At 40.5% G+C, this 141,470-nt stretch overlaps 20 protein-coding genes across 20 annotated transcripts; 7 read left to right on the forward strand and 13 right to left on the reverse strand.

Moving 5' to 3' along the window:
- Positions 1–12,397: 12,397 nt before the first annotated feature.
- K441DRAFT_572220 (purine and uridine phosphorylase) lies at positions 12,398–13,519 on the forward strand (the record flags this gene model as incomplete). Its single annotated transcript, XM_067644007.1, has 1 exon — positions 12,398–13,519. One exon carries the CDS (start codon positions 12,398–12,400, stop codon positions 13,517–13,519), a length of 1,122 nt encoding a protein of 373 aa, XP_067501458.1.
- Positions 13,520–14,289: 770 nt separating this feature from the next.
- K441DRAFT_663591 (WD40 repeat-like protein) lies at positions 14,290–18,491 on the forward strand. The gene is made up of 9 exons (XM_067649220.1): positions 14,290–14,471; positions 14,538–16,165; positions 16,224–16,526; positions 16,567–16,779; positions 16,820–16,884; positions 17,291–17,359; positions 17,393–17,483; positions 17,593–17,652; positions 17,778–18,491. Exons 1-9 carry the CDS (start codon positions 14,375–14,377, stop codon positions 18,192–18,194), a joined length of 2,943 nt encoding a protein of 980 aa, XP_067501459.1. The 5' UTR covers positions 14,290–14,374; the 3' UTR covers positions 18,195–18,491.
- A 14,598-nt stretch (positions 18,492–33,089) lies between these two features.
- Positions 33,090–35,119, forward strand: K441DRAFT_688560 (MFS general substrate transporter; the record flags this gene model as incomplete). Its single annotated transcript, XM_067652206.1, has 7 exons — positions 33,090–33,110; positions 33,594–33,694; positions 33,749–33,997; positions 34,037–34,406; positions 34,523–34,649; positions 34,689–34,849; positions 34,883–35,119. 7 exons carry the CDS (start codon positions 33,090–33,092, stop codon positions 35,117–35,119), a joined length of 1,266 nt encoding a protein of 421 aa, XP_067501460.1.
- Positions 35,120–51,907: 16,788 nt separating this feature from the next.
- On the reverse strand, positions 51,908–52,425 carry K441DRAFT_663592 (uncharacterized protein). The gene is made up of 2 exons (XM_067649221.1): positions 52,045–52,425; positions 51,908–52,011 (listed from the first exon to the last, which is right to left on the reverse strand). Exons 1-2 carry the CDS (start codon positions 52,341–52,343, stop codon positions 51,969–51,971), a joined length of 342 nt encoding a protein of 113 aa, XP_067501461.1. The 5' UTR covers positions 52,344–52,425; the 3' UTR covers positions 51,908–51,968.
- Positions 52,426–54,896: 2,471 nt separating this feature from the next.
- On the reverse strand, positions 54,897–56,072 carry K441DRAFT_688562 (PLP-dependent transferase; the record flags this gene model as incomplete). Its single annotated transcript, XM_067652207.1, has 9 exons — positions 54,897–54,980; positions 55,014–55,040; positions 55,089–55,108; positions 55,148–55,299; positions 55,339–55,403; positions 55,458–55,518; positions 55,558–55,793; positions 55,932–56,009; positions 56,058–56,072. The coding sequence occupies 9 exons, from the start codon at positions 56,070–56,072 to the stop codon at positions 54,897–54,899; spliced, it is 738 nt and encodes a 245-aa protein (XP_067501462.1).
- A 2,677-nt stretch (positions 56,073–58,749) lies between these two features.
- K441DRAFT_640538 (OSCP-domain-containing protein) lies at positions 58,750–60,014 on the reverse strand (the record flags this gene model as incomplete). The annotated part of the gene is made up of 4 exons (XM_067646619.1): positions 58,750–59,200; positions 59,254–59,346; positions 59,416–59,733; positions 59,850–60,014. The coding sequence occupies 4 exons, from the start codon at positions 60,012–60,014 to the stop codon at positions 59,087–59,089; spliced, it is 690 nt and encodes a 229-aa protein (XP_067501463.1). The 3' UTR covers positions 58,750–59,086.
- A 193-nt stretch (positions 60,015–60,207) lies between these two features.
- K441DRAFT_663593 (uncharacterized protein) lies at positions 60,208–61,897 on the reverse strand. The gene is made up of 2 exons (XM_067649222.1): positions 61,080–61,897; positions 60,208–61,029 (listed from the first exon to the last, which is right to left on the reverse strand). Exons 1-2 carry the CDS (start codon positions 61,596–61,598, stop codon positions 60,463–60,465), a joined length of 1,086 nt encoding a protein of 361 aa, XP_067501464.1. The 5' UTR covers positions 61,599–61,897; the 3' UTR covers positions 60,208–60,462.
- Positions 61,898–61,979: 82 nt separating this feature from the next.
- On the reverse strand, positions 61,980–64,044 carry K441DRAFT_663594 (batten's disease protein Cln3). The gene is made up of 3 exons (XM_067649223.1): positions 63,854–64,044; positions 62,996–63,764; positions 61,980–62,900 (listed from the first exon to the last, which is right to left on the reverse strand). The coding sequence occupies exons 1-3, from the start codon at positions 63,969–63,971 to the stop codon at positions 62,393–62,395; spliced, it is 1,395 nt and encodes a 464-aa protein (XP_067501465.1). The 5' UTR covers positions 63,972–64,044; the 3' UTR covers positions 61,980–62,392.
- Positions 64,045–64,597: 553 nt separating this feature from the next.
- On the forward strand, positions 64,598–68,959 carry K441DRAFT_663595 (Rxt3-domain-containing protein). The gene is made up of 4 exons (XM_067649224.1): positions 64,598–65,092; positions 65,665–65,826; positions 65,885–67,631; positions 67,682–68,959. Exons 1-4 carry the CDS (start codon positions 64,780–64,782, stop codon positions 68,655–68,657), a joined length of 3,198 nt encoding a protein of 1,065 aa, XP_067501466.1. The 5' UTR covers positions 64,598–64,779; the 3' UTR covers positions 68,658–68,959.
- A 1,293-nt stretch (positions 68,960–70,252) lies between these two features.
- On the forward strand, positions 70,253–71,738 carry K441DRAFT_679202 (fructose-2,6-bisphosphatase-like protein; the record flags this gene model as incomplete). Its single annotated transcript, XM_067651236.1, has 3 exons — positions 70,253–70,421; positions 70,488–71,074; positions 71,133–71,738. 3 exons carry the CDS (start codon positions 70,253–70,255, stop codon positions 71,736–71,738), a joined length of 1,362 nt encoding a protein of 453 aa, XP_067501467.1.
- Positions 71,739–73,225: 1,487 nt separating this feature from the next.
- On the forward strand, positions 73,226–73,777 carry K441DRAFT_190940 (uncharacterized protein). Its single transcript, XM_067640434.1, has one exon. It carries the CDS (start codon positions 73,315–73,317, stop codon positions 73,621–73,623), a length of 309 nt encoding a protein of 102 aa, XP_067501468.1. The 5' UTR covers positions 73,226–73,314; the 3' UTR covers positions 73,624–73,777.
- A 393-nt stretch (positions 73,778–74,170) lies between these two features.
- K441DRAFT_640549 (uncharacterized protein) lies at positions 74,171–76,082 on the reverse strand. The gene is made up of 3 exons (XM_067646620.1): positions 75,619–76,082; positions 75,294–75,517; positions 74,171–75,200 (listed from the first exon to the last, which is right to left on the reverse strand). The coding sequence occupies exons 1-3, from the start codon at positions 76,042–76,044 to the stop codon at positions 74,297–74,299; spliced, it is 1,554 nt and encodes a 517-aa protein (XP_067501469.1). The 5' UTR covers positions 76,045–76,082; the 3' UTR covers positions 74,171–74,296.
- A 21,890-nt stretch (positions 76,083–97,972) lies between these two features.
- Positions 97,973–98,149, reverse strand: K441DRAFT_571970 (uncharacterized protein; the record flags this gene model as incomplete). Its single annotated transcript, XM_067644000.1, has 1 exon — positions 97,973–98,149. One exon carries the CDS (start codon positions 98,147–98,149, stop codon positions 97,973–97,975), a length of 177 nt encoding a protein of 58 aa, XP_067501470.1.
- A 432-nt stretch (positions 98,150–98,581) lies between these two features.
- On the reverse strand, positions 98,582–98,731 carry K441DRAFT_572041 (uncharacterized protein; the record flags this gene model as incomplete). The annotated part of the gene is made up of 1 exon (XM_067644003.1): positions 98,582–98,731. A coding segment is annotated over one exon (150 nt), but the record flags the coding sequence as incomplete, so codon positions are not given.
- A 4,913-nt stretch (positions 98,732–103,644) lies between these two features.
- On the forward strand, positions 103,645–104,235 carry K441DRAFT_571743 (uncharacterized protein; the record flags this gene model as incomplete). The annotated part of the gene is made up of 2 exons (XM_067643995.1): positions 103,645–103,875; positions 104,005–104,235. 2 exons carry the CDS (start codon positions 103,645–103,647, stop codon positions 104,233–104,235), a joined length of 462 nt encoding a protein of 153 aa, XP_067501472.1.
- A 434-nt stretch (positions 104,236–104,669) lies between these two features.
- On the reverse strand, positions 104,670–104,912 carry K441DRAFT_572014 (uncharacterized protein; the record flags this gene model as incomplete). Its single annotated transcript, XM_067644002.1, has 1 exon — positions 104,670–104,912. The coding sequence occupies one exon, from the start codon at positions 104,910–104,912 to the stop codon at positions 104,670–104,672; it is 243 nt and encodes an 80-aa protein (XP_067501473.1).
- A 12-nt stretch (positions 104,913–104,924) lies between these two features.
- K441DRAFT_679206 (uncharacterized protein) lies at positions 104,925–106,527 on the reverse strand (the record flags this gene model as incomplete). Its single annotated transcript, XM_067651237.1, has 6 exons — positions 104,925–104,988; positions 105,050–105,716; positions 105,781–106,108; positions 106,164–106,360; positions 106,413–106,437; positions 106,486–106,527. The coding sequence occupies 6 exons, from the start codon at positions 106,525–106,527 to the stop codon at positions 104,925–104,927; spliced, it is 1,323 nt and encodes a 440-aa protein (XP_067501474.1).
- A 2,124-nt stretch (positions 106,528–108,651) lies between these two features.
- On the reverse strand, positions 108,652–109,401 carry K441DRAFT_688569 (cytochrome c; the record flags this gene model as incomplete). The annotated part of the gene is made up of 4 exons (XM_067652208.1): positions 108,652–108,771; positions 108,851–109,009; positions 109,094–109,125; positions 109,383–109,401. 4 exons carry the CDS (start codon positions 109,399–109,401, stop codon positions 108,652–108,654), a joined length of 330 nt encoding a protein of 109 aa, XP_067501475.1.
- A 2,924-nt stretch (positions 109,402–112,325) lies between these two features.
- Positions 112,326–114,333, reverse strand: K441DRAFT_706904 (uncharacterized protein). Its single transcript, XM_067653689.1, has 2 exons — positions 114,044–114,333; positions 112,326–113,980 (listed from the first exon to the last, which is right to left on the reverse strand). The coding sequence occupies exons 1-2, from the start codon at positions 114,088–114,090 to the stop codon at positions 112,591–112,593; spliced, it is 1,437 nt and encodes a 478-aa protein (XP_067501476.1). The 5' UTR covers positions 114,091–114,333; the 3' UTR covers positions 112,326–112,590.
- An 8,490-nt stretch (positions 114,334–122,823) lies between these two features.
- K441DRAFT_663609 (uncharacterized protein) lies at positions 122,824–123,900 on the reverse strand. Its single transcript, XM_067649225.1, has 2 exons — positions 123,177–123,900; positions 122,824–123,123 (listed from the first exon to the last, which is right to left on the reverse strand). Exons 1-2 carry the CDS (start codon positions 123,744–123,746, stop codon positions 122,962–122,964), a joined length of 732 nt encoding a protein of 243 aa, XP_067501477.1. The 5' UTR covers positions 123,747–123,900; the 3' UTR covers positions 122,824–122,961.
- Between the last annotated feature and the right edge of the window lie 17,570 nt (positions 123,901–141,470).

Raw genomic sequence — 141,470 nt, forward strand, 5'->3', positions numbered from 1 at the left:
TATCTACGAACCGTAGCTACGTGATATCCCCCTTATATAACCAACACTGATTAGTGGTTAACTTTACTATTATACTATAGAATAGCAAGGTATTCCACCAAGAAGAGACGAGCCACTATACTAGTGCTACTCGTACTAGAGGAAGCTGTCTTTTAAGGTTAGAACTGGTCCTAAACTTTAAATAGAACTCTTCTATAAATCTAAGGATCTAAAGGCTAGAACTGGTCCTAAGCCTTTCTAAGATTATAGATTCTTGCGTCTATTACGCAGAACAATACGCTTTATAAGTCTTTGCGATTTAAGGCTAGATGTTACAGTGCTGCAATGAAGTAGACTAAATAACTACGTTGTGGTATGAAGAGGGGAAGAAGGTAGAAAGGGGGTATTGTATATAAATAGTAGGGCCGGCCGCTAAGTCGCTAGTGGTGGGCTAGCTAACAGTAGGGAACAGTACAAGACAGTATGAAACAGTATGCGTTAGGTCAGTGCCGTAATAGTACTTCTCTCCCCTAGACGGTTTGGTCCCTAAACTAAATAGATAACTTAAAAATAGGTAGTGTATAGGGTTGCCTATTTTCTACCGCAAAGATATTAGTTCCGCTTACCGCCCTTAACCGAGCTAATGGTGATTTTCTATGCCAGGCATAGAAAATCCTAATTAGTTAGTTCAGTAAGTAAGGTCGGTAGAACTCTATACCGCTACCTAAATTAGTCCGTATGGCGTTTCTTGGCGAGAATTTAGCTAATTAGATAACTTTAACTGCCGGTTAAAGTTCTATGACATCTTAACCACTATAAATTTTAATACGGTGGTCGGCCGCGACCTTGGCGTGACTTTTTCTTATCTTATACCTAGTCTAGGGGTTCTGGCTTCTTAGGGTGTTGCTTATAAAAGTGCTGTATAGCTTATTCGTAACCCTTTAGGTTTTCTTCTAGCTACTAGGTTATATCCTTATAATATTTCCATTTAATCTTATAAGTTAGGCCCTAGGGGTCTTCGTTATATATATTAAGGATTTTCTTAAACTTCTATTTATCTTCTATGTTGCCGTTATTATCTCTCTCTGCTACTCGTCCTTGTATATTACGGCGCTCTGTAATATTAATATTTGCTTAGCTAGGGATCTCTTTAGCAGCTTAGAGGCGGACCTTAGATATATAAAAGGATTTATTTACTTAAATGTGGTCTAGGAGGTCTATTATAACTGCCCTTTAGTATACTGCGAGTATAGGGTACAGGCCGTCCCATTTATTGTCCCATTTCTTCTTAGGTCTATTTGTCTTTATATTTTCTAAGCTAACTATAACTATATTACCTTTATAGAATAACGCGCTCTCGTCCCTACGGGTATTAGTATTATCTTTATAGCGTTGCTGTAAAATCTAGGCTAGGGCCTTAAGCTGTATTAATATCCGCTTAAAAGCGGTTGGCTATAGAGTCTGCGCGAAAGAACTCCTTTTTTACTTATGCTGATAGTATTAGTGGGCGGGGGCCAGCAGGCTCGATTCTAAGGCGAGGGTTAAAGCTATAGTTTATAAAAAACGGGGAGATGCTTATACTCTTATTGACTTAGTTATTTATAGTAAACTTAGTAAGTAGTAGGTAGTTAACCTAGTCGTCTTATATAAAGCTAATAAAAGCATAAAGGTATTTATTTACGGCGGCGTTAATAATTTTAGTTTAGCCGTTTATTTTTAGGTACTAGGCTAAGCTTAGTTATAAGGTTATCTTAAGGCGTTTACTTAGTCGTTACTAAAAGTTACTAATAAATTGTGTGCCGTAATTAGAGATAATCGTACTTAGTATACCGTGGAGCTTATATATATTATTAATAAAGCCATTAACTAACTCCTTTGTTAAGAGTCCTATTACTAGAATAAGGTGTCGTATTTTAGTTAGGCGGTCTATAATAATAAGGATATATTTATATGCCTTACCGTGGCGTTAGTATACTGGTAGCGTTATAATATAGTTAATTGAGATATTGGTCTATAGGCGGGCGGGTAATTCTAGTAGCTTTAGGAAACCAGGCGGGGCAGAATAGGGGGTCTTAGTGCGAAAGTATAGGGCATAGTTTTTAATAAAGGTAGTTGTGAACTGGGAGATTCCTGGCTACTAGTATGTTTAGTTTAAGAGGTTAAGAGTCTTAACCCGGCTAGGGTAACTAGTGGGGCCGCTACTATAAGAGCGATAGGTAACTTCTAGGTAGAGATCTAGGGCGTTAGGGATAAAGAGACATTAGTGGAAGTAGATTTGTCCGTTAATAATACTATATTTTAACTTATCGCAATAGAGTAATTTCCTAATTTTCTTTAGCTAATGGCGAGCTTTCCGATTATATAGGGCTGCCATTATATCTTTTACAAGTTCGTTTTTCTAGTATCTTAGCTAGATTAACTTATCTAATGACTTTTTAGCTATTTTAGGGTCTAGAGCGGCTACGAACTCCGTATTATTAGAGTTATGGGACTTATATAGTAATTCTTTTAAGATTATAGGGTTAACTTTCTAGGGCGGTATAACGACTTGGGCTTAGTAGCGGAGGCGTTTATTATTAGTGTCCTTAGGCCTTATTCCTAGTAGCCGGCTTAGGGCGTTAGGGAGTGTAGCTTTGCTACTAGGTCTATATATAATTATAAAGTTAAACTATAAAAGGAACTTTACCTACTAGACTTGGCGCTAGTTTAGCTACTTAGTAGTTATAAACGTCTATAGGTTCTTATGGTCGGTGATAATTTTAAACGGCTCCTTAGTCCCTTATAGCTTAGGACGCTATTCCTCTAAAGCCTTAATAATAGCTAGGAGTTCTTTATTATAGATCTTATAGTTATATTTTAGCGTAAAGTGCTTTATAGAGAAGAATGCGACCAGTTTTAATTTTCCGTTATTATTATATTGGGAAAGGACTCCGCCAGAAGCCCAATTTAATGCATCTATCTCTACTACTATTTTCTTCGTATAGTTATAATATGCTAGTACTAGTGCTAAAGTAAAGGCTCCCTTAAGGGCCTTAAACGATTTGGCTTATTTTAGTCCCTATAGCTATCCGATATCCTTCTTTAGAAGTTTTATTATAGGTGTAGTAATAGCAGAGTAGCCTTAGATAAATTGTTGGTAGAAGTTCGCGAAGCTAAGAAATTATTATAGTTCTTTAATTAATGTTAGGTTCTTCTATTCCTATAAGGCCTATATCTTCTTAGGGTCTATAGTTATGCTATTAGTTAAGATAATTAAGCCGAGGTATTTTGTTTTAGTAGAGTAGAACTTAGACTTATTAATATTAATCTAAAGTCTAGTATTGCCAAGTCTTTAGATGACTTTATTTATATACTTAGTGTGCTTAGCGCATGTTTTAGAAAAGATAAGGATATTATTAAGGTAGGCAGTGTAGTAGTTATTAAGGGCGTTATATAAAATATGGTTAATATAGTTTTAAAATATAGCGGGTGCGTTATAGAGGCCGAATAGTATAACTAGTATCTTATAGAGTCCAAACTAGGTAATAAATGCTATAAGCTACTTATGGCCCTCCGTAATCCAGATCTGGTTAAACGTAGTAATTATATTAAGTTTAGTAAAGTATTTGGCGCTATAAAGTGCGTTAAGTATCTCGCGAATTAGTGGTAGTGGGTATTAATTCTTAATAGTGACTGTATTTAGGCCTTAGTAGTTATAGTAGATTTATATACCGCCGCCGGGCTTAGCAGCGAGGAGGAGTGGTGCGGTAGCTAGTGAGGTCAATTCGCGGATAAAACCCTTATTTAGTATTTTATTAATCCACTTCTTTATATACCTAAGTTTAGTAGGTAAGAGTGGTCTATTTTTATAGTATAGGGCCTAGTTTCTAGGGGTGATCTTAATTTTATAGTCCCATGGTTGGTAAGGGGGCAGCTTATCTATATTCTTAGGGAGGAAGTGCTTAATATATTTACTAAACTCCTTTAGTAGGCGTTGTAGAATATCTTCGCGGGTCAATCCTGGTTTGCCTTTTAGGAATTTTTTAATATTAGTGTCAACTATCTTCCGACGTAAAAGCTCGGGTTTAGTTTTTAGATTTATTTTAAGGAAGTTATAGAAATAGGGGGGGGAGCGCTTTACGGGCTTCCTTTATTATATAGTTGCCTTTTACTAGTTAGTAGAAAGACCTTTCTAATAGGTTTAGTACTTCTATTAGGCCTATAAGTAGCTCTTTAAGTAGCTATTAGTGCTTATCTTATTTAACTAGTTCTACTAGCTCCGCTATATAGATCCTTATTACCTTTATATCTTTTTATTTATAGAATTGGGTAAAATTAATAGTATAGGTGCATTTAATATTGTCTAGGTTAGGGCATATCTGGCTCTTTAGTGCTATAGCTAGGCTAGTACAGCTTAGTTGGCCTAGGGGGGCGGAAATGAGGCGGCGGCCCTATATGGTACGCGCGGGAGATAGGTATGAGGTTGGGCGTTACGGTGGCGCGGTTTCTATTATCTAGGTTTTAGTAGTTCTATAGCTAGTCCTTGCTATAATATAAGCTGTAGTATACGTATATAGTATATGGCTTAGTTCTAGGTGTTGGGCTGGGCGGCTAGGGTTTAAATAGTGCCTAGGTTAGGGTTAGTTTTTTAGTAGTAGCGGCGCAAAGCGGACCTTCTTCCTTGGTCTTAGTAGGGCTGGCTGGCCCGTTATTTTGGTCTTAAGTACTAAGTTAGTCTAGTCTTCTACTGTCTCGTTTCTTTACAGCTATATAGGCTCCCCTTTATTAGAAATGTCTTTTACTATTAGGGCTTTATATATAGTTCTAGGCACTAGGCTTAGTAGTGCTAAGTGTCTACGTAGGGCGTCCCTACTAACGTCGGCTATCCTCTATGGAAGGTAGTGCCTAAAGTAGTAGTCTAAGTTAAAGCGGATCTTAAGTTTCCTAAAGCTAGGATAGGGCTTATGCTTTTAAAGCTAGGGCATACCTAGGATAATTGGGGTAGTGGGTAAGAGTTTAGTAATAAAAAAGAGTATAGCTTTAGTATAGAGGCCGATTAATATTTAGGTAGTGAAGTAGTCTGTAATAAGCGAAGTTGGGATGCTATCTGTAAGGCGTAGTAGCCTAGGTGCTAGCAGCTTCTTAGTTATAATATTATACTTTCTTATAATAGACTCTGCGTTAGTAAATGCTATTATAGTACTACCGGAGTCTACTAGGCTTACTATATTAATATAAACTTGGGGGTATAGGTTATGTAATAAGGAGAGTTAGGTTTAAATAAGGATTAATTTCTTATTACTATTTACTAATCTAAGATTAAGTAGTAGTTTATTAATAGAAAGGATTAATTAATCTAGTAATAGGGACCTAATCTTCTTATCTTCCTCCTTATATAGTTTAGACTCTTAGGCGCGACTTAGTCTAAGGGTTTGCCTTTTAATAACTAGGGTATAGGGCTGTCTTAGTGGGGCGGTCTAGTGTCTATCTGGCTAGTAGTATCTATTTCTGTTTTAGTTAGGGTATAGAAAGATAATACCTCACTAATAATATGGCCGTGTTTATATTTGCTAGCGTAAAGTTGCTAATACTAGGCGTTGTTAACGGGTTAGGCTCCTATATAGGGTATAGTTTAAAGTAACTAAGCTATAGGGTTAAAGGGGGGGGGTTGTCCGCCGCGGCTATAATAGGCTCCGCGGTTGCCGCGTTTATAATAGACTCTATAGTCGCCGTATCCGCGGTTATTTATTTACGTTATTTAACGGGGTAATATTAGAACTAGGTTTGCTATCTTGGCGGGGTTATAGGCATCCTTTTAGTGGCTAGATAGGCTATAGGTAAGGTATAATCTATTATTAACGCGGCGCTTGCGCTCTGTGTTTAAGATTCTATTAAGGTTTATAGGTTCTTTAGTCACTACTAGGGTTAGGGTTAATATAGGGGCAGGGGCTTAGGTAGGTAGGTAGTGGTTAGCGTTCTTCTTAAGGTTGGCTTGGTATGCATAGTTCGCAAGGTTTTTAGCAAATATATCTATCTGCTTACTTTAACCTGTATAGTCGCTGTTATTAATTTTATAGGCTAGTCTAAGTACTAGCTCTTCCATCTTTAGAGAGATAAACTTTTAGAGTAGGTCTACCTTTTATTCGTCTGTCTTCTTAGCGCGGACTATTAGCTTATTAAGCTCTCCCTTCTAGAACTAGTAATTACGCTCGCCTTAGGGGAAATGGTTAAGCTTATTCTTTATAACTTGGGTTATATTAAGGACCTTATAGTAGGTAGTAAGGTCTTTAAGTATATCTTCCTTAGTAGGCCATTTTCACGTAGATATGTTGTTTAGGTTCTTATATATAAGCTCTAGGCCCTATTTAATAAACTTATAGGCTTTGTCCTCTAGTATATCTAAGATATAAAGGATTTAGGACTAAACTATGTTAAAGTAGTCCTAGTCCCGGTTAAAGACTCCCTTAATCTTAATATGCTAGGTCTTAAAATTAGCTTATTATTTTAGTGGGGTGCCTTTTCCGCTAAATATTAGCGGGTCTTTAGATCTCCGTTTTTTCTGCTAGGTTACTACTATTATTATAGGGGTTAATTATTTTAGAACGGTAATAGTCTTTGCCTAGGAGTTAATAGTTCCTATTTAGGAAGTAATAAGGGTACTAAGGTTTTTATTAGCTTTTTTATTGGTAGTGTTTATATTATATATATACTATAGTCCTACTTTAATATTATTAAGGAACTTATTGGTATAGTTAATAAGGGTAAAGTAAGCTTTGCTAGGCTTAAAGGTCTTAGGGTATAGTAGGGAGCGGCGGATTATCTACGCGATATTGGGGTATATCTTTATAAATAGGTCTATAAAAACGTCGCGGGGGTTCTAGGTTTCGGCTATTTTAGCGTCGTTAGTATCGCCTATCTAGGTACTAGGTAAAAACTAAGGATTATTTTAGGACTGTGCTGGGGACGTATTAGTTTTAGCAGAGGCGCGCGTAGGTCACGATTGCTCTAGGGCGGAGGTTAATTGGCTAGGGTATAGGGAATTAGTAATCGCGATAGGGCGCAAATTAAAGATACTATAAACTGTCACAGTGCTGTAATAAAGTAGACTAAATAACTACGTTATAGTATAAAGAGGGAAAGAAGGTGGAAAGGGGGTATTATATATAAATAGTAGGGCCGGCCGCTAAGTCGCTAGTGGTGGGCTAGCCAACAGTAGGGAATAGTACGAGACAGTATGAAACAGTATGCGTTAGGTCAGTGCCGTGACACTAGAACTAGTTCTAAGCCCTATAATCGCAAATATATGTTATAAACGCGTACTAAACTACAAATGCGTATTAAACCACGAACGCGTACCAAACGACAATCCCTACACCAATAATACTTCCCTTTCTCCGAAAATATGGCTACTCCAAATAACTGGAAAGACTCCTTACCACTAGGGGTAGCTGCGTACGCGAAACTTATTAATAAAGATTGGGACGAATTTACTATTAATATAATAACTTATACCGCAAAACAAGTTAACGGCTTTCTCCTATACCGTATTCTATTTTACTAAAGTAGATACTACGCCGATTTACAGCTATAGGAATATTTTAGGGAGGATTTTATAGGATAGACTGCCGACACCTGGGCACTTGACAATATTTATATTATTTAGGATTTTCAAGACTTCCTATAAGAGAATGGAGTGTTTGTACCTATAAATGGGGGTACTATTAGAGACAATATTTAGCAAGTCCTTAACGTAAAAGAAGAGCACGAATGGACTCTATAAGAGATTAAGCACTAAAAGAAGTTTAACTCTTAAGGGAATCCTAATAACGGACAGCCATAAGCAACACTATAGACAACCTTAGGCTATTAAACACCTTAAGTTCCTCAGGCTGCCGTATCTCAACCCGTGCCTTAAGCTCCGTAATAAGCTCCGCATTAAGCTCCGTAATAAGCTCTAAAGTAACCTCTACAGCAACCTCTACAAGAACCTCCGCAGCAACCACAGTAGCCGCAGCAACCTCTATAAGAACCTCCGCAAGAACTACCGCAAGAACCTTAGTAGCAACCATAGCAACCTCTGCAAGAATCTCCGCATTAACCTCCGCATTAACCTCCGCATTAACCTCCGCAAGAACCTCCGCAGCAATCTCCGCAGGAATCCCTACAGTAACCACCACAGATAACCTTAGGCTATTAAATACCTTAAGTCCCTTAAGCTGCCGTATCTTAACCCGTGCCTTAAGCTCCGTCCCACCAGCAATCTCCGCAGTAATCTCCACAGTAATCTCCGTAGTAATCTCTGTAATAAGCCTCTACTTCTCCACAAACATTTAACAAGCTTTAGAAGATCCAGCATAGAGGGGAATTTTAAGACTTCTGTAGTTCCCAAGGTAGCTACAGAGGTGGCTACCAGCGTAATCCAGATAGGAAGTTCTCGTAGAGGGTACCGTGAAGAGAGAGTAATGTAGGGGGGGGGGGGAGCGGTTAGAACGGCACAGTCACGTAGGCAATCCATAAAAGAAAGAACTGCTAGTATCTACGGCAGCTACGAACCCGATAACTGTTGTAACTAATATACCTACAAACCAACCCTATGATAAGATTCCGTGCCGATCTGCCTACGGAACTGACGCTCGCACTGTACTGCTACCTAAAATAATAACTATTGCGCTAATACGCCTGCGATCTACTAACCAAATAATCGTGCCTATACGCCTATGATTAACCGACCGACTAATAGACAAGCTCTATGCTTAACTACTATTACTACCGCTACTGGTACCGTACTACTACCTAAACAGACTATTGCTGCTTCTACCTCTAGCTAAACCGACACCTTACTGCCTTGCTGCCTTACTACCTCGCTGCCTTACTACCTTCCTATAGCGCCATAAGCATAAAGAAAGAACTGCTAGTGTCGGAATATATAGATAGAGGTTATGTGGTTACAAATGTCTCTAATTAGTCACCCTTATAGTAACTTATTAGCCCCCTACTTAGGCACTGCGATCCTTATAATCCTTTGCTTTCTAAATTAATTAATAAGAAGAACAATTATTATACTATNTACGAACCGTAGCTACGTAATATCCCCCTTNTNTAACCAACACTAGGATTTATAGATAATATAAATCTAATTATATAGGAAAATATAGTAGTAGAAAACTATATTAGGCTAAACTAGGCGTATAATAGGTATATTGTATAGGTAAAANAATACGGCGCTAAATTCGCATTAGATAAATATTAGCTTATCTACTTTATAAGGAAAAGGAGGGTAAGTAGTAACCTAGCCTTAATAGTAAATATCTAGAGCTATAAAGTAAAACTAAAAGCTACCCTTAAGGCCCTAGGGATTTAGGTAGACTCTAGATTAAACTAGAATAAGTATATTATATAGACTACTTATATAGGAGCAGCAGTATTTTTAGCAATATTATAAATTACTATCTTAATATAAGAACCCTCTTTTAAATATATACGCCTACTATATATAGTAATAGTAAGGCTAATAATACTATACGGCTCCTAGATCTAGGGCTTAAGACTAGGTAGTAAGGTATTAATAAAAAGCTCTTTAGCGCCGCTAGCTAAGCTATAAAACTAGTACTTATATAGAACTATAGGGGCCTATAGAAGAATACTACACGCTATACTAGAATGAAGGGTGGTAGTTCCACTACTAAACTTATATATTAACTTAACTATTATATAGAAAGTAGTTATAGTATAAGGCTACCTAGTAGAAGAAAATATATAATAAATACTAAAATGTATATAAGGAACGAGATATATATATAAAGCAATAGCCCCTTAAAGAGGCGATATACCTAAATATACTAGTTAGGAAGCCCGCTACCTATAAATAATAAAGAGAGAAAAGGAAATATAAGAATTATTAGCTTATAAGGTAAAGACCTAGCGCTATACTAATAGAGCGCTATAATAGTAATAAAGGGTAGGAGGTTACTAATATAGATAGAGATTTATTATATTAATTATAAGATAGGCAGATCTTAAATAGAAGCAATAATAGAAGGAGGTAGTAAAAATATAAAACGCAGCTATATATAATACCCTATAGTTAATACTAACTTTATCCCTATATAAAGGACTAATAAAGGTAAAATCTATAGCCGCCTTTCTACTATAGATAAAGGTCCTAGGTCTAAATATATAGCTAGCATCTATATTTTAAACATTGTACCTTAATATATATACGGGTGGCCTATTTAGTTAGTATACTATATACTACTATTTTATAGCTACCGCTTAATAAAAGACTAGCTACTTACTAGCGTAGGCTTAAATAATATTACTTAGATATTCTCTATAAGTAGGGGCTTATAGGTAGTAGTAAAATAGCTTATAGGCTAAGGAATTCTCTAGTAGTTTTAAATAGTNTATAAGATCTAATAGGAGGACACTAAATAATACGCCCTATTCTAGCCCCTTAAGGACTAAATACCCCCGCCTAGCTATAAATGGCTTACTAGCAAACTACTAGACCCTCCTATTACCCCCCTTAGATCTTTTAATATACCTAGAAAGTATAGTATATAAGGTAGACTAAAAGATATAAAGATATACTAGCTAGGCGAAGATAGAATAAGTAAAACTAGCTAAAAGGAAATACTTAAGGGTTTCCCCTTATAGGGCTTTTTCCTATATAGATCTAAAAAGGGACTAAATTGGGTAATAAATAGAATTAATAATTATTATTATATAGGTAGTTATATAGCTAATTATAGAACCTTCCTAGTATATTAGTGCTGTGTATTGGTAGAGCTTTAAAGCTCCATATAATGTTTTGAGCAGAGCTTCGAGCAGACCCTTGACCAGAGCTTCGAGCAGACCCTCGACCAGAGCTTCNACCAGAGCTTCGACCNNNGAGCAGAGCTTCAACAAGAGCTTCGACCAGGGCTTCAAGCAGACCCTCGACCAGAGCTTCGAGCAGACCCTCGACCAGAGCTTCGACCAGACCCTCGACCAGAGCTTCGACCAAAGCTTCAAGCAGAGCCTCGACCAGAGCTTCGAGCAGGCCCTCGACCAGACCCTCGACCAGAGCTTCGACCGGAGCTTCGACCAGACCCTCGACCAGACCCTCGAGCAGACCTTCGACCAGACCTTCAAGCAGACCCTCGACTAGAGCTTTGTATAGGCATTCGTGCAGGCGTTCGTGCAGGCGTTCGTGCAGGCTTTTGTGCAGGCGTTTGTGCAGGCAGCGGAGGAGCAATAAAGCAGGTAATAAGGCCCAGAGTTAGTCTAGATATAATACATTAGCTATTTAGGTGTTTATCTACTATAAATATTAATATAGGAGGTTAAATGTTAAGAATTAGTGGCTCTAGCTGAATGTTTACTGTTTTGGCGGTAATATTTGAGGCGAAACGTAGCGGTAACCACCAGGCCGTTCGCAATAATTTTGGCAGCGTTAGAATCGCCCTATAAAGCTCTAGAACGTAACGTTTACTGATTGTTTATAAAGATGTTGGTTTGTTGTTAATTGGTAGCTAAAAAAATAGTATGGCGCGTGAGTTTGTATGAGAATTACATACAAATTGGCGCGAGGGACTAACAAATTTCCGAACCGTGTACCAGACGACAACAACATAAGATGATTAATCTGTTATGTAAGCAGCTTATGATTGGCTGATCGTCTGGGACCGAGATAACAAACACCAAGCCATACGGGATAAACTGCTCCAAATCCACCAGTGTGTTTATTATTTGGACTACGTAACCACTTACAGTCGTTTGCACAATCGGCTCCCGGCTCCTTATATACCGCTGAACTTTGTCTCTGCTTTACCTAATTGACCTTAGCTTTGAGCAGTGAAGCCCTGAAGCGTTAAGTTGACAGAAACCCTCTAAATACCTTATTCATCCAACTTTACAGTAACGTTGCCTACGCCCTTGTAGCCTCCAGTCGACACCACTTCCCTGATTTGCTGATGCGCTGGCCAGCTGACCATGTTATCGATTGTTCTGTGCTGCCAAGCCAGGTACTTGACATGTTGGCAAGCTCTGTTCAGGTTGTCTTTCAAGTTATCTTTGGATTTCGACACGTTTGTTGCTTCTTCGTCCACGCACGCGCAATAAGATCAGCATAGCCATCTCAGCTTGCTCACTCTACGCTTTCATCTTCAACAGGCGCTATTGCTGACATCCCGCTTAGTTGTGTCCGAAACAAGATTCGCATCTCAAACTCTCCCCTTGCGAGTGAATATTCGGGAGGAATTTGACACCTTTGTCGCTCTCAGTCATTCCACAAGCCTGCTTCCCCACTGGCCAACGGACGGGCTTTCCTCGATTTCTAAGGAGTGAAGGACAGCTGAAGAGCAGCGTTTTGCCCTTCCACTGTTCTCGATTGCTGCAGCGACACTCCTCGTAATTTCGAAGCCAGTAAACTGCAGGAACTCTACTAGGAGCTGCTGCGATGTCTAGTCTTCAGACACGGTCGCACGGGGACTATACGGTGGGATGGATTTGCGCCTTGCCGACAGAGATGGCGGCAGCTCAGGGTATGTTGGATGAACATCATGCGGTTCTACCACCTCGCACACAAGATAACAACAACTACGCCTTTGGTCGCATTGGAGATCACAATGTTGTTGTCGCATGTCTACCATTAGGAGTGATGGGTACGATATCAGCGGCTATAGTGGCTAATCAGATGCTCTCCACTTTCACTAGACTGAGATTCGGGCTAATGGTGGGGATTGGAGGTGGAGTACCTAGCGAGGAACATGACATTAGGCTTGGGGATGTTGTGGTCAGTAAACCGACTGGGAGTTATGGAGGTGTGATCCAGTATGATTTTGGGAAGACTGTGCAAGAAGGGAAATTCACACGGATGGGCTCATTGAACAGACCCCCAGATGTTTTACTCACCGCATTGGCCAACTTAGAGGCGAAACACATGATGGAAGGTCACGAGCTGGCAAAGTATCTCCGGGAGATGATGGAGAAGTATCCCATGAATGCTCAGTTTACACACCCAGGCATACAGTATGATTCGTTATATAAGGCGGAATACGATCACCCAAGTGGTCAAGTGACATGTGAGAAATGCGAAGGGACCCAATTGGTAGATCGAGAGCCACGTCCTTCAGTGGATCCGTTCATCCATTACGGTCTAATCGCGTCGGGAGATCAGGTGATGAGGCATGGAGCTACTAGGAATAGGCTAAGGGGGGAGCTTAAAGTACTCTGCTTTGAAATGGAAGCAGCGGGATTGATGGACTGTTTCCCGTGTCTCGTCATCCGAGGGGTATGCGACTATGCGGATTCGCACAAGAATAAACGCTGGCAACGGTATGCTGCAGCTACAGCGGCTGCTTATGCGAAGAATCTTCTTAATATTATCCCGGGAAATCAAGTTACGGGCACACGTACTGCGATAGAAGCGACGGAGGAGAATAAGTCAAACTCGAGAGACAAGCACGACGACCAGAACTTACATCAGCATAATCATTTTTCGGGCAATTTCAACACATCCGGCGGGAAAGCTTTCTACGGCGGCACGTACAACTCTGGAGGAGGGCCGATGAGTTTCTAACGTTGATGCTCTTGGGAATCTGTGAATGCGGCAAGTTAATAGCCGGTAGTTATAGGCTGATTGGAGAAGCCCGTTGCCCTTTCGAAATAGGGCTAGTATTGACCTAGGATCAACCAAATAGTATAAAAAGGATTGTTTTCTATTAATTACAAATTCGAAATGCTCAGTTGGTTGACTCGACTTGCTTGTTCCACCAATGACACGTTTGGAGATAGAAGAGTTGTAGATGTTGCTTGGTAGTAGTGGCGCCACAAGAAATGAGTGCTCGCTTCTGCCCATCTAAAAATTACAAAAATATGTAAATTAATGCTTTCTATCCCTTGACCCGTCAGGGCGAGCAGAGGGGAAGGCCCGTGCGCGAACACCAGAATCAGAACAACGCGTAGAATTCAACCATCAAATACATCACCACCATGTCTTCTAATCATGCTAGAATTGATGCAGATCTTGTTCGGAAGACTCAATATAAGATTCCCCCAAATAAGTCGGCGAAAACCCCCCCCCGAAGCCTTGGCCACTCCCCGAATTTTGTATTCCTGAGCACGGCTACCGAATCCTACTGATCTGATTGGTGGGCTCTTATCGATAACCTGCGTGCCCAAGTTAACGGGTCAAGGGATATATGCCTATGCCGTGCCAGATTACGAGTAGAAACTGGAACCTGATCCCGACGACCAACAACTTAATAGAACGTGGCATCCCAGACCCCTGGCAGCGTGGTTCACGTGAGTTCTAACGTGATTGGGGCCGAGATTATTAACCGCCCGCTAGTGAAAAGGAAAAGCCGGCGCCGCAATGTGATAGATCTCGTCTCACTTCGCCCGTTGGAATTAAGGCATGCTAGACCCCTAAAATATGAGCCAGCAGAGGAACGACTATCACTCTATTCAAGGGGGGACAGTCCTAGCTGGCGTGGTCCTCAACACGGACGGAGGACCTGTAATCATCGGCGGTACGCAACCCCCGAGCTATTTAAGGGACGGGCCTCACTTTCCTCCAAAACTGACTAATAGCGAAGACTCTAGCCACTCTAGAGACGATCAATGTCTGCGCGATCTAGGGAGGAACACCGATCCTCGAGACGACAAGGCCAGAATTGAGTCGAGTAAAGATGATCTCCTTAGGGATTCCTGGGCCTGGATCCTCAATGACGAGGATTTCCTTAGCTGGAGGGACTGCGATGAAACCCAACTACTATGGATCAAAGGCGACCCTGGCAAGGGCAAGACGATGATGATGATAGCCCTTGTTGATGAGCTGTCAAGCTGGCTACAAGACTCGCCAGGATCAGGCATCTTGTCGTACTTCTTCTGCCAAAGCACCGACGCTAGACTAAACAACGCAGTATCCATCCTCAGAGGCCTGATATATATAATGGCTCACCAAGAGAGGAGTCTGATTGGGCATGTCCGGAAAAAGTACGACAACCGAGGAATTCAGTTATTTGAAGACCCGAATGCACTATACGCTCTATGGGGAATACTCAAGGATATGTTGGGCGACTCAAAGCTTCCAAGAGTTCACCTACTAGTGGATGCGCTCGATGAATGCGACTCTGGATTACGGCAGCTTCTAGATTTGATCACTGGCAAGGATTGCAAATCCACATCCAAAGTAAAGTGGCTAGTTGCCAGTCGCAATCAACCTGAGATTGAGCAGCGATTAAGACCTGATACTCTCCGGCTGAGGACCGACCTAGAACTAAATTCTATTCATATTTCACGTGCTGTTAATGCATTCATCGATTCCAAGGTTCAACACCTCACTAAACACAAAGGTTATGATACTACGCTTCAACAGGAAGTCGAGAGTGTCCTTCGCGAAAAAGCGGGAGAAACATTTCTCTGGGTTGCATTGGTCTGTAAAGAGCTTCAAGAAGAAGTGTGGCTTGGAGAGACACAAGCTGTGCTTAAAGAACTCCCACCTGGGTTGCCACCACTTTACGAGCGAATGCTGAAGCAGATCCAAAGCAAGAAGGAGCAAGTCGCTCACCTTTGTACTCAAATTCTACGCTCGGTCACTGTTACGTACCGACCCTTACACCTTCAGGAATTAATTACCGTCGCTCACCTACCGGAACAGCAATGCAAAGACATTCGGTCAATGACCGACCTAGTAAAACTCTGCGGTTCATTTCTCACCATCCGAGACGGAATAATTTACTTTGTCCACCAGTCCGTAAAGGACTACTTCAACATCGGCCAAGGGTCGAGAATATTTCCCTCTGGCATATACGAAGAGCACTTCGAGATAATGCGCAGATCCTTACAGGTTATGTCGACGGACTTAAGAGAGGACATCTGTGACCTACGGAAACCGGGAGTGCTGGCAAGTGCGGTAGGGGATAAAGTCAGAAATAGTCCCCTTGTGCGTATTGAATACGCCTGCTGTTACTGGGTTAACCATCTGGACGATTATCTCGTAAGTCCTAATAGTATTCAACGTTACGAAAGCAGTCTTTGTGATAATGGGAGGGTCCACATATTTCTACCGGAGCACCTCCTTTGTTGGCTTAAGGCCATGAGCCTGATGAGGATCCACGTGTTCCTCCAAAAACACCTCCTCCATTGGCTTGAGGCCATGAGCCTCTTAAAGATAATGTCTAAGGCGGGCCAGACTGTGAGAATTTTGCAGTCGATAGTTAAGGCAAGTTCCCTTAAAGGGGTATTTCAGGGAGTACTACCACTAATCTATCGCGCTCAAGCCTAGTAATGTTGAACTATTCGCACTTGTAGACGATGCTACAAAATTCATTCTTAAGTACGGGGCACTGATCGAAGCGACGCCTCTGCAAGTATATAGCTCGGCTCTTATCTTTAGCCCACGGACAAGCCGGGTTAGAAAGCAGTTCTGGGGTCTAGTCCCACATTGGATCAAAACGCCTCCAGGAGTTCCAGAGAGCTGGGGCGCATCGCTGCAGACGCTCGAGGGCCACTCGGGTTGGGTCACGGCCGTAGCATTCTCGCCGGACGGCAAGCTGGTCGCGTCCGCATCCGGCGACGAGACGGTCCGGCTCTGGGACTCGGCCACGGGGCGCATCGCTGCAGACGCTCGAGGGCCACTCGGATTTGGTCACGGCCGTAGCATTCTCGCCGGACGGCAAGCTGGTCGCGTCCGCATCCAACGACGAGACGGTCCGGCTCTGGGACTCGGCCACGGGCGCATCGCTGCAGACGCTCGAGGGCCACTCGGATTCGGTCACGGCCGTAGCATTTCTCGCGGACGGCAAGCTGGTCGCGTCCGCATCCGGCGACGAGACGGTCCGGCTCTGGGACTCGGCCACGGGGCGCATCGCTGCAGACGCTCGAGGGCCACTCGGGTTGGGTCACGGCCGTAGCATTCTCGCCGGACGGCAAGCTGGTCGCGTCCGCATCCAACGACAAGACGGTCCGGCTCTGGGGACTCGGCCACGGGGCGCATTGCTGCAGACGCTCGAGGGCCACTCGGATATCGGTCACGGCCGTAGCATTCTCGCCGGACGGCAGGCGGGTCGCGTCCGCATCCCACGACGAGACAGTCCGGCTCTGGGACTCGGCCACGGGCGCACCGCTGCCAGACGCTCGAGGGCCACTCGGGTTCGGTCAGGGCTGTAGCATTCTCGCCGGACGGGCAAGCTGGTCGCGTCCGCATCCGACGACAAGACAGTCCGGCTCTGGGACTCGGGCCACGGGCGCATCGCTGCAGGACGCTCGAGGGCCACTCGGGTTGGGTTGCGCGGCTGTAGCATTCTCGCCGGACGGCCAAGCTGGTCGCGTCTGCATCCGGCGACAGGACAGTCCGGCTCTGGGACTCGGCCACGGGCGCACCGCTGAAGACGCTCGAGGGCCACTCGGGATTGGGGTCATGGCTGTAGCATTTTCGCCGGACGGCAAGCTGGTCCGCGTCCGCATCCCGCGACAAGACAGTCCGGCTCTGGGACTCGGCCACGGGCACATCGCTTGCAGACGCTCGAGGGGCCACTCGGGTTGGGTCACGGCTGTAGCCATTCTCGCCGGACGGCAAGCTAGTCGCGTCCGCATCCGACGACGAGACAGTCCGGCTCTGGGACTCTGCCACGGGCGCACCCGCTGCAGACGCTCGAGGGCCACTTGAGTTCGGTCAAGGCTGTAGCATTCTCCCCGGACGGCAAGCTGGTCGCGTCCGCATCCGGCGACGAGACAGTCTGGCCTCTGGGACTCGGCCACGGGCGCACCGCTGCAGACGCTCGAGGGCCACTCGGGTTGGGTCATGGCTGTAGCATTCTCGCCGGACGGCCAAGCTGGTCGCGTCCGCATCCGGCGACGAGACAGTCCGGCTCTGGGACTCTGCCACGGGCGCACCGCTGCAGACGCTCGAGGGCCACTCGGGTTGGGTCATGGCTGTAGCATTCTCGCCGGACGGCAAGCTGGTCGCGTCCGCATCCGACGACGAGACAGTCCGGCTCTGGGACTCGGCCACTGGCGTATCACTGCAGACGCTCGAAGTTGAAGCAGTGATTAGCATGCTATCTTTCTCTAAAGAGGGTTCATACCTAGAGACAGATAGAGGATTAATAAGTATCCAAGCTTTCTACTATGGCGGTTTCCAGCTGCAACCTCCATGCGATATATTTGTAAGAGATCGCTGGATAGTCCGAGACATGGAAAACCTCCTTTTTCTCCCTCCTGATTATCGGCCGATATGTTCGACTATTTAAAGGAATATTTTTGTACTAGGACACGCATCTGGTCGTGTCACGTTTATCGAATTTAGCTCTTAGTAGATAATCTAGGCTTAGTTCCTTTGCCTACCTTAACGCTTCTTCAACCTCCTCCCCGCCCACCTCCGTTCCAGCAGGCCTTCTTTTATAATTTAGGAACCCCTCTACTTTGAAATCCTCTGCTCTAAAATCTTCTGCTTTAAAATCCAATTTGCTTTTAGAATACCTTCTAGTACGCTCTAGTAAACCATTTATTTATTGACCCGAGGTATAAGTGGTCTATCCCTTAACCCGCTGGTTTTAGCACTACGTTATCGATAAGGATCCAGCCAATAAGAAGCTCTCGTTCGAGCCCTTGTGATAAGAACTACAATAACCTAAGGATATTCAAATTGCCGATTTTGTATATATCTAGCTATCTAGGCCTAGTCCTTGGAGTTGAGCTTTAAGAGATACTCGTTCCAACACTACGCACGCGTGCCCTAATTTGTCCTCGGTGGCCTTAAACGGCGCTTTCAGCCTCTACTGTCTTCTCTTAACTTTATTATAGTATTAACAGATAGATCTGCCAGTGGCTTTTAAGCGCCACGGTGTAGTATAGCTGTTGTGCGCCTTGCTTCTAAATAGGCCGAGCAATAGACCTGTTTTTGCCACAGCTTCTTATACTTATACTCCCTAACCGGGCGCCATACTATTTCTATTATCCCCTTTTTTTTTAGTAAAGCTGGTAGCTAGCGATTATAAATTAAGTTATAGAAGAGGGCATCTCTAAGGTCTTAACGGAATTATAAATAGGACTGTTGTTATAGGGCTCGGGCGCCTAAGGTAGGTTTATAGGAGGAGAGCTAATAGCTATTGCCTATAATCGTATCTAATAAGAAACTGAATAATGGCTTCTACGTCTTCCTATAAATTCTCTTTATATTATAGTAAGACCTAAGCTAATCCGCAACGTTAACGCCGTATATCTATAGGTTGTACTTATCTATAAAGTCTAGTATGTCTAATTTCTTCCTAGCGTCGCTACCAAACATCTTAACAGTCTGCTTATAGCCTATAGCGGTTATAGAGGGTTGTTTTTAAAGCTTTGTAATGTAATTCTAACCTAATAATATATAACGTTAGCGTGGTAAAGATATAGTGTTAATAGGTTAATATATTATCGTAAATTATAGATAGGAATAGAACAATATTCGCGTCCTTTTAGGCAAACTCTATTACTTTATAACTCTTAGATAACTCCCTATAGAGCGTACCCCAAGGAATCTAGGTAGAATGGACCAGTTTAAGGTTAGAGAGCAATATTAAGAATCTCTCTATAGGCACCTTCTTTTTACCCGCTGTCGTTAACTTAATATTAACCTCCTTATCGCCTATTTCTTCCCGCTTTATACGTATAGTTCTAACTATGCTTACTGCCCTAATACCTAAGCTATAAAGCCGCTTGAAGAGCTTAACGCTGCTAAAGAGATTATTAAGCTAGATAATGTGCTTGCTAGCTGGATAGAGTCGCTTATTGGTAATAGGATAGCGCTACATAAGAAGGTTTAGGATGACGGCTTAAGTCTTTATAAAGCCTTTATTAAGGAAGGCCGTATTAAGGTTAACAGGGCCCTTCTTATTGCCTTTAGCGTGCTATAGCTAGTTGGGAATATAGCCCTAATTCGCTAGGACCTAGATCTTAAAGCCCTTAGGTATAAACTTCGTTGGTATATTTATAATCTCTAGCGCCCGTCCTATAAAGCGCTAAATAGTCTTATTAATAGCTAGGTGTGGGCCTAGGTTCTAATATATGCGACAAAGTGCTTATAAGTACTTAGAGAGCTTATCTACGCGGTTAAATATTGTATAGAAGCCATTCTCTGGTATAGGACTACAATAAATATAGCGCTTAAGCTGCTTAAACCGGTTCTTTAATATATACTCAGTTACTTTATAAGCAGTGCCCTTTTTAATAGGCCCCTAGTAGTCCTCTATAGCTAGCTCTATTATAATTCCTATATAAATTACGACTCTAAAGTAGGCGTAGAGCTCCTACCTATACGTAGGCTTTTATAGCCTTGCCCTGCCCTTTAGGGCTTCCTCTTCTGACACAGAATGCGCTTTTATATACACGTTTGTCTAGCTAACTATCTTATCTAGTATCTTATCCGTAAAAAACAGGCGGAATAAGGCTAGAGGATCGCCATAATTAGTGCCTTAAGGGACAGCGCCTTCTCCTAGGTCCTAGTAGTTGTCTATTCAAAAGGGAGTAAACGGTGGTATAGCCCATGGCTCTAGCGGTGGCTGTTTTGATTTTTTGATGCGAGGATCTTTCCACTCCACGTAGTCGATGTTATTGGATGTACGCGGCATTGTATAGCATTAAAATGGGCAAAAATCGCAGCTTATTTGGTCTATTTACATGCTCTGTTAATGCCTCGCGTATAGCTCAGCACGGTGTTCGTGCACGGTGCAGCTTGGCATTGCACCTCAGCGGGTTAAGGGATAACGTAGTTGACCAGGAAGCGAGCCACCCCACGTAGCGAGCCACACAAGAATATTCCTACCATTTTTTATTTCATAGCAAATTACACCAAAATCGAAAAGCCTCAGCATATTGCACGATGCCAAATCAATCTTTGCCCTCTCGTAAAGCCGAAACTACTATATAAAATATTATACAAGATCTTTCTTCTAGTGTTAAGCCGTTAATTCGCAAGGCCTCTAGCGCCTATAGAGCATCTAGATCTACCGTTAGACATCGTCTTATTAGCTATCTCCCGCGATATAAAGCTTACCTAGGTTTATTATATCTACTATAAAAATAGTAAATTACTAAATAGCTCTATAAATATTAATCCTAGGACCCTCCGTTAAAGGCTTATATACTTTTAGAAATAGCTTATTCCTATTTAGGCGAAGCCCGTACCTTAGGCAAGTATTAGGGGCAAAGATTTGTTTAACGCCACGGTCTTAGTACTATACTAAGTTATTAGCTCGACTGTTAGAGAGCTTAAAATGGCGATCTAGCAGTTATATATAATTAGTTTAGGTTCTTCCGTGCTATACATAAGCGATATTAAGTTAAGTATTTAAATTTTATCTATAACTTTAACGAAAAGGGGTTATTACTAGGCCTTATATTAGTAGCCTAAGTAATTATATTAGGTAAGATATATAGGGAAAGGTTAAAAAATTAAATAGTTATATAGCTAGGTACTTGTAAGTCAGTATTTATAATTAAAACGATTTACGCTAATAGCTCTCTACCGCCTACCTTCTTAATTTAGAAGACGTAATACTACTAGGAAGGATAATATTAAATTAGTAAGTAAAATAAGAGCCTTCGCGGATATACGTACACTATATTCCCTAGTAAGTAGATAGATAACTCTTTAGGCCTATATTATATTAAACATTATAATAAATATACGAGACATCTTATAGAAGATTCTAATGGTAAAATATAGTAATATTGCCTACTTTTAATAGATAATTATTAGAGCTACCCTACCTAGCAATTTATTAAGTATACGCTCGCGCATAAAATTATCTTAGCAGCTTTACGACCTTATCCGACTTATAAGCTTTAACTACTAGATATAGGTTATTTTAGGCCACTTTCTTACTACTACGGGAAGTAAGTAGATATCTTCTATTAATATAGCCACTTAGGCGTTAATAAGGAATTTTTTAAAGCTCTACCCAAAGGCATATATATAGGTATTTACCCCTAATANNACCTATAGCGCCTAGAAAGCTATAGGCCTTCTATCTTATAATTCTACTACTATCTTAGAGACTCTTACCCGTATAAAGGTAAGTCTAATCTTAATTATACTTATTAGGGTTTAAAACGGCTCTATTTAATATAGCGACGTTAAGCTCTAATAGAGTCGTTAGTGTCTTTAGAGTGCGTAAAGTAGTAGGTATATTTAATTCCTTTATATCTTAGCTTTTAGAAGGCTCTATTATATATTTAGGTATAATCCATAGCCTATAAATAAGTAGATTAAAGGGTCGTTGATTTAGAAAGGGACGTCGCAGGAATATAGTAGTCGTCCATACTATTAGTCGGCGCGTGGGTCTATATCACTACTATAACGTAGTTAAATTAATTTAAGTAATATTAAGATCGAAAGAGTAATATAAAAGCTTTAATTTAGCCTATTTGAAATATATATAAGCTCGTTGTTAATTTTATTATAAATTGATCAAATATCACCTATATGTGGCTCGCTACGTAGGGTGGCTCGCTTCCTAGTTAACTACGTTATTTTCGGGTCCTAGATTTCAAACTTTGCTAAGCTAGCTTTTAGTTGGTTTAAAAAATGTTACGCGTGGTAAGTTATAGCAGAATCTACGTAACGAACTTTAAAACACCGAAAGCTCTATAAGGGCTCTGCATTATCTTATAAATCAGACCCCTAGGAAGAAATTGCGCCACGGCGTGGCGCTAAGGGCTAGTACTGCGCTTGTAGAGTCCTGTAAACTCCTAAGCCAATAAGATTACCTTACCCTAGTCCTGTGGACTTCTGCGAACTCCTAGACTAATTAAATTACACTAAAAAGAATTTCTCCCTAAGGGTCTAAGAGCTTATGGGCGCCCTTTATATAAGAACTTAATGTTTCTTATTAGGCAACAACTCTTCTATTATAACGCTATATCTTATACCCTAAATTAACTCCAAAACATTTGCAATCGGAATTAATTAAAAGCTATTTATTTATTCTATCTAATTAAGAAATAATAGACGTCGCCGGCCTAATATATGTGCCCCTATCTGATAATTCGCAAAGTCCTTTATTTAGCGCCCCTTTTAGCCCTCTTCTGCCTCCTAATAGATACCCTAATAAACACCTAGATAAATATTCTGATAGCGATATAGACTACCTTAATAATAAGCTTAATAGCGACGCTATTAAGGCTCTTTAGCCTTCCTCTAACAAACCTTTTTCTACTCGCGGTTGATATAATATAAGCTCTAAGAAACGGCAGTTTACGTAATTTAAGCTATAATAGGTGGCTAATACACTCCGCCGCGTTTAATGGAGTTTTTAAACCTTTATACTTGCTTAGGCTGGGGTAAAAAAGGGTAAAGTGGTTATAATTTAACACCTCTAATATGCCTAACCATAATAGCAATAGCGTGTACTAATGCGTGCTATAGACGATCTACGCATAAGGGTTATCTACCAGCGTCCTTCTTTAGTAGATTCTTTTACTGTAGAGCTTAATAATCTTATCCGTTAGCCCTACTTTAGTTAATTTAATTATACTATAGACCTAGAGACACTAGATTTTAAGCTAGCCTTTAGAATTATCTAAGAGGTTACTTTAATATGGTATGCTATTCTTTTAAAACTTATAAGTAATTAGCGCGCCTACTAAGCTAGTTATAACGTTATATCTTAGTCTAATGCGTTATCTAGGCGATTATTTGCTATTACTAGTATAGTATGTTATTTTCGGGCTAAAAAGCAATCTAGCTTCCTCTCTTTAATACTAGATATCTATTTAATAGGCTCTAGTATAAAGCGGCGAGTAATTAAAACTCTATTAGGGCTTAGAATATATTATAGTTATTATTAGGCTAATCGGTTAATAGTTAAAGTTGCTAAGGAGGCAGAGGTATAGTACCCAACTCCTATAAACTTCTGTAAACTCCTAGGCCAATTAGCTAACTTCCTTAAAGACAGCTCCAGCGTTAAGCGTTTAATAAGTAGGTAGTAATTATCTACGATAATATTAATTTTAAGGATAAGAAACGTGATAAGGTTATGGGCCATACGGCTACAATGCGGGTAATAATAACGGCGGCTATTGTTTTTTGCCCTAAGCTACCACCTTTAGGTTTACATTAAGGTATGCACGATCTAATAATACTACTTAGGCTTAAAGATATACTAAATATACCTAGTATATCTGGTAAAGATAACGGGATTAGGGTGAATATTACACGAAGCCTTATATTAGATGCACTTAAGAGAATTTATATAGATGGCGTTAATACTATATTTAGAGATAGTAATCGCTATCCTAAAATATTAAGTATGCATTACCTTCCTATAAATAAGACTACGTTCTAGCAATTTGGCGCTATATTTAAGGATAAGGGTACTATTAAAGGTATATATAGCGTCTATAAAAGTATATTTCTAAACTAGCTTAGTCTATATACACTAGAAGATCCTACTAAAGCTAAAGCTGTCCGTAACGACTTCTATAATTAACTCTAGCTTATCTATAGAGACTAACTTACGGCAATCTGTATTAGGGCTATTAAAAACAAGTAAACCTAGGCTTACCGACTATATAACCAACGGGATTGGCTTTTTAGTATACCTACGTAGTTCCATATCTAGATAAACTTACTAAATACTATTATCCGTACGTATTGGGCACCTATTATTTCTAAAAAGAAGGCTTATTATTGCTTATAAGCTAATACTACTATATAGGGTTATAGTTAGTGTAGTTGGGAAAACACTAAATATCACCTAATGGAACTAATTATTGCGTAGGGCTTTACGGCATATGTAGTTGCATTATTCTATATAGTAATGCGATATAAGGGCTACCTTATTGCCTCTAGCAAAGACTTCTTTAAGCAAATAGACTACGTTACTAACGCTATTAGTTCTCTTATACTAGATCAATTTTTAGAACTTATTAAAGACGTCCGTCTAGCCGCCTTTATATTAGATATGTGGAATAGCAACAGCTCTAATAAGTAATCGTATAACGATATTAAATTCTAAATAATGTGTTGTATACTTTAGGAGGTTAAGCTATTTCTAACTATTTGGTATACTGTTAAACATACTAATATAGGTATGCTAAGGCACTTTATTAACCCTTTTATTGTCTACTTTTTTAGCGCGTCCTAGCTTAACTATAGCCGCGAGATGTTATTCTATTAATGGAATCTCTCCTTAGTAAACACTCCTAAATTATAGTATGCAATACTATCCTCTAGGCTTATTAACTAGCCTAGTAGGGTTACTATACATAAAGTAATTGACCTTAGGCTTGAGTATCTTAACGGTAGCTATAAGATTGAAATAAAGTGTTATAAGAACTTAACCTATAATATAGATATTATATTTAACCGAGTATATCTATCTAATACTTGGGTTAGAGCGTTACGTAAGAGAGTAGAGGCTATATTTAGTAAGTATATACCCGGGACTTATACTACTACTACTATACTACCAGATATGTTTTTACTTACTTATACCCTCTTTACTTTAAATCTAGCTAAACCGCGGAGTGCTAAATAATTGGCTGGTAGGAAGTTTTTTAATTCTCATAATATCTTATAAGAAGGCATTAAGGTGCTAGCGGATAAAGTTAATTAGTTTAACTAGTAGCACGTCTAATAATTAGGTATACTTAGGGGGTCGTACCCTTCTAATACCCTAGATAATTTTGATGGATTTGCTAATATAGAAGATTATACTAACTAGGTTGGGGAGGAGTTGGATAGGGTTATTAATCCAATAATTAACCTTATAATAATTAATATAATTGATCTTATAGGAATTAGAGTAGCTGACTAATCCCTAGACTTCTATAAACTCCTATAAACTCCTATAAACTCCTAGACCAATTAAATACCTATATTTATTAATGCTCTAAACTAGCATACCCGCAATAACTCCCTTAGGTTAAATTTACCTAGTCCTTAAACTCCTGCGAACTCCTATAAACTCCTGGGCTAATTAGATGCCTATATTTCTATTTAACTAGGCTAACTAATTTATACAAACTTATACACAAACCTATGCACGATTTTTTATACAACCTTTTACACGACCTTTTACACGACCTTTTATATAAATTTTTATATAAACTTTTATATATAAGGCAATGACAAAACCTAGTAACTATATTTAACCACTATCTACCTATACTACCCACTGGACAACTCTAGGGCTTCTATAACGCCTTATAGTTAGGCCCATACTAAATAGTGCCGTTATCTAAAATTACCCCTCAGATTAACACAGCCGAATTAAAGCTTGCCTATAAAGGATGCCTTATAGTTTAGCTTATACCGGATAGTATTGTTATCTAGGTTTTACTCCTTAGATCAACGCAGCCGGATTAAAGCTTACCTACAAAGAACATACTATAAAAGCCGCTACTTTAGCTTATTAGAGTGCTAGAAAGCAACGCTAACCCCTTTTTTTTCCCCTTATACTATAATGCTACTGCCGCCAGGACCTAGTAGTGGACTACTAGACGGCTTATACGCCGCTAAAGACCTTAGCCTAGGAGGTAGGGGCAAGGGATCCTTAGGGTCCTTATGCTTCCGCTTTAAGAGGCTGCACCCGCTAAAATAGGCCGCCATTTAGCAGCGAGCGCAGGTATTCCTAGGCCTACTCACCTACTATATACCCTTTTTAGAGTATACCTAATACTCCTTACCTAAGGCTTAGCAGGTAGTATATCGCTTACTATCTACTAACTCTACCCCTAACTCCGTCTCCATTATCCGGCTAATATAGCCCTAGTTTCTCCGCTTATTCGGCCCTATAGCCGCTAACCCTACTGCCGACTACAACCACTATTTACCTTAGGTAGTAGGGGCGTACGCGGTAGTTGCCTTACTATAGGGGGCCTAAGCCTATAGCAGGCGGATGGGGTTAGCGTACTAGGTAAGGGCAAACCTAGTAGTAATAAGGGCCAGTGGCAGAAGGGCCGGTAATAGGGGGAGGGCTAGGGCGGGAGTAAGGGCTAGGGTAGGAGTAGGAGTAGGAGCTAGAGCTAGGGCTAGTAATAGTGATAGTGGTAGTAGTCTATAAACATATTTAAGCTAAGTATATACTATACAGTTATTAATACTTACGGCTCCTCTTCTAACTCCCTACCGCTAAACCATTTATTCTTATCGTCGTCATTATCGTTATTATTATTAGCGGCGGCGGCGGCAGGTAGCGGCGGCGGTGCTACTGTTACTATTACTGTTACTACTACTACTGCTATTACTACTGCTGTTAGGAGGGGAGGGTAGTGGTAAGGGTAAGGGCGCCTATTAAAACTAGTTAGTTATATTTTATAGTTAATAGTTAAAGTTCTAATACTAACTATATTTTAACCCAGATTCTACTAGACCAAAGCTAGCAATAATAAAGGAGGGCCGTAGCCCGTAGTATTCTCTCCTTATTAAGGAGGACGTTGGGGGGGTATATACATACCTAAAGAGTAAAAGGAGACATTTTAAAAGCTTTAATAGGAGATGGTTAATAGGTGTAAGTATAAAGAATAATTTTAAAGTGGTTAAAGATATTATTAAACAAAATTAGAATTTTAATTTATATTTACTTTAAACTACTATAAACTCCTAGGCTAATTAAATAACGTACTATCTCCTATAAACTCCTATAAACTCCTAAGCTAATAAAAACAATATACTATCTCCTATAAACTCCTATAAACTCCTAAACTAATTAAATATATTTTATATATTAATACAAAAGTTCTCTAAACTCTTTAGAGTTGCTTACCTTATACGCCCTCTCTTTAAAATAGGTGTAAAGGTTAGTATTTTATTAGCATTTAAATTTCTTTCTGCTAACAGTAACCAACATATTAATGGGGTTGTTAACTTTATATTTTCACGCCTCTACCTTTATCTTTTTTAACTAGAAGTAGCGCTTTTCTATATATCTAATATATTAATAACTAGCTACTAAATATTTAACTAGCTACTATTAGGGCTATACCTAGCGGCGTTTACTCCTAAAGTATAAGCTTATTTAAGCTGTCTTATAGCACGCTAAATACCTTCCAGTACACTATTAGGTAGGATAAGTACGGTTAGTAATAGTAATACTAGCGTACTAATAACTCCGTTAACCCATTTTTCTAGTTATAAGGTTAACGGCGGTGTATTAACTCTCGCTATATCTAATAACATACGCTTATTTGCTCTGGCCGTCTTAATTACGCGTAACTGTATAGCCCTTAACACCTCTTATCTTATAACCTATATAGTAAGAGTATTATCCCTTTTACAAATAGTTGCGGTGTAATTAAATACACTAGTATAAGATTCCTAACTATGCTGGCCCTATAGCTTCTATAGCTGCTATTATTGCTTTCTTACATATCTTATATCCTTTATCTTAGTATATAAATTATTAACCTCCCTAATAAAGTACTGAAGTTACTCTACTAATAGTTGCCTAGATTTCTTTTTATAAGGCTATATCTAAAGTAGAGGAGCTTTAGCATAGAGATAATTAAAGGTTAGTGTGTCCTAAAAGTCCGGTCCTAGTTTATATATATACGCAAGCTGCTAGCGGCATATTGTATCTATATACGTAGATAGCGGCATAGGGATACGCCTATATATACTGCTATATAATGCTTCTACCTACGTAGTTGCCTATTTATTAATAAGAGTTAAGGTAAGGTAAGCTCGCGTACCATTTCTTAGCTAAGTAATTAGTTATAGGATATCTGGAGCCTAAGTAAGAGTTAGAAGCAGTGCCGGATTATAACAACTATAATATTGATTTGGTGGTACGCGGGTAACCTAAACTTATAGTAGTAACTAATTCTTGCTAAGGTAAGTTAGAAAGGCCTTTTAATGGCATATACCGTTAATTATTTCTATCTATATAGCTAATAGCCTAGCGTAATAAGATATCTCTGCCTTGCTCTAAAATCTAGTTATTATAGCATTATTAACAGGAGTAGGAGCCTGGCTTAAAGCTAATATTTAAGAGGAAATATTTTCTATGTTACTTACGTCGCTAGGCGTATAGCCGTTAGCTAGTTAACTACGTGCTATTACTTAATTAGCTAGTAGTTAATTCTAATATAGCCTACAAGTAGTTTTCTAAGGTGCGTTTGGTTATAACTATAGCTGTTCAATTTCTGGTTTATTAACACCTTCCGTATTAAAGGCCTAATACGGCAAAAATATGTAACCTTTACTAGTCCAACTATAGCCCTATCCACTATAACTAAGACGCTGCCAATAATCTACAAGACTTTTTGTAATTAGAAACTTCTAAAGCGCTACTTATTTAATATCCAGGACATTAATACCCATGCTAAGAGAGGTTATTGCTACTATAATCCTTATAGACGATAAGGATTTCTTAAACTTTTTATATTAAGTAGTACGATTATACTTTTAAATATATGCAGTATATACTTAGACTATATTAGTAACGCAACGAGCTTTACTATCAGCATTAGTAGTATACTGTTTATTAGGTGTAAAGGTTAAAGTCTTTATAAGGAGTGCTCTTTAGAAGTATACCGCTGCTTCCTAGATAGATTAATAACCGTCTATAAAGATAATCGTCTTTAGTATTTACTTTGGGACTGCGGTATCTAAATCTATATACGCATCTAATAGGAAGTATAATACGTCCTATAAATCCACCTTACCTTTACCAAGCGGCAGTACGTAGATTAAGACATTAGGGCGATTTATAGAAGTCCTAATAACCTTAGTCTAGTATATGCGGTTACCTATAGAGTAAAAACCGGCGTTGCTAAGAACTAGTTATTCTGCCTCCTTATTAAGTGTAGTAAAACAACTAAACTAAACTATATCCTAACGAAGTATTGTCTATAGCTCGCCTAATATTATAAACGTTAGTTAGAACGATTCCTATTACTTTACTAGATAACACTTATTAATTATAATAAGTTTAATCCTAGCCTGTAGTTCTGGGCTCTTTAACGCATCTTAGAAAGACTTTAATAAGGCCTACTTAGGACTAAGAAGTACGTATATATATATACTATCCTTTACTTTTCTAATTTGGGCCTTATCTAGGCTCTTACTCTTAGTAGTAATAAGATACAGATTAGAACTATTAAGCTTCTAGATATTATCTAACTATTCGTCACTAAGCTTGCTTAATAGGACTATTTAGATAGTAATCTTGCCTATTAAGATTAAAAAAGTATAAAAAATAAGACTCTTTCTAAAACCCGTGCGTGTAATAAGAAGTATATTACTAAAACTAAATATTAGACGTCTTAAGGTGCGTATCTATTTAAAATAAGGGGTTTAAGGGCGGCCTCCTAGGTTTATATGCTAGAGTATTTACTTAAGACATGCTTTTAGAACGGCCATCTATAATAGAACATTTTCCTTATACTAAGCTTCCTTAATAATAGATGGTAATTCTTCTAGGTCTATTAAGCTGATTGCTATAATATAACCTAGTTATAGTATTAGACGTAGATAAATTTCTACCCTACTTGCCCTCGTCTTCCGCTAACCCTTATACCATTTCTTCCTATAATCGCGATTTTGTTTAGGCATTTAATTAGCCTAGGAGTTTATAGGAGTTTACAGGAGTTTGCGGGAGTTTATAGGAGTTAAAAAAAATATAAATTAGCTATGCTCTAATTGGTAACAGGTAGTATATATAGAGGAGTAACGCTAAATACGCCCTAGGGTCCTATATATAAGCAATTTAATTGGCCTAGGAGTTTATAAAAGTTCGTAGAAGTTTAAAGGAGGTTATAGGACTTGGCTAATAACAAAAGTAGATATAATATGGTTGTGGTGTAGATGGTAATAGGAGGAACGGTTTATAAGTGTTATAAATATTTAAATCCAAAATATAGTTAAGGTTTTGCACGATGTATCTTATACCTTTAACTATATTATAATTAGCTTTTATATATATAGAATTAAAGACTATTACCTTAAGATTGAAATATATCGAATAAAGCATTAATAACTATTAGTAGGGCCTTTTATAGAGCCAGTTAAAGTTAAAATACGCAATCTAAAACATTTAAATCTCACTAAAGCAACGCCTATAAGCTCTTAGACGCTTTGTAGAGGATTTTGTTGGGTAATAGGGGTGCGCAGGGGGCTGAAATTAGTACGCTGTTCTAATTGGTCCAGGAGTTAGCAGGAGTTAGCAGGAGTTAGGGCGCTATTCTAATTAGCTCAGGAGTTTGCAGGCGTTTTAGAGGGTCTATGCGTTATCCCGTGTCACGGAATAAATCTTCTGCGGAGCGTCTGATTTATGAGATAAGCTCTGCACCAAGCTCTACAAAAAGCTCTACTAAAGGTTTTGCAACACCTCTACCCACCCAGTGTACTAGCCACATAGTGAAATAGAACACGAAGTGCGCAGGGGGGTCTAAGGGATCTCCCCTTAAAGCTCTACTCGAAGCTCTGCTCAATGCCCTATACGAAGCTCTAAATCTCCACTAACACGCAGCACTAATATACTAGGAAGTCTTATAATCGTCTCTACAAACATCTCTACAAACACCTCTACGACGGCTCTATAATTGCCCATACAATCGTCCGTACAAACGGCTCTACAAACGGCTCTACGAACGTCTGCACAATCACCCGTACGAACGCCTATACAATTAATCGATCGATCGAACACCCATACAATCGATCAATCAAATGTCCCATGCAATTGCCTATACAATCGTCTCTACAAACGTCTCTGCAGTTAATCGCCCGTGCGAACGCCTGCATGTGGCTCTGCACAAGGCTCTGCACGAAGCTCTACCGAAGCTCTACACGAAGCTCTACATGAAGCTCTGCCAAAGTTCTGCACGAAGCTCTACCGAAGCTCTGCACAGAGCTCTGTAAAAGCTCTACCAAACACTCTACCAAAGCCTCTGCAAAAGCCCTGCCCACGCGGTAAATAGAGCACGCAGTCACCAGGGGGGGTCCAAGGGGGTCTCCCCCTTAAGCTCAAAGCTCTACTAACATGCAGCACTAATATACTAGGAAGGCTCTATAATCGTCTACACAAACGGCTCTATAACGGCTCTACAAACGTCTACACAATCGCCCGTACAAACGCCCATATAATTAGTCGATTATCGATCAATTGCCTATATAAATGCCTATACGAACGGCTCTATAAATGGCTCTATGCACGGCTTTACGCACAGCTCTACAAACGTCCATACAATTAATCAATTAATCAATTGCCCATACAAACGCCCGTATAAACGATTAATTAAACGCCTATATAATTGCCTATACAATTGCCTATACAATTGCCTATACAATCGTCTCTATAAATATCTCTACAATTAATCGCCAGAACAAACGGCTGCACGTCTGCACGTCTGCATATCTATACGTGGCTCTGCGCAAGGCTCTACACAAAGCTCCGTACGAGCCTCTACTAAAGCTCTACACAAGGCTCTATTAAAGCTCTGCACAAGTCTCTACACAAGGCTCTGCCTAAAGCTTACCCCTACTGCGAAGCACAACAGAGGCATAGGATTTACGAAACAAATCCATACCTACTAGTATATGTTAATTAAGCTCTATACAATAAGGCTCTAAATTAAAGCTTTGGGTTAATTAATCGGCTTATTAATCATAAACTCGGGTCAAAATTTTCGTTGGGGGATACCAACGATCCGCATGTTACCCTTATCGCCTCTTAAACTTTTATAATAAGTGCTCTTGTGGAAATATAATAATAGACATCTATTACTCGAGTGACCTGCTTAGAACTCTGTTCCTAGCCCTACAATAGTAAGATTGGGCGAACAACGCGCTCAACATAAGGTAGCAGAACTTCGTAGTGACAGTCCTTACCAGCCGCTAAGGGTGCTTCGGTGGTGCATAATAGAGCGCATAATAGTTCTAAGGTTTAATGAATACATGCCGTCAGTTTCTGAGAGAGCTGTAAATGTGTAAAGCGGCCGATTTTTGACGAGTGAGGGGCGGCTACGGCCCCGCGCAGCCGGTAATGCACACCCCCTTATAGGCATTAAGATTATGTACTGTAAACTTGGATAAATTAAGCAATTAGAGGGTTTCTGTTATCTTAGTGCTGCAGGGCTACCTTGCTTAAGCTAAGATTAATTAAGCAAAGCGTATGCCAAGCGCTGTAGGTTGTCTGCAGGGACAAAGTTCACCCTCATGCAAAATGCGGAAGCTGATTGTGCAAGTGAGTGTATCTTTCCATGCTCTCGCTGTATGGACCGCTGCCTAGCTCGGCATAGACACTTGATGGAACCTCCCAAACATAGCGAGCTAGAACTTCTTTCAACAAGCGGTTCATCACTATCTGCTGCGTGCCCAAGTTTCTTTTCCTATGAGCAATGCCTCAAAGGATTTTAGCACAACTTACATTTGCAGGAATCCTAGTTTCGCAAATTAGGGTGGAGCCTTTTGAATGGTCCAGTATACCTGCTCCTTTTCATTTGTTTGTATCGTCCGTCACTGCCCGTTCCGGTCTGTGACCGGAGGTTCGTCAAGATGAAAGACTTAGCAGCGCAGGACCCCTCAATGAACTTGTATTAGATATTAAACAGGAGTAGACTTTCGACGAGAAGAACAGGCCAGGAGAACAGATGCTCAGGGGACGTATAATTATGGCAACAGCACCCCTCAAGTACCAGAACCCGAAGATATCCTCGTGCCCCTAAAGGATGGGGTCAAACTACATCCGCAACCTACGAGCGATCCGCTTGATCCTTTAAACTGGAGTACCGGAAGGAAAAATGGGGTTCTGTCGACAGCAATGGCTCTGTAAGCTCCATAGCAAACCTTGCTTGACCCATCACGCGACATAAACTTACCTAGGCCAGCTATTTATGTTCACCTATATTACCACCACCACCTTCCTTACTTCCCAGAGATTCAAGAACAATACGGTATCAGTGCCGGTGAAGTCAATTGGACCGTCGCCATTCCCGCTCTTGGCCTCACAGTAGGCCCTTTGATATGGTCGTCTCCGTCCGACATATACGGGCGCCGTATAATATTCATAACTGGGACGGTCATCGCCTTCGCCACTATAGTAGGCGCAATCAAAGTGCCTAACTACGGCGGGTACGTAGCGGCACGCTTTTTCTAAGGTTTGGGCGTGAGCCCAGGACCCACAGTAGGCCTAGCTATCATTAGCGACACATTTTATGAACATCGGCGTGGACTGAAGGTGGGCTTGTGGGTATTAGCAATTGATATGGGTCTTCTGGTTGGACTGCTGATCGGAGGATTCCTGGACTTGGTGAATCATTTCTGGATTAGTTGGCTAACGGCTATTCTCTTTGCTGCTATTCTCATCGTAGAAGTATTCTTCCTTCGGGAGACACTTTGCTCACGTAACAGAATGCTCCGGCTATTTCCCTATGCGGACGGCATCATTGCTAGCGCAGCAGATATTGAGAAGACGGCTCGTCGACCAAGCGTCACAACGGAGGTGGCCTTGAAGCGTGTGGAAATGTTCGCATTCATAAACGTAAAGCCCGCCCCAGGCATGCGACATCCAAACCCTGGGACTCTATCCTTCGCTTTATCCAAACTTTTAAATTTCTTACTGTCTTTTTCGCGGTATGGACCTTCTGCTTCGGATAGTATTGGTGGATCCTCTCGATCATCACCTTCATACCCTCCGCCTACACTCAATATTCGCCGCAAATACAAGGCCTGCTATTCATCGGCCTTACCCTAGGGACGTTGTTTTCCGAGTTGTTTTTCTCGAGTCGACTGGCTCATCCTCAAGTTCGCTAAGAAAAACAAGGGAGCAAGGTTATGAGATTATGGCTCACATATCCAGCGGCAACTCTCAGCGCCATTGGCTTGATACTTTGGGGGGTAAGTATTGATAGGGCATACCACTGGATTGTAGGCCAAGTTGCTTTTTCCTCTTTTCTGCCGGAATACAGACGGGAAACAGCAATCGTAAGCTAAATTGTAGACTGCTATCCCTTGCAGTCAATCTCAATGGTCACTTTTTACGCTATCACGTTAAATTTAAGTGCTTTCACTAATCCATTCTTCATTACCCCTAGGGTAAGCTCAAAAGGCTACACATGGGCGTTTGCCGTCAAGGGGATCATTACGTTCAGGTTTTGCGTACCGGCGCTAGTGTGTATTCATCAGTTTAGTCCCAAGTCGAGAGCATGGGCCGGGCTACCCGGATGGGCGAATCCGGAGTATGATTCCATCTAGGGCTGTTGAAAAGAAGAAATTGGATTAGCACAGAGGTGGGGAAATTTTTTATAGATCCTTCGCGGCTGAATCGAGCCTTGACAAAGCGGTCTATTCAGAAGCATTTTCTCTAAAACTTACTTATCTGCTGTTTTTAAGCCTACCGCTACGCGTGGGTCGGATTGACTGTGCCCTTTCAAGAAACTTAAACCTACTAGGAAGCCTTTTAGTAGATCTCCAATGATAAACCGGATTTTGCTAAAGTTACTGAATTCACTGCGATGGATTTGAATGCTTAGCTGTCGCTATACAATCTAACCCAATTAGACCTAGCCCAGGGTTCCAAACGATCGACTCCGCCTGAACCCTTTGAAAACACAGCCACCAAGCTACCACTCCGGCACAGCAGAAGGATTCCACTTAAATACGATCCTGCTAGTGCTACGGTCGCAGGATGCGCCTAAAAATGGCAAGGCTGACTAAATAAGGCTGACCTCGAGATCAGAGCGCCAGACAAATGGCTATGCGCATAAGTATGACGTTTAAACGTGGCGCACCCCAGACAACGGACCGTGAGGGCATTTATATTTAAGAAGAGGACACTTTCTTATTACTAACTAGATCGATTAACTAAATCTCTTAAAATTTTGCGTGACGGGAGTATAAATAATAATAATATTCTCTTTGATTTGAAAATTATACACCTATAATTATAGCAGCAGCACCGCCATATCCTGCGAAAGCTGGCCTCTCTAGGCCACCCTTATATTCTACCATAGGTCCATCGTCCATATAAGCTAACCCTTAGTCCGGCTACCCTAAGCAAGCCGGCCCTATAGTATTTACTAACTAGGGTCCTAAAACCGTCGCAACCTAATTCTATCTATACGCCGAAAGTGGCTTTACAGGCCGCAAAAGCGCAATATTTAAGTTCCCCGATAAACGCACCGACGCCTACTTCGTTGACTACCGCACCGGCTTCGCGGACCTGGTCGTGCGGCGCGGCGGCGCCTCAGGCCCGACCGTTGGTACAATCGTCTTCTACCGGTGGTCCAACTATATCGAGCTAGTCTTTGAGGGCAACCAGCGCGTCGAGATGACGCGCGACGGCTTGTTCACGCGGTAGCATGCCGTCGTGCTACCCTAGGGCCCCGAACTCGCTAGTAGAGCGGAGTAAGTCGCCGTTGGGGTGCACCGACCCATTAAGCAGTTTTTCTGGAAGGGCACGCACGACTACGGCGTATTATTGATGGCGGGCGGGAGTCTAAAGCTTAAGGATACGGCTAGGAACGTGTATGCTGCGTACACGCGGCTAGCGTCTATGTCGAAGGAGGGCCGGCTAAGTGTTCTGATAGATGGGCTGGATTAGCGGTTTGTGGATTAGATTATGGTGAGCTTTATAGCGGTGGCGAAGAAGGAGAGGAGGCAGAGGGGGAATAATGCGGCTACTGCTGGGGCTTCAGCTGGTGCTGCTATTGGAGGCGGTTGCTAAGCTAGGCGCTCGTAGTAGTTTTATAATTGTACGACTAGAGGGAGTTTTGTTTAAGGGGCTTCAGGTCATTTATACCCATCGGTTTGGCCGGTTGTTGATCTCCTTAGGATGTATTATTTTTTAGCCGTTTAGATGTCTATATGCTTTTTGGTTATCTCTTCTTGCTAATTATATTTGTTGATCTAGACATTTACTGTACAGCATTCGGGCCAATCATTATATCTTTCCATTATTTAGGCCAGTTTTAAAGCAATTATGGTTTTATACTCTACATTCTACATCAGTCTTAGAGTCCTGCTAGTTTAGACATTAGCCAACTTTAGGTAAGGTTAGTTAATTCACTTTACCATTAAGCTGAGCGCACGAGACTAGCCAATTTCGGATATATATTATCCTCGCTCGCGTTTTCTCTCTAATAGTTCGGTTCTATCACTTACTTTTATTACCTACTTTGGCTACAACAACCTAACAGCTCGCTGCTGCAGTGGCATTATTTTAGAATAGCTACCTATTTTTTATCTACCGGCTTATTTGTTCTATACTACCTATATAATCTTCATTCCGTTATATGTTATTTATGCCCTAATAGAGGGACCTACTAATAAACTGTATCGGGCTTTGTCTGGAGCGATCTTTTTAGACTAGGTTAAAGTTGGACTAGACTACTAGCAGTGTTGTATAGAAACATTGAAACTGAAACTAACACGCGGTTTTAGTTTCATGGCGTTTCGTATCAGTTTTATGCGAAACGTTTTAATATGTTTTAGGTTTCGCAGGTATACTAATAAGCTTAGGCGAAGCCATTGTTTACTTAATCTGGGGTTTCTATAGCAATAGAGGCCAAGCATAACGCCTCATAGAGGCACTTGCGTAGAGCTTAGGCGTCGTACTATATAAACAGGAGGAGTAATTTATAGTGTTGAGCCTATAGTTAACTATCTTATTTAAGAGGTAGTTTAACTACCTTATTGCCGTCGCCTTCCTCTTCTAATACCTTTAATGCCTTATTTATAAAGCGGCTTTTCGCAAATACGCCACTTAACGGTGCCCTACCTGTTATTTTTAAAATACGGACCTAGCTCTTTAGTGACTCTGCTATCTCCAACATCTTTACTCCAAGCCTTACTCTCTCTAGCGTAATTATATGTTTAGCTCCTGAGAAGACTTGTTCTAGGCCAGCCGATATTAGGGGGATACTAAAGATAGTAATAGCTATTTAGGAAAGGTTAGGATAGGTAAATTACCGTGCAGGTTCCAGCCATTATGTCACGGCACTGACCTAACGCATACTGTTTCATACTGTCTCGTACTATTCCCTACTATTAGCTGGCCCACCACTAGCGACTTGGCGGCCGGCCCTACTATTTATATATAATACCCCCTTTCCACCTTCTTCCCCTCTTCATACTATAACATAGTTATTTAGTCTACTTTATTGCAGCACTGTAACAGTTTATAGTATCTTTAATTTACGCCCCATCGCGATCACTAATTCCCCATACCCTAGCCAATTAACCTCCGCCCTAGAGTAATTGCGACCTACGCGCGCCTCTGCTAAAACTAATACGTCCCTAGTATAGTCCTAGAATAATCCTTAGTTTTTACCTAGTACCTAAATGGGCGATATTAATAACGCCGAAATGGCCAAAACCTAGAACCCCCACGATATTTTTACAGACCTATTTATAGAGATATACCCTAATATTGCGTAAATAATCCGCCGCTCCCTACTATACCCTAAGACCTTTAAGCCTAGTAAAGCTTACCTTACCCTTATTAACTATACTAATAAGTTCCTTAATAACATTAAAGTAGGACTATAGTGTATATATAATATAAATACCGCCAATAAGAAAGCTAACGAAAACCTTAGTACCCTTATCGCTTCCTAGATAGGAACTATTAACTCCTAGGTAGAGACTATTACCATTCTAAAATAATTAACCCCTATAATAACGGTAGTAACCTAGTAGAAAAAATAGAAATCTAAAAACCCGCTAATATTTAGTGGAAAAGGTACCTCGCTAGAATAATAAGCTAATTTTAAAACCTAGTATATTAAGATTAAGGGAGTCTTTAACTAGGACTGGGACTACTTTAATATAGTTTAGTCCCAGATCCTTTATATCTTAGATATATTAGAGAATAAGGCCTATAAGTTTATTAAGTAGGGCCTAAAGCTTATGTATAAGAACCTAAATAACATATTTACATGGAAATGGCCTACTAAGGAAGATATGCTTAAAGACCTTACTGCCTACTATAAGGTCCTTAATATAACCTAGGTTGTAAAGAACAAGCTTAACTATTTCCCCTAAGGCAAGCGTAATTACTAGTCTTAAAAGGGAGAGCTTAATAAGCTAATAGTCTGCGCTAAAAAGACAGATAAATAGAAGGTGGACCTACTTTAAAAGTTTATTTTTCCAAAGATAAAAGAGCTAGTACTTAAACTGGCCTATAAAATTAATAATAGCGACTATATAGGTTAGAGTAAGTAGATAGATATATTTGCTAAGAACCTTATAAACTATACACACTAAGCTAATCTTAAAAAGAACGCTAACCACCACCTACCTGCCCAAGCCCCTACCCCTATATTAACCCCGACCCTAGTAGTAATTAAAAAACCTATAGACTTTAATAAAATCTTAGATACAGAGCGTAAGCGCCGCGTTAATAATAGACTATACCTTACCTATAGCCTGCCTGGCTACTAGAAGGATGCCTATAACCCTACTAAGATAATAAACCTAATCCTAATACTACCCCATTAAATAACGCGAATAAATAACCATAGATGCGGCGACTGTAGAGTCCATTATAAACGCGGCAACCGCGGAGCCTATTATGGCCGCGGTAGATGACCCCCCCCCCTTTAACCTTATAGCTTAGTTACTCTAAACTATGCCCTATATAGGAGCCTAACCCGTTAACAACGCCTAGTATTAGCGACTTTGTGCTAGTAAATATAAATACGGCTACGTCGTTAATAAGGTATTATTTTTCTATACCCCAACTAAAATAGAGATAGATACTGCTAGCTAGATAGATACTAAACCGCCCCGCTAAGACAGCCCTATACCCTAGTTATTAAAAGGTAAACCCTTAGACTAAGTCGCGCCTAAGGGTTTAAACCATATAAGGAGGAAGATAAGAAGATTAGGTCCCTATTACTAGATTAATTAGTCCTTTCTATTAGTAAACTACTACTTAATCTTAGATTAGCAAATAGTAATAAGAAATTAATCCTTGTTTAAACCTAACTCTCCTTATTACGTAACCTATACCCCTAAGTTTATATTAATATAGTAAGCCTAATAGACTCTAGTAGTACTATAATGGCATTTACTAACGCAGAGTCTATTATAAGAAAGTATAATATTATAACTAAGAAGCTGCTAGCACCTAGGCCACTACGCCTCGCAGATAGTATCTAACTTCGCTTATTACGGACTACTTTACTGCCCAAATGTTAATTGGCCTCCATACTAAAGCTATACTCTTTTTTATTACTAAACTCTCGCCCGCTACCCTAATTATTCTAGGTATACCCTAGCTTTAAAAGTACGAGCCCTATCCCAGCTTTAGGAAACTTAAGATCTACTTTAACTTAGACTACTACTCTAGGCACTACCTCTTGTGGGGGATAGCTGACGTTAGTAAGGACGCCCTATATAGATACTTAGCACTACTAAGCCTAGCGCCTAGGACTATATATAAAGCCCTAATAGTAGAAGACGTTCCTAATAAAGGGGAGCCTATACAGCTGTAAAGAAATAAGATAGTGGAAGACTAGACTAACCTAGCACTTAAGACTAAAACGATGGGCTAGCCAGCCCTACCGAGACTAAGGAAGAAGGTCCGCTTTGCGCCGCCACTATTAAAAAACTAACCCTAACCTAGGCACTATTTAAACCCTAGCCGCCTAGCCTAACACCTAGAACTAAGCTATATGCTATATATATATATTACAGCTTACGTTATAGCAAGGACTAGCTATAGAACTACTAAGACCCGGATAATAGAAACCGCGCCACCGTAATGCCTAACCTTATACCTATCTCCCACGCGTACCGTATAGGGCCGCCGCCTTATTTCCGCCCCCCCGGGCTAATTAAGCCGTGCTAGCCTAGCCGTAGCACTAGAGAGCCAGATACGCCCTAACCTAGACGATATTAAATACACCTATGCTATTAATTTTACCCAGTTCTATAAATAAAAAGACGTAAAGGTGATAAGGATCTATATAGCGGAGCTAGTAGAACTAGTTAAACAAGATAAGCACTAACAGCTGCTTAAAAAGCTGCCTATAGGCCTAATAGAAGTACTAAACCTATTAGAAAAGTCTTTCCGCTGGCTAGTAGAAGGCAACTATATAATAAAGGAAGCCTATAAAGCGCTCCCCCCCTATTTTTATAACTTCCTTAAGATAAATCTAAAAACTAAACCTAAGCTTTTACGTCGGAAGATAGTTAATACCGATGTTAAAAAATTCCTAAAAGGCAAACTAGGATTAACCCGCGAAGACATTCTATAATACCTACTAAAGGAGTTTAGTAAATATATTAAGCACTTTCTCCCTAAAAACGTAGATAAGCTACCCCCTTACCGACTATAGGACTATAAAATTAAGATTACCCCCAGAAACTAGGCCCTATACTATAAAAATAGACCACTCTTACCTACTAAACTTAGGTATATAAAGAAGTGGATTAATAAGATACTGGATAAGGGTTTTATCCGCGAATTAACCTTACCAGCTACCGTACCACTTCTCCTCGCTACTAAGCCTGGCGGCGGTATATAAATCTACTATAACTACTAAGGCCTAAATATAGTTACTATTAAGAATTAATACCCACTGCCACTAATTTATAAGACACTTAACGTACTTTATAGCGCCAAGTACTTTACTAAACTTAATATAATTGCTGCGTTTAACTAGATCTGGATTGCGGAGGGCTATAAGTAGCTTATAGCATTTATTACCCGGTTCGGACTCTATAAGATACTAGTTACACTATTTAGCCTCTATAACGCACCCGCTACGTTCTAAAACTATATTAACTATATTCTATATAACGCCCTTAATAACTACTATACTGCCTACCTTAACGATGTCCTTATCTTTTCTAAAACACGCGCTAAGTATACTAAGTATGTAAATAAAGTTATCTAAAAACTCGGTAATGCTAGACTTTAGATTAATATTAATAAGTTTAAGTTTTACTCTACTAAAACAAAATACCTCGGCTTAATTATCTCGACTAATAGCATAACTATAGACCCTAAGAAGATATAGGCCTTATAGGAATGGAAGGACCCGACATTAATTAAAGAACTATAATAATTTCTCGGCTTTGCGAACTTCTACCAACGATTTATCTAAGGCTACTTTGCTATTACTATACCTATAATAAAACTTCTAAAGAAGGATATCGGATGGCTATAGGGACTAAAACAAGCTAAATCGTTTAAGGCCCTTAAGGGAGCCTTTACTTCAGCACTAGTACTAGCATACTATAACTACACGAAGAAAATAGTGGTAGAGATAAACGTATTAAATTAGGCTTTTAGCGGAGTCCTTTCCTAGTATAATAATAACGGAAAATTAAAACTGGTCGCATTCTTCTCCGTAAAGTACTCCGTGCCGGAATATAACTATAAGATCTATAATAAAGAACTCCTAGCTATTATTAAGGCTTTAGAGGAATAGCGTCCTAAGCTATAAGGGACTAAGGAGCTGTTTAAAATTATCACCGACTATAAGAACCTATAGATATTTATAACTACTAAGTAGCTAAACTAGCGCTAAGTCTGGTAGGCAGAGTTCCTTTTATAGTTTAACTTTGTAATTATATATAGACCTAGTAATAAAGCCACGCTCCCTAACGCCCTAAGCTAGCTACTAGGAATAAGGCCTAAGGACGCTAATAATAAACGCCTCCGCTACTAAGCCTAAGTCGTTATACCGCCCTAGAAAGTTAACCCTATAATCTTAGAAGAATTACTATATAAGTCCCATAACTCTAATAACACAAAGTTTATAGCTACTCTAGACCCTAAAATAGCTAAAAAGTTACTAGATAAGTTAATTTAGCTAGGATACTAGGAGAACAAACTCGTAAAAGATATAGTAGCAGCCCTACGTAATCGGAAAGCTTGTTATTAGCTAAAGAAAATTAGGAAATTACTTTATTGCGATAAGTTAGAATATAGTATTATTGACGGACAGATTTACTTCCGCTAATATCTCTTTATCCCTAACGCCCTAGACCTCCGCCTAGAAGTTACCTATCGCTCTTATAGCAGCGGCCCCGCTAGTTACCCTAGCCGGGTTAAGACTCTTAACCTCTTAAACCGAATATACTGGTAGCTAGGAATCTCCCAGTTCACGGCTACCTTTATTAAAAACTATGCCCTATACTTTTGCACTAAGACCCCCTATTCTGTCCTACCCGGTTTCCTAAAGCTACTAGAATTACCTACCCACCCGTAAACCAATATCTTAATTAACTATATTATAACGCTGCTAGTATACTAACGCTACGGTAAGGTATATAAATATATCCTTGTTATTATAGACCGCCTAATTAAAATGTGATACCTTATTCTAGTAATAGGACTCTTAATAGAGGAGTTAATTAATAGCTTTATTAATAACGTATATAAGCTCTATAGTGCACTAAGCACAATTATCTCCAATTACGGTATATAATTTGTTAGCGACTTCTGGTAATAACTAAGTAAACACCTTAAGACAACCTTGCGACTAAGCTTAGCCTAGTACCTAGAAACGGACGGCTAAACCAAAATTATTAACGCCGCCGTAAATAAATACCTTTATACTTTTGTTAGCTTTATATAGGACGACTAGGTTAACTACCTACCGCTTACTAAGTTTGCTATAAATAACTAAGTTAATAAAAGCATAGGCATCTCCCCATTTTTTATAAACTATAGCTTTAACCCTTACCTTGGAATTAAGCCTACTGGCCCCTACTTACTAACACTATTAGTATAAGCAAAGAAGGAGTTCTTCCGCGTAGACTCTATAGCCAACTGCTTTAAGCGGATATTAATATAGCTTAAGGCCCTAGCCTGGATTTTATAGTAACGCTATAAAGATAATACTAATACCCGTAGGGATAAGAGCGCGTTATTCTACGAAGGTGATATAGTTATAGTTAGCTTAGAAAATATAAAGATAAATAGACCTAAGAAGAAATAGGACGATAAATAGGACGGCCTATACCCCGTACTTATAGTATACTAAAGGGTAGTTATAATAAACCTCCTAGACTATATCTAAGTAAATAAATCCTTTTATATATCTAAGGTCCGCCTTTAGGCTGCTAAAGAGATCCCTAGCTAAGTAAATATTAATATTATAGAGCGCTATAATATATAAGGACGAGTAGCAGAGAGAGATAATAACGGTAATATAGAAGACAAATAGGAGTTTAAGAAAATCCTTAATATATATAATAAAGACCCCTAGGGCCTAACTTATAAGATTAAATAGAAATATTATAAGGATATAACCTAGCAGCTAAAGGAAGACCTAAAGGGTTATAAATAAGCTGTATAGCGCTTTTATAAGTAACACCCTAAGAAGCTAAGACCCCTAAACTGGGTACAAGATAAAGAAAAGTTACGCTAAGGTTACGGCCGACTACCGCATTAAAATTTGTGGTGGTTAAGATGTTATAGAACTTTAACCGGCGGTTAAAGTTATCTAATTAGCCAAATTCTTGCCAAGAAACGCTATACGGACCGATTTAGGTAGCGGTGTGGAGTTCTGCCGACCTTACTTACTAAACTAACTAATTAGGATTTTCTATGCCCGGCATAAAAAATCGCTATTAGCTTAGTTAAGGGCGGTAAACGGAACTAATATCTTTGCGGTAGAAAATAGGCAACCCCGTATACTACCTATTTTTAAGTTATTTATTTAGTTTAGGGACCAAACCGTCTAGGGGAGAGGAGTACTGTTACGGCACTAACCTAACGCATACTGTTTTATACTATCTCGTACTATTCCCTACTATTAGCTGGCCCACTACTAGCGACTTAGCGGCCGGCCCTACTATTTATATATAATACCCCCTTTCCACCTTCTTCCCCTCTTTATACTATAACGTAGTTATTTAGTCTACTTCATTGCAGCACTATAACACATTAGTTAAGAGGTAATTAATTGCTAATAGAGGTTTGTACGCTTTATAAATATTAGCTAGAGTAATAAGCAATTATTAGAGTTATACCTTAATAAAGTCATCGAATTTATTAACGGTTGTTATTAAAACAGTTATTTCAGTAATAAAGCGTGTAATTAGATCTTTAATTAAGTCAAGATCTACTGGTTATACGCTCTCTGGCTTAAAATAGTCCCTCCATAGGTTTCGAACCTTAGTAATAGTAGGCTTAATCCACTTTTACTACTCCTTGCCTAACTATACCTTCCTAAGGTATACTTCGCGTAGTTAGGGGTAAAGAAGAGCTACTGCCGCGTAAACGGGTGTATTATTAGTGAACTTATAGTACTTATTAAACTTATACTAAGCTGCCATTAACCTTATAGTCATTTAAGCGTTACCCTTAAACCTCTTCTATATTTAGGTAAAGTAGCAGATAAGAAATTCTATGTTATTAAAGGTTATATAAAGCGTAGCGGTATACCCTTCTATGTTCTTTATATAGGTCTTAAGAGGTTAAAGGATTTCTCTAATGTCTTTAAGCTCTTGCTAGTCGTCTCTTATAAGAACATTATTACTAAGCTCCTACTAGTAATCTTCCGTCTAGGATATAAATTCCTTACGCTTCTATAAAGCGATAGTAACCTTATCTAGCTAGGAGTTCCACCGCGTATTATTATCTATAGGAATTACTCAGCCAACTGCCGTAAGGAAGGCTTGAAATCGACTGGGAGAAGAGCAAAAGAAGATGTTATAGTTGTAGAGTTTACTAAGACTGCCATGCTTATGAAACTCTTTAGCAATATCTTCTTTACTTTATAATCCTTAACCTTAAAGCTCGTCTTAGAGTTTAGCAATATCCCAAATAGCTATCTTAATTGCCTTATCCTCGTCCTATTATTCTTCTCCTTGCTTTACTATAGATCTAAAAAGAAATACTTAAGCAATACAATTAAGATTATAGCTAAAGCAATGTACTTAATAAAGGACTGGGTTAAAGTTCTTAATCTCCTCTGCAATATAGCGTAGTATAACATCGTTTAAACCATGATTATTTAATATAAAGAAGCCGAGTTTATCTTCTAGACTAGCCTCTCTTATAACTTAAAGAAAGACCTCTACCTACTCCTTACCACTATAAGCTCCCTTAAATTCTTTAAGTAATAATAAGGCAGTCTCTGTATAGCGAGTCTCTGCATTTACCTAATATACTATAATTGCCTGGAACCCTATATTTGCTAGCAATATCTATATATCAATTAAAAAGTAGACTAAGGAAAGGGAGTTCTTAAGCTTTTTAATAAGCTCTTCGCGGTGGAGGATATAGGTTGATTCGATGAGGTTTAAAACATCTTTTCGCGCGAGTTTAAGAGTCTCTTTAGCCATATAGTTGACTAATAGAATAACAGCCCAAAATTCAGGCCAATTAAGTAGTGAGAAAGGTAGGTTTTAGATAGTAATAAGTCGTGTATAGGCTTCCTTAAATTCAGGTACTTTAATAGCTACTTAAAGGGTCTTTTCTTCATCTAGGTCTCGCTACTCTTATAAAGTCATTTTCCTGCTAAAGACGTCTACTATTATGTTGTTAAAAGCTCTCTTTATTAGACCTAGGGGCGTAGAGCTAACACTTATACTGTAGCTTTTAAGGTATATACGGAATCTTTTAGCATTTAGAGTGCCCTTATAGCTACTGCAATGCTTATAATAGTATATCTAATAGCAAAACCTATCCCTTACTTTCTTAAAACCATTTGCTTTATAAGTATAAGACCATAGCTCCTTATTTGCCTTTACCCTCTCTCGGCATAAGATTTCGTCGCTGTCAGTAGTGCTAGCTTGGGATACTAGGCAAGAGTTGTCGTCTTCGTCTTATATATACTTCGTAAAATCCAAAACAGTAGAGACATTATCTTAAAAAGCCATAGTAGAGGTAGAAGGGTATTAGGATAGAAGGTTTAGAAAAGGGAAACTAGGAGTATAGGTATCATAGGGGTATACACCTAGGTATAAGGGGAAGGTTATTATATTAATTAATCTATCTTTTCTATCTATTGTTAGGGGTAGCATATAGACATATCGCGAGGGCCGCTAAGGCGCTAGTAGTAAGCAAGCTAATGGCGATTTTCTATCCCGGGGATGGAAAATCCTAATTGGCTGAATTCAGGGTTGGCAGAATATGGCAGAATTTAGCAGCGTAAGCATGGGTAGTAAACATATAATTCCCTTATTCCGACAAGGAGGGAAACCACAAGGGAAACCTTATTTCGTTAGCTAAACCTATAAAACACTAAAACAGTTAAAATATACCAGGTTTGTTTTATATGAAACGCGTATAGTTAAAACGTTTTAGTACCGTATAAAACGTATTAAAACCGGTACGTTTCTATACAACCCTAACTGCTAGCCTTAATAGGTAAGCGTTAGCCCTATTTAGGAATGAGCTAAACTATAAGGGATTTAAAGTTAAGCCTACTTACTAATAATATGTTTATAGATGCAGTGTATAAAGGCCATAATCTGCAGAAATTAAATTAGGAGGCGCAAATATGTTAATTAATCTTAGGATCGCAATAGTAGGGGCTAAAAGCCATTAATAATATAAATGTTAACTATATCGTAGCCTTGCAAATACACCATTATCTATAGCCACGCGGCATTTAGCTAAAATATTAAGGCTTTAGCTTATACACAAAGCTCAATCCTAGACTAACTTAAGTTATTATAGTTTCTCAGATATACTTTCAGACTAAAAGCAATTGCGTGCTATTAGCTAGTCAACCCCTAGATAACGGATCTTAACCGCCTATATAACGACCAATATTGGTATCTTAGGGATAATTAGGCGCAGACTAAAGGTAAGTACTTAAGTTATAATAAGAGCGATAGGGCTATAATTAAAGAATATAATGGAGTGGTTGAATTTTTCGGCAAGTATTAAGTAATTTAGTTAATCGTCCCCTATTTATACTATTATCCTTAGGGAATCTTTAGTTATAAATTATATTTATATCTTAATCGTTAACTAACTCCTTATCTTTATAGGTTTATAAAATAGTCTATAGGACGATCCCTAGCTAAAGCTTATAAATATTAGTGTGTTAGGCTTTTATATATTAACTATATAACTGCAGAGTAAGCTATAGAGTAGATAAGGCCTAGAAGGTAACTAGAATACTTATAAAAGATCTAAAGGGTTTTTTATTTAGTAAAGAAATGTAGTAGTATACTTAGAACTGTAGGTATAAAGAAGAGATAATATACCTAGCGGAATCTTAGATTGTTTTAAAGTCTAAAGGATAATAGCTTTATAACTAGTTCTAGAGATATAAAAATAAAACTTAAACAGTTTTCTAGCTCTACTATCGCCTGTAAATAACTTCTACCTAGCCTAAACCCTCTACGCCTTCTTATTCCACTAATATAACGGATACTAGCAGCTATTCTCTGTATAAGCCCCCGTCTAGCGCTTCCTAAGTAGCTTACGTAGAATTAAGCCGTTGCTCTTCGGCACTAGGCTTTACGCCTCGCCCGCCTTATCGCGCTTCTTTTGCTTTTGGTTATATATATAACTAATATACGTTTATAAGCTACTGTCGTAAAGCGGGGAGGAGTTAACGTTAAAGACGCTTAGGTCGTTAGCTATAATACTATAGTAGATATATCTAAGTCGCTGCATTAGCATTAAGGTATAGGAAGGACGGATAGTATATTAAGCTTTACGTAGAAAGATTTAGAAAAGGAGAAAGTATAGAGGATAGGGAATAAGAGAAGGTATAAGGGGTAAAGGGAGAATGTACTAATCCAAACCCGGTGTTAATAAATCCTTGTAACTATATACATTACTTATATTATTACTACAGCTACTATTAATCTAGATATCTAGATAGTTTGTATTATAGCTAGCGTATAGGCTATCTAAAATCCTAAACTTCTGCAAATACGCAATATAAATAATTCTATATTACTAGAAGTTGCCACCTAGCTAAAAGGCCACTAAGAGCGGGTTGTTATACGAGCCGTCGCCTTAGGCGCCATTGCGCGATAACCCGTTAGGGTTGCTGCATTAGTATACTATTTCTAAGTAATAGCACCTAGTTAAGTCGCAGTTATTAGGGTAGCCGAAGAAGGTTAATTGCGTTTCCTAGCCTAAGTAGTCGGTCGCGCGTTTATAGGCGTTAGCGGGGAAGAGTAAGGAGCTAGCTGTAAGGGATAGAGTAAGAGTAAAGAAGAGAGTTATAATAAGATATATTGTAAGAGATTTTAAAAGATTATATAGAGGATATAAGGGATATAGGAGGGAGGAGATATAGAATAAACGGCTTTAATAGTTCTTACTGCGGGTTAAGAAGAAGGCTAACTTTTATATATAGTAAAATAATCGCATTAGGCTATAGACGGCATAGCTGTAGTTGCCGAATATAATGGCGCTATGCTGCTTTTGGGATGCTAAAGATAGAATGTTTAGTAAAAAGAAAGATCCTACTATTTAGTAGCTTAATAAGCAAGATTGTTAGGTCTATGGTAAACTAAATATAGCTCTTAAGGAAGAAAAGAACAAATAATATTTAGAGATTACTTTACAATATTTAATAAAACTAGAAATAATATATTATATTAGATACTAGGGGTAAGAAGGATAATAACGCACTTAAGATATAGGGAAGTGAAAGAAATAAGAAAAGATGCTAATGTGGCTAAGATAGTGAAAAAAATGCTTACTAATAATGGAAAAGCTGACTTGATATAGAAATGCGTGTTTAAGGTCTACACTAACTTTTCCTTTTAGGTAATAGGCGGGGGAAGGAGGCTGACGTATATAAGCGCTGTGCCTTAGAGGCTTATTTTTATTATTCCTTCCGTCGCGAATAGTATTTTGGGGCGGTAGCGCAGTTTATTACCCAAAGAGGCACTTATAGGGCTAATTTACTAGCTGGCGTTATCGCCTAAAAATCGCCCCAGCTTATCGAACCTGCTAGCGGTACTTAGGCTCCCTTAATCGGCAAATTAAGATCTAATATATAGCAGGTCTTCTACTTTAGTATTTACTAAAAAGTATAAATAATAAAATATGGAGCCAAAACTCCTAGAATAAGAGTGGAAAGGAAAAGAGGCCTCCAAAATATACTTTTCGGGGTTAAGTTAAGCTCTTAGTACGTTTAGGAATATTAACTAGGTAAATCCGAAATATTTAATCAGACCCTAGTATTTAGGAAGTAGCTACAGTATCCCTAAGCCTGCTTAGTTATTTAGATGTCTAAGTATTACTATAATATAAGGCGAGAAAGATACTAAGTAGGTAATAAGTGTATAGAATAAAATATAAAAACTTACTTATAAGAGTAAGCTTTCTAGCGGCACCTTTTTTATAAACCTAAAATATTTACTACTTTGTTAAAATCTTCTATATCAACTTTCCCGCTTATTACTTCTTCTAGCTAAATACTCTTATTACTCCCAATATTAAGTCTGTAGTCTTAAAAGGTAATATATATATAAGCTATAGCAAGCGCTCTAGTAGGGAAAAAATTAAATAGCTAATAGTTTTTATATCTAATAGTACGGATTAGCTTACTAAAGCTATATATTATAAATAGATAACGTACGCATCTATAGCTTTTAGCCTACACGCTCTACCTAGCTAAGTATCTATTAGATCTACCATCTAATGCTTATCTCTATATTCCTTCCTATATCTATTATAATCTTTAGTACCACCCTAACCTCTTCCACCTGTATTAACCTCGCTAATTATCCGGTTAAGATAGCGCGAAAGAAAGTCTAATAGGAGCATAAGGCGCAACTTAAATTTCAAAATATAAAGAAGTATTAACTTAGCTTGGACAAAAGTGGCACGGAGACTATTATAGAGAGAAAAGGGAAAGGTTAACGGTTTTACGGAAGGGTTATTTAACTAAACGAGACGCTATATAGGAAGTAGAAATTTACGCAATTAGTAAGGTACTTTAGAACTCTTTAAAGCGAGGGAGAGAGATACTAGCGTAAGAGTCTAGTATACGTATATTAATAGTTAGTGCTATATACATTTGCTTAAAGGACAATTAACATTAAGGTCTAAAGCTAGGGCTGCTTTTATAGAGCGTGTAAATTTATAAAAGCGATTAATATAAATAAATGCTATAGCAAGAGTTTCATCTGGACTAGTCCTATTATTAAAAAAGAGTTAGATAAAATTGATATATAGACGCAAATAGCTCTTATAGCCGCAAAATATCTACTATTAAAGTTATAAACGACTAAGGGTCTTTTAGTATAGGGATTACAATTAAACTACTTAATAACTCCGGCTTATACTTTATCTGTTAACTTACGGTAAAAGTTATATTAGTCACTTATTAATAGCTTAGCAGCTTAATTCTTTTAAGTCGTTAGTAAAAACGACTAAGGCATATTATAGTGCTAAGAATTTATCTCTAAACAATCTGCAGAAACCCAAGACTAACTTATCCTATTACCTTATTAAATCTACCAAGACTATAATCCGCCTCTCCGCCGCCCACACAGGTAAAGACAGCATAGCCGCTCTAGCTAAAGCACCTAGCACTACTACAGCTGCCCTATCCCCCACTACCGTGTCTCCTATAGATACTATAACCGCCCCCACACCTCCTACCTACGTGCTAAAAACCCGCCTGGCTATATCCTCTATAATCTTATACTTTAATAACCAAATCCTAAGCCCCAAAATAATGCGCGCCATAATAATTCTCTATATCGGCCTATATAACCACCCCAACTTCTTAACCAACTTCCTTCTCTCCCCCTTACTCGCCCCTAAATCCCTCCTAGCTAAGTTCCCTAAGACATACTTCCTAACCGGCGAGCGCGACCCGCTTGTCAACAACACGGTCATCTTCGTGGGGCGGCTACAGCAGGCGAAGCGCGCGGCATAGCTTAATGCGCGCGAGCTAGGGCTTAAGTGGGCGCGGCGGCAGGCTAAGTTCCGCAAGGAGGACACTGTCGAGGTCGCGCTAGTTCCAGGGATCAGCTACGGCTTCTTACAGTTCGTAGGGGTGTTCCCGGAGGGCTAGACGCATATTTTCCGGTGTACGCGCTAGATAGGCGAGTGTTTTGCGTAGGTGGAGGCGGAGGAGGAGGAAGCGCGCGCTGCGGCGGTGGGGGTGCTGGGGAGTAGGAAGTGTGTAAGAAGGGGGCGGGCGGACTATTTTGGTGTAACGGCAGGGTTGGATGCTGCTGTCGGTAGGCTAGCAAAGAAGGGGAAGGGAAGTTAGCGGCACCATCGGAGGTTAGGAACGTTGTCGGCGGATAAGGATAGGCCGCTTAAAATAATAGTGCGTGGGAGTATAGGGAAGGGGAGGGGGAGACAGGATAAGGCTGGGGAGGAGGTTATAGGGAATAGGAGCGTAAACGTGAGGGGGAGGCGCGCGGCAAAGGGTACGAAGAATAGGAGGAAGAGCATCGTTAGTTTAGCGAGTGAAGATAATTTACTCGGGCGTAGGATAAAGGGGCTAACGGGAGGGTTAATAGGGATAGCAGAAGACGGGGTACCGCCAACGCCATAGGGGATATTGCCCATAATGTTTACGATTCTTAGGGTTAGAAAGGTATATTAGAAGGCTAGAGATATAGAGTATATATATTAAAACATACAAATAGATATATAGCAGTAGTAGTGCTATTTGGTCAGTTTAATGTTATATATCCTTCCCTTTTATATCTTTAAAAAGTAACGGCTATTTATATATCTATAACTCTAGAGAAAGATCAGCAGCTATAGTTATATATACGTTTCTATCTTTTAAGGCCATTAGCATAACCCCTAGCTTAACCCATTAAATACTTTAGCCTCTAACTTTCCTTAATAAGTTAGATCACTTATACCTAGTAGCTCCTTTATATAAACATACTTTTACAGTCTAGACTTAATTATTACTTTAGAACCGTGCTAGTAGTTTAATATAATTATCTAATTAGGAAAGTTTATAGAAAAGTATTAAATACCTAGTTCTTCTAGATATATACCCCTTAACCTATTAGGATATAATAGAGAAAGGACCGTACACGAGTAACACGTATATTAATATAGAATTTAGTTATTAACTATACCACTACCATGCCTCGCAATCGTAGTAGAATTAGTAAATCTTGTTTAGAAGACTTAATATAGCGTTTTATTAAATAAGACCGCGAAAAAACTTCCTTTTAAGCTATAGCCTCTACCCAATAGTAAGGACTAATAGAGGAAGAAGGCGCCAAGTACTTTATTTAGCTACGATATATATAAAATACCGTTCTATAGGAAAGATAACTGCTAGCTACCTTATACTAAGCGACTTAACTCCAAAGAATAAGCTTATATATTACTTTTATATAAGAAATTAAGTAATATCACTAGCTGTATATTCCTAAGCACGGGTCTTATTCTATTAATTTAATTTAGCTGGCTGTTATTAGTAACTGTATAACCTATTTTAACGGGTAAACAGAGAGGAAACTATAAAGAGAATTATAATATACTAAAGCATCGCGCTATTCTAAATTCCGGTCCAAATCAGCGCTAGTAGTGTAGCGCGATTACTAGGTTAGGGAATTAAGTAGAAAAAGTGTTAATTGCATAGGAGTCGTTCCGGCGCCGTAAATGGGGTTATAATATACTAAGGCTTAAGCTGTTTTTAGCTAGCTATATTACAGACATAGAAGATCCTAATAATTAAACTGCCTTAACTATATGTTAGGTAGTCTGTCTAGCCAAACTTGTCGTCATAAGCGCCGTTCTTAAAGTCGTACTAGGAAGCTTATATAATTACTAGGGTTAAGGAAAAAAAGTATAGTAGGGAGTATAGATAGCTAAGAGTTGCGGTAGGTGTATACTATACTAGGTAGGCAATGCAATCTTAGCGTACTAAGTAAATTACTAGGTTATATGTAAGGGGTCTAGATCCCTCGCCAAAGCGGCGCTAGTAATTTAATGCGATTAACGCATTAGGAAATTTATAGAAAAAGTATTAATTGCAGAGCGCTCTACGTTAGCATTTTAAGCTACAATTTTCAATACTATAAAGGGCTCTTGCCGTCCCCTATTGCCTCATGCTCCCGCCTAACTATCCTAGAGATAGCACTAGTAATCTTAGGTAATTACTATATTAGGAAGTACGATAGAAAACTATTAATTATAGAGTAAGTCTTAGACGTAGTGTAAAGGGGTTATAGTGCACTATAGGGTGTATAAGCTCTAGCGTCTTCCGCAGCACGGTTTATACGTAATTTCGCTGTCAATATATTTAGTTAAGTGCACTATCTAGCGTACGTACTGTGTACTTACAAAAAAGGCTATATACTCCTAAGTAAGGTATATATACTTATAAGAAAGGTAAAGTCTTTAATTTTTAAGCTTAATTATAAGAGTTAAACTTAAAGTTCTCTAGTGTATAAGAAAGCGAAATTGCGTATATGCTGTGCTGCGTAACAGGGGGAGACGCTAAAGCTCGTATACCCTATATACTTAAGCCGCTCAAGTCTCCACTAGTACAATCTCTAATCTAAACCGCGCTAATAATCTAATCTAATTACCGCATTAGGGCATATTAGCGAAAAATATTAATTGCCTAGTATTAATTATAGTGCCCTTAATGGAGCCACAATATACTAGATTAGGAAATTTAAACTTTTAGGTATTAAAAGCTAATAATATATAAGGCCATCAGAGGCACTAAGATTAGATTAGTTTAAGGTAAGCTAAATTAGGCCTAAGGTTTTTAAGGCTGAATTTTATAGTAGGTTAAGATTAGAGTTTAGACTAGTAAAGTATTACTAAAGAGGGATAAAGGTGTTAATTTCATTTTAGAGTTTTATAAAATATTAAGATCTGGATTAAATTCTTAAAGAGGCTAGAACTCGTTATCTTAGTTATTATAAAGCTTTTGTCTAAACCTAAACTCTAAACACTAGACCTAAAATAAGCACACCTTTATAATAAGCACTCCGTTATAACTTATAACTACTACATCTCCTATTACCCCTTTATTCTCTCTACGCTCTTAACTTCCTTAAATACCGCCGCTATAGCATCCCCTAGGATCTTTATCCCCTACTTAATCTTAGCTTTAGTAATAATAAGTAGTAGCATAAATTACAGCGTGTTTATCCCGCACGTAATAATTAACAACCCTTTCTTATAAGCCGTAGTAACTATAGGCATCGGATCCTGGTTTAGCTATAGGCCTAAAATAAGGCCTTTACCCCTAACTTCTATAATAATATCCAGGAAGCGCTGCTAAAGGGCCTAGAAATGCTTTTAGAAGGCCTACTCCTTCTCTAAAACTAATTTCTGCAGTTCTAGGTCTAAGAGACGAGAGAGAATATAATAGGTAACTCGCGTACCTAGCGGATTTCCGCCGAATATGGTGCCATAGTCGCCGGTCACGATTTTTATAGCAACGGCCTTATTAACGATAGTGGCGCCAATAGGGAAACTATTCCTAAGTGCTTTCGCTATGGTTAGGATGTTAGGGTATACTTCCTTAGGTAGTACGCTATAGGCCCAGAGCTACCCTATACGGGAGAGGCCGCACTAAATCTTGTTATAGATAAGAACGGCGCTAACTTTATTATACCTATTCCTTAGAGCTATAAGGAACTCTAGTGTAGTAATATTAATACCGCCTTCGCCTTAAATAGGCTTAATAATAACACTATAGGTATTCTCTGTAATAAGGTTGTTAACGCCTTTAATATTATTATATATTCTATACCTAAACCCAAAAACTATTAGCGAAAACAGTTTCTAGTACTTTAGGTTTAGGGTAGCGGAGAGGGAGCCTATAGTCCTACTATAGAAGGAATTATAGAAGGAGATAAATTCATACTTTACGCTAGAGGGATTAATGGTCTTGCCTACTTTATAGGCGAATTTTATAACAGCCTTATTTACCTTAAAGCTAGAGTTACAGATAAACGCCTTAAAAGCTATATGCATAGCACCTAAGGCGGTAGTCTTCTTAATTAGGAGTTTAGAAAGTGTGCCCGTCTAGGGATTATAGTAAAGGTTAGAAGTGTAAATAAAAGTTTAAGCCTAGGAAGTTAAATGAGATTAGAGCGCTGTATAAGGCGATAGGATATTTAGTAGTAGTGGGAGGTAATAGATCTATTATCCTAATAGCTTAACTATCTCCGGGTTACAATGCCCTAGAGTATTAATAGTAATGCCAGCTATAAAGTCCAAGTATCGCCTATTCTCTATATCCTATAGATAATATCCTTCTCCCTTCTAGAACATAGGTAGTAGGCGGACATAGGTTAGAACCATATAAGGAAGCTAGTTATTTATAAGGCGAGCTATCTGCGATAACTTAGAGGGGTCTAGGGTAGGAAGGGAGGTTTCTTTCTATATTATCCTCGTTAATGCCATATTCTTAAAGTTCCCCTATCTCTTAGCGAAAAAAATAGTACTAACTATAATTGTATCTTTTAAAGATCCTAGAAGGTTAGAATTTACTACTACTACTAATACTAATAATGTATAGCGCTTATATAAAGAGCTGACGGCAACAGCCCTTAGGCTGCTTAATGCAGTATATAGCCGCCTAGAGGAAAGCCGTAATACTATAACTATAAAAAGAGAAACGGGAAATAAGTAGGAAAAAGAGTAATAGTATCTTTATTACAGCTATACAGTAGAGTAGAAAGGCGGAGGGTTACGTGACCTAAAAATTCCCACTTATTAATAGCCGACGCCGGAGTTAGGGTCTTATAGCACTCTTTTAGCCAACTTCAACTCGCCCCCTTTATTAAATTTATTATCAATCCTATATTCCTATAGGCGTAGCATTGATAGATAAAAGTACTATAGCTGCTAGCAGTACAAGGTGGTCGTACTATTAGAGAAACTTTAGCCCTTTCGAAAGCTCTATAATAATTTCATTCTTAGCTAAGGAGCAAGATTCGAAAGAATGGTAATACTATTAGGGGGAAAAATAAGTTCCTACTCGTATTCTATTTAGGGCTCCCTAGAAGCCTAAGTAAAATTGCTATTACTTATTAACGTTTATACAAAGTTATACCTAAACTAATTAATTAATAGATAGTCTTCTCCTAAATAACCCCGCTTACGCTAAAAGATAGATTATAAGCGGCCTTAGGCTGCTCTCTTAGTAGCTAGGCTAAAGACTTATATTTAAAGGCTAGAAGGCCATCCTAGAAAGCTACCCGATCTTATATAGAATTTATTACCTTTACTATATCTAGGAACTATAGACCCAATCTTAATTATTAGACTTGCTGGTTTAATTATTAGTATAGTTAATATAGTCACCAAATCTCTTAAAGCCTTAAATAAGTTACGTCTCCGCTGGTTAGAAGCTGACTTGATACTTATACTACTTATAACGCAACTCGGTACTTTAAAAGCTGCACTTAACTAGATTATAGAATGGATAAATTCGAGTCTTACGGCAGACCCGCATTAGCACTATTAGCTTATTATTAACCTAGAAAGCGCTTTAAGTTATTATAAAACACTAATTACCTTAATGGATCGCTATATCTCGAAACTTAAGTGGAATAATTATATTGACCAGCCAATAAGTTTTAAGAGGAGAGTGAGAGTAGCTCTAAAAGATGGCGCTATTAAAGATTGTCTCAACCATCTGGGAAACCAGACGAATGCTCTTAATTTGCTGCTTACTGCTTTTAATTAATAAGATTACCTGATTTATACGTTCATTAAACTCTACTTATCAGACGGGCAACAGTCGAAATTAGTCCGAGCAGAGAGCGTTACTAGAGAAGAAGAAAAGCCGTAAAATCTTTAAGCAGATTCGAGACGACTTATCCTCGCTAGCTATGCTCTACGACTCGGCCTCCTTTATTACCAGTCTTACTACTGTGACTGAAACTTCATCGAAGCTTTTATTGAAGTTTCGCTTCGACGGGGAGCTATTGCGGTCAAAAATCTATCAAGGTACAGTGCGGTCACTTCTTCGACGCGCCATACATGGATCAAATGGGCCTAAGGTTATATCGGAATCTGCCAAGTCATTTTCACAGCCGGATCGGCCAATTAGAGATACTTCAGTGGCCAGACTCAGTAAGATTGATGATTCAATCATCGAGGACGAAATGGAATACGAAATGGAACCGTGGGGGGAAAACTTTCAGGGCTTAATAAAACAGCCAGGGGGGGATGGCCTGGATATCGGCGCGTCAGGGACGACGGCCACCGCAGCTGAAAGCTCCTCGGGTCCGACGCTCATTAATCGGCTCTTGATAGCACGGATGGAAAAATTGTCGACTATAATTGTATGGAGTGGGACACCCACTCCCAAACGGCTAATGGACAGGTTACAAAACTTTGCCTCTCACACGACCGGCGGGTTAAACTTGGCTACCCTGAACGATAGATTTTGTTTCTTGGAATGTCTGGAAGGCTCGAGAGCGCCCCCAATTTGGATGGCTCAACGTGATTGTATCCTTTTCCGGTCGACAGAGTTCAATGTTTCTCGCATACCAGACGAGGTGTCCTCTAATTTGAGGGGAATCACCGTAATCGTGTTTACCTATGATTTTAGCCTCTATAAATGGTCGGGGCTAGAAGAACCATTCATAGATACATTACGTACTGAACTCGAGCGTTTTCGCAAAATCCGGGCATTGCAGCGCTTCTGCAAGATAGAAACATTCGTCTTTTTATTCATCGTTGATTTCTTTCCAGAAAAGATTATATGGAAGCCACTTGGGCAAAATCCTGATCTCGTTAGCGGCGGCAGCTGGGCTTTGGCAGCCTATTCAATCTTTGCAGAATTCCGGACATCAAACCTCCCAAGAAACCAAACCCTTTCCTATTTAATTTCACCTTCCGACAGTTTCCTTCAGTGAAGCTGGATATAGCTCTAGATTAAAATGGGAACCTTTAGTGAAAAAGATGCATTAAGGCCTAATCTAAGAAAAGAGCGTGGGGGAAGGGATATAGGTTGAAGGCAAGGATAGGGCGACAGAGCAACAACTTCATTTTAATTAGATATCTCCTCTTTCTGGCTTATTGTAAAAGACTAAGGCATCCAGAAGATGTACAGAAAGACAACTGATCTAACAGAAGAATTTGTTAGTGAAATGGTTGATTTTACCACTAAGACTGCTTTCACACTCGGATCTTGTTATGAGCGCCCAGAGCTTCACCGGCTCAAAATTCAACCCATTCAGTATTGTCGATGGGATACGAACTCTTATCGCATAAGTGATAGTAGAACAGATTGGTGAACCTATCTAGAATATACAAGCTCCATCTTCTCGCCCATGCGAGCCAGCCAGTCGTGAGAGACTTATTTACAGAGTATCCTTGAGCAATTTGTTCATCTTTGCCATCTTAGATGACACACTAAGATCGATAGTTCGGTCACCGATCTCAACGACGAGACCGCCTCGAATATCAGGGTTGACCTAATCACGTTTAGACTTTCAAATTTGATAGAAAGAGTTTGCGGAATGCATACCTTGGGAACAACCTTAAGCTTCTTGCCCTGTCCAACGTACTGAGACTTTGCAACTGCGCTCTCCAATCGACTTAGAGTCCTGTTATCAAGAGGCTGCACGACTAGTCAGCAAACTGCACAACCCGGACTCACCCCAAACCCCGACAAGAGCCAAAAACCTACCGCAGCACTCGTAACAACGAGCTCGACCTCGCCCCTAGCAGCGCTCATAAGGACGCCAAACTTCTCGCAAACAGACTCCAAAACACCCAACCGATTGTTGTCCGCCAGCGTCTTGAGGAGGTTCTTAACGACATCGCCCTTGTCTGTGGAGCCAACGTGCTTCTGCAGCTCGATAATGATCTGCTTCTTGTCCTCGGCCGACAGTGTCGGCGCCATCAACACGTCCTTTAGCTTCGCGTCCTTCTTGAACACGCTGAATAGGTTCTCCATCGCCCTAGCGGTAGGCTCGAGCGCGGCTGTCTTCGCAGCGGCCGTGTACTGTAGGTAGGAGAAGAAAGGACTGTTAGCTCGGTATGTTGCAATTGCGTCTCGATGTAGGCCGGGGAATGCCAATTGCCATCTCCGTTTTCGAGATAGGGCCGGAAAATACGTACCAGGGCACTGGCATAAGTTCCGTCGATGCCGAACAGCGCAACAGGCGGTTTTGTTGAAGCCGACGACGCAGCTTGAGCGTAGCACCTGAAGGCGGCCCGGGGAGCGATTGGGGCGCGAGGAGCCGCTGACCGCGCGGCCTGAGCGAATGCTCGACCTGAGAGCATTGTTTGAAGGAGCGGAGAGGTGTTTTGAATGGGTTTAAAGGCGTGGTGGAGCTTGCGATTGCAGATGCTTGTGGTGCTGATGAAGTTTGGAGGGCTCGGAGGGAAGCGATGACTAAGCCTGCCTTTCTTGGCTAACTTTCTTGACTTCTTCCTCTCGAATATAACGAGTTTGCTTTTCGTGCAATTGCGAGTCATATCGTCCAATTATATTACTGTTATTTTTGGGCTTCTTGAGGCCTTACCTACAGATTCCGCTGAAAGCGAAGTCTGAACAGCTATCTACTCTATGCACAAAACCCTTCACCTTTTAGGCCGGCTGGGAGATGTTTTCATCCATGCAGATTTTTGAGCACATATTATCACCTTGCCGTATCCTGTCTCCATCATACCTGGACTATGTGACCTGTATATGCAGTGCAAATAGCTTCAAAAACCTTCCAACTAACAATTATTCCGTATCAGAACTCTCATAACCGTCTTGCAAGTCGATGACGACAGCAGCACTCAATTCGGGAACACCTTCTTGCTTATCGGGTAGAGATAGAGGGTCATTGGGCCTATGCGGTTGTAACTGAACGCTGCTCTTGCTGTTCTCCGGTCCCGGTATCCGGCCAAAAACTCCTGACGAGTTAGCAGGAAGATGATCGTGTACTTCCTCTTCGGTGGGCAACACTCCAATTTCTCTTAGGCCACTCTCGAATCTCGCCTGAGCTTTTCTGTAGTCTGTAAGAAATGTATTGCTCAATATTTCAATGCGAGCAGTCTCCGTCTCGTTCAGAGGTGTGGGTCTACTGTATTGCGTTGTCCCTTGAACAAAGAACATACTATCAGCAAACTGCTGTTGCATCTGGTCAAGCTGGATTCGTGTAGGATTGAGTAGGCCACTTGGTCCTCCATATTTGATTGGAGATAGGGTTTTGGAACGTTCTGTTTTGGCTCTCGCTTTAACGTCTAGTGCCATTAGATCTTCGGCGTTTTCTACGAACCGGAACGTGTACGGTTCATGGGGAATTGGCTATTGATTATTAAACGGTGATCAAATCAATGGAGTGAGAAAATGCTTACGGTTTCTACGGGATATGTGATGGAATCAAAATTCGTGATATTTGCAAGATTGTCCCTTTGGAAGTTTGGTCTGTTTTTTCCGACTCGGTTCTGGGTAGATTCACCAAGATTTCGGTTCACATTTCGCAAAAATCGGCCAGTGGCGAGTTCACCGGTTGGTTTCGGCGTCTCGTCTTTGGCTGAGGACGATCTCAACCTCTTGTGAAGAGTTTTTTTGTGCATAGAAGCTGTTTGGTTTCGGTTGGATCCGGTTGAAGCCAAGCGTTTCTTTGTGAGAATTGGGATTTCATCAGACGTATCTGATCCATATTTTAAGTCTGAGAGCTCTCCAGAGAGGTAATCCACTGAACTATTGAGAATATTCGTCCATTCTGCGATCCGTATTGCCGCCGCTGACTTCGATGATCGCTTTAGATTTTCTGAGTTTTTTTTTGAGGCATGAGGAGGTGCTACCACTGGAGGTGTGGGGTATGAACTGGCACTCGTTTCAAAAACTTGCATTGGCGCTTCTTTAGGCATTTTCAACTTCAGTATTGGTGTCGGGCGATCTTCATAAACTGACTCAACACCCCTAATTGAGCGATCTGATTCTTAGGATTTGACAATAGGTTGTATTTCTTGCCTATGCAGAATCTCTTTGAGAGCGTATGAGACATCAGACATCTGTATTTTTCGCTCTTGTAAATTCTGTCCTTTCTTGGCAGCGAGTCGAAATTTTCGAGCGTTTAACAAACGTTTCCTCAAGCTAGGGACTCTATTCTCATACTTGGCGAGCCCGGCAAGGTGTTGAGGAAAGTCAACGCTCGGGTCGTCTTTAGGAGGTCGATACGAAGGAGGAAGCGCTTCACGAGGAGTAACGCTAAGCCGCTCTTCAATCAAGCCGCAGTATCTTTGAATGGACTGGATTGTATGAGCACTTTTATAAGGCTGTTGGAAGAGAGCTCGTCAGTGAAGTTGAATTAGACGAAGGGGTAAAGTAAAGACACAAGGACTTTGGGCATCTTGCTTGCGAGCAAGCGGTGAAAGACGGTTGTTGTCCGTCGATTGCCTTCCCAATAAAGCAATGAGCGTTGCTATGGTACGGTATATCCGAGTTGTAACTTAATGAGAGTCCGAAGATTTAAGATTTAAGATTTAAGAAGCGACGGTGGTCGGATTGTCAAGTCGAGAGTACCGCGAGGTTCAGAGGCGAGAAACACGAATCTACTTAAACGTGGAAAAGGCTATGTATGTGCCTGACAAAATCACAAACCGACTAATCAACTCATCAAAAACTTGTTCTTTAATTAATGAAAATGGTTCTCTCGTTCTTGCTATAGTTTCTTGCAAAAGTCCCGACCATGGTTGACCTGCCAATTGCACAGCCATACCTCAAAGGCCATGCCCAAGAAGCCCGCCAGACAAATCCCCCCCGAGTCGCTAACACTTGTGGCTCCAAGGCTGAATTCTCGATCTACCTTCGGCACGTTATCTGTGATTTCCGCAAACGTGCTAACATATACAAGCCCACCAAGCAACCCTTCCCAGAAAATGATCACGCAAACAATGTAGAAGTTTGGAATGAAATTGAACAGAGCATGCAACGTTAAGATCACTAGGTTCACTACTTGAAGTAGCGAAGGCAGATACAAGTGATGCACGCGGAAGAACGGCATTGATGATCGTGAAAGGAAAACTCCGACCTGATATACGGCGTTGTAAGTGGGGTAAAAGGACCTGTAATGCTGGAATGGGCTGGATGATATGGGGAAGAGAAGCGTGGGTGCAACGCCTTGATTTATTGTATACTCCGCAACATAAACGAGTAAAAGGGGGACAATGCTAGAAATTGTGTTAGCTATATGCATAAAAGACATGACGCCATTTATGAGTAGTCATTTCAATGTATTATCTTTTGAATGATCGAGATGACTTACTATGGAAAGAAAAGTCCCCTTGAACGCGCTAGGTTAGTTTTCAAGCTCTTCCATGCGTCTTTGGCGGATGAACGCGAATGGCTCATGGAGGTAAAACTACGCCCTGAGGCAGAGTAAGTGGATGTGCTGAGAAGGCCTTCATTCTTCTCAGGCCGTGCGATAGCAACGTCATCGTCGTGAGGAATTTCGTCGGGGGACTCATATTGCTCATCGTCATCTATACTTTCGTACCCTGCGAGTTTCCCTCCAAAGGCACTGAGAGGATTTCGAGGCAAAATGATGAAGAAGCTAACGAGCATGATTACTGGCAGGAACGAGAAAGCTAGCAGACTAGTGCGAACACTGAGGCCCAAAGATGTTGTCGCAATCACGTATGCTCCAGCACCTATCAGACCAGCACCACCTGTACCACTCCCCCACGCAGCGAGACTGAAATGCCCATAGTGATGTGTTAGCCCAAGAAAGCTGAGTTCTCCTCCACCACTGCTCAAGCTAGCTAAAATTACCCCTAGCATCTTTACTCTTACTGTCCCGCCATCTCTTGTCGCCGGTGTAAGAGCAATGAGGAGCACGCCACATGCCGACAGAGCAACGAAGATGAGAATTCGCACATGGTAAGGAACTTTGTGGATGAAGTATGGAGCGACCAGTTTGGTCAAGAACGACGGAATGGCATCGGCAAGGAGAACCACGCCTTTTGGGACGGAGGGGCCGACAAGATCGAGAGCGGAGGAGAGGATGATTATGTAGAGGACATTGTTGATGAGGCCTGGTTGAAGATTTCAGTCAGTGATCAGAACCAAAATTCTCATGGAGCGCTCTAGGAGAGCTAGAGGAATTGTCCTCAAATCGACATACCAAAAAGCCAGAAGGCGGCGCAAACTCGAGGATCAGCACCTTCAAAGATGGACTTGAGGCGTGCGCGGTAGATTGCCCAAGACGAAGAAGGAGAACCCGGCATAGGAAGTAGCAGCATGGAAGATGCAGGACAACGAAAAGGAGCAGGTAGGTGGGAGGGCGGCTCACACAATGTGAGCCTCTGGCATGTGATTAGTGGAAGAGCGGGACGGATTCTGCTGCTATCACGCCAAAGACCATCATGGTGTTGCGAGTCTAGATGACAGCCAACACGCGCGCCAAACCCGAATCGGCGGTTGGATTGGCCCGTCCAAATTTAGCCCAAGGTTCAAGGTTCTCTCGATGCGGAACACCGCAACACACCGCACCACACCGCACCACAGGTACAGGGACTCGTTTTTGGTTCAATATTGAATGCGGTGCGGGCTCTCGCGGGCTCTGGCTGGCTGGGCCTTTGGGTTCTCGCGCCCCGCTGCGTGTCGTTGGAGCGCCTGCTGGTGCAGGTGGCTTGCTGCGCTCGACTGTGTGCTTTAGACAGTATTTGCCCTCGACAATCTCATGGCTGCGGACCTGCTTCGAAACACCACGACCGGCATGCATCAAGCCTGCATGTGACGTTACGCATCGACCCCGATTCAGGCAAGGCGCCTCCATTTGTGGCTGCACGGATCCCTGGAGGCGGCCCCATGGCATGAACCTTGATTGACCGCGCCGGGGCCGAGCGATTAACTCGCCTCTCTCCTCCTTCACGGCTCCGACTCTGCATATTCTTCTCCACCAACGCCTCTCCCATCCCCCGTCCACTGCTCGAGCAGCGCTTGACGGCTAACCATGCCAGCGCTGTGCTGCGAACCTTAGCAACTACCACCATCCTCTGTCTCTACTGTTGCCGCCGATCCAGCGCTGGAAAACTCAGATCGCACGACATGGACCCGCGACAACCCCAACACCCGTTTCCAAGACAAACAGATCGTCCCCTTATACACAATCCAAACCACCAGTCTGCTACTCCGGCTCAGCAGCCGCAAGCATATTCCAACTATGCTCCTCCCGTTTCGCAGCCACAGCCTCCGGTTCACGTACCCTACTCTGATCCCTACACGTCCTCTCGTCGCGACCCGTTCTTACCCACACCGCCCCAGCAGAGACGTAGAGGCAGCTACGGACTCCAAAGCGGAGATGGAGTACCGGCAATACAGGCTGAAAGACAAGTGATGAACGGTGGCTGGGGAAATACAGGTACGATTATAGTCGAGGTGCCTTGGCCTCAAATCTGGGCTATATGAAAAGGATACGGATGTTTGCGGTCGCTGAAATGGACATCGCATACTGGCTGGCTTGCGCATGCTCACCGGGACTGGTGAAGCCACTACACTCGGTGTTTGATTGTCGAAAGGCCTCTGACACGTTGTGCAGCGACTGGGAAAGCACTTGTCGAGGCTCGCTACTTCTTCATCTGAGAGCATGATTCGGGTTGGTCATTGTTGACTGTTGCTATGAATCAGGAATCGCTAGGAGCAATATTGGCAATGGCACCATGGCAATTATGTCCGCGCGCCTATGCCGTGCTCCTAGCACGCGGCCTCAGATGGGAGCAGTCAGCTGGCAACGACAGTCACCTTTCCTAGGTCTGCCCAAGAACAGCACGACAAACCATCCCCTTTTATATATGCCTATTGTAATTTCTTCAAAAAGAGCCCATCTCACCATCATCTCCATTACCCACGCATTTGGCACGCCAAGCGAACCGCCCCTGCCGCGCTAAACCTTCTTTTCAACACTAGGAACCTTGTTGGCTGATCACGTTCTAGCTACTCACGGCATACACCACGGCCATCATCATGCGCAGTCAGGTCCACCTCCACCACCCACTATGTCAACATCGCACAACACATCAAGTCAGTCGCCATATGGCTTTGATTCTTCTAGAAGGAGGTCTCTTGGGGGAGGAAGTCCCCCGGGCCCATATGGAGGTATGTGTTTACTAGCTCCAGTCTACCCGTTTAGAACTCATTGCTGACTGTCTTACAGCCCCCTCTCATGATCCTCCGCCTCCTCCACCATCTTTTGCTCGACCTCACATGCCACCTCCATCCTCGCCGCAACAACAACACACTCACATCTCTCATAATGCTAGCCAGCGCGCACCGTTTCCATCATCCTTTGGCAACAACAGAGAGCTTCCTGGACTAGGTTCTGGTCATCGACCTGGAAGCAGCATGTCTATTTCCTCTTTGATAGGTGGTGATTCGTCTGCTTCACATCAGCAAAATAATGGTCAAGTTTCCCCCCCAACTACCGCTGCTGCAGCCCCATCCTCGGCTACCCATTCCATGNAACCGCCTTCGCCAAGACGCGGCCTTTCTGCTGGTTCCAGATCCGAATTCCCCCCATTTCGACGACATCCATCTCCCGACAGGCATTCTCTTGCAAATCCTACTCCTCGACATTCAGAAGGACATGCATATTCCGCTGGCTCCCCTAGAGCATACTCTAGTAACCAAGGGTCTCCAGAGCAGGGCCGCCAGAATTTACCACCAGCATCCCAACCATATAAACCCATGACTTTCCAAGGCCCCAGAATTTATCATTCTTCTCCAAACGAGACACATGAGAGAGAATTGCGTCAGCCGGGCAATGGAATACCCCCACGACCTAGCAGCCAGCCGACAGGCCCCGCGCCACCTGTCCCAGAATCTGAAACAAAATCCAACTATGAAGCTACGGAATCAAAACGTTCTTTTTACAGTAATTCACCAGATGAGAGGAGAAGAACCTTGGGAGAATCTCACCAGTCAAGACCAAACACGTCTGAATTACTAGGTGGTGTATCACAAAGTCATGCAGAGCGAGAGCGTCCGGTTACTGTTCAGCCTGTGTCCCAGTCTGTATTCAGCCCTCCCAGAGAAGACCGAGCTGCAAATAGTCCTCAAACATTCCCTCCACAGGCTCCCCCAGGTCGTTTTTGGCGCCCACAAGTACTCGAAGATGGCGCTCGGGAGTCTGGCCAGGTTACGCGAGAGGAGCCAGCTGCGTTGTTCAGATCGAGTTTTGGGGGTCACACGCCTTCATCTCAACCGCCAGTCCCTTTTGGGAACGCTAATGCTGAAGATCCAGCCCGAGCGCAACGTGGCTCAGACCATCTCACCCACCGGGTAGTCGAGCAGTACCATGCCCCACCAACCTCTGACCCAAATAGCACTGAAAGAAGGCGAGCAGAGCAATTTGCACAAGCACTCAGTTCCGGCGCAAGTACATATCAGAGCCGTCCGCCTACCTATGAACAACAAGCCCGTCGTCTTGGAGAAGAGATGCAACCCTCAAAATCATTCCTCGGGGTAGTAGGGCCTGAGGCCAACAGAAGAACGGGGCGTGCTTCGCCACTCCCACAAGCCGTGCAAGGCGCACAAGCCCAGCCGGTTGGTCCCGGTGGCGACCCGAACATTAAAAGCGAATTTGGTAGAATGTTTTCTGGCCTTGGGAGTGGTCTCGGTAGTGCTCCTCCTGGTACCTCGACACCTTCCAGACAAAGCCCTCATCCGCAAAATGGAGCAGATTCTCTACCCTCAGGTGGTCCAGGTGATCTTAACGACCTAAGGCTTGTAAGGGTAAATTCTCAGGGTGGAAGGAAGACGAAGAGAGTAAAAGATGAGGAGAGTATGCTTGATAGTGAAAGTGGAGACGGTAGGGGTACTCCACAGCTCATCAACCCTCGTGGACCCAAACGAACCAAACACAACCATCCTGGTCACCACCATCACCATGCCCATGGCCATCAGTGAGTAGCTCCACACCCACAAGACAACAAATTCATTGACCATTATGCAGCCACCATCATCACCACCACAAACCGGATGATGAGCCCACGGCGCCTGCCGCTAATCTTCCGCCAAGTACTAGCACGACTCCATTCAATACCCTCAGACTTAACCCCAACCTTTCTCAAAATGGAATGACGCCCCAGCCTGCACATCATCACCACCATTATCACCCTACTCACCCTCCACATCACCATCACCATGCGCCACGAGTCAGTCAGCCAGCTGCACTCCCATCTCCCAAGATTCCGGTGAAGACGCATGACATCCAGTCCGTCCTAGACGAAGCTGCCAAAAGAGCTCGGCGTCACCTCGGTTCCCATGTTTACGATGCGAAGCCTGAGCTCCCGAAGCCGAACTCCCAATTGGATGACCAGTTCAGCTATGCGTCCAAACCAAAGCCGCTTCCTACGTTTGACCAAAACCCGATAAATTGTACCTTCACCGTGAGAGTACCACGATACTATCTCAAGCCACGACAACGGCAACAGATTGTTATGCAGAGACACCTTTGGGGGGCGCGACTCTACAGAGACGACTCAGACCCAATAGCAGCAGCAATTCACACTGGGTGGATTCGTGGTGAATGGGACGAAACCGTCAATGTGGAGATGCTGGATCCTAGAATCACAGCTCCGAACGAACCAAACGATGCGGAGGAAACCTTATTGAAGATTCCAGCAGCGCCTGTCGCACCGCCACCGGATATGGATCTTCACATCACACTGTTAATCCTGCCTGCGATTGAGGAATATTTCTCGACTTGCGAATACGGCATCACGAGTCGCAAAAGCACAGGGTACGATGGTTTGAGCTTCATGATCCACAAGATGCAGTGGGTGGATGAGGGCTACGGCGTTCGCGGACAGGAGCGAGGCGCAGCGGCCCTTAAGAGGAGGCTGGATGCAGGCAATGCGCTGGTGAGTCTGCTGACTGGCGAGAGGCCATTCAGACAAATGAATGGAACGGCCAAATTACATGCCTGATTTTCAGGCAAATCTTTTTTTTTAGAAAGGTTTCACGACTCTTGCTAATTTCTGGAACTGCTCAGACAGCCCAGTTATCCGGGCTGGTTTTTTGTCGTCTTGGCTAAGGGAGGTGGCATATCGGGATTCGTTTCTGTCTAGCATAGCTATATACCCATACTTTACGACTGTTCCCGGTCAGTGGTTTCGCGCTTAGCGTAAGTCATGGCTGTAATGAGGCCGGGTTTCGTGAGGACTGGATCCTGTCTAATAGAAAACAGCGAATAAAAACACATGGTAGCGGCATCGTGTATTGACGGAGAATATAATGAATGTGATATGTGATACAACAGTGACATTGGTGTGTGGTGATAGCGATGCTTTTTATGTGGTGCTGTCCTGATAAGACGACTAGCGAGGTCCGAAGTCGTAATCCGCGAATCCTTGGCCAGAGGTAGGGGGACAGCCGGGATTTATGATATCTCGCCTTGGAGTAACCTCCCGAGTGAAGCATCTACCCAGACTTTCTTTCATTTGTGCACCGTCTTTATCTCATCTCAGACCTCTCCACAAGGGAAGTAGATCCGACCACGCAACCGCTCCGGCGCACACCGACCGACGCGACTAAAGCGACACTCGAAGCGTTCCATCACAGAGCCGAAGGGAGTAAGGCGGTACAGCGGCACAGCAGCATTGCGGCATGGCGGGAGTCAAAACCTACTCAATAAGTACGGTCAGTTGATTTCATCTGTTGTGGCTCTCGTGATTTCTGCAATCGTTTTCCTTAATCCGCCTCTCTCTGGTCATGGGCATGTCACTACGTGTTGCCAATGCATTTTCCCGGCTTTCGGCGACCAGCCACGCCAATCCGCGTGACAAGCGCCGGCTTTACTCTGGAGGCCCAAACCGCAGTGGCGTCATTTTTTTGGGAGGGGGAGAGCACACGACACCGACATTTTGGGGGGTGCTACAGTGAGTGACCAGCAATTGAGCGCCAGTTGGGCCACATATGAGCCAATATAAAGGCGGTAAAAGCAGGAAAGAAAGCACGGAAGGCGCGCTTGCCTCTCCGGCGTGGCCGTTAAGCAGCGCGCTGGAAAAGGTTGGGCAAGAATGAGCAAGCAGTTAACAAGCACCACAACTTTGGTATACTGTAACGCTTTGGGCAATATTCTAGTGCAACGACATCAAGCAGCAGGCGGCCGGGCTCTGGTACGATTTGGTCACTTTGGTTCGAAGAAAGGGAACATGGGCTAATGCGGGGAATCTAATTTTCGAAGATCGCACTCCTCTCGCTTCACGAAGCCGAACTAATTCCATCACCAACGCCATCACCAACGCCATCATAGTGCCTCGCTCCGCCTCCAACCTGGCAAACAGATCCCCAAGACCAAACGCCCCTACCATTCAGTCCATTCCTTCTATATCTTCCATAGGTCTGCATGCAAACTCCATCTACAATACATACAACCCGGAAACCCTTGCGCTGCACCACCCGGTCCCTCAGATAAGCCTCGACTCAGCGCATTGTTTCTTTTTCTGCTTTCAAGCTTCATTTCTCTTATTTTGAGCCCCTGTCGCGGTGTATGGCCTGAAACTTGCTATTCTTCCTCACAATGGCTGCCAACGGTGTCTTCACGCCCAACATGCGATCTGTTCCCACTGGCGAACTCATCTCTCCGCACAAAAAGACTAATGGTGTGGGGGTTCAGGCTGAGGACACGCGGATATGCGTTATCATGGTTGGATTGCCCGCTCGCGGGAAGAGCCTCATTGCCCAAAAAGGTATTTTCGCCTAAGCGCCGTTGTTTTTCAACTAAAAAAAAAACTAATGCGGTGAATTTGTGATAGTCGTCCGCTACCTCCACTGGCTCTCCATAAAAGCGAAAACCTTCAACGTTGGCCAGTATCGGCGTACAGCCACCCCTAATCCTTCCGCTGAGTTCTTCGACACGTCAAACCCTGAAGGTGAACGGCTGCGCAGGGCAGCGGCGGAGGCAGCGGTGAGTGATATGTGCAAGTGGTTTGCGGAAGGAAAGGGACTTATTGCTATATTGGATGCGACCAACTCAACCAAGACCAGACGTCGCTGGATACAGGAACGATGCACGGCAGAGAATATAGAGACACTGTTCGTAGAGTCAAAGTGTGACGATGAGGATCTGATTATGAGCAATATTCTCGAAGTCAAGACCACATCTCCGGATTATATAGGCCAGGATCCTGAAGCCGCGGCGCAAGATTTCCGCAACCGGATCCGAAACTACGAGAAAGTCTACCAAACCATCGACGAGGATGAGTATAACCTAACCTACGTAAAGTTGATCAACGTGGGCAAGCATGTCATCATTAATCAGATCCAAGACTATCTCCAAAGTCGCGTTGTGTACTACCTCATGAACCTGCACATCAAGCCTCGATCAATCTGGCTTTCTCGAGTGAGTGTTCTAGCACCCTTGTCTTCCTTCACAACTCCGTCCTAACTGACACTCACAGCACGGCGAATCCAAATACAATTTATTGGGCAAGATTGGTGGTGACGCAGACATATCAGACCGCGGTGAGGCCTATGCACGTGCTCTTCCTGGCCTTGTAACTAAATCTGTTGGCGACGGCCGCAAGCTGACCGTCTGGACATCAACACTCAAACGCACAATCCAAACTGCGCGCTTCCTGAACTTCGAAAAACTCGAATGGAAAGCTTTGGATGAGCTCGACTCCGGCGTCTGTGACGGCCTCACTTACGCCGAGATCGAGGAGCAATATCCTGAGGACTTCAAGCAGAGGGATGAAGACAAGTACAATTACCGATACCTAGGTGGAGAGAGCTACCGGGATGTTGTCATACGCCTGGAGCCGATTATCATGGAGTTAGAGCGGTCGGAAAACATCCTGATCGTAACGCATCAGGCAATCCTGCGCTGCATTTACGCCTACTTCATGAATGTGCCACAGGAGAGGAGTCCTTGGATGGAGGTCCCGCTGCACACGCTCATCAAACTTACGCCGAAAGCGTATAGTACGCATGAGGAAAGACTCAAGGCAGACATTCCAGCCGTGAGCACATTCAGAGAGAAGGGCTCAAGCGCAAAACATCAGTGATGGAGACACTAGATTTAGACGCCTAAAAGATTGTGGAGAGTGGGATTTAACGGGCGTCGCAAGTGAGTGTATTATTCATTGCACAGCTTTTGCTTCATGGCATATTTATAGACTGGAAAAATTATAGGAGCAGGCGTGTTATGCGGCATCACGAGTGGCGTATTCTGGGAGTTGTTTATTTGGTCTCTATTACTCAGCTACCCTCTACTCAGCTGTCGCTGTAAATAATATCTCTTGACAGGATATTGCGTGGGCTGGAAGTTCCGGGCTATCCAGGATTCCGGTTACTAAATAGAGTTTGGTTGACTTTGCAGGTGCTCCACGGTTTCGTTCAGGACCATTATTTTCAACACGCCTTATTTTACGCGATGATATATTAATTCCCTGTATGATGGTTAAAGTTAGTGCCATCAAAGTCTTTCCAACTATCACACATATTGTTCTGTCCGTTTACGCTAAAATCAAGGTTAACTTCAACATACGCAGGAAGATAAAGATTAAATTCGCACAATAGCAATACTCTCTGACGTTGAGCTCTGGCAATTCTGGCCCACACCAGGGGCAGTCGAAATGACGCGGTTCTATATATTAGAGTCATCCCCCATTTATGATCTCTTTTCCTCTATTCTCATCTACCTGCAGGGCACAACAGGAACAAACACGGCCACGCGGAAGTACTTTCGTTGTGAATACTCGGATTTCCAGAGCGGCCGGTGATCTTCTTAATCTATTTGGACCCAGCCAGTTCTTTCCGAAAGCCTCCGGTACTTCTATCCTTCGTTTTAGCACTCAGCAGAACACGCTGAAGTACTTCTCACACTTTTTTGCCTTTCCTTGAGATTACCAACTAGAGTTATCGGGGCGCCACTTTCCCAAGCGTGATCTTCGCGGCCATAACTACTCAGCACCTCTCACCAGGACTTTTTTGGAGCTTCTTTGAACTACCTGAAGCCACCCAGCAACCCATTTCCTGAGATTCAAAATGTCTGCTCCCGGCAAGAGTGGTGGCAGAAGCGATAGCGGCGACACCACAGCTGCACTTTTCCCCACAGTCGGAATAACAGAAGACTACCAGGCATGTCTGATCCTTAAAGGCATGTCACTCAACCTTACTCCCTCTGAGCTCGAAGCTACGGCAGGGTTCCTGATGTTCATTGCTGCCACAATGCATCTTCCACCGCGTGGAGACACGGCTATTCCAGTTGAGCCTGCTGTAGAAAAGTGCATCCCGCCCGTAGGAAAAGATGACATCGCGTCTGGAGTTAATGACTCCAAGCCAACACTGCGGTCAAACATTTCGTCCGCAGAACTCGAGCCTTCCCTGTATGGGTGGGACCTCCACACCCACAACTACGGGACCAGCACGCGCGTTGAAAATGCGTGGGCGGCGCGATGCTAGCGGCTTAATACTGGCGTCAGGCTTGCGACGGCTGCGGCGAGGAGCGATAACTTGGCTCATGGCCCGGAAGCAAGTTTTATCTTTTATCAGCCTTGACAGAGCGGAAGCGGGAGAAGAAGTAGGAGCAGAAACAGGAGAAGAAGCAGGAGCAGAAGCAAGGATCTTGCGCCGAATCCCATGCTCGCTATTCCCGTGTCAATAGCTCATGCCGAACCAGTCCCTGCGCCGAAGAAGATAGCCAGGCAGAAATCGAAGGTGTCTAAAGCCAAACCGAAGGCTGAACCGGCGTCGAACCCGACATCAAAACTAACACCGGTTCCAGCGCCGAGACCCCCATACCAGGTCCAGGCGGACCTCCCAGACGCCGCCCAAACCCGCCTCAGCGGTTCCAGAGACCAGTGTCACACCACCGGTGCTGTTGGCGCAGCTCGCAACGACGAATGCGTCTGGATCTGCAGTTTCACCGGCGCTGGAGTAACCGTGTAGGTCGCCAAGTGAGGGGATGATGCGCAGTACGAGGGCGAGGGTGCCGTCAAAGCGGAGGCGGGAGGCGGATGAGGCGGAGGGGCTCATGGAGTGGTGAAGGGAGCGCAAAGGACGTGTACACGTACCTATGAGGTTGAGCAGAGCTGTGTTGATCCATTGATAAAGCTACGCCTTTTAGCTGAAAAGCGAGATTGAAGTGGGCAAGTTTTCCAAATTAGGTTTTATCGGGTGTGCAGTGTTTTGTGGGGAAGAGGCTTTGGAAGTATTATAGTAGCATATGACAGCTGTGGTATTCCACAGACCAACTATATGTGCTACCTTATTGACCTCTCCCCAGAAGTTGCGGTCAACAACCCTTTTTTGAATATTCTTTTTATAAAACAGGACGGGGTAGGAAAAGCTCTTCGTTCTATAATTACTCACGTTTTACTTTATGACTTAGACGGTAACCACGATGGAATTGGCTATCCGTAGAAAGAAGCTGCGCTACAAAAGTATGTACTTTCATATGTGAAATATGATATGGCCGTCAATTCCTATTAACTGTGTCATATATCTATAGTTCAACACCAATGGTATTGGTTAGCTAATTATCAAGTAGCTACTTCAAGTCATAATAGCCCCCGAATCCTACAGGCCTTTAACTACTGCTGTCGACTAACTCAAAATTATCCTACCGACCAAACCTCTTCAGTTCCAAATACCTGAGTGGTGGGAAAGAAATCAGCGTAAACCCGCAACCGACCCAAACTCCCAGATCCGCGCCATAATCGCCAACTAAAATAGCTAGTTTCCCAACATACCAGACCTGATACATACCCAAAATGGCACCCATCCATCCGAGCAAAAAGGCGATCAGCGCGGCAATACCAACAGGTAATCTCTTCTTATCCTCCCAAGCAGTCCAATCAAATCCAATTTCCCTCCGAAAAATCAAGTGCTCTTCCAGCACGATACAGATGAATATCTCAATCCAGTATCCCATCAAGGCTAGAAAGTTTAAAAAGATATCAAAGAGATTATTCCGCCCAGCAAGAGCACAAACCAAATAAACAACCACGACTACACAAGCCCATATATATCGTGGCACTGCCTTCCCATATCGTCCCATAACCTGACATCCGAGAGCAGCAGAATAGGTCCCTGGAATGCCATTCGCACAAACCCCAAACGCTACGATTACCGCGCAAAATTTGCCGAATCCGCGCAATCCACCATAACCAGCGACGATCAACGCGCCGGAAGAAATGCCGTACGCTTCTGCCCAAGTGGGCGTGGTCGCGATGCCAGATGCGAGGCCGATGCCAAGGAGGTCGACCAAGGCAAAAGAGAGCCAGAGACCGGCAAAGGTCATGAGGAAAGTTTTCCAGCGGGCAGTCGTTTCGGGGTAGTAGACGTAGAAATCCGATGCGGCAGCGGCCCAAGAGTTAGGGGCATAGAGACAGAGGGAGAGAAAGGAGAGGCGGTTAGCGGAGATGGTGGAGGAATTTCCAATGGATTGGAGGGATGCGTTGAAATTGGGACCGGCAGATCCGATAAGAATGAAGAGGACGAGGACCTGAGGCATCCAGGCCCACCTAAGGAGTGTGTCATAATTAGCGGAGGTAATTCCTGTGGCCGAGGCTCGCATCCCCATTGTGAGAGAAGGAAGTCCACCAACGCGGCCTTACCTCTCGTAGGTATGAAAAAGGGACATGCCAAACACGGCGACCACCCAGCACACCAATGCAACGATGATGATGCCGACAACGATAGACATACTGCCACCACTGACGGCGGAGAGTAGCTGGCCTCCAATGATACAGCCAATTGCGCAGTATCCAACCATTAGCACAATATTCAGGAAGCATGCAATCTTGGATGGCCAATATCCCATGAAATAACGAGCGACGACCTATATATCTAGTTAGAATAAGTTAAAGCTAACTCCTCTGTCCGAATGTTCTAGATCAAATGCTGCCAATCTCCCCCCAAAAATAAACAGACGTAACAAACCATCGTCCGGTTCCCACTTTGCGCACCCCATATACTCATATACGCAGTCGATACGCTCCCAACCAACGTCCCGAAAACGGCGCACATAGCACTATCCACAAAACCCAGCTGATATACCAACGGACCGAAAAGCCCCACAGCAAGGTTGTTCACTGATATATTTGCGCTGAACCAGAGAAGCGCCATCTGAACGTAGTTCCACATCGAGGCATCCTGGCGCTCTTCCGGAAGCACACGCGTGATCCCACGAGCCTCGAGATTGGCTAGAGACTCGATCCTGGCGTTCCATATTTTTAATCGCGATGGAACGTGGATGAGGGGAACAGGGGAGGCAGAGCTGTTAGGGGTTTCGGAGACATCAACAGTCTGGACGGATTTTTCTATATCCGCCAGATCTGTTGGAGGAAGTTGCTTGGGTTCGTGCATTTCAAGACTCCGATTCGGTGAGCAGTTGCGATTGCAAGAAGAATTTAGGTTGACTTCTATGGGCTGCTAGCAGCCCAGAATAAGAAAGATGTGGAGGGGCTGTCCCACGCAATGTTACACACCACTGTACATCCTGTCAGCGTGCGAATTTTCCATTCTGCACAAAGAACCCTGCTCGCCATGCATTTTGGAATGTCGAGGTTGAGATAACATGTTTCGCGTAGTGCGTGGGTTTAATTTAATCTTATCTACCGGTACCCTTGCCCGTATCACTAATCGTCATCTACCAGATTAAGACTAGATTTAGTGCTTTTATAATAGAATTTTAGTAATAATAATAATAATTTAGTAGGATTTACCTTTCTAATTATAGGAGTTTGTTATAAGTAGATCTAGCGGTTATCTAGTATAACGTATTAATTAACTATTATCCCTATTTACCTAAAATAGGTTTTAATAATAACGTCTTTATTTTAATTTCTTTCTATTTATAAGCTATTATCCCTTACGCATCCTTCTATTAATAACACTATTTATCTTACCTTTAGCTTCCGTATCTGTTTGTACCAACTTAATGGTACAAGTAAGTCATATCCCGGGGCATGAAATACGTATAGTATCGTATGCTCTTTGGGATGGTAGTGACTGTCGATTGTATAAAGCAGACTATATGGTCTATATACTGATGCACCTCCCCCCTAATTAGTTAGTGCTTCATAAGTGCACCAGACGCGTAAGCGAGTAGTTGGTGCACTAAACGCGTAAACGCGTACCTGGTGTACCGAACGCGTAAGCACGCGGTTGGTACAATAGGTGCTGTAATTATATACTGGCAGTACTTAAAAAATAAAACCACCTATATACAGCCTCTGTAATTGCTTTAATAAAACCATAAAACACAAAGGAAAATACATAAGAAATCTCCCCTGAGGTGCCGTCTAGGCTGCCTTCCAAACGGTGCCCCAAGCTAGCTGTAAGTTCTGCTTACGGTCCGTAAAGTAAACCGTACGGCCTTTTAACGGGCAGTAGATAAGCCATAAGTTAGATCTTAAGGGCCGCTAAGGCGCTAGTGCTAAGCAAGCTAATAGCAATTTTCCATCCTAGGGATAGAAAATCGTAATTAGTTAATTTAACTACCCTAGCAGAATATAGTAGAATTTGGTAAGTCACGTAAGTCCACTAAGTTCCATTATAGCTTTCCACTGTTTTCTACCTAATAGCTTACAGTCCGTAGAATAGGCCGTATAATAAGCCGTACAGCCTTCTAACGGGCCGTAGGTGTACCATAGGTACTCTATTAGTCCCGTTCTACCCATTTTATAACTTTTAAGTTAAGCTTATTCGTGTTAATTAGGGTTTTAAGGGCTTAATATAGCTTTACCTTAGTTATAGCGTCTACTGGGTTATTTCCGCCGCTAATCTATTTAACCTCCGTAATCTTATGTCGTTTATAGGCCTAATATAAGTATATTAGGTTAACCATAAGCCTCTTCTCTTATATTATACCTAGTTTAACTAGGTAGTTATAGAGGGACTTTAAATTAGTATATAAAACTAGGGGTAATTACTCCAGTTATAGAATCTTCTAGACCGTTAATTTAATTGCGGCTGCTATATTAAATCTATAAGCTAGTGTATATAGTTTAGAAGCTAGTATACTACGGGTTACTTATTTACACTTAATTAAAGACTAGTGCAGTATATTTACGTCCTAATTACGGTCTATAAGTACAATTACAAAGCCAATTTGTGATAATAGGTCTTTATTATTAGTAAAGAAGGCGTCTATAAATACTAGTAAGCTAAGGGAATTTAGGTCTAGTGGTATAAAAGTAAGTCCCCTTACTACATTATTAATTTACCACTAAATGCGCTTATTAAGCTATTTAACATTTTCCTCTTATAGGTCTATTGCCTGGCCGTAAAGGATAGATCGTAGGCAGATTTAGGTTAACAGACTATAGTAATATAGGCGCCTCTTACACGCTATATAGTATATTAATCCTTTATATTTACGGTCTTATAGGTCTCTTTATAGGAACTAGTAAGGTCCGTAGGCTTTACTATAATAGGCTTTAGGTTTTAAGCTTAGCGTTCCTAAGTTAGCTTAATTAGGTTGCCCTTTTATATAATTAAGCCTCTATTAAACTTAATTAGAGTCTACTTAGTTAACTGCTCTTATAGCTTTATTAAAAACTTTGCCTTTTATAGTTTAGTTTCTTTAGCATCCGCAAAGGTTTAGTCTACTAAAAAGAGGGTATCGTCTATTTAGAGTCCAATAATACTAAGGCCGTTTAATAGGGTGTATAGAAGGCAGGGGTTGTAGATTAATTATTTCATTTTAAGTTTACTAATATAATGCTAGTAGTATGTTTTAAACCAATAGTTTCTAGCTTCTAGTACTCCGTAAAAAGGTTTTATAACCTATAAAATTATTCCTAGTTATAGGTTAAGCTCGCAGAGTGGTTATATAAAGATATCTCTGCTTAGGTAGGTATTAGACTGCATATAGGCTTATAAAATATCCCATAAGTAAAGGGCTATAGGTTTAATTTACTATAATCCAGGCGTAAGTATAAGTATAATCTATTAACTAACCTGTTAAATTATAGGTAATTACGTAAGGACTAAGTCCTTTCCCTAGTCGTTATAAGCTTATATAATAAGCCTTAATTTTTTAAAGGCTTTATTAGTACTAGGGTGCTTAATTTTATTAATAAAGCGTAAGTTAAATATACGGACGCCTTATAGAACATCTCTCTCCGTTATAACCGCAAAGACACCCTTTTTAAGTAGTCCGTTAATCTCTTTATATCGTAAGTCCGTAAACGGGGTTTCCTATACTAAAACTAATATATCCGCAGGCGGAGATTGCCTTGCGGGTATTCCTACGGAGGTTAGGTAATTCTTTATTATAGGGTTTTTAGTTATAGGGTGCTTTTAGGGGCGTCCTTAACCACGCTTTATAGTAGGTTTAGTAGGTTTAGTAGGTTTCTAAGGGACTTCTAGGGTAGGCAAGGGTACTTCCAGTTCGTTTAATTTAGTAGTCGCTTCTAGTTCGTCTAGTTCGGCGGTTACTTCTAGTTCATCTAGCTCAACATTATAGGTGTTTTTAGGCCGAAAGTAGGGTTTTACGGACGTGCTTCTAAAGCTAGTTAGCCCGCTAGGAAGCTATACGCAGCATGTCTCGTTTTCTACGGCTAGTAGACAATAAGGTCCATTCCAGCTGCCGCTTTTACGCTATATAAGGACTTTAGAGTTAAGCGGGAGGTTATATACTGTCACGGGACGGGGGCAATGGCTATAAAGCGTATGTATTCAAGGAGTTTACAAAACGTTGCGCGATCGATCGTAAGGGTCGAGGGCGTAAGGAGGTGATATACCTACGCGTAGCTGATATAAGCTATACGCGAGGTATACATAAGAGCACGGGGCTCTCCTATAGAGGCCCCTGCGGTGGAGTTCCGTAACACTACCCCCCCTCTTATAGAGGCGGAGCTCTGGCGACGCTGTAATTACTATATACATATAGAAGAGACACTTAAGGTATAGAAAAGAAGAAAAGGGGGGTATTGCTAAAGGCTTAAAACAACGTTATATAATAGGGCTTAGCATCTAAAAATCCAACTAATTAGATAACTTTAACCGCCGGTTAAAGTTCCTAGACATCTTAATAATATTCCAGTCACGTGAACGCACTTTACCGCAATCTAACGGCAATCTAACGGTAATTTACCCTTACGTAGTAATATATAACGGTTTAACTCTATAAGGGCTCTTATAGGGGATTAGGTATAAAGTCTTTACTTAAGCCCGGTTTCTGTGGGTTTATATAGTAAAAGTCGCTAATTAAATCCTTTGCATTTTTAAAGTCTTCCTATAGTTGCTATTTTGGCTAATTTATGTTAAATCCTACGTATATAGCTCTATAGTAGAGCTATCGTCCTCTACCTTTACCAAAGTATTTAGAGTTAATAATTTGTTTAACGGTCCACTTCTTATAGTTCTTAACTTCGTTTTTATCTTAGATTAGTACTAGTAGGGGTTTAGGCTATATCTGCCCTGGTAAAGGGTTAGGCTAATAAAGGTGTAGTAGCTATAGGTGAAATATAGGCTATATCCCGCGGGTAGCTAGGGTAGGCGGGAGTTCTAGCTTATATGCGGCTCCCCTATTAATAACTCGTTTAATTAAATAGGGGCTAAGGTTCTTATAATTAAGTAACTTCATAGGCCTCTATATAGAGATATTACGTGCATTTAGCTATACTTAGTCGCCAATACGCATCTCCGGTAGTGGCGTTCTATAATAGTCGGCGAAGTAGGCCTACTTTGCTTAAGCCTAGGCCATTTCTTCCTTATAGTAGTTGAGTAGATTTTTTTATACAGTCTGTATACTAGTCGGCAAGTAGCATCTTAAGGTGTTTTCTATATAGCAGTTTCTTATTAATAGGTTCTAGTAGCTCTATGCTAGATTGGGGGTAATAACCCTTATTTGCGAAGAACGGGGTAAGTCCTATAGTAGTTAAGACGTAGTTATTCGCTGCAAATTTACCTAGTGGGAAGTAATCTACCCAGTTATCTTAACTATAGGCAACTACTTGTTATAGGTACGCTTTTATACTAGCATTAGCGTTTTCTAGTTACCTAGTAGTTTTATAGTAAAAGAATATAGATATCTTAACGGAGATGCTAAGGCGTTAGTAGATTCATCTCTATATATCAAAGTTAAATTATATACCTTAGTTGGACGTAATTAAGTTAGGTAACCCGTGTAGTTAGTAAACTTCGCAAAGGAAGGCGTTAATAACGTCGCTAACGGCTACGCCTTTAGTTGGGACGTAGTGGCGCTCTTTTATAAGTCGGTATATTATTATAAGGATGTTCTTATAGATACGACCGTGTCGTTTACAGGGTAGTAGGTTAATAACGAAATCTATGGCGATATCTGCCCATCGTTATATAGGTACTAGTAGAGGGTGCAGTAGTCCTTAGTACTTTATATTAAAGGCCTTAGCGCGCTTATAACCGTAATAGGCGCCTATAAAGCGTTTAACTAAGTCTATTATTTTTGGCCAGAAGTAGTATTAGCTAAGAAGCTCGTAGGTTCCTCTTCTGCCTAGGTAGCCACTTAATTAGAGGTCGTAGGCTATTTAGATTAGTTGCCGTTATAGATTTTCTAAGTTAAGGATAAATAGGCGGCCTCTATAATAGAGCCTGTTCTCTTTTACTTCTAGGGCTGCTATATTAATCTAGCCTAAGCTTTAGAGGTTAGTAGGCAGTATACAGGCGCCGGCGGTCTTTGCGGTAATAAGTTAATATAGTAATAGGTTAATAGAGGCGTTATATGCCGTAGTAATAAGCTCGTTAATTTTGGGAGGTAACTCTAGTTCTATAGTATAAAGCTAGGGTATAGTTAGCTCTATTATAGGTAGTATGCCTAGGGCCAAATTTCGTACTTTTAGGATTATTTATTGTTGGAACTAATTGCGGGGGTCATCTTTAAACTAAGGAAGGTCTTATAAGCGGCGTGTTAGGCTATTAGGTTTAATACCTTATACTCCTAATCTATATATAATTTTAAAGTTAAAACTAGAGAGGAACTCGTTCTAATATACTTAGCGTTAGTTTAGCTGCTTCGTGGTTATAAAGTACTTAAGGTTATAATAGTCCGTAAGGACTTCAGTTAGCTAGTTAGGCTCTACTAAGAAGAGTTCTAGTTAAAATTCTTTAAACGCTTATACAATTGTAAGGAGTTCTTTATTATAGATCTTATAGTTATACTCTTATAGTATAAGCTTAGACGAATAGAATGCAACTAGGTAAAGGAGACCGTTATCACCTATCTAGAAAAGGACGCCTACGTTAACGTGGTCTAAGGAGTTAGTTTTAAGGTAGAGTTATTATCCTAGTGTAAAGTAAGCTAGGACAGGTGCTTTAGTAAAGGCATTTTTAAGGTCTTAAAACGCCTTCTCGCATTTAGGCGTCTAGGTAAAGCGTAAGTGCGTTTTTCTTCCTTTTACAGAAAGGCCCTTTATTTGCATTATTACTATAAGTAGTGCTACTACGCCTAAGAAGTTATATATAAATTTCTAATAGAAGTTAGCGAAACTAAGAAAGGCTTATACGTCCTTAATATAGTTAGGGGCTTACTATTTAGTAATTATACATACCTTCTCGGGGTCTATATAGACACCCTTAGTAGTAACAATTAGTTTAAGGTATTTTACTTCTATAACCAAGAATTCGCATTTCTTTAAATTAATATAAAGTCCTACGTCCCTAAGGCGCTATAGGACTTTTTAAACGTGTTTAGTATACTTAGAGGGGTCATTGCTATAAATAAGTATGTCGTCTAGGTACGCAGAGTAGAAGTTATTAAGGTAGTCCCGTAAGGCGTTATTAATATAGCTTTAGAAGGTGCCTGGGCCATTATATACGCTAAAGGGCATAATGGTATATTTAAATTAGCCAAAGCGCGATGCGAATGCGGTTTTCTATTTATTACCTTCCCGTATTTAGAGATAGTTAAAGGCGGCGATAATATTAAGCTTAGTATAGATTTTGGCTTAACTAAGCCGCTTAAGGGTCTCACATATAAGCGGTACTAGGTATCGGTTTTTAATCGTAATAGCGTTAAGTCCTCTATAGTTAACGCAGAATTAAATACCTTCTCCTAGCGAGAAGGATACGGGCGGCTGCTAGTAACATACTAGGACGAATAAATCCTTTATTAAGGTGCTTATTAATATAATTTTTTATAACTAGAAGCTTATCTTTTAATATTAGGTAAAGTCTCTTATAAGGTAGCATTTTTCCTTATTTAATATTAATGGTATAGTTATTAGGTTAATATAGGGGGAGTATATCTATACTCTTTTGTAAGTATATATTGGTAAAGTTATAGTACCTCTTAAAGAGGAGCTTGCGGAGTTCTTTGTTAGTAAATACTTTTTTAAGCTTTATAAACTTCTTAAAGTCTAAAGGTGAAAGTCTATAGAGTTCCGTAGGGGCGTCATCTTTTAAAAGGTTAACTATATCTATCCTATTACTATAGAGAACGTAGTCCTATTCTTTATTAAGCTTATATAGTTATAATTAGGAAGCTATAGTAACGGTCTAGCCTTTCTTACGTGCTATATGGTAGAAGGCTAGGGCACTTATATAGTAGTAGTTAGTTATAGGTAGGGTAATAAGGGGTTCCTTAGGTTAATATCCTAGGGAGTAAATAGAGGCGGCTAGGCTATGCCCTAGGCAAGTCTCTCTACAGTATTTAGAGTTAAAGGTTACTTCTTTTTTCTTCTAGTTAATGGCGGGGTTATATTATTTAAGCTAGTTCATTCTAAGGATAATAGGGTAGTTAGTAAGTAGTATAATATAGGCCTAGAGTTCTTCCTGGTGCCTATTTATATCTAGGTAAAGTTATACTATATAAGTAATCTTTTATACAGTATAATTACCGTTAGCGAGTTATAGGGCGCGGGCTTTAGTAAGGGGTAAGGTAGGTAGGTTATAAGTACGCACAAATTAAGTATTTATAAATTTATTAATAGCTCCGTAATTAATTATAGAACGGCTTTTATATTATTTTTTAGCAGTAGTTCCTATTACAGGTAAAACTATCTATTTCCGTCTATTTATCTTTATAGAGTTATTTATTAAGTAAGCCGATATATAGATCCCTTTATTATTAGGGCGTCCTAACCCGCAACTTAGGGCTAGGACTTGGCGTTTTCCATTTCTATATCTAACTCTACCGCTATTACCGCGTCTTTGTCTTATACGGTAGTGGCGTATAATAATGTATTTAGTGTTTAGGGTATTAGGTTAGGTATTAGGCGGTAGCTACTAAACCTAGCCATTAGGCAGTTTAGGTTATTATAATAATAGCCTTCTTAACGGCATTTATAGTAGTATCCTAGTTTCTAAAGTAGCTTATACTCTCCATCTAGGAGTTTTTATAGGAAGGTTAGTATAGAGAAATTAATATTGGTTTTAGTAGTACTTAAGGTAGTAGGCGTCGGTGGCTTAGTATATATAGGTTTAATAGGCCTAGGGGGCTTCTATAAAGAGGTCTTTAGGTAAAGGTTAGTAGTAGTAATCTAATTTAGTCGTCGTTTAATCTTTTATAGAGCTGCTACTATATTATAAACATTGTTATAGTTATAGCTGGCGGCTACGTGACTAAGGTAATAAGTAACTTTTTTAAGGAGGTCCTTATTAGCGACTCAGTTAATTAAGGCACGAGCACGGCAAGAGGGACGCGTAAGCCTATACGATTGGTAGTCTATAAACGAAGGTCTAAAGCTAGAGAAAGGAAAGGAGAAGAAGAACAGCGCTGGTTGAAGTAGGGTTCTTTTATACGGTCTTCTAGTCATATAACCGCGAAGTTCTGCCAAGTTCTGCCAGTGCTGTAACATTACCCCCCCCTCCGCAAAAGCCTGCCCTTAGGCTTTATAGTCCGTATTATACTTATAGGGCGTTCTTATCTTTATATTCTTCCGGTAGCTTATTATCTTCACTATACTAGCACTCTATCCACTCGTCTAGGTACTTTAGGGGTCCTAGTTTATTAGGGTAGCGGTTATAGAATTCTTAAAGCTTATAGGGACTACCAATAAAGTTCCATACCGGGTACTAGGTAGGATCTAGGTTATAGCCTTTCCAACTAATGCGGTACTTTAGCGTTTTCCTTACTAGTTTACAGGCTAGTACTTCTTTAATTTCCTATTCGTTGTCGCCATTAACTTAAATTGGTAGAGGAGGTTCGTTCTTTTATCTAGGTAATAGGTTGTTTATAGCTTTCCGTAGCTTATCCAGTAAGAAAATGGGGTAAACCTTAATTAAATCCGGGAGCTTTACTTTATATAAGTTACCTATCTTCTTAAGGACCTTATATGGTCCCGCTATCTAATAGTTTAGCTTACGGCTAGGCCGTTCCGTCTTCCAGTTCTTTGTTATAACCTAGATTATATCACCTACGGTAAAGTCGGGTTTGCGCCTATGCTTATTTACCTACTATTCCATTAATTTCTGGGCCTTTTCTAGATTTATATGGGCTACCGTCTAGGCTTCCTCTAAGTACTTGGCGTACTGCTGGGCTTCCTTATAAGACAGTTTCTTGCGTATAGTCCGTGGTCCTTTTGGTCTATCCCAGTTAAAGCTTATTTAGGGTAAATAACCTATTTCTAGTTAGATAGGTGCAAATCCCGTAGAGTTATAAGGTAGGGTCGCCTGGGCGTAGTCTATTAGGGGTAGCAGTTCGCCCTAGTTATCCTAGAAGTAGTTAATAAAAGGCTAAAGTCTCTGATCTAAATATTGATTTATAATCTCCGTCTAGCCGTCTGTCTAGGGGTGGTATGCTATAGAGAGCTTTAGCCTAATACTTAGGATCTAGGTAAACTCGTTCTAGAAGGCCGATATAAATTGCGGGCTATAATTAGATATAATAGTATTTAGTAGTCCGTAAATGTAGTAGATATAGTAGATATATAGTTAGGCCGCCTCCTTAGCATTAATATTCTTATAATAGGGAATTAAGAACGGGCGCTTGCTAAAGCGGTTAACTAGAATTATAACTATATTATATCTGTCGCGGTCTGTTAGTAGCTTATAAAAGTCTATAGAGATATACTGCTAGGGGCAGTCGGGTATCGGGAGAGGTTTTAATAGTCCTGGGGTCTTATCTCGTGGAATTATAGATCTACGGTAGCTGTCGCAATTCCGTATATAACGGTTAATATCTATAACTATTCCGGGCTAGTAGTAGCGGTTACTAATAATCTTATAGGTCTTATTTTTTCTAGAGTAGGCCGTAGAGACCTAGGCATAAGCTTTGGCAATAAGCCGGGTCTATAAGTTCTATTCCTTAGCTACTACTAGCCGTTCTAGTGCTTAAGTAGTCCGTTTTTGAGGGACTATAAGCTGGCAACGTTCTTTACCTTTTTACGGTATTTCTGTAGAGAGGGGGTTGTTCGGTTAGCCTATAGTAGTTTATTAATAAGGTTAAGTTCGGAGGAGTTAATAGGACATATCTCGGCGCCTAAGGAGTCCGTACTTAGTTCTACCCATATCTAGGGGTTAAGGTATTCTAGTTATAGTAGCGTCTAGGTCCGTAGTAAGATCTTTATAGCCGTCTAGTTATCTAGGTCTTGCTCGCGCCTTATAAGAGCGTCCGCGCGGTTCGTAGCGCCTAGTCTATATATAATTAAGAAGTTAAACTAAGATAGGGTATCTGCCTAGCGTGCTTGCTAGGCCGTAAGGGCCTTAGTTATTATAAAGTATTCTAGGGCCTTATAATCTAAAACTACCTTAATCGGCTTAGGGGTCCCCTCTAGCTATGCACGCTAGTGCTAAAAGCTAGAGATAATAGCTAGCATTTCTTTATTATGGATATGGTAATTTAGCTCGGCATCTATTATAGTCTTTAAATAGTATATAATAGGGTGCCACTCTCCGTCCGGTTGCTTCTGGGAAAAAATACTAGCTATTACGCCGTCTAAGGCATTAGTTTCTAGTATTAAGGGCCGTTCTGGGTTAAAATGGGCAAGTAGGGGAGCCGATACCAGCCGTTTCTTAAGCTTATTAAAGGCCTGCCTATATATAGCGTTAAAGTGGAAGGGCTGGTCTTTTCTAGTAAGACAGTTAAGAGGCCGGGCGATCCTGCTATAGTTCTTAATAAAGCGTCGGTAGAAGTTATAAAACCCTAAAAAGGATTATACCCCCTTTACGGTCTATGGGGGTGCCTACTAGTTAATTGCGGCCGTTTTCTCTAGGTTGGTTTTAATTCCGTCCGTACTAATAATAAAACCTAGGTACTTTATACGCTTAACACTAAACTCTAACTTCTTAATATCGACCTAGAGGCCAGCCTTGCGGAGCCGTTATAGGACTTTATAAACGTGCTCCTTGTATTCTAGCTCGTTCTTAGAGTAGATTATAATATTATCTAAATAGGCCGTACAGAAATCGTTAAGGTAGTTAAAGAGTATATTATTTATATACCGCTAGTACGTAGCTAGTCCGTTAGTTAGTCTAAAAGGGAGTATTTTATATTTATACGTTCCGTAACGGGTCCGAAACGTAGTAAGATTTTTAGACCTGGGGTCTATCCTAATTTGGTGGAAGGCCTGGCGGATATTAAGCTTTATAAAGACCTTAGCTCTACTTATTTAGGCTAGGGTTTTATTAAGTAGGGGTAGCGGATAGCGATCCTTACGGGTTATATTATTTAGCTTATAGTAGTTAATACAAAAGCGAAGTCCTCTATTTAGCTTTTTAATAAAGAGAATAGGCAAGGCGAAAGGGGCTTAGCTAGGCTTAATAAAGCCCTTATTTAGGTTATTAATAAAATACTACTTTATAGCCTGTAATTTGGTAATAGACTGCTTATAGAGGGGGCTAAAGCTAAGGGTGTTTTCTTTACCCTACTTAATCTTAATCTTGTGGTTATACGGTTAGTAAGGTAGAAGTATATTGGACGCTACTTTAGAGAATACGTCCTTAAATTTCTAGTATTAATAGGGCAGCTTTTGTTCTACTAGTTCCTTATCCATAAGCTTACTTTCTTATCCACTAAGCTTATTTCCCTTTTCCTTAATTATTTAATTAATTTCGTATAAGCTTGTTATAAAGGCGACGGTATTAGGCTAAACTAAGTTCTAGTAGAATCCTACGGCACTAATGCAGCAGATATTAACTGGTAGGAGGTCCGCTAGTTTCCTTACAGCCGTTTTCCGGACCGTATTTTGCGGTCTAGGGTTTATAATCTTTTTTAGCTCCTATTTCATCTTCCATAGGTTATCCCTCTAATCTATTAGTTTAGTATAACGTCCGATGTCCCTTATTATTCTTTGTAGCTATATAGGGCCTAAGCTCTCTATAGGGGGCTTTTTTAGGTCACTACTAACTTCCTAGGTCTTTAATGCGGGTGGCGTGACATAGGTAGTCTGGGGGCGACGTAGTATACGGATCCGTTGCGAATTAAGCTATATATCTTTCTTAAAGGCCTGGTCCCTACGTATAGTATTGGCCTAGTAAATAGTATTAATCTAGGGCCGTATAAGGTTTTCTATTATAATGCTGATTTCTTTTATAAAGGAAGGGGTTAGGGGTAGGGTTTTGGGCTAGGTAAGCCGTCTACTCTATACGTTAAGCTATAAGCCTAAATAGGCTAGCTATTTTCGCCCTAAGATTATATTATAGCTACCTAGGTCCGTAATAAGGAAGGGGGCGTTATACTGCCTTCGTCTATTAACACGGAGGTAAATCCGCAAGATAGTTATAATAGGTGGTCCTATCCGCCCATTATACCCACAGATAGAAATTGGTTTAGGTAGTTCTTTAATAGGTGCATTTAGAAAGTTAGCTAGCTTTATAGCACACTGGGTGTCTATTAAGGCAAAGGTATTTGCTTTAGAGTTAGCTAAAGCAAAGGTTAAAACTTGGTATTTATTATGGAATAAAGTATAAGGGATAGTGCAGCTTTTTTTACTAACTAGCTGACCTAGATTAATATCTAATATATTAATCCCTTTTAACCCTAGAGAGGAGTCTTTCTTTAGGGTTCCTCTTTTTCTAACTTTACGCTATCCTCCTAGATTAATAGAACCTCGTCCGCTTTTACGTTTATTAGATAATCCTTTACATAGTAGCCTTTTTAACTACAAAAAAAGTAAGCTCCTTAAGCACTAAGGGCCTATATATAGGGGTTGCTATATATAGGCCGAGCATTCGCCAGACCTATAGTAGGGCTAACCGCACGGCTAGCTACTAAATTGGCGGCGGGCTGTACAGGTGGTGCTGTGGGGGTTGCCAATCGTACTAGGGCATTGCGGGCCGTTCTTGTATTGCTTATAGTCTGATTTAAAGGGTTTCTGGCTTTGTACCGTTTAGTATGTACCTTAATTTAGCGGAGGCCTTAGTTAATAGCCAAGCACTGGTCTATAAGTTCCTTTAGCGTCTATATAGTAGTAAAAACTAGCAGTACGGCTCGCTGTAGGTCTAGGGTAAGCTTGTTAAATAGGTCTGGTATTAGATCTTTCTGGGGAATTTAAGCCTAGCTGGCTAGGTGTAGAAAGCGGGTCTAAAAGGCCGAAAAGGTCTCCGTTATTTTTATGTTTAGGCTTTTATAATTAAGTTGGGCGTTCTGTACTTTAAAGGGATCCTTATAGATAGAAGACAGGTATACAATTATCTCTTCTTTAGAGAGGAAGGGATCTGCTAAGTCCTATATATATTAAGGACGTAAGTGCGTCTATACGTCCCTGCCGGTACGGCCGAAGACGTAGGCTATTTTAGCCTAAGTGGTAGGGAAGTGGTCCGTATTAACTTTGAGCTTATTCTGCAATTAAAGCTTCTAATTATTAAATGTAGGGTTGGTTCCGTCTATAAGCAATAGGGGGTCCGCGACCTTCGCGGACTATAATAATGCTAATGCTATATATTGGGCTAGGGCCTTAAGGACTATAGCAAGTCTCTAGGTGTCTAATAACTCTTTACTAGGTATAAGGGGTTTTCTAGCTTTAAGCAGCTCTCGAAGTTGTTTAATTTCGGTATTAGCTGCTGTAAGCTCCACCTGGGAGTTTGAGTTAGTTGCTATTTTACTATTGGAGGTATTTAAGGGTCCTGCGGCTGCTTTGCCAGCCGCTATAGTTCTTGGCATAGTGATATGGTTATTAGGGTAACTTCCGGTAGGGTTCTTATAGGGGTTCTAGTCTATGCGTGTTCTATAGATCTTGTTATTCTTTTCTGTTCTTTAAGTTTTAGTAATAGCCTTTAGGTCTACTTCTATGTTCTATTCTTGTTTATAATCCGTAGATATTTTTAAGTTCCTTCTTAAGAAGAAAAGTAGACAAGCTTTAGATAATATTAGTGTATAATTACAGCACCTGTTATACCAAACGCGTGCTTACGCGTTCGGTACACTAGGTACGCGTTTACGCGTTTAGTGTACTAACCACTCGCTTACGCGTCTAGTGCACTTATAAAGCACTAACTAATTAGGGGGGAGGTGTATTAGTATATAGACCACGTAGTCTGCTTTATACAATTAATAGTTACCATCCAAACAAGCATACAATACTATATATATTTCGTGCCCGTGGATACAACTCACTTATGCTATTAAGTTAGTACAAACACTAATCAGTAAGCGCGCACAGATTAGCAATTACTTGATACCTCCCCCTAAGCGATATACACGACAGTAACCACCTATTTAGACTCCTAGTATAACCTACTAGAAGGTCGGAAGTCGGGGATTACAGACTTATCTCCAACTCTATATACTTATTTAAGTCTTAGTACGGTTTACCGGAAGTTATAAACGCGAATATAGACCTATACGGAACCCCTATCCTTAACCCCCTTAAACCTTAAACCTCTTTGGACCTTTTATAGAAACCCCCTACCCTCCTATAAACTATTACGGACCTATTAATTGATTTTATAAACTGTTATAAAACCTCCCCCACCCATTACAAGCTGCTACTACCCGCTACGCACTATACTACACTATAGTATAGCAGATATTAGCAAGCAAGTCAGTAAAGGTTAAAAGAAGTAAAGATAAGGAGTTAACGTTATGTTTATAAACAACGTTAATAACTATATTAGTTTTAAAATCCTTAAATACAAATACTTTAAGCTTATAAATAACAACCTATAGGAGTAATACTAGAAAGACTTTACGGACTTTACGGAAGCTATTCTTAAGGCCTGCAACCCTATTACTATCCGTAAACTATAAACCCTTTTACGTAACCAAGGTATATAGGTTAAAAGGAATAAACGAGTTACTATTGCATAGTCCTTATACAATATAATATACGAGAAGGACCAAACGGAATAGACTAAAGAGGAAATCCTAGACCAGTTCTAAGAAACTAAGGAACTCTTTACTTCTTCTAAACTTAATATAATTACTAGCCTTATACCTAACCCACTTAACTAAATTCGTCCTATAAACCTAAGCGGCTTTAAACTTAACCTTATTAGCCAAAATATACCCTACTCTTAAGTTACGGATCATAATACCCCTATAAACCAAAATACGGACCAAATTACCCCCGCTATTTAAGTTATAGATCCGCAAGCTATATATCCGCAAGCTATAAATCTATAAGTTATAGATCCGCAATCTACCTAAGTAAAGACTTATAGCAAGGAGCTAGCTAACCTAGCTAAGCTCTATACCAACAAATCTAAGTATAGCGGTGAAAATAATAATTTTAACTTTAAACTAACTATCTTTACGGACCTCTGCTAAAAGGCTAACATTCCTAAATAAGAGTTTAGCCAAGCCTACTCTACCATACTGCGCGGCCTAGCACTTAACCACTATTACACTAACCTTAAGAGTAACCCCCTTGGTGTCCCCTTTAATAAGCTATATAAAGCTACCTATAACTACTTTAAAGGACTAGAATATAGGCGTAATATCCTTACCTAATGGAATGCAACTAAGCTACGGACCGTAATTAATAAGAATACTAAAAAATCAACTATAGAGTGTCTGCAAATCCTTATTAAAGACCTCTAGCACCTATAGCACGGCCTTAACGCTAAGCTTTAAATAGACGACTTCCTGCATAATAAACTTATTACGGCTTACTAGGAAGTAGAGCCCTGTAAGTACGCCTATTATAAGCCTACAGACACCTTAGCTGGCCTTATTAATAACCTACGCTCCTCTATTATAATATATAAAGTCTTAAACCTACTAGGTAGCACTTAAGCCTTCGCTATAGATATTTAATATCTATAGATAGACTTAGACGTCTACTTTACGGACCACCGTTACCGCTAGCAGCACCTATACCGACCAAGTCCCACCCGTAACCCCCATAGCAACTCCTATATAAAAGTATACCCCCGCAAACAAATAAGCCAGAAATGCTTTATATGTGGCAAGAAAGGATATTAGTCTATAAGGTATACCTAGGAAGAACGTAATAGGTTTAAGAAGAGATTTAATAAACGGATTAGCTAGTTTATCTTAGAATACAAAGGAGAGGAAGAAGAGGAGCCCCCTAATAAGTTAATAGAAGCCCTTATAATTAACTTTAACCTAAATAACTAGGAATAAAAGACCCTAGAGACGTTCCTAACTACTTTCGGACCTTTTATAGACAGCTAAGCCTTTAATATTACGACCGTATTAGCCGACCGTTCCTTTATACACTTAGTTATACCTAAAAACTATTCCGTAAGTACCCCCGTTATGGATATTATAGATTATAAGCAGGACCTATTTATATATATTACCACAGAACGCTATACCCCCAAGGAATTCTATGGTGTTATAATTAATATAGGCGCCTTTAAGAAGTCTACTATAGGCTACGGACAATACCTTATATATAGGACTACCGCAAATAACAATATAGATATTAATATTACGCAAACTAGGGCCATAAACGTCCAATTCGGCATTAGCTCAACTATATTAATTAGATTAGTTATAGTTAAGACCCTAATTAGCCTAGTTAACTTCCACATAGTAAAAGTAGATACCCCTTTCTTACTTTACCTTACGGACATAGACAGGTTACAGGTTTACTACAACAATATTACAGACACCTTAATCGGCCCTATAACTGCCCTAGGAAGCAAGTATATTACCCTACCAATTATATAACAATTTAGACACCCGTTCCTTATATAGGGAGAGACTTTACGGACCTATATTTAGGAATCTTTTAACTATAACCCGTGCTACCTTACCAGTACGGAGATCCACCGTCTATACCGCCGTTTCGGCCACCTATTAGCCGAAAAGCTATATAGAGTCCTTAAACGCTTTAGACACAACAACGTTAATAGGAAGGCAGTTAATTACCTAACCAAATACTACTCCTTTTACCAGAAATACGGACGTTCCCCAGGCTAATTCAAGTTCACCCTTTATAAGGACCTTAACTTTAACCACTTAGTGTACGTAGATATTATATACATTAACGGCAGCCTAGTATTATATATAATTAATAAGGCAACCCGCTACTAAGCCGCCCGTTAGTTGCAAAATATATCTATAAAGTATACTTAGGATATTTTACGGACCTGCTGGATTAATACGTACGTTAGACCTCCTAAGTATATCACCTATAACGCCGGTAGGAACTTCATTAGTAAGGAATTCCAGCAGTATGCTATAGCTATGGCTATATTAACAAAAGCTATTCTAGTTAAGGCGTATTAGTCCATCAGGCTTATTAAGCGAGCTTACCTAGCTCTATAGAGAGCTTATTAGATTATTACGGACGAGTATAAGAATATTTAAAAGAAACTGGCTTTACAGATGGCCGTAAAAGCCGTTAATAACACCGCTGGCCCTAACGGACTAGTACCCACCCTTTTAGTTTACGGAGCCTACCCAAGAATAAGCAACCTAGGCCCCCCTACCCTATCTATTATAGAATAAGCAGCTATAATACGGAAGGTAATAGCCGAAATAGTTAAATTATAGGCTAAATAAACTATTAATAACGCCCTATACTACCGCAACGGACCTAATACAACCTTAGTACATAACCTCCCGCTTAACTCTAAAGTCCTTATATAGCGTAAAAGCGGTAATTAGAATAGACCTTACTATTTACTAGCTGTAGAAAACGAGACATGCTATATATAGCTTCCTAGCGGGCCAACTAGCTTCAGAAGCACGTCTATAAAACCCTACTTTTAGCCTAAAAACACCTATAACGTTAAGCTAGATAAACTAGAAGCAACCGCTAAACTAGATAAACTAGAAACGACTACCGAATTAGATAAACTGGAGGCACCCTTACCTACTTTAGAGGTCCCCTAGAAACCTATTAAACCTACTAAACCTACCGTAAAGTATAGCTAAGGACGCCTCCGTAAGAATCCCGTAATGGAGAACTACCTAACCTCCGCAGGCATATCCGCAAAGCAATCTCCGCCTGCGGATATATTAGTTCTAGTATAGGAAACCCCTTTTACGGACTTATAGCGTAAAGAAATTAACGGACTACTTAAAAAGGGTGTCTTTATAATTATAATAAAGAGAGACGTTCCGTAAGGCGTCCGTATATTTAACTTACGCTTTATTAATAAGATTAAGCACCCTAGTACTAATAAAGCCTTTAAGAAATTAAGGCTCGTTATATAAGCTTATAATAACTAGAGAAAGAACCTAGTCCTTACGCAATTACCTATAATTTAATAGGTTAGTTAACGGATTATACTCACACTTACGCCTAGACTACAGCAAACCAAATCTATAGCCCTTTACTTATAGGACATCTTATAAGCCTACATACAGTCTAATATCTACCTAAGTAGGGATATCTTTATATAACCACCCTATAAGCTTAACCTACAACTAGGAACAATTTTATAGGTCGTAAAACCTCTTTACGGAGTACTAAAAGCCGGAAACCATTAGTTTAAGATATACCACTAGCACCACGTCAGTAAACTCAAAATAGAACAGTTAACCTACGACCCCTACCTCCTATACAGCCCATTAAACAGCCTTAGTATTATTAGACTCTAAACAGACAATACCCTCTTCTTAACAGACCGGATATTTACGGACGCTAAAGAGACTAAACTATAAGAAGCTAAGTTCCTAGCAAAGCCGCAAGAGTAGTTAACTAAGTAGACTCCAATTAAGTTTAACGGAGGCTTAATTATATAAAAGGGTAACTTAATCTAGCTAACCTAGGAACGCCAAGCTTAAAACCTAAAGCTTATTATAGCAAAGCCTATAGACCTTACTAGTTCCCGCGAAGAGACCTATAAGACCGTAAATATAAAGGACTAATACGCTGTATAGCGTATAAGAGGCGCCTATATTGCCATAGTCTGCCAACCCAAATCTGCCTATAACTTATCCTTTACGGCCCAGGCAGTAGATCCGTAAGAAGAAAATATTAAGCAGCTTAATAAGCGTATTTAGTAGCAAATTAACAATACAGCAAGGGGACTTACTTTTGTACCACTAGACCTAAGTTCCCTTAGCTTACTAGTATTTATAGACGCCTCCTTTACTAATAATAAAGACCTATTATTATAAATTGGCTTTATAATTGTACTTATAGACCGCAATTAGGACGCAAATATACTATACTAGTCTTTAATTAAGTGCAAATAAGTAACCCGTAGTATACTAGCTTCTAAACTATATACACTAGCTTATAGATTTAATATAGCAGCCGCAATCAAATTAACGGTCTAGAAGATTCTATAACTAAAGTAGTTACCCCTGGTTTTATATACTAATTTAAAGTCCCTTTATAACTACCTAGTTAAACTAGGTACAATATAAAAGAAGAGGCTTATAGTTAACCTAATATGCTTATATTAGGCCTATAAACAATATAAGATTATAGAGGTTAAATAGATCAGTAGTAGAGACAACCTAGTAGACGCTATAACTAAGGCAAAGCCGTATTAAGCCCTTAAAACCCTAATTAACACAAATAAGCTTAACCTAAAAGTTATAAAATAGGTAAAACGGGACTAACGGAGTACCTATGGTACGCCTACGGCCCGTTAGAAGGCCGTACGGCTTATTATACGGCCTATTCTATAGACCGTAAGCTATTAGGTGGAAAAACGGTAGAAAGCTATAATAGAACTTAGTAGACTTATATAACCTACCAAATTCTACTATATTCTGCTATAGTAGTTAAATTAACTAATTACAATTTTCTATACCGGGTATAGAAAATTACTATTAGCTTACTTAATACTAGCGCCTTAGCAGCCCTTAAAATCTAACTTATAGCTTATCTACTACCCGTTAAAAGGCTATACGGTTTATTTTACGGACCGTAAGCAGGACTTACGGCTAGCTTAAGGTACCGTTTGGAAGGTAGCCTAGACGGCACCTTAGGGGAGATTTCCTATATATTTTCCTTTATATTCTATAGTTTTATTAAAGCAATTACGGAGGCTATATACAGGTGGTTTTATTTTTTAAGTACTACTAGTATATAATTATAGCACCTGTTATACTAAACGCGTGCTTATGCGTTTGGTACACTAGGTACACGTTTACGCGTTTAGTGCACTAACTACTTGCTTACGCGTCTGGTGCACTTATAAAGCACTAACTAATTAGGGGGGAGGTGCATTAGTATATAGACTACGTAGTCTGCTTTATACAATCGACAGTCACCATCCAAATAAGCATACGATACTATATGTATTTCGTGCCCGTGGATACGACTCACTCGTGCTATTAAGTTAGTACGAACAATTAGCGACTTAGTTAATCGAGGCATAAGTACGGCAAGAGGGACGCGTAAGCCTATACGATTGGTAGTCTATAAACGAAGGTCTAAAGCTAGAGAAAGGAAAGGAGAAGAAGAGCAGCGCTGGTCGAAGTAGGGTTCTTTTATGCGGTCTTCTAGTCACGTGACCGCGAAGTTCTGCCAAGTTCTGTTAACTAAGTTCTGCCAAGTTCTGCTAGTGCCGTAACAGTCCTCCTAGTCTTTAGTATCGTCTTAGGTAAGGGCTCCGGTGTATTCCTAAAATTTAATATAGAATTTATTAAATAATTCGGTAGGGCTTATCTTTAGGGTATATAGTTTAGCTTAGTTAGTAGCTAGTAGGTTATAGTTACGGTATATTAGGTTAAGATCGTTAAGGACTTCTTAGTAGGACTACTACTTTTAGGGGCCACTAGTCTTTTATTAGGCGAAGAGTCTATTAAACGGTATACCCTTTATTCGCCTAATAATATAGCCAATCTTAGTATCTTCCGTAAGAAAAAGGTAGGCGCTCTAAGTTAGTTTCTTGTGGATTTGTATCTTCTAGTAGCTATATTCCTTACGGTCTCCCTAAAAGACTAGGGGATTAGGGTAGCATATATTAGACCTTATAGTAGTAGTTTAGGTCCAATTATTATAGCTTTTATTGTCGCTGCTTTAATAGGGGTTCCTATTAGGTAAAGCTACTTAGCGCTAGCCCTCTATTAAGCGTTAAGTAGGTAAAGTTGCCGGGGGCGTAGAGACTTAGGTGGCGTTATATATAGTAAAGAGGTATCTAGCGTTATTATAAATATGCTTATTAAGCTAAGATTATAGGTATTTAATTATGCCTTCTCTTTTAGTAACCGTAGTAATTAGTATAATCTCGGCCTTCTTTAACTGTTAGACGTCGCGTTTAGATACGCGGAGGTCATCTTCGGTTTCTTAACGTATATTATTAGCGAGCGCCTTATAAGCTTATAGGTCTTAGATAATATTACAATCTTAGGTAATACGTATCTTAGCTTATATAAGCTTTAGGTAATAGTTCTATAGAAGGCGGTAGTATTTATTAGGGTCTTATGCTACCATTTTTACAAACATCTTAGCGTCTCGTATTTTAATTTTAATAGGTAGTAGCCCTTCTGTTTACTTGTCCGTAGTTATATAGTTAATAAAAGATAAGATATTATTAGTGTCCGTTTCCTTAGGGGTTAAGGCTAGGGCTAATAAATTAAATTCTCCTAGGATTAATTAGCGTTATAGGTTAGGTATAGGTATTAGATTATTCTTTAGGTTTAATATAGTAGCTAGTAAGGGATATTGTCTTACTATTATAGGTTCCTTAGAAGTATAAAGTAAGGTAATTTATAAACACGCTACTTCTAGCAGCGCCTACAGTATTATAGAGATGTAGAATTAGTTATAGGCTAAGCGTTGGTAGTAAAAAAGGCGTAACGTAATGTTATAGGACGGGGGTAATGGCTACAAAGCGTATATATTCGAGGAGTCTACAAGACGTTGCGCGATCAATCGTAAGGGTCGAGGGCGTAAGGAGGTGATATACCTACGCGTAGCTGACATAAGCTGTACGCGAGGTGTACGCGAGAGCACGGGGCTCTCCTATAGAGGCCCCTGCGGTGGGGTTCCGTGACATATACTAAGGTCGTATTAGGTCCGTTGCGGTAGTATAAGGCGTTATTAACAGTTTATTTAGCCCGTAATTTAACTATTTCGGCCATTACCTTCCGTATTATAGCTGCTCGGTCTATAATAGACGGGGCAGGAGGGTCTAGTTTACTTATCCTTAGGTAGGCTCCGTAAACTAAAAGGGTAGGTACCAGTCCGTTAGGGCTAGTGGTGTCGTTAATAGCTTTTACAGCCATCTATAAAGCCAGTTCCTTTTAGATGTCCTTACACTCGTCTATAATAATCTGGTAAGCTCTCTGTAGAGCTAGGTAAGCTCGCTTAATAAGCCTAACGGACTAGTATGCCTTAACTAGAACGGCTTTTGTTAAAATAGCTATAGCTATAGTATACTATTAGAATTCCTTACTAATAAAGTTCTTACTAGCGTTGTAGGTAATATACTTAGGAGGTCCAAGGTATATATTAATCTAGTAGGTCTATAAAATATCCTAAGTATATTTTACGGATATATTTTGCAACTAATAGGTGGCTTAGTAGCGGGTTACCTCGTTAATTATATATAATACTGGGCTGCTGTTAATATACATAATGTCTATATACACTAAGTAATTAAAATTAAGGTCTTTACGGAGAGTAAACTTAAATTGGCCTAGGGAACGTCTGTATTTCTAGCAGAAGGAGCAGTATTTAGTTAGGTGGTTAACTGCCTTCCTATTAACATCGTTATGTCTAGAGCGTTTAAGGACTCTATATAGCTTTTTAGCTAACAGGTGGCCGAAACGGCGGTATAGGCGGTGGATTTCTATAAAGGTAAGGTAGTACGGGTTATAGTTAAAAGATTCCTAAATATAGGTCCGTAAAGTCTCTCCCCATATAAGGAACGGGTGTCTAAATCGGCGTATAATTAGTAGGGTAATATACTTGCTTCCTAAGGTAGTTACGGGGCCAATTAGGGTGTCCGTAACATTATTGTAGTATACCTATAACCTATCCATATCTACAAGACAAAGTAAGAAGGGGGTATCCGCTTTTACTATGTAGAAGTTAACTAGGCCAATTAAAGTCTTAACTTTAACTGATTTAATTAATACAGTTAAGCCGATGCCAAATTAAACATTTACGGCCCCAGTTTGCGTAATATTAATGTCCGTATTATTATTTATAGTGGTCCTATATATAAGGTATTATCTATAGCCTGCGGTAGACTTCTTAGAGGCACCTATATCAATTATAACACTATAGAATTCCTTAGGGGTATAGCGTTCTGTAGTAATATATACAAATAGGTCCTACTTATAATCTATAATATTCGTAACAAGGGTGCTTACGGAATAGTTTTTGGGCGTAACTAAGTATAGGAAGGAACGGTCGGCTAATACGGTCGTAATATTAAAGGCTTAGCTGTCCGTAAAAGGTTTAAAAGTGGTTAGGAATATCTCTAAGGTCTCTTATTCCTAAGCGTTTAAGTTAAAGTTAATTATAAGGGCTTCTATTAACTTATTAGGGGGCTCTTCTACTTCCTCTCCTTTGTATTCCAAAATAAACTAGTTAATACGGCTATTAAATCTCTTCCTAGACTTATTACGTTCTTCCTAGGTATGCTTTATAGACCAACATTCTTCCTTACCATATACGAAGCACTTCTAGCTAGTTCGTCTACGGGGGTATATTTTTATATAGGGGTTGCTGCGGGGGTTATAGGTAGGACTTAGTCGGTACAGGTGCTGCTAGCGGTAGTGGCGGTCCGTAAAGTAGACGTCTAAATCTATTTACGGATATTAAATATCCGTAATAAAGGCTTAAGTGCTACCTAGTGGGTTTAAGACTTTATATATTATAATAGAGGAGCGTAAATTATTAATAAGACCAGCTAAGGTATCTATAGGCTTGTAGTAGGCGTACTTATAGGGCTTTACTTCCTAGTAGGCCGTAATAAGTTTATTATACAGGAAGTTATCTATTTAAAGCTTAGCGTTAAAGCCGTGCTATAGGTGCTAGAGGTCTTTAATAAGAATTTACAGGTACTCTATAGTCGATTTTTTAGTATTCTTATTAATTACGGTCCGTAGCTTAGTCGCATTCTATTAGGTAAGGATATTACGCTTATATTCCGGTCCTTTAAAGTAATTATAGGTAGCTTTATATAGCTTATTAAAGGGAACACCAAGAGGGTTGCTCTTAAGGTTAGTATAGTAGTAGTTAAGTGCTAGGCCGCGTAGTATAGTAGAGTAGGCTTAGCTAAACTCCTATTTAGGAATATCGGCCTTCTAATAAAGGTCTATAAAGATAGTCAGTTTGAAATTAAAGTTATTATTTTCACCGCTATACTTAGATTCGTCAGTGTAAAGCTTAGCTAGGTTAGCTAGCTCCTTACTATAAGTCTTTACTTAGGTAGATTGCGGATCTATAACTTATAGATCTGTAGCTTACGGATATATAGTTTATAGATATATGGCTTGCGGATTTGTAACTTAAACAATAGGGGTAATTTAGTCCGTATTTTGGTTTGTAGGGGTATTATAGTCCATATTTTGGGTTACGGGGGTATTATAGTCCGTAGCGTGGTCCGTAACTTAAGAGTAGGGTATATTTTAGCCAGCGAGGTCAGCTCTAAAGCCGCTTGGGTCTATGGGATAAATTTAGTTAAGTAGGTTAGGTATAAGGCTGGCGATCTTATTAAGTTTGGAAGAAGCAAAGAGTTCTTTAGTAGTTTTAACCTAGTTTAGGATTTCCTCTTTAGTCCATTCTGTTTAGTTTTTCTTATATATTATATTATATAAAGACTATATAACAGTAACTTATTTATCCCTTTTAACCCATACACCTTAGTTACGTAAAAGGGTTTATAGTTTATAAATAGTAATAGGGTTATAGGCCTTAAAAATAGCTTCCGTAAAGTCTGTAAAGTCTTCCTAGTATTACTCCCATAGGTCGTTATTTATAAGCTTAAAGTATTTATATTTAAGGATTTTAAAACTAATATAGTCATTAACGTCGTTTATAGACGTAACGTCGACTCCTTATCTCTACTTCTTTTAACCTTCGCTAACTTGCTTGCTAATGTCTGCCATACTATATAGTATAGTATAGTGCGTAGCGGGTGGTAGTAGCTTATAACGGGTGGAGGAGGTCTTATAACGGTCCGTAAAATCGATTAATGGGTCCGTAATAGTTTACAGGAGGGTAGGGGGTTTCTATAAGGTCTTGTAACTGTCTATAGAGGTAATTAATAGGTCCGTAGTAGTTCGCAGAAAGGTAAAAGGTCTCCGTAAAGGGTCTAAGAGAGGTTAGGGGTATTAGAGGAGGGTAGGGGGTTCTATATAGGTCTGTATTCGCGTCTATAACTTTTAGTAAACTATACTAAGACTTAAATAAGTATATAGAGTTAGAGATAAGTCCGTAATCCCTAACTTCCGACCTTCTAGTAGGTCGTACTAGGAGTCTAAACAGGTGGTCGCTATTAAGTATCGCTCGGGGGGAGGTATTAAGTAATTGCTGATCTATACGCGCTCACTGATCAGTGTTTGTACCAACTTAATGGTACAAATAAGTTATATCCTAGGGCACGAAATATATATAGTATCGTATGCTCTTTAGGATGGTGGTGACTGTTAATTATATAAAGCAGACTATATGGTCTATATACTAATACACCTCCCCCCTAATTAGTTAGTGCTTCATAAGTGCACTAGACGCGTAAGCGAGTAGTTAGTACACTAAACGCGTAAACGCGTACCTGGTGTACCGAACGCGTAAGCACGCGGTTAGTACAACAGGTACTATAATTATACAGTATCTCTAGCTATTCTTTTATTACTACTCTATTCTCTTCTTATAACGCGCCTATAAGTAATAGGATCCCTATCTTATCTCTTTTAATAATACTAACTTCCTATAGTATTCTCTTATAATAGCTTATAGTCGTACTACACGTCCCCAGACTAACGGCGGTATTATTCCCCTTTTAATAGCTCCCTAAACTACCTCTATTACTCCTATAGTAATTTCTCTAAAGTGCTACTATTATTGCGTTTACGTGCTTACGCTAGACCTAGCCTATCCCTTAGCACGTTAGGGTCCGTAGACGAAGTGGCCCGGCCAAAGTTGAATTCCAGAAGGTGGCGAAAAAGGATTACTTGATCTGGCCGGAAAAGGGCCTAAGTAGAGAGGACCAGGCGGCGCTTGAGGCCAAGATCCGTTCTGTTCTTAATAAAGGTACTAAGGTAAAGGGAACTAGTGTGCTTGAGTCAGAAGGGACTAGGTACTGGGTTGCTGCCATTACACTAGAGCAGGGAGAGAAAATCAAAAGCTTACCAAAGGTTTGTATCCGCTAGAGAAGACTCTGCTGCTGAAACGCTAAGAGGATCTCCTAGATACTCACCATCGAGGAGGAGGTCTTCTATACAACAGAGGGTACATATGCCTAATATTTTTGTATTGGACGACTATGTTGGCTAGAACGATTATCGAGGCTTCAAGCTTGCTTAGAAGTTTCTTGGGTACCTGTGGGAAAAGCCGACCTTGGAAATTTAGAAATGAGCAACGGGTTCTACGAACACGTCATGTCACGGTCCTGAACCGGCTCTTTAGGAGTGATAAGAGGCTTAAAATGTCTACCACTTTATAAAATCTCACTATACGCATAAAGGCCTCACGATCAAGAATTGGCCTTCCAATTACAAGAATGTTTTCGCCCGCTTTAATAGTTTTGACAAACCAGAAATTTTAGACAGGGGATGACCCTGGTCTAAGTTCGTCTACCTGAGAGAAACGACCATGGTCAATCGCTGCGAGTCTGAATTGCCGCCCCCGGGCAGGCTCCGCAATTCGGAGGCGCCTGGCATGGTTCATGGGTGCATGGTGGGCACTGGGCATGGCGGGCGCGAGGGCACATGGACGCTTCTCGGCCCGCTTCAAAGTACCGATGCCCTGCGGTGGGCAATTTGTCCCTCTCCTTCAAACATTATGGGTCGCAACAATCCGATAACCGAGAGACCTAGAGGCTGAGGCCTGCAGTGAGCCTCGACGATAGCCTAACACGGCTCGAGCGGTTAGCAATGGCTTAGGGAACTTTCCCCACACCTCTCGATGCCATCCTGGGGCTGGGATGAGAACGTGGGCAAAAAGAGAGCTCTGTTGCATCGTACTCGTACCTTGTACCTCGTAATCGCCACTACGTCGCAGCGCCGCACACACAGGCGATCGGTGTGGCTGCCAGGCTGCATGGGCGGACCGTGCCGCAATGAAACGGTCGCGTACAATTGATTTACTCTTGGGAAACCAACTCCCTCAATATTCTCTCCGCTCCTCTGAGAAAAAATGCCCCATCCCGCTTGCTCCAAAATCCCTCCACTCAGAGGCAAAGCCAGATGTTCCCCCACCAGCCAAAGGATGGCGCCAAGCTAGGGCACCCCGCGATGGGCCGTGTTTGCCAGCAAAGAACGATAAAGTCTCAATGGACCGCCCCCTCCCATTTCCCAGTAAAACATGACAAGTCACACTTTCATTGTAAAGCATCAGTCGTGCCGCTTCAATGTGACGCCTCATCCCGCTCCTGAACCCGCGGAAAAAGGTGACGTCCACATTCCGAAACGAGCGTTTCTTTTTGCAACGGGTTTCCCTAAAAAGCCTCCGTTGTAGCCTATATCTGCTGCATCACCTCCAGCTCCGTTCTCCCCGCTCCCCCTCCCCTTATCTCAGAATCTTCTCCGATCACCACTTCGCCCTCGCCATGTCCGCCAACGTGCCTTACACCGACCTGCAGAAGGACCGCCAGGCACGAAACAGGCCGACGCATAGGGCTCAGCCGCCAGGCACTGCTATCAAGCCGGCTGACGGAGCCCTTCACCCGAATGAGTACAAAATCGACGAGACCTTCGAGGCCCGCGAGAGGAGGCATCAGGCCGCCGTCTATCTGGAGAACAATGAGATGCTGATCTGGTTTGCGAATCAGCGCAACGAGGTGAGATCAGTGCGCCTGAAAGCCTCAAAACCATTTCGTATATCCTCCTTGGCTCGACGGCTGTTTGCCCACCTTCGCGAATCCGTTGCGGCTGCCTTGTCTTGGTGAATTGTGTACTAATTGACGCAGTCTGTCCCCCAAACGCGTCTGCATTTCGAGAAAATCCTCGCGGGGCTGGACTCTGATAGCGATTCCCTCGAATGGGCTGACGATATGGAGGATGACGAGGATGACGAGGAAGAGGTTGAGGCGAGCACTAAGAACAAGAAGGTCATGTCTCCCAAGACGAAATCGAAGGCCGGGAAGGCCGAAAGGAGGAAGGAAGGAGGAAAGAGGAAGAGCAGTGCTAATGGTAGTTGATAGCGTATCTAGAAGAAAGGAATGGGAAGAGAGATGAAGGGAGGATTGGGTCGATCTCCTTGTCCAGGCGAGGCGTACGATGGCTACAGCCTCCACAGCGTCATTTTAGTGAGCGTTTCGTTGGCATTGGGATTGGTGATATAAGAGGCAGGTACACAAGGGAGTTTTTTTTAGCGTTATACCCAACATGTCTTAGCAATCAATATATGGTACTTTCTCTCTGCTACTGTATCAAGGTACCCGTTGCCTTGTTTTCTCTACCATAACAAATCGGCCTTCTGCTTCGCTAAAATCTCCAATGTACACGTTGCGTGTCCAACAAAAACCTCCCGCAGATGTCCAATCTAATACATACATAGATACAATGAATCAAAGTCATATTCCACACTCAAACTCCTCCTCTCAGTTCTTAACGTTGCCAAATATCATCAGCTTCACAACCCCTCTTCCATTCCCACATGCCTCCACCAAGCGCCTGACCCTTTATTAACCATCACCTCAGCATCGCCAACCTGCCTACGCTCGCTGACTTCCCAATCCTTGCCGCTTAGCTTGCCGCTGAGCTTAAGTCGCATGGCACGCGAAGCCATTGTTGTGCTGATTGAATTAGAGCTTACGAATTTCGTCAATCCTTGGGGTTCTGAGTACGTAGGCTCGCTCGCTGCCCTTCCCCTCATGACTGGTGATTGTCACTGCAAAGGTTCGGATGAAGATGACAGGCGGTTGAGATGGAGGTAAACGTCAGTGCCGTAACTAGAAATAGTTGAGTAAGCATGATTACTGAGACTGCTCATTTGACCATAATATTTCTTACCCTTCCATACTGATCAACTTCAGATCACCGCCAAAATACCGTGCGTATAGCCTACTGATTGGTAGCCCATACCCGAAACCTGCCATGGGCGCTTTGAAATCACTTTTGTTGAAGTCCGGATCCAAGCTTGGTGTTTGGTCTACAGTGGTATACATGTATGTCCAGACAAGCGGTATTGCACTTCTTGGAATCCCTCCTCCTTCGTCACTGATTTTGATCGTAATATCCTCTTTTCCTTCTGCAACAATAAGCTTTGTCACAGGAAATGCCTCCTTATCTTGTCCATGCGTCTCAACTACTGCACGCAGCGAATTCTTTAAGGTCTCGAATAGCATGTGCGACAAGTGGCCGGGCACATACATGAAACTGATATCCGGGTTGCAGACGAGTTGGACCTTAGGCGCGTCAAATAATCCGTAATGGTCCTCACAAACGAACCGCGCGTTTTCGATCGCCTCTTGTGCTAGGTCATGCACGTTGGTTTTGGTACAAATTATTCCAACGTAATTGAGATCTGAGCGTTGCCGTTGGTCCGTGAGAGCAATGTGTTGGCCTATTAGCATACGGATACCGATACGGGACATGTAGAAGCGATCTAAAAAGGCCTGGATTTTGTTATCAATCTGCATGCGTTGGCGCTTGCGCTTGTATTCGAGGATGCCTTGGGCTGAATGTGAAAACTTATAGTAAGTACCACTGCTTGGTTTCCAGGATGATAAGGGTCTACGTACCGACTGTGGTGACAACGCTGTCATGCCGCCGCTTAATCCGTTCCAGCGCCTCTGCAAACTTTATATTGTACGCACTCAGCTCTGGAGGCCACTCTTGCCCATCATCCGCTGCTACGTAGTACCTCCTGCTTAATGTTGACCGCCCATGGCCGTTCCCGTTTCCGTTGCCATTACTATCTGGCGCGGACTTATACTGGCCTTTCTTCACGCTGGGGTTCTGGGTTGTCTGACTTAGTATCTTCAAGTCTCTTTCATTTCGTCTTGCGGGCCGTAGGAGGCGTTCTTTGACATCCGACGATAACGTGGGTCGTGGTAAAGTCGTCAATTCCTGCGCATATGGATGAGTCATATGTAAAACATCGGACATCGGGGTATCTGCGTACCTCGAATGATTGTGCATACCAATCTCGCACCCTCTGGATCGAGGGCATCTCATTAAGGCCATCGGGGAGGTCACTGAGCTCCTGTACCCTTTGTGCCAACCGTATAGGTAGCTCTTCAGAGAGAAATTGAGAAGCGCGAAAAAGGGTGGCGGTGGAAGGTTTCTCTCCAAACTGGACCATCTGCCGTAGAGACACGCCTGAAGAACTAGTTAGGTCGGCATCAGATAGCCTCTCCATGGAGCTACCTACCAGTTGCAGGGAAGTTGCTATAGTGCTATCGCCGCTATTAGCATCTCAGCTCCGAAAGCATGTGCAAACCCACCTTGATAGTCTCCATCAGCTTCTCCGACCTCTTCCACGACATCTTGACTGCTGTTTAAGGCCACCCGGCCTTGTTTCCTGCAAACAACGCTCAAGTCTTGATACTCTGAGTCGAAGGACACACAAGAGTCGTATAACGGATTCCGCCCCGCTATGACGCTAACACAAACCGAGTGAAACCGAGGTTAGACGGCCGAGGTGGACTGAAAACGCGATAAAAGAGGAGTATAGATGAGACAACGAAGGTAGGCAGGCAGGATATGTATCAAGGGCTTGCTGAGGACGAAGGTGGGCAGGGCAATTGGCGTGGGGAATGAGAGCAGCGTAGAACTTTGTTGCTGTGACATGCAAACCAAAACTGGTGCATCCCATCAGCCGGCCCCGGCGACCTCCCCACACTTTTCAGCCTCTCCCGCGCTGCTCTAACCTCGTTTCACGTGGGCATTTCGAACCTGTTGAGAACTTTTGCGCAGTCCGCATAATATGTCGGCTCAGCTGACGCGACAAGATTGTGTAAGAGTGCTTGTAAGTGCACGCGAACGCCCACCTCTCCACTGTAACAAAGCGCCCATCTCCGACGAACTTTAACAGCCACACACCCACGAAGAAGCATTAGCCCCTAGCACGTTAACCTGCAGGCAATGTGAATCCTCGGTACGAACCAGTCATTCGATCCTGGTGTCTTTCGAGCACTTCCAGAGCTATCTTACATCTAGCCCGAAGCTTTTGTACCTATACACGGCAAGCTTCCTCAGATCCGAGGCGACTCTGGAGGCAGAGACATTTTTCAGAGTGCTTGAGATAGCTTCTATTTCTGCTGAAGACGTGGTGGAGATCCCTTGCCCAGATTCAAGGATTGCTGGAGAACAATTTACATTAAAGTCTTGGCTTTATGCTATTAGCCAATAAATTTTCTTAGCTGTCTTATTTGCGAGGATAAAAATCTTCGTTCAATGTCCGATTTCATTAGCCCAATTTATTTCATGGTAAACAAATTCCGCTGAATCCTCAATTAAACATGCTGGTTGATGTAGGTATTAAATAGCGCCTAAGAGTTCTACCAAGATAGGTCAACTACATGGTAGTATATCATTAAACATCATCGAATCCATATTTCTTCCCCACGTCAAAACACTATTCCGTCTTTGGTGATTGGCCAGATATTGTATTGGTGCATACGTCTTAGTCACTTCTGACACAAGAGCGGATGTATCTAAAGAGCTCGGAGTTACATACCTCGGATAATGTTACCCTCGATCCAGGTCGGATTTTGGTGATTACCCTGTTCCTGTTCTAGTTGCCTATCACCTTATGACTTCATACTATTTCTATTACCTTTCTATTACCTATTACCCAATGTCGATCAAGTGACAATAAGGTAACAGTTTCAAATCGACGCCAGTGTCGACGTCAGTCTTTACCACCTACTTAGTGTATATAGTGAGGCTCTAGGGCCTCTTGCAATGAGACAGAATCATCGTTCTTTTTATCTTTTGGTCTTCCGATCGACACTCTGATTAACTCTACACATCGAACAAAACCACCTTGTTATAGTATTGTGTTTCTTTTGTCCCACGAGCCAGCAGCAGGGCGAACACTAATCCGAAGGAAAATTAGGCTATATGATAAAAGTCATAAGTAATATGGATCACCGTAGAGACGGAAATAAATATAGCTACCCTTGGACTAAGGGAAGAGGACAAGTGTCCAATTCATAGTACGATGAACAACGCTAAATGTATAAAGGTAGTGCCCAGTACTAGACAGATTCGTTCAGCATACTGCAGCACACATGAATCGCAGATCAATTCCCGTGACCGTGGTTGGCCAGGTCCATCCTTGGTTCATCCAGATAAGATTGTATCACGTTTGCTTCACCAATTTTGAGATGTGGTTCATTTAAAAAGAGGAGAATCGTGGTATTTCGAATTTCTGCTGCTAGTTCCTAGACTTAGCCCACGCTGCACTAAAATCAACGACACCCTGCCTTTGATGCTGGACAAACATATTTTTACATGAAATAAGCGCGCACTTCGAAACTCCGGCATTATCGTACGTCTATCGGATGCCCGAACTGATAATACAGTGGAGAAAGGGATGTTGGGAGAAAAAAAAAGGAAGTCAGAGTTGTAGGAGTGTGGGGAGAAGTCCTAATGGTCGAGGACATCTATTTGGTCTCTTCGCGGAGGAAAGTGATCAGATCGTTGCGGTCCTTGGGCTTCTTGAGACCACCAAAGGCCATCTTGGTGCCGGGAATGTACTTTTTAGGGTTTTCTAGGTACTCGAACTGTGCAAAGATTAGTATTGGCATGCGAGAAGATATCCGGAGCCAAAGTGCTCCAAAGCATTGGCCAATGTAGACATACTAGAGTATCCTGATTCCACTCAATACCCTTCTGCTTGTTCGCATCTGTGTACGAGAAACCTTCCACCTGACCGGTCTTTCGGCCAAAGAGGCCGTGGAGGTTGGGGCCAATCTTGTTGCCTTCACCTTGCTTTAGGGTGTGGCATTGTGAACATCTCGTCTGCTGGAAGTTAGAGAGAGCTCGGAGGTGTCTCGGTAATGCCGGAGCTGCATGCAGTCGGCAGAAAAAAACTGGTTCTCGTACCTTGAAAAGGTTGGCGCCCTTCTTAGCATCACCTGCAGGTAGAAATGTCAGCGGATTCTAAGCCATTTGATCAGGATGAGCTAAGCCGCGAAGTTTGCAAGGGCAAGTTCAGAATCGCAACTCGGTCGCCGAAGTGAGAGACTCTCTCACAAGCTCGATAAGGACAGCAGCAGACCGCAGGATATGTTTCGCAAGTCGGTGATGCCTTAAGCCTTGCAATTGAGCTTGATGAGGCCTCGAGAGACATGNCAATTTGTTGAAGGCATGAATGACGTGATGGGAAGCCTACCTTCTTCGAATCCAGCCATTGTGATAGTAGAGGGGTGAGAGGATAATAAGAATTAGGTAGAATGGTTGTTGGTGTATTAGAGATGTTGTTAGAGGGCCAGTTGATAGCGCGAGATGGTGTTGAGAAAAGGAAGGGGAGAGCAAGATGAAGGAGAAGGAAAAATTCAAGCTCGCCGGGTTTTTCAGCCCGCGGCCAGCGCCACAAAGTGAGGCGCTGTCAGCCAATAACAGGGCATTGGACGGTAAGCAGAGAAAAATTGTGCCTCGGAAATGGCCGGGACATCACGTGTATTTATCGGCTGGAATTGCCGGAAAGGCGTGTAGTCGCCTCCAGTCGCTCCATCGGTATAGAGCACTTCCATGCGCGTAGGCCACCATACGTGAAGGACTGTAGCCCCCGTTGCTATCTTCATCCATTACCGCTGAGATTCATGGAATGAATAATCACTACTAACTTCAAACATTGGTTACCATTTTTCTAGCTACAAGATTACGCTCGAGATGGCCAGCATGGAAATATCTGAAATTGAATGGTACCATACTTAAAATAAGGCATTCTTCTTTGAACTCCACAACCTTAAATTGATCCTACATGCAATTCAGTTTGCACATTTTCTACATGAAACACAGCAATTTTCTAATTTTCTCACATATGAGATCTTATTCGGTTACCGGACCCATATATTGCACAGAGCTAGGCCTAGTATAAACTTTCCTGTGGCATTATACTGTCTGATCAACAAGACACCGTTGGTAAGATATAATTTGATAGCACGGTTTTGTCTGTGTTATTGCAGATTATGTCTATCTCAGCTGACTAATAATAATCTGTTCATTCCGTGCGCCTTTTAGTGTCGCCCGTTTTGTAATTAGTGGCGGCTACTACCCGTGGCTCATTTGAATCTGTCGATTGTTCGGTTGCAACTCCAGAATGAGGCTCCATATTTGACTTCGTGATTAACGTCGGTGAGCAATTCGAACGAGACCCTCTCTGCCACCAGGCCTCTATCGCGACTCCCTACTTTGGTGTAGCAATGGAGCCTCCTCCTCGGCCAACGCCCTCTCTACAATCGACGTTTCCTAGATCTTTGCCCNCCTCCCGTACGAGCCGTAGTAGAGTTACAGCGACGCCCATGTATGAGCCCCCCTGGAAACAAGCTTATCGTGATCACAAAAGTTAAGATAATAATATTATACAAGGCTTGCAAATGCGACTGTAGTGTCGCAACTGGGGCACGTGGAGTCGCCATATTACAAGGAGTCGTGACTTTGGCGCGTATGCAAGAGCTCCATATTGATATGGAATATGGAACAGGGGCTCGAAGCTACATATTGAAACGGTGCCAAGAACCTCATTTCAACTACTGTATACAGTATAGCTTGCAAATTTGACGCGCTTACCGATATGGAGGAGCTCCATATTCAAAAGTCGTCAGATTTACCGAACAACACCCTCATATTCAGATTTGAGCTCCATTTCCGTTACAATATGGAGCCTCCATATTGAATCTGGAGTTGCAACCGAACATGCCCAAAGTAGTTTTGCTGGTTTTAATATGCCGCTCTGCTAAACAATCAATATCCGACCGGGCTAGCTCTGCTTAATTTAGGAAGGCAGTCGAAGTGAAAGACTACGCAACCTTTAACACCTCAATCAGTACTGTAACTCAATAGCGGCCCGTCCCTGAAATCTGTTTCTTTCCGTAGCGCGACTCCAGAAGCCTTAGATCTCCCCGAACGTATTCCGTAGCAAATCAGTGTCCCACTCTGCGCGTTGCTCAATTTTGTCCACCGCGTTCTTCCAAGCTCGCAGCACAGCACTCAAACGATTTCCAATTTCACACTCCTCAACTTCTGCTCCGCGGCCGCCACCCGAAACCTGTCTCCCAGTCTCCCGGTTCTCCAGAAATCCATTAAGGTACCAGCCTTCCCGCCCAACTTCCGCAACTTACCATCTCTATCGCTCCCAGCCTCGCCCCCCTTTCCACCCTCACCAAGAACACCACCAGCCCCAAATGGTCCCTCACGCCTCCCTTTCGTTGTTTCAACGAAATAAACGGCCTCAGCACCTCTTTCGCCTCCATTTTCCTCTTCTTCATCTTCCGTCCCACCCCAGCCGCAGCCTCTGTCCCAGCACCCACCCCACCCGGCCCCTCCCGGCCCCTCCCCTTCCGCTTCCGCAACCTCGACCCAGCCGCTCCACCCGCATCGACCCTAGCCCGCGCGCCCTTTTCCGCGCCGCCTACCGCACCCGCTCGCAGCGGACACATCGGCAAGCGGCACGGCCGGCTGTGCCGGTAGTGCGGCAATGCGACGACACACATGTCGGGCTGCGTAGCGTGCGCGAAGCGGCAGATTTGCGGGGAAGGGCGCTGGGGGGCTGGGCGCGAGGCGCGGTTGGTGGGTGGGGAGAGTTTCCGGTGAGTGATGGGGAGAGTTTCCGGTGAGTGATGGGGAGGATGTGCGGTTGTGTTGATGGGAGCGGGGGAGAGAGTGGAGTGGGCGGAGGAGTTGGTCCTGCGGAGAATGCATTGATGGGGGAATAAGTTGGTTACGGGGGCGGCGTGGGATGCTATTGGTGTTGTGGTGCTGGGTTTTTGCCATGAGTGCTGATTATATCTAGGTTAGTTAAGGGTGTTAGTAATGAATGGGAAGTGAACGAAGTAATGTGAGAGCTTTTGTAGATTGATAGTTGATAGAGATGATGGTGGCATAGCGGAAGGTGAATTACTCTTGCTTAATCTACGCACGAATTAAATGACGATATTGCTCTGTGATAAATATGAAGAAAAATGTTGGTATCGCTTATGACAGTAGGTCCAATATGAAGTCAAAATCTGTTGTCTGGGGCACCGCTTTTGGCTCGATAAGCAATAGAAGTGAATAACGGGATTAGAGTCACACTGAGAGTATATTAAATCACTGAATATTAGGTATGTGTGGTCTAAGTAGGGTTTAGGCTTGTTTAGATATCCAAGAATTTATATAACCAGACTATGTTCATAATAGGCGTTGATCATAAATAGAAGCCGATCATGAATGGCTCATTGAGTCCAAGCAGATGCGCTGAGAACAAGATATGAGTTGATTTGGACAACAGTGACTGCCAGCCTCAAGACAATGTGTAATGTTTAACGTTGAAAGAAATGCTGAGACCGTGTTCAACAGGCGTGACAAAAAAGGCCTCTCATAAGGCATTAACATCAGCGTTACCGCAATACTTTCGCCATAACCGAAGACGCAATCTTCAGAGAACACCATATTCCAATACCAAGAACACCGGTGAAAATGATCAAAGTCCGAAAGTTCCGCCTTTCAACGCTCGAGTACCTCAGACGGTCCTCGCTCGACTTGCCCATCTTGGTGATAGTGGAGAATTGCGGAACATACTTGAAGTCAAAGAGGGTCTCGGTGCCAGCAAGGCCATACTTGCTTTCCACAATGACTGCGTAGAAGAGCCTCTTCAGTGTTGCAATGTGCCTCCGATCAAGGTACGGAATATATCTGTAGGTATAACATATGAACATGAAAAACAAGCATTGGCCAGCCATGAGAGCCCAGTAGTATATAGAAACACGTGGAAGGCCCAGCCGATCTCCAAGCTCATTGCCATTAAGCCAACGGGCACTCGCAATTAACATCTCGGCTGAAACGTGAGTCGGAGGCCGGCCCTCTAGACTGGTTATGATATTGTTTGCTAAGATCTTGGACGTCTCCGAAGGATTGATTTCATTTAGCAGTAAAGAATCCATGATTGCTTTCGCTTTGGCTGGCGTCTCAAAGTATTCGGTAGGACACCCCAGGAGGTAGCCAATGTAGCGCCAGACGGCAATGTAGTCAACAATCTCTTGCTCACGGAGGAAGAGGCCCTGCCGTGGGAAGCTAACCCAGATCAGCGTAGCACAGAATGTGCCAACTGTTGCGATGGAATCTAGGTCGTTCACGGGGACTCCCCATTCCTCTAAGTTAAAATATCCAGGTCGCTGTTTTGCAAGCTTCATGATGCGTTGCCGTACGGCGGCATGAAGCAGTCGGACACGAACTGAAGATGCATGCCCATCACCACCCGGTTGGAGAGATTCGAGGGACCTCGTGCATTGTAGAATGTGCTGAGTGGTCTCGAAGAGCCTTCTACGAGCGACCTTCGTAGAGAACCCACCAGTCCGTGCTAGCGTCTCGACGACTCTTGCTGCTCCCATACCGCCAAGCAGACTCTGATACGTCAGGCCTGTTAATGCAGGGCCTCCATATCGATAAAAGACGTCTTGGCCTCTTTGGATTTGCTGCCAGTCAACCCATTCAGGAACAGTGTTGACTTCTTTCCATAGCTGGTTGAGTTTAGAGTCTTCTTCGTGATGGTCCCGAAGAAGAACGAATAGGTCTCTATGCGGGATAGTTGGTCCATCTTTGTCCTTGGAATCTCGTTCTTTTGGCGTATCTTGACTATTACTTCTGGGTAAAGCAGCACTTTCAGGTGGCGAGATTTCATTGAGCCGATTAAGACACTCCTCTGCTAAAACATCATAGGAATGCTTGAGCGGTTCCGCCTGTTCAGGCGTTAAATGGTCCTCCGTCCACTCGAAAGTGTAGCCCCAGCAGCTAATCGATGTGAGAGTCAGCTTGGTATATGGATGTTATACTCGGTGATTTTAGATGACTTACTTCCGCGTGTTCTCCGTCTGCCGTCGAAAAGGATTGGGCCATGCCATGATCTATTCACAAAAAACGTCAATACAACAATGGAATACTTCAGGTGGGTTCAGATAAGGTCAGATAGTGTCAAAAGGATTGGAAGGATAGGAAAGGGAATGGTCATATGGTCATAAAACTATCTCGATGCATGGAGGATCGCGTCATATGTGCCTCGAAGGTTTGGGGATCCCTGCAAATAGCACACGCATGATTTAAACAGCTGACAACTGGGACCACATTGTTGCAAATGTAAGCAGTACTTTACCGTGTACTAATTATCTTCTAAATCAGACCCTTCGAGGAACTTTGGTGTGCATGGACGAACTGCTCCGTATTAACCAACGAAATTTCCAAGGGTCTAAGAGCTTATCCCTTAGCACGCTGGTTTGCGTCCTACTGTTATCGATAAGAACTACCCAATCAGATTAATTAAAACATGCGGATCGTTGGTACCCCCCAACGAAAATTTTGGCCCGAGTTTATAAGTAATAAGCCAATCAATTAACCCAAAGCCTTAATTTAGAGCTTTATTATATAGACTGTAAAGCTTTAATATAGAGCCCTTTATATAGGATCTAATATAGTAGATTATAATTTTAATTTAAAGCTTTATATATTAAAAATTTTAATACCTAATAATTAAATCGCCGTATAGCTAGAATTAAAGTAAGTCTACTACCCTAACTCGATTAATACGCGTGTAAGAAGAGATATAACTATATACTAAGACCCCTTCTCCTAATAGGCGGAGGCGGTACAGCTATATAGTAGCGACGTCTAATATAATTAATTAACTATGTTATTGCCTACCTAGTTCGGATATATAATATAAGGGGACTTTATAGACAGGGGGCTATAAGAACACGATTGTAAAATAGGATAGATTGGTAAGAGAAACAAATCCTTAAGGAGGTAAGGCCTTTAGAATTGTGGAGACTATATACTATAGGGACGTGCCTTTAGTACGTAACCGGCAACTATCCAAGGGGCGTCTAAAGGTTGTCCTAAGGGCAACCCAAGGTAACTGCAATAATATCCCTTATATATAACGACGCAATAGCTCGGCAATAATATAATAGCTTAGCGCTAAGTAATAGGAGGGAGGGAAGAAGGGGAAGAAGATTAGGGTAGCTTAGCCACCGTAAAAAGGTTATAATATTAGTATAATATTAAACTTTAAAAATTATATCCTAGGAGCTTAATTAATAACCCCTATATAAAATATTAACAAGGTTTAATTATAGAGCTTTAAACCGGTAGATCTTCTAGGAATGCCTATTATAAGTAGCTCTAAGTATAGAATCTAGAATATTTAGTAGTAGTATAAGTATAAGATGGGGTATATATATTATGGCGACTTAGTTAATTAAAACTCTAGCACTATAATACAACGAGCGCAAGCCTGTATAATGGTAGTCTATAGACTTAGATATTAAGATAAGGAGTAGAAGGTAGAAAAGGACATATATTGTCCACTCTTCTATTAACTCTCCTATAACTTATACTCGGCTTTTTTACTTCCTACTATATACTTAGGCAATATACCTTACAAATATATACTTAATTAAGAGTAGTACTAGGGACTATAAAGCGGCTCTCTTATATAACTTATAGTATAATTAGGTTATAAAGGCCTTCTAGTATATTAGCGTCTTTTTTAAGAAGAAGATATATATTAGGTAGAGTACTAGCGCCAAAACGGCGGAGCTAAAGGGGGTTAGTAAGGACTAGATTTAACGCATTAGAAGGTAAAATTAGGAGTAGATAGTAGGCTATTACTTAAACTCTCTTCTATAAGAGTTTATAAGATTAATAATAGGGCATCTTTTATAGATAGGCTACTTTAAAACCCTCTATATAGGTGTCGGGAATAAGGCAAGCGGTTATCACGTGTCGTCACATGTCGCCGCGGCACTAGCGTGGTAAGAAACCTTAGGTTCCTCACCTACCCCCTAATTCTAAACAATAAGCTTTATAACTAACATTTACTGTATCTACTTAAGTAGCATTAGTGAGTTACCCTGTAACACTAACACTAATTAGTGGTTGAATATATAGTTAACTATAGAGCAGCTAGGTTATCGACAAAAGAGATAGTCTTATATAGGGGTGCTATATGCGCTTATATAAAATGGATCCCGGCAATACTATGCTACCTTAGACTTGCGGAAAACTAGTAACAGAAGTATTACTAAGTACTAGGAGATACCAAGTTACATCTATTATATAGAACAATTACGTTTACGAAGATTTAGTTAAGTACTTTAGGTTAGAAGTGTTACTAAACCTAAGGTCCCAAGTTAACGTCCGAAACGCGTTAAACAACATCTTAAATTGCCTACCTTTAGATAGCAAACCTACGAGATCCTATAAAACCGAAAATCCTGCCTACCTTTAACGTATGATACCTCGTCAATTCTATCTACCATAGCGTTAACCTATCCGAAGAAGTATGAGAAAGATATTAACCCGGAGATATAGGATAGAGCCATAACTAACTTTATAACCGCTAAGTAATAAAACCTAAATAGATTCTTAATACACCGTATAGAATACTATAAAGATAGCAAATACAATAATACCGCGCTATAGTATTATATAAAGGAGGACTTTATTAGATAGATAAAGGAAACATAGGTTCCTATAAATAAAGATATTGTGTAGGACTTCCGTAACTTCCTTTGGGAGTATAAAGTATTTGTCCCTATAGATAGGGGTAGTATTAGGAATAATATTTAGGAATACGTTATTAATATAAAGGAAGAGCATAAATGGACTCTATAAGAGATTAAGCACCAACTACGCACTATAAAGAAGCTTAAATTATAATAGAACCCAAGTAATATACCACTAGAGACATATTCTAACTCTATTGCTCTAGGCATAAGTTCTAACATTTTATATCTATTGCCTCCACCTCTGTCTTTAACTCCCCTATATTAACTAGCTTAACCTACAGCCTTAATTAATAACCCCCAATAAGCGTAAGATCCCCTTACTTCGCGGTCTAATAACCTTTAAACTCTACTAACTAGATTTACGTCACTATCGCAGCCTATAATATAATGCAGCTAAACACTAATTAGAGGCACCTTAAAAATGCTTATAGAGCTTATAAAGCTCTATTTAGAATAGGAGAAGAAGTTTAGCAAAGAACTGTATAATATCCTTAATTTAAAGTTACGTATCTTCTATGACTATTGCTAAAAGGTTAGACTAGAACCTAATTAATACTATATTACTTATTTAGTTATACTTAAGGGCCGAGCTAGTACCTTCTATTATAATCGTTTAGCAGGAAAAGAATATAATTTTAACTAAATAATATATAAAATAAGATGCCACTTTAAAACAAAGGAGAATAAGCAGCAGTATATATCGGAGTAGAGAGAGACTACCTTCCTAAGAATTATTGCTATAAACCTAGGTGCCTCTTAACTTAATTATCTTTAAAAGCTCTTTAATTAACTCTAGATAATTTAGCGTGGTTTATCTAAATTATATTAAGAGGACTTTAGCCTACGCAATTAAGTTATTAGCGTATGCTAAGGTGTTAAAGAATATAACCTTACTCTCTTTAACCCTATAAGTACTTATAAAGGAGTATATACTTAATTAAGATCCTCTATTGGCACCGCCCTATACTTTTAAGAAGTATAGTAATTTAACGCCTAACTCCAACCTACTTTAATCAACCCGGCCGACCAACACGATCACAACTAGACTAATTAAACATATAGTGGTCGTGGCAGGGGATACAGTAGAGGGTATAATTAATATTAACCATAAAGCAATCGTAAAGGTCCTCGTAGAGGTTTATTTTGCAACAATTAGTAAAAAAAATACTACGTTTATAAGAAGCCAAATTGCTAGTTAACTAGACACCCCCTTAATAAATAAAAGGAGGTATATAATAAGTTTCGCTAGAGCGCATAAAACGTTAAAAACTAAGAAGTTACTATAGCCTACTTCTAAAGCTTCCTAGTTTAATATAAAGGCGAAGAAGATCTCAAGGGTAAGATTAACGAGGCTAAATAGCTCCTTATAGATATGGAAATTAAGGACTACTCTCCTAACTAATACTTTACTAAGTATAGTAAGGTAAATAGCGCATAAACCGTTGCTATCCTTAATAACTAATCTATGCTCCATTCTGTTATAAGGTCAGATATCTTTAATAAGCCAAAGAAAAGTTCCGCGTTCTCCTTTAACAATAGATACTTAGCAAACGTCTTTTATAGTATTATACTAGATACTAGAGCCGTAGGAGTATCTATAGTAGGAGAACCTTAAGTCCGAGCTCTTTAGCAGCTTAATAGTTCTATTTAGATTAACTAATTAACGGCAGGCTAATATACAATTTGCTTTAGCAAGGGTATTATAATCTCTCTCGGCACAATTAAGGTCTAAACCCTATTAGGATATATCACTTTTCACATTATTCCCGCGAATACCCTATTCCTATTTTACATCTAAGATATAGATAAATTAGGCGTTAAGCTTAACAACCTTAAAAATATGCTTATTTAGTGAGATAATCGGGTGCCCGTTATACGCAAGTAGGGTCACCCTTAGTTACTCCTTTAACAGCTAGAAAGGAGCGTTGCTTAAAGTTACTTAACTAAGTTAGAGCTACGTCAACTACATTATCGTTTTAGCCACCTATCCGTTTACTAACTACTTAGGGTTCTTTAACAAGTAGGTTATAAAGTTAAGGTTAAGGCGATTAAACATCTTATAAAGTACTGCTATTACTGCTAAATAAACTAGAAGTCCCCTAGCCGATTTAAGTTTACCCTTAAAGATAACTACAACTTTAACTTCTGTATTATTATGGATATTATATATCTTAGCGGTAAGCTAATACTCTAAGTTATTAACTTCTTAACCTCCTTCTAAGCCGCACGCTTTTTAAAAAATATATTAGCTAAGAATACATAGGATACTCTTTAATTATACTAGATTAATATCTACCTAGGACCCCCTAATTAAATCGTTTATAATATAGGAAAGAACTTCTTATCTACAGAGTTTTAATAATAGGTAAAGGCAATAATAATTAAGGTTAAGGAAGTCCCTGTTAAGGCATATAATAGTGTTAAAAAGGTAAAACAATACTATATACTATTACGCCGCGTATATAAGATTATTTCTTTAAAACTAAAGGGTACTAGCGAAGAGCTTATTCTATAGATAGCTGTTAAGGCTATTAATAATACCGCTAGCCCAAATGGGCTCGTACCTACGTTGCTAGTCTTTAGCGCCTACCCTTAAATAACTAATGATTCTCTACTATCTCCCTCTATTATATAATAAGCTAAGGCGATTTACAAGGCAATAAAGAAGGTGCGACGTCTCTACGCCACGCGCTAGGTTAACAACACACTAGGAATAAGAAATAGCCTAAATACCTTAACTACGCTCGATCTGCCACTCTAATCTAAGGTATATATATGGCGTAAAAAGGGAGGATAGTTAGGCCTACATAAACTTATTATAATTAATGGTTAGACTTATACTCTTTAGATGCCCCATAGACCTACTTAATTCTATTTAACTGTTATTAAGCCTTACTATAAAGATAACAGTTTTGAGCCTTTATAGGATACCCCAAAAGATACCCTAAAAGATGCCCTAGAGGAGAACTACAATTAATATGCCCTAGAAGGTAACTACGACCCTAATATAACTATAGTAGATACGCTACAACTATAACGCGGTAGAGGTCGCCCAAAGGAATTATAAAACCGCTAATACCTTATTAATTTTAAAGAGCAACTCGTTGCTACTATTAAGAATAGAGTTAAGCTATTAATGGCCTTTATAATAGCTAAAGAGAAGGCTAACTTTAAGCTCGCAAAATAGCTCCAAAAGGAAGGCCGTATTATAACTCTAAGAGCTCCTTTCTAAGCATTTAATAAGTAGGAGATTAACGGTCTTATTATAAGAGGAGTCTTTAAGTTTAAGAAGTATAACCCTACTAAGTTCGATAGGGTTTGTATATTTAGGTTAAGAATGGTTAATAAAATTAAAGGCAAAGCTACTAATACCCCATTTAAGAAGTTAAGGCTAGTTATTTAAGGTTATAACNANNANNGTAAGGAAGTAATTCTTATNTAATCCCCTATAATTTAACNAGCTAGTTAGNNAGTTATTATTACGCTAGCTCCCTCCTTAATAAAGAATAGAATGGCGGTTTATTTATAAGATATTACCTAGGCCTATACCTAATTAGAGACACGCCTTTAGCGCTTAATATTAGCATACCTTCTAGAGCAAATTCGCTACCAATATCCCGAAGATACAATTATGGTTATGCTTAAGCCATTATATAGAATCGCAGAGGCAGGAACTTATTAGTGGGCTACTTACAGCAAGCACCATAAAGAAAAGCTTTTAATAACTACTTCTATATTTAATCCCTGCTTCCTCATCACAGCTATAGGAACTCTATTTGGAATTGTTGGCATATAAACGGATGATATAATTATCTTAGGAGACAACCAATTCTTAGCTCTTAAAGAAGATGAGCTAGTAAAGGCAAATCTTATAGCAAAGCCAAAGGAAAGACTTAATTTAATAACACTATTACTCTTTAATAGATGCATTATTTCCCTAAATAAGGATTCTATTGCCCTACACTAGAAAGGTTAAGGTAAAAAGATTAATATTATTAACGTTAATTCTCTAAAGTAAGGATACGTGGAGTAACGCGCTTGTAAAGCTTATATGGCTTCTATCTATTAACCTAAAGCTTTCTTTAATCTCTTTATTGCCGCCTAATACCAGGAACCAACTAAGGATAATATTTTTAACCTAAATAAGCGTCTTTTCTAGTAAATAAATTATCTTAATTAGGGACTACTCTACGTACCTATTAATCTTCCTACCGCTAAGCTATTTGTGTTTGTTAATAGATCGTTTATAAATAATAAAGATTTTAACTCCTAGCTAGAATATAAAATCATTATAGCAAACGAATCTACTAAAGAGAATAACTTTATAATCTACGGCAATCTTATCTATTAGAGCTTAACTAAGAGTAAATACGTTACTTAAAGCGTTCTAGCGTTAGAGATATATAGAATGGTTAGTAGAGTTAATATAGCAATTGCAATTAGAACTACCCTTAAGATAATTATAAATTAACTTAAACTTCCTATTATCCCTATAATCGTATACACCAACTTATATTCCCTCTATAAGTATTTAGTTAAGCTTAGTACTATAAAGGAGAAGCGCCTTATAATTAATATTATAGCACTTTAGCAGTCCTATAAGCGTTAAGAACTCTTTAAAATCTAATAGATTAATAGCTAAGATAACCTAGTAGATGCGATAACAAAGGCAAACCCAAATAAGGCACTAGAGACGTTCGTTAACATAAATACTCTATATATATAAGTTAAAGGTTAGGTTAAGAGGGAAATTTAAAGAAGTTAAGATCTTATAGAACTTTAACCGCCAGTTAAAGTTATCTAATTAGTTAGATTCTTACCAAGAGCGCCACGCTTAATTAATTCGGGTGGTAGTGTAGAGTTCTGCTAACGCTATTCGTTAAGCTGGCCAATTAGGATTTTCCATCCCTAGGATAGAAAATCGCTATTAACTCGGCTAAGAGCGGTAAGCGGAACTAACATCTTTGTACGAACCCGTATATCTACCTACGCTACCTCTTTCCCTTTATTTCTTCTTCTTCTTTTCCTTAGCTTTGTATCTTTATATGGTAGTAATCTATAAGTATATATAGATGGCAACTATAAAAGAAGAGTTGCTAGTGTTGGGAATAAGGCAAGCGGTTGTTACGTATCGTCACGTGTTGCCGCGGCACTAGCGTAGTGAGGAACTTTAGGTTCCTTACCTACCCCCTAATTCTAAATAATAAGCTTTATAACTAACATTTACTATATCTACTTAAGTAGCATTAGTGAGTTACCCTGTGACACCAACAATAGGTATTATACTACCTAATATACTACTATTAATAATATAGTCCGAACTAGATAAATAGAAGGGCTATTTTAGCCTATAACTATACTAGATTAATAACCTTACTACTATAGAGGTTATAACCCTTTTCTTTTACCTTTATAAGGTTATTTTATAGGACTTAATAGCCCTTTATAAAATATTCCTAAGCTATCTAGTATAGAGCTACCCTTATTTTTTAGTATAAGGTATATAAAGCCTTTATATAAAAGCTAGAGCTCTATCTATAAAAAGAAAAGGGGAGCCTAAACTAGCTATTAATTCTCTACTAGGCTATACTACTCCTTATTAATTAACTAAAGGCTTTATATATTAAAAATAAGTAAATAGCTAGCGAGGTTAAGGGCTTATTAGAATATCTAGATAAGTTCTAATAGGTTTAGTCTTTATGGATTTAATTACTAACGTTTAGCTATAGTGGTAGTCGTAATAGTAGTAGCGGTATAGCCTTAGGGCTAGTCTACTAACCCCCTATATCCGTCTATAAAAGCGGCCCCTTTAGCTTTATCTATTATAGGATTTAGTAGATATATATCCGCCTAGGTAAGCGCTATAGGATTTCCTTCCTAGATAGCTTTACTGCCACCACTACTACCGCTACTATTATAGCTAGAGCTATAGTCCTAGCTAGGGCCTAGGTCTAGATCTCCTTCTATATACTATATAAGCCGTATAGTAAACTTATATAGGCCCTTTAGCGTAAGTAGACCAAAGGGATAGAAGGTAATTCTTCTATAGTAGCGCTTAATTTTAAATAGGGTAGTAGATAGTAGGCCGGCTAGTAAAAAGAGGTTTAATAATACTCCTTATAGCTTAAGGTTATTAAGGAGATTAAGTAGATTATATAGGCCTAACACAACTCAAATTGCTACTCGGTTGGCAGTCTAGAACCCACTACATTAAAACGCTGCTTGGAGAAGCTGGCTAACTCCGTCGCCCAATCCATCCGCGAGCCTCAGCTTAGACTCTACCGCTTTGGTCCTACGGTACAGTATGAAATATACGATCGAAAAAAGCACCTTGGCCACAGTCTCAATAATAGAGAATATCCACGAAACCCTCTACTTGCGATTAGCTCGTAAACCTAGGTAAAAGAGATAGAGGAATAACACACCTGAAGGCCGCACAACTTTTCGAAATTCACGGAACCATTAAGATCCTTCTGTAAAGTCTCCGCAATGTCCGAGCAGGACCAACCCCAAACATCCTTCAGCCTCTTTTCATACCGATAGAGGAACGTAACGACCAACCACACGGAGAAATGCACTACCTGTTGCACCAGCACCAACTTCCAGCTTCTCTCGGCTCGGCGAAAGGATAACCAATAGAAACATAGCACAGAAATCTCAATCATAAGTGTGACTAGTGATGCTGCGAGCAGCATAAAGGTAGGCCAAGTTGTGCTTTTGGCTGGCCAGACGTTGCGGCCATTGACTTTGTCGGTGCGTGTGCTGAGGAAGACGCTGGTAACGAAGGCAATAATTGTGAACATGATGCTGCTGAACACGACAGAGCTAGCATGGGAAAGCAGGCGCACGGCGCGAATACGCTTTTTGCCAGTGGTTATCTCTCGCTGTAATCGGCTAGGTGGTTCTGCTGCCCCATGAGGATATGTTTGAGCGTCTAGAGGGCTATAGCCCGCCGCTACTGGCTTCATCGAGTAGTAGGACTGGGTTAAAGACATTGCACAGGCACTAAGAATGGATATTGAGTAGATTTGTGAGGGCGTGTGAAGCTTCGTAGAGCAAGTGTGAGGCTTTGGCTTCGCAAATGTGAATCAAGGATGATGATCAAGGAACTCAAGAGGGCCTCGCGCGTATACGGCAATTTAAGCCAAGTATCCCTTCAGCTACTATATTCTAACATTCGAGATTCAAGCAATGTATAAGCGTCGGCGACTAGCCGGATCAAGAAAGCTCCCAGTCAGTTGATCTCGGAGATGCCTCCGCGAGGATTCGTGCCAAGCTTTTATCTTCAAATGACAGGGATTGTGGATTATAAAGTTAATACCATAGCCGTCACCTTCAAGGCTGGAAGACCAATTTGATATTCTCTTCTTGTCTTGGGTGAGATGGCAAAACGGAAGTAGAAGTAGGCGGTAAGACAGAACAGCCGACGCCACGCGATTCAAACAGTTCTCTTGAGAAATAAATGCCATGCCAAGAGAGTTGTCTGCCCAGCTGCTATCTGGACGGTGGCGTATACTCAGCCCGTCAAGAGATATTGCTGACATTGCAGATATGCTCGCTTTTGGCTGGATGCGCAATGCTCTACCATGGTCATCGTCTTCTATCGAAAACCTCTGGCCCGCTGATCCAGCCGCTCAGCCTCAGCTGGACAGAGTGCATTGTACTCAGACAAGAGCTTCTATTACCGCTTGTTCCGAGAGTACAATAGCACGCGGCCTATTTCTAGTTTCTTGTTGCCTAGTGGCAACGACTTTTGTCATCATATGAAGGCGATGGTGTGAGAAGGCTTAGCTTCGAAGACGGTATATAGTAGAGGATCGATGACTTCAATTTCTTACCCCAACAAGATATACCTTCTTAAACGCATCGACAGTGATAGCATTCCAAGTCCTCAACATGGCGCCTAAGGAGATTGTGACATCAGCGCCCAAGTCTACCAAGACACCATTGGGGACAGCCAAGAAACCGCTGAAGACTACCACCCCTCCAAAATCAGGGAGTACTTAAAGTTAGATACGGGATACCATTCTAGGTCTTCCTCGTGGCCTACCTAGCTTATATAGTATTTTAAGACATTATAGTCCTTTTCAACTACTAGGATTTCTTCAACTCCCCACTCCTTATTCTCTACAATCTAGATTAGCGGTAAGGGGTCGTTACACTGCCTAGGTAGTAAATTATCTATAGCCTTCTATATTTAGTCCGGGGAGAAAATAGGGTAGATCCTTATTAACTCTAGTAGCTTAACCTTAAGAGAGTATTCTACCCTTTAAAGAATCTTATATAGGCCAGCTATTTAGTAGTCTAGCTTATAGCTTAGCCTCTAGGTTTTCTAGTTCTTTATTAACACCTATACCTTATCTCCTACTTAAAAGTTTACTTTGTAACAATATTGGTTTATATTAGACTCCTTTTTTTCTTATACCTTTTTTATAATTGTTTAAGCAATCTTTTAGGCTTTATGTATTTTCTTAGTAAATACCCGGGCCTCTTTATAGCCAAGGCGTTTACGGGCTATAGTGGGTTTAGTAGGCCTATCCCAATTAAAGGACGTTCGTAGTGCATACCCGTAGAGTAGTTTAAATAGTAATATCCCTATACTATTATAGGGGAGTATAAGTTAGGCGTAGTTTATTATAGGCAGTAGTTCCAACTAGTTATCCTAATAGTAGTCTATAAAAGAACATAGTTGCTAGTTAAGGTACTAGTTTATAATCTCGGTTTAGCCGTTAGTTTAAGGGTAAAATATAATAGAGAGCTTAATCTTAATCCTAAGGATACGGTAGAGTTTATTCTAAAAATTTAATATAAACTAGGGACTATAGTTAGAGACAATTAATTTAGGGGCGCTATAGAATTAATAGATGTTATTAACGTAGAGGCGGGCTATGTCCTTTATAGTTATAGTCTTAAAATAAAGGAGGGAGATAGATTACTTATATAGTTGGTTAATTACTATAAAGGCCGCATTGTAGCCGTAGGCGTCTTTTAAAAACAACTTAAAGTCCATTATTATATATTACTAAGGGCGTTCTAGAACTAGCAGCGGTTATAGCTACTTAGGAGTATAATCCCTAGGGGTATCTACGCGCCTATAGGCGTGGCAGTTTCTTATAAATTAATCTATATCTAATAGAAGTCCTCGCTAGTAGTAATAGTGCGTTAGTAGTTAGTAGGTCTTATCTTAGCTAGGGTATACTATTAAGACTTAATAGTAGGCTTTACGGATTAGCTCTATCTATAAATTATTAACATCTAGAACTATAAGTCGTTCTTAGTATAGAAGTAGTCCTTTTTCTATTTCTAAATTAGGGTTACCTTTTATAGCTTAGTCGTGGAGGGCCTTTAGGGAGTTAGCCGTGCGGTTTATAGTTAGGATGCAATTAATTAGCCCTATTAGTTTATCTAAGACTTTTTTTATAAGTGCTAAATTATTCTACTTAGAGTCTAGCTCCTTAAGGATCCGCGGGTTAAGCTATTTAGGGTAGAAAAGGGCATGTTAGCGACTTAGTCAATCGAGGCATGGGCATGGCAAAGGGGACGCGCAAGCCTATACGATTGGATTGTCTATAAACGAGAATCTAAAGCTAGGGAAAGGAAAGGAGAAGAAGAGCAGCGCCGTTTAATGTTTTATAAGATCTTCGCGTCACATGACCGCAATATACGGCAATCTGTGGCAACTTGCCGGTGCGAAGATCTGCTAAGTGCCATAACATTACCCCCCCCTCCAAAAAAGCCTACCCTTAGGCTTTATCGCTAAAAGTCTTAGCAAGAGAATCTAACTAATTAGATAACTTTAACCGCCGGTTAAAGTTCCTAGATATCTTAANACCTTANNTAANTAAGAAATTTCTANGGNGTTNTTNTCCTTATATTCTTCTAGTAGCTTATTATCTTTATTATACTAGCATTCTATCTACTTATCTAGGTACTTTAGCGGTCTAGGTTTATTAGGGTAACAGCTATAGAACTCTTAAAGCTTATAGGGACTACCTATAAAGTTCTATATAGGGTACTAAGTGGGGTCCGGGTTATATCCTTTCTAACTAATATAATACTTTAACGTTCCCTTTATAAGTTTATAGGCTAGTATTTCTTTAATTTCCTATTTATTATCGCCATTAACTTAAATTAGTAGGGGAGGTTCATTCTTTTATCTAGGTAGTAGGTTATTTATAGCTTTCTATAGCTTATCCGGTAAGAAGATAGGGTGAACTTTAATTAAGTCTGGGAGCTTAACCTTATACAAGTTGCCTACTTTATTAAGAATCTTATATAGTCCTGCTATTTTATAGTTTAGCTTATAGCTAGGCCGTTCTGTCTTCTAGTTCTTTATTATAATCTAAACCATATCGCCTATAGTAAAGTCAGGCTCGCGCCTATGCTTATTCGCCTACTATTCTATTAATTTCTAGGCCTTTTTTAGGTTCGTATAGGCTACTTTCTAGGCTTCTTCTAAGCGCTTAGCGTACTACTAGGCTTCCTTATAAGATAGTTTTTCGCGTATAGTCTGGGGCCCTTTTGGTCTTTCCTAGTTAAAGCTTATATAGGGGAGGTAACCTATTTCTAGTTAAATAGGGGCAAATCCGGTAGAGTTGTGGGGTAGGGTTGCTTAGGCGTAGTCTATTAAGGGTAATAGTTCGGCCCAGTTACCTTAAAAGTAGTTAATAAAAGGCTAGAGTCTCTAGTCTAAGTATTAATTTACAATCTCCGTTTAACTATCTATCTAGGGGTAATATACTATAGAAAGCTTTAGCTTAATGCCTAGGATCTAGGTAAACTTATTTTAAAAGGCTGATATAAACTGCGGCCTATAGTCGGATATAATAGTGTCTAGTGGTCTATAAATTCAGTAGACGTAGTAGATATATAGTCAGGCCGCCTCTTTAGCATTAATATTTTTATAATAGGGAATTAAGAACGGGCGCTTGCTAAAGCAGTTGACTAGGATTATAACTATATCATATCTATTACGGTCTAGAGGTAGCTTATAAAAGTCTATAAAGATATATTACTAGGGGCGGTTAGGTATTAGAAGGGGTTTTAATAATCCTAGGGTCTTATCTTATAGAATTATAAACCTACGGCAGTTATTACAGTTCCGTATATAGCGGTTAATATCTATAATTATTCCGGGCCAGTAATAGCGGTCGCTAATAATTCTACGGGTTTTATTTTTTCTAGGGTAGGCCGTAGAGACCTAGGCATGTGCTTTAGCAATAAGCTAAGTCCGTAAGTTCTATTCCTCTACTACTACTAGCCGTTTATAGTGCTTAAGCAGTCTACTTTTAAGGGACTATAGGCTAGAAACGTTCTTTGCCTTTTTGCGGTACTCCTATAGAGAAGGGGCCGTACGGTTTGCCTATAGTAGTTTATTAATAAGGTCTAGTTCCATAGAGTTAACTGGGCATATCTTGGCATCTAAAGAGTCTGTATTTAGTTCTACCTATATCCGGGGGTTAAGGTGCTCTAGTTATAGTAGCGCTTAGGTCTATAATAAGATCTTTACAGCTATCTAGTTATTTATATCCTGTTTACGCCTTATAAGAGCGTCCGTACGGTTGGTGGCGCCTAGCCTATATATAATTAGGAAGTTAAACTAAGATAGGGTGTCCGCCTAGCGCGCCTATTAGGCCGTAAGGGCCTTTATTATTATAAAATATTCTAAGGCCTTATGATCGGAAACTACCTAGATAGACTTAGGGGTGCCTTCTAGTTAGGCTCACCAGTGCTAAAAGCTAGAGATAATAGCCAGTATTTCTTTGTCATAAATTAGGTAGTTTAGCTTAGTATCTACTATAGTCTTTAAATAGTAAGCAATAGGGTGCTATTCTCCGTCTATCTGCTTTTAGGAGTAAATGCTAGCTATAACACTATCTAAGGCATCGGTTTCTAGCATTAAGGGCCATTCTAGGTTAAAGTAGGCAAGTAAGGGAGTAGAGACTAGTCGTTTCTTAAGCTCGTTAAAGGCCTGCCTATATACGGTATTAAAGTAAAAGGGCTGGTCCTTATAGGTAAGTAGGCTTAGTAGCCAGGTAATTCTGCTATAGTTCCTAATAAAGCGTTAGTAGAAGTTACAGAACCCTAAGAATAACTACACCCCCTTTACAGTCTTTGGGGGTACTTATTAGTTAATTATAGCTGTCTTTTCTAGGTCTACCTTGATCCCGTTTATACTAATAATAAACCCTAGGTACTTTATACGCTTAACACTAAATTCTAACTTCTTAATATTGGCTTGGAGGCTAGCTTCCCAAAGCCGTTATAGGACTTTATAGATATACTCTTTATATTCTAGTTTATTTTTAGAGTAGATTATAATATTATCCAGGTATGCGGTATAGAAGTCATTAAGGTAGTTAAATAGTATATTATTTATATATCGTTAGTATATAGCCAGTCCGTTAGTCAGTCTAAAAGGTAGTACTTTATATTTATATATTCCGTAACGGGTCCAAAATATAATAAGGTCTTCTAATTTAGGGTCTATCCTAATTTAGTGAAAAGCCTAGCGGATATTAAGCTTTATAAAGATCTTAGCTCTACTTATTCGGGCTAAAGTCTTATTAAGTAAAGGTAGTGGGTAGCGGTCTTTAAGGGTTAAATTATTAAGCTTATAGTAGTCGATACAGAAATAAAGTCCTTTATTTGGCTTTTTAGTAAAGAGAATAGGTAAGTTAAAAGGGGCTTAACTAGGCTTAATAAAGCCCTTATCTAGGTTATTAATAAGATACTACTTTATGGCCTATAATTCAGCAGTAGATTACTGTCGGAGGGGGCTATAGCTAAGGGTAACTACCTTATCCGGCTTAATTTTAATCTTATAGTTATACGGTTGGTAAGGCGGGAGTATATTAGACGCTGCTTTAGAGAAGGTATCTTTAAATTTCTGGTATTAACGGGGCAGTTTCTATTCTACTAGCTCCTTATCTATAAGCTCGCCTTTCTCTTAGGCTAGGGCTTCTTTCTCTTTAATTATTTAATTAATTTTATATAAGCTAGTTATAAAGGTAACGGTATTAGGCTGAACTAGGTTCCGGTAGAATCCTATAGCGCCAATATAGCAGATATTAACTAGTGGGAGGTCCGTGGGTTTCTTTATAGATATTTATTAGGCCGTATTTTGCGGTATAGGGTTTATAGTCTTCCTTAGCTCACGTTTTATTTTCCGTAAGTTGTCCTTCTAGTCTATTAGTTTGGTGTGTTATCTAATATCCCTAGTCCTCCTTTGTGGCTATATAGGGCTTAAGTTCTCTATTAGGGACTTAGCTAGGCCACTACCGACTTCCTAAGTCTTTAGTGCGGGTAGTGTAATATAGGTAGTCTGGGGGCGGCGTAGTATACGGATCCGTTACGGATTAAGCTGTATATCCTTCTTAAAAGCCTAGTCCCTACGCGTCACATCGGCCTAGTAAATAGTGTTTATCTGCGGCTGTATAAGGTTTTCCATTATAATACTAATCTCTTTATAAAGGAAGGCGTTAGGGGTATAGTTTTGGGCTAGATAAGCTGCCTATTCCGTACGTTAAGCTATAAGCCTAAATAGGCTAGCTATTTTCTCCTTAAGATTATATTATAGCTTCTAAGGTCTATAATAAGGAAGGGGATATTATACTACCTTCGTCCGTTAACGCGGAGGTAGATCCGCAGGATAGTTATAATAGGTGGCCCTATCCGTCCGTTATAACCGCGAATAGGGATTAGTTTAGGCAGTTCTTTAAGGGGTGCGTTTAAAAAGTTAGCCAGTTTTACAGCATAGTTTGTGTTAATTAAGGTAAAGGCATTTACTCCTAAGTTAGCTAAAGCAGAGGTTAAAACTTAATATCTATTGCGAAATAAAGTATAAGGAATAATATAGCTTCTTCTACTAACTAGCCGACCTAGATTAATATGTAATATATTAATCCCTTTTAACCCTAGAAAGAAGTCTTCCTCTAGGGTTCCTCTTTTTCTAGCTCTACACTATCTTCCTAAATTAACAAGACCTCGTTTATCTTTACCTTTATTAGGTAGTTCCTTATAGGGTAGCCTATTTAACCACATAAGAAGTAAGCTCCTTAATCGCTAAGGGCCTATATACGGGGGTTGCTATATATAGGCCGTGTATATACTAGGCCCGCAGTAGGGGTAGCTGCGCAGCTAGCTGCTGGGTTAATTATAGGAGTTGCCAATCATACCGGGGCACTACGGGCTGTACTTGTAGTACTTACGGCCTAGGTTATAAGGTTTCTAGTTTTTAGCTAATTGGCGCATGCCTTAATTTAATAGAGGCCTTAGTTAATAGCTAGATAATAGTCCGTAAGTTCCTTTAACGTCTATGCTATAGTATAAGCTGGCAATACGGCCCGCTATAGGTCTAGGGTAAGCTTATCAAAGAGGTCTGGTAGTAGGTCTTCCTAGGGGATCTAGGCCTATCCGGCTAGGTATAGAAAGCGGGTTTAGAAGGCCGAAAAGGTCTCTATTGTTTTCATATTTAGGCTTTTATAGCTAAGGCGGGCGTTTTATACTTTAAAAGGGTCTTTATAAATAAAAGACAAGTATTTAATTATTTCTTCTTTAGAGATAAAGGGGTTTACTAAGTCTTTAGTATATTACGGGCGTAAATGCGTCTAGGCGTCTCCGCTAGTACGGCTAAAGACATAGGCCATTCTGGCTTGGGCGTTAGGGAAGTAATCTATATTAACTTTAAGCTTATCCCGTAATTAAAGCTTCTAATTATTAAATATAGGGTTAGTTCCGTCCGTAAGTAGTAGGGGGTCCGCAACTTTTACCGACCGCTTTAGTACTATATGGGCCTTAGTAGATTTACTAAAGCGCTAAGATAGGGCCTAAAGGACTATAGCAAGTCTTTAGTTGTCTAATAATAACTTATTATTAGATATAGGGGTATCTCTAGCTTTAAGCAGCTCTTGCAGTTGTTTAATTTTAGTATTAGCAGCCGTAAGCTCCGCCTAGGGGGTTAAAACGTTAATTATTTTCTCGTCTAAAGTATTTAAGGGTCCTACAGCTGCTTTACCTGCTACTGTGTTTCGTGGTATAGTAGTAGGGGTATTAGGTAATTCTAGGTAATTTCTTTAGGGGTTCTAGTCTGTGCGTATCTTGTAGGTCCTTTCCTTAGGGTTCTGTTCTTTTCTTTTAGGTCCTGTCCTTATGGTCCTAGTAATATCCTTAAGGTCCTATTCTATATTCTTGTCCTATTTATAGTCTTATAGATATATTTAAGTTCCTTCTTAGGAAGAAAGAGTAGAGTAAGCTTTAGATAATGTTAGCGACTTAGTTAATTAAGGCATGGGCACAGTAAAGGGGACGCGTAAGCCTATACGATTGGATTGTCTATAAACGAGAATCTAAAGCTAGGGAAAGGAAAGGAGAAGAAGAGTAGCGCCGTTTGATATTTTATAAGATCTTCGCGTCACGTGACCGCAATATGCGGCAATTTGTGGCAACTTGCCGGTGCGAAGATCTGCCAAGTGCCGTAATAGGGCACGCGTTTAGTATTAGGCCTTTAGCTTATCCTAGGGTTCTATATCTTATTCCCTTTAGGTTAATATATTAGCCTTAAAGTTTTACTTACTAAAATAATATATAATTATAAAGAAGAATTAAAATAGTATTTTAGCCTAATAAGCTTATTATTTAGTAAGCTGCTTTATAGGAATAAAGTACTCTAGGGCTTTATAATCTGTATATATCTTAATCTAGGAGTTTATATCTTTAAGCTTTATACGCCATTAAGACAGCAATTAGATAATAGCTAGCATTTCTTTATTATATACTTTATAGTTATACTTAGCTAGGTTTATTATTTTTAAGAAAAAGGTAATAAGGTACTATTTGCTATCTAGGTATAACTATAATAGAATTCCCGCTATAATTCTATTAAAAGCATCCGTTTTTAGTATTAACTTAAAGTCCGGGTTATAGTAATAAAGGATTAAAGAGGAGATAAGCTAATCTTTTAACTCTCTAAAAGCTTCTATATAGTTATTATTAAAGATAAAAGGCGTATCTTTCTGGGTAAGTTATATAAGAGGCCTTACTATAACTTTATAGTTACGGATAAACTAGTAATAAAAATTATAAAAACTAAAAAAGGACTAGATCCCCTTTATAGTATAAGGGGGCTTCTAGTTATAGATTGCTTTTACCTTTTTAAGGTTAACTTTAATTCTATCTATACTTATAATAAACCTAAGATACTTTATACATTTTACTCCAAATTTATATTTCTTAATATCGGCCTATAAGTCCGCGTTTTGTAATCTCTCTAAGACCTTTTTAACGTAAACTTAGTACTTAAGTTTATTATCTAAGTATATAAGAATATCGTCTAGGTATACCGTGTAGAATTTATTAAAGTAATTTAAAAATTTTTTATATACCTTTAGTATATAGCTNGTCCGTTTATTAGTCTAAAAAAAGAACTTTATATTTATAGAACCTATAATAAGTACGGAATATAATTAAATCCTTAGATATAGGGTTTATTCTAATTTAGTAAAAAGCTTAGCGGATATTAAGTTTAGTAAAGATCTTTAACCAGCTTAGACGTATAAGGGTTTTATTAATTAAAGGAATAGAATATTAATCCCTTTAAGTAATAGCGTTTAGCTTTTAATAGTTAATATAAAAATTAAGGCCTCTATTAGGATTTTTTATAAATAAAATAGGGGAAGTAAAAGGGGGTTAACTTAGCTTAATAAACCCTTTATCTAGGTTATTAATTAAGTACTACTTTATTACTTTTAGGTTATCTATTAATTATTAGTAGAGGGGGCTATTGTCAGGTGACGAAGTCACCTCGCCTATATGTATTGTTCTGCATAGCCGTGTCTAGCATCAAGCCAGTCACTCGTTTACCTTTTGTGGGTTTGTGTGGCTAAGTGGTGCGGAGCTTATTACCTCACAGCTATAGCCTAGCAAGTTATTAGCTTTTAATTAAATCTTATAATTATATATCCGATAAGGGGCTTATTTAAGGCCGCTTTAGAGAATATATCCTTATAATTTATATAGATAGTAAAAAGAAGGCGTTTAACTAGTTCCTTATTAGATTCCTTAGCTAGCCTTTCCTCCCTATTATTAATAATTTAGTTAATTTTATATAGGCTTATTATAAAGACCTTATTATCTTTCTAGTATATATTAAAGTAGAACGCTATAGCGCTAATTATAGTAATATTTGCTATAAGGGGGTTATATAATAATAGGGGCGTATATAACTTTAGGGGCTTTTAGGGTACTAGCGTTATTATTACTCCTTTTAGCTTCTGTCGCATCTTTTAAAGGTTATCCCTTATATCTTATTAATACGTTCTTTTTTATACTAGTTAAATCTGCGCGATTTAGACGTCGTCTATATTACTATCTATCCCGCTACTATATATAGAGTCCTCTTTAAACATAACACTTTAGGAGAGTATCTTTATTAGTATAGAGTTCTTTCTAGCTTTATAGTAAGCGTTTTTTTAGGCAAAGGCTAGGTTACGGGCCTAGACGTCCTACTAGTAGGTAAGGTTAGCCTTCGCGGCTACTATTTTATAGTTAGTTTATATTTCTTTAACAAAGGAGGATATCTTTAGTCTATCCTCCGGCTAAATAAACTATCTTTACCGTATATTTAGCTAAATATTAAAGTAGGATATCTATTTTTAGCTAAGGATTATATTATAGGACCCTAGGTCTAGGATATAAAACAAAATACTATATTAGCGTTGTCTATTAAGAGAAATATATAACTTTAAGATATAGGTAACCGGTTAACCTACTTAGCTATTATAGGCTTTTACCTAAACAGGCTTCTCTAGTAGGGTAGCTTTTATATTTAGAAACTTAGCAATATTAATTATATAGGCGGTATTTATAAAGGTAAAGCTATTTACTCTAGTATTAATAAGGGCGGTTATATTAACTCTATATCTATTTTAAGATACTATATATAGAACTATAAAGTATTTTCCACCTATTAACTAACTTAAATTAATCTCTTTAAGATTAATAGGATACCCTAGGAGGGAGTTTTTCCCTAGGGTCCCTTTTTCCCCAACTTATTAAACATTTCTCCTTCCTCTATCTCCTTAATATTACCTATATTATTTAGCTCTGGGCAAGATAAGGTAAAGTAACCCTCCTTATCGCAGTTATAGCACGTAGCCGAGGTAGGGTTAATTAGGGTATTATAATAAGTACTAGTTAGGGGTATGGTATATAGCTAGTTAGGTAAGGCTCGCTAATGCATAAATATAACCGCTTTTAGTGCAAAAGCGGTTATAGCTTATCTTCCTACTTTAGCCCCTATAGGTGTGGCTAATGAGTTTTAATTATTACGGGATTGCTTCTGCTAATTAAGGTAGGCGTTAATTTGCTTTAGTTCTAAATCTAATAATAGGTAATAAGTTGCGAGTCTATTATAGGTTAGTAGGTTATTTAAGGTTATAGCAATCTTCTCTTATAACTAGATTATTAGCTTATTATATAAACCTAATTAGTAGTTCTTAAGGGGGACCTAGCCTTCTCCTATAAGGTATAGAAATTAAGTCTAAAATTTAGCAAAGAGTTAGTTTAATTTTATTATTAGACGATTATAGTTATACCGGGTATCCCGTACTTTATTTAGGTTAATATAAATAGCTACTAGGTGCTATATTATCTTATTAATAAATATAAATTAAATAGGGGACTTATCCTTAAACTTGGCTTAAAGGTGCCATTAGGCGTCCCTAGTAGTTCAACTAAAGAGGTAGAGTATTTTAAAGAAAGGAGATAGTTATAGTTAACGTAGAGCTTTCCTTATACTTAAATCCTCTAATTCTTAAAAGTAGGGTCTATTCCGTTAAATAGTAGTTAAGGGTTAAAGAGCTTAACGGACTTTAATTGCTTTATAATTATATCTATACTCCCTAGTATATTATATTTGGTTAAATAAATAAGTCAGCTAAGGCTTTAAAAAGGGGAAGCTGTTATAGTGCTGTAATAAAGTAGACTAAATAACTACGTTATGGTATAAAGAGGAGAAGAAGGTAAAAGGGGGTATTATATATAAATAGTAAGGCTAGCCGCTAAGGCGCTAGTGGTAGGCTAGCTAATAGTAGGAAATAGTATAAGATAGTATAAGACAGTATAAAATAGTATGCGTTAGGCTAGTGCCATAACAGTACTCCCCTCCCTAGAAGGTTTGGTCCCTAAACTAAATAACTTATTTTTACTATAAAGATATTACTTCTACTTACCGCTCTTAGCCAAGCTAATAGCGATTTTCTATACTAGGCATAAAAAATCCTAATTAGTTAGTTCAATAAATAAAGTTAGTAGAACTCTACACTGCTACTATATAGCGCTTCTTAGCAAAAAAACTAACTAATTAGATAACTTTAACTAGCAGTTAAAGTTCTATAAGATCTTAACCACCATAAATTATCTTTATAATTGGCCACGGTTTTAGTATAACTCTTCTTTATTTTATACCCAGTCTAGGGGTCCTAGCTTCTTAGGGTATTATTTTTAGAACTTTAGTAGTACACGCTTACACCCTTTTAGGGATTTCTTAGGTTTCTAGGTTTCCTTATTATAATACTTCCACTTAATATAATATATTAAGCCGTGCTCGTCCATTTATTTATTATATATATTAAAGATCTTTTTAAATTCCTACTTGTCCATAATATTGCCGTCATTATCCCTTTTAGCTATCCTACCTATAATATTATAACGTTCTTCTTTATTAATATATACTTAACTAAAGATCTCTTTAAAAAACTAGAGGCAGACTTTTAAAGTATAGAAAGACTTATTAATATAGATATAGTCTAGGAGGTTAACTACAACTACTCCTTTATAGGTAGCTAGGACGGGCCAGGATCCGTTTTAGTTATTATTTCACTTCCTCTTAGGCTGGTTAGTCTTTATATTTTTAAGGCTAACTATAACTATATTATCCTTTTTAAATATTATACCTTTGTCTCGTTTTATATTAGCGTTATCTTTATAGCGTTACTAGGAGATATAAGCTAGGGCTTTAAGCTGGGTTAAGATGCGCTTAAAGTGGTTAGTAATAGTATTAGCTTATAGGTACTTCTTCTTTATATATATAGATAGGGCTGGCTCCTCCGTCGTCGTCTCCCCCTTCGCTCCTCCGTCGTCGTCTCCCCCTTCGCTCCTCCGTCGTCGTCTCCCCCTTCGCTCCTCCGTCGTCGTCTCCCCCCTTCGCTCCTCCGTCGTCGTCTCCCCTTTCGCTCCTCCGTCGGTCGTCGCTATGGCGCCGCAGGCTATATAGCCCCTAAAGACACGTCACCGGACGCAACCTCTACCACAACTAGTCTACAGCCATCACGCTGCAGACGACCTCACCACAACTAGTCTACAGCCATCACGCTGCAGACGACCCTCTCCAACCTGTCTACGGCCATCACGCTGCAGACGACCTCTCCACAACCTGTCTACGGCCATCACGCTGCAGACGACCTCTCCACAACCTGTCTACGGCCATCACGCTGGCAGACGACCTCTCCACAACCTGTCTACGGCCATCGCGCTGCAGAACGACCTCTCCACAACCTGTCTACAGCCATCGCGCTGCAGACGACCTCCACAACCTGTCTACAGCCATCGCGCTGCAGACGACCTCTCCACAACCTGTCTACAGCCATCGCGCTGCAGACGACCTCCACAACCTGTCTACAGCCATCGCGCTGCAGACGACCTCCACAACCTGTCTACGGCCATCCGCGCTGCAGACGACCTCTACCACAACCGCCACCACCGCACAACATACCATACAATACCGCACTATAGGCGTACCGCAGATGCGCAGATAGGGGTGGCTATAGTAGGGGAGGGGAAGGGACCGGCCCGTGTTACTTTAGCACGTTAATCTAAGGTATATAGGCGATTGGTGTTTATACCCTATCCCTTGACCCGTCAGGGCGAGCAGAGGGGAAGCCCGTGCGCGAACACCAGAATCAGAACAACGCGTAGAATTCAACTATTAAATACACCACCACCATGTCTTCTAATCATGCTAGAATTGATGCAGATCTTGTTCAGGAAGACTCAATATAAGTTCCCCCAAATAAGACGGCGAAAAAAATCCCCCCGAGCCTTGGCCACTTTCCGAATTTTGTATTTCCTGAGCACGGCTACCAAGTCCTACTGATCTGATTGGTGGGCTCTTATCGATAACCTGCGTGCCAAGTTGACGGGTTAAGGGATACAAGACAACTTCGTGAAAATTTTTCCTATAGGTGGGTTTATGTAACGAGGTTCGCCCTTATAAATACCATTAGTAGGTTATTTTTGGGGAGAGTACCTATTAATTACTAATCCCTACCTATAGCAAGGGAGAAGAGATAGGGTATAGGATAAAAGTCGCTTTAGGGGTAATTGGTAGCTGCTTCTAAGGCTAGTAAGCTATTGTAACGCCTCTTATTCTTAAGTGCAAAACTATTTAATAAAAATCTTTCTTTTAGAGCGCTTTTTCTACTCTAGGAACGGCAGAATACGGCAGAAATAGATAAAAGAGCCAGGATTTCCTTTTCTTGGTATAAACTGGACTATAGTAAGCAAAATACCAGAACGAAAAAACACTAGTCGCTAGAGCTCCCCTAGCATTTTAAAAACGGGCTAGAGTGTTCACTTAGCTACTAGTACATATTAAGCTGCCTAGGAAGGATTTATATATATAGAACTATAACGCCATAGCCTAGAGGCTGCATGCGCAGTATTATACGTAGTATAATACAACGGATATAAAAAAAAAAATAGATAGGGCTAATAGCTAGGGGCCTACTAGTTTAATACCTAGATATAGGTTATAGCCATAGTTAGTAAAGAACAGTGAGATTTCCGTAGTTTTATTAACCTAGTTATTTATAGCAAACTTAGTAAGGGGGAGCTAATTTACCTAGTTATCTTAGGTAAAGCTTATAAAGGCGCGTAGGTACTTATTTATTACTATATTAATAATCTCGGTTTAACTATTTATTTTAGGGTGCTATATAGAGCTAGGGCTTAGGGTTACCTTTAAGTACTAGTTTAGGCGACGCTAGAAGTTAAAAACAAATAAAGAGCCTCTATTAGAAATTGTTGGGAATAGGGCAAATTGCCGCCATGTAAGGCAAATTGCCGTCACGTAAGGCAAGTTGCCGTTACGTGTCGCCGCGGCACTACCGTAGCGAGGAACCTTAAGTTCCTCAACCCTTACCCCTATCTATAAAAATAAGAACAATAACTATCATACTATCTACGAACCGTAGCTACGTAATATCCCCTTATAAGTCCAACACTAATTAGTAGTTAACTTTACAGTTATGCCACAAAACAGCTAGGTATTCACTAAGAAGAGACGAGCCACTATACTAGTGCTACTCGTACTAAGGGAAGCTGTTTTTTGAGGTTAGAACTAGTCCTAAACCTTAAATAGAACTCTTCCATAAATCTAAGGATCTAAAGGCCAGAACTGGTCTTAAGCCTTCCCTAGATTACAGATTCTTACATCTATTACGTAGAACAATACGCTTTATAAGTCTTCGTAATTTAAGGCTAGAACTAGTCCTAAGCCCTATAATCGCAAATACACGTTACGAACGTGTACTAAACGACAACCCCTATACTAAACGACAATCCCTATACTAAACGACAATCCCTATACTAATAACATCTCCCTCCCTCTAAAGATATAACTATGGCTATTCCAAATAACTAGAGAGACTCCTTACTACTAGGGGTAGCTATATACGCGAAACTTATTAATGAAGATTGGGACGCATTTACCTTTAATATAATAACCTATACCATAAAATAAGTTAACGGCTTTCTCCTATACTATATTCTATTTTACTAAGATAGCTATTACGCCGATTTACAGTTATGGGAATACTTTAGGGAGGATTTTATAGGATGGACCGCCGACACCTAGGCACTTGGTAATATTAATATTATTTAGGATTTTTAAGACTCCCTCTAAAGGAATAGGGTGTATATTACTAAGGACGGTAACCTAATTACTAGTAATATTTACGCCGTTCTTACTAATATAGAAGAACTAGTATAGACGGAAGCTAAGATTATACGTTAACTATAGAAACCTAAAACTAACCTATATTCTTTAAAAGGCAACTTTAATTTAGAACGAAACCACTAGAATACTACTCTCCCACCTAAAGGTACTCTACTACCTAGAGGTGCTCTTCCTCTACCTCTACTACCTTTAACTCCTCTATCCCAGCCAACTAATAAGCCTTTATCTTAAGAAGTTACAAATCTAATAAAGGTATATTTGGACGAAGAGAAGAAGTTTAAAGGAGAATTATACGACATGCTCGGAGCAAAACTATAGGTCTTTTATAACTGCTATAACAAGGTCGGAATTTAACGCTACTAGTTCTATTATGCTTTCTCTATTATATTAAAGGGACGGGCGGCAATATTCTATTATAACTATATCGTAGGTAAAAACTATAGCTTTAATATAATGCTTTAGCTTACTAGAGCCCACTTTAAAACCAATAAGAACCGCCAACTCTATATATCCAAATGGCGGGAGACTATATTCTAGAGAGTTATCGCTTCTAACCCAATAATAACTCGCCTAAAGTGCCTTTAACTACTCTTTAATAAACTCTAGAAAATCTAACGCGGACTTACTAAAACTTACTAAAATAAGAACAGCCTAAGGGACCAGGTTATCTTAGTATGCTATAGCGTTCCTAAGTGTAACTTGGCGCTATATAAACCTATAAACACGTTTAAAGGAGTATGTGCTAAGCTACGCTCCGCTATAGGTACTGCGATACAAATATAAGAATCTTAATAGCTCTATACCGAAAGCCCTACCTAACTAAGCATTCCCAACTAATATAATTATAACTGGACTAATTAAATATATAGCGGCCGTGGTAGGGAATACGGCAAAGGGTATAATTAACGTTAACCACGAGGTAATTATGGAGGTCCTCGTGGAGGTTTATTTCGAAGTAATTACTAAAAGAAGTACTATATTTATAAGAAGCCAAATTGCTAGTTAACTAGACACTCCCTTAATAAGTAAAAAGAGGTATATAATAAGTTCCGTTAGAGTATAAGAAACGTTAGAAATTATAAGGTTACTACGGCCTACTTTTAAAGCTTCCTAGTTTAATATAAAGGCGTAAAAGACCTTAAGGGTGAGGTTAATAAGACCGAACAGCTCCTTATGGATATGGAAATTAAGGACTACTTACCTAACTAATACTTTACTAAGTATAGTAAGGTAAATAGCATATAAACCATTGCTATTCTTAATAACTAATCTACGCTCTATTTTATTACAAAGTTAAATATCTTTAATAAGCTAAAGGAGAGCTCCGCGTTTTCCTTTAATAATAGATACTCGGCGAACGTCTTTTATAGTATTATACCGGATACTAGAGCCGTAGGAGTATCTATAGTAGGAGAACCTTAAGTTCGAGCCCTTTAGCAGCTTAATAGCTCTGTTTAGATTAACTATTTAACGGCAGGCCAACACATAATTTGTTTTAGCAAAGGTACTACAATCTCTCTCGGCACAATTAGGGTTTAAACCCCCTTAGGGTATATTACTTTTTATATTATTCCCACAAACACCCCGTTTCTATTTTACATTAGAGATATAAATAAACTAGGCGTTAAGCTTAATAACCTTAAGAATATACTCGTATAGGGAGATAATTAGGTGCCTATTGTACGCAAATAGGGTTACCCTTAGC

This window comes from Cenococcum geophilum (genome assembly GCF_001692895.1).
Source record: "Cenococcum geophilum 1.58 unplaced genomic scaffold K441scaffold_34, whole genome shotgun sequence".
Classification (NCBI taxonomy): domain Eukaryota; kingdom Fungi; phylum Ascomycota; class Dothideomycetes; order Gloniales; family Gloniaceae; genus Cenococcum; species Cenococcum geophilum.

Coding starts and splice junctions, on each gene's coding strand:
- K441DRAFT_663591 (XM_067649220.1), top strand. CDS start 14,375: ATGAGCCAGCAGAGGAACGACTATCACTCTATTCAAGGGGGGACAGTC. Junction 17,360..17,392: donor GAGGGCCACTCGGGATTGGG/GTCATGGCTGTA, acceptor CCGGACGGCAAG/CTGGTCCGCGTCCGCATCCC. Junction 17,484..17,592: donor ACGCTCGAGGGGCCACTCGG/GTTGGGTCACGG, acceptor CACCCGCTGCAG/ACGCTCGAGGGCCACTTGAG.
- K441DRAFT_706904 (XM_067653689.1), bottom strand. CDS start 114,090: ATGGCATGGCCCAATCCTTTTCGACGGCAGACGGAGAACACGCGGAA. Junction 113,981..114,043: donor CAGACGGAGAACACGCGGAA/GTAAGTCATCTA, acceptor CACATCGATTAG/CTGCTGGGGCTACACTTTCG.
- K441DRAFT_663593 (XM_067649222.1), bottom strand. CDS start 61,598: ATGCCTAAAGAAGCGCCAATGCAAGTTTTTGAAACGAGTGCCAGTTCA. Junction 61,030..61,079: donor TCACATATCCCGTAGAAACC/GTAAGCATTTTC, acceptor AATAATCAATAG/CCAATTCCCCATGAACCGTA.
- K441DRAFT_663609 (XM_067649225.1), bottom strand. CDS start 123,746: ATGTCTTTAACCCAGTCCTACTACTCGATGAAGCCAGTAGCGGCGGGC. Junction 123,124..123,176: donor AAAAGTTGTGCGGCCTTCAG/GTGTGTTATTCC, acceptor AATCGCAAGTAG/AGGGTTTCGTGGATATTCTC.
- K441DRAFT_663592 (XM_067649221.1), bottom strand. CDS start 52,343: ATGGGCAATATCCCCTATGGCGTTGGCGGTACCCCGTCTTCTGCTATC. Junction 52,012..52,044: donor AACGTTCCTAACCTCCGATG/GTGCCGCTAACT, acceptor CTTCTTTGCTAG/CCTACCGACAGCAGCATCCA.
- K441DRAFT_640549 (XM_067646620.1), bottom strand. CDS start 76,044: ATGCACGAACCCAAGCAACTTCCTCCAACAGATCTGGCGGATATAGAA. Junction 75,518..75,618: donor AAAGTGGGAACCGGACGATG/GTTTGTTACGTC, acceptor CTAGATATATAG/GTCGTCGCTCGTTATTTCAT. Junction 75,201..75,293: donor CTTTTTCATACCTACGAGAG/GTAAGGCCGCGT, acceptor CACACTCCTTAG/GTGGGCCTGGATGCCTCAGG.
- K441DRAFT_663594 (XM_067649223.1), bottom strand. CDS start 63,971: ATGCTGCTACTTCCTATGCCGGGTTCTCCTTCTTCGTCTTGGGCAATC. Junction 63,765..63,853: donor CGCCGCCTTCTGGCTTTTTG/GTATGTCGATTT, acceptor ATCTTCAACCAG/GCCTCATCAACAATGTCCTC. Junction 62,901..62,995: donor AGGGGACTTTTCTTTCCATA/GTAAGTCATCTC, acceptor CACAATTTCTAG/CATTGTCCCCCTTTTACTCG.
- K441DRAFT_190940 (XM_067640434.1), top strand. CDS start 73,315: ATGCTCGCTATTCCCGTGTCAATAGCTCATGCCGAACCAGTCCCTGCG.